This window comes from Sus scrofa, chromosome 1 (genome assembly GCF_054392235.1).
Source record: "Sus scrofa isolate SSC_HxYL_T2T_F1_AM1 chromosome 1, Sscrofa_HxYL_maternal_Yorkshire_Landrace_v2.0, whole genome shotgun sequence".
Taxonomy (NCBI): Eukaryota; Metazoa; Chordata; class Mammalia; order Artiodactyla; family Suidae; genus Sus; species Sus scrofa.
Window position 1 is genome coordinate 240,231,346 of NC_139383.1, and position 144,179 is coordinate 240,375,524.

The window sequence follows — 144,179 nt, forward strand, 5'->3', positions numbered from 1 at the left end:
TAGACTGGACAGAATCATCTACTAGGCAAAATCATTTTCTTCAAAGCACTTCACATCCGCTAAGTTAGTTATATATTTTCATCGCTTTCTGCTTCACTGATGGCAAATTTGATACTCAATGGAAAAATGTGACTCGTACAAAGAAGGGCACAGGTGAATCATTAAAGGGATTGTAGAAGGTGTTGCTGCGCTCAAGGCCTGAGACCTGGTAAATGCATATTATTCTTTCAGGTTTCCTGGGACCAAAGAGTATGGAGAATTTTAATGGTGGATACAGGCAAAATGATTGGAATTATCAAATATTAATTTCTGAATTCAGGTCTGAGAAACTTGAACTCTGAAGAAGTGATTATGATTTTTTAAAAACTAATAATATGGTTTCGGTTTTAATAATAAAGTCTGACTAAGAGCTGTGAGAAATGCTCACAGGTAGTCAGAATCAACAGCAAAATAATTTGACCTTGTTCCACAGCAATTTATCTGTGTGATTCCAGAGATACTTCTGTTCACCAGCTATGGCTCAAAACAAATGTCAAAAAAAAAACCTGACCAAAGGCCCTGGTCTGACCAAGCCACAGAACCTATATCCTGGGTGGTAACAGAATATTTAAATTACAGTGGGGAAAAAAAAAAAGAATGAGAGGAAAGGAGTTGATAGGAATGGAGTTTTTATTCTAAAAATTAGTGTTTTAAATTTTGTTTCTTTCTTCATTCCTCCCTTCCTTTCTTTTTCTTTCCTTCCTTCCTTCTTTCCTCCCTCCCTCTCTCTCTCTCTTTCTTTCTTGCTTTCTTTCTTGTAATGCCTGCAGCATACAGAAGCTCCCAGGTCAGGGATCAGGCCCACTCCACTACAGTGACCTAAGCCACAGTAGTGATAATGTCAGATCCTTAACCCCTTGTGCCACAAAAGAACCCCCAAATTTATTTATTTATTTTTTTATTTATTCTATTTTATTGTCTTTTTGCCTTTTCTAGGGCCGCTCCCATGGCATATGGAGGTTTCCAGGCTAGGGGTCTAATCGGAGCTACAGCTGCTGGCCTACGCCAGAGCCACAGCAACACAGGATTTAAGCTGCGTCTGCAACCTACACCACAGCTCACGGCAACGCCGGATCCTCAACCCACTGAGCAAGGCCAGGGATGGAACCTGCAACCTCAGGGTTCCTAGTCGGATTCGTTAACCACTGTGCCAAGATGGGAACTCCAAGAACTCCAAAATTTAGTTTCATATTTTTAATTAAACTTTTCTCTGAGTGCTGAAGTTATAAATTACTATCCCTATCATTACCAGTAGTTGAATCAGTCAAAAGAAGGGTATAAATTAATTTCAGCAGAACTGAATTTTGGCTGCTTCTGTTAATTTCCTACTTTTCTATTTTTCTTTGCAGAATTAAACAATTTCTGCACTAGGATGAGTACGACAGATGTTGCTGGAAAGGAGAAGCTGTATGACTTGGTATCAGAGTGGAAAACTCTGTCAAAGCCACTGAAGACTTGTCTGATCTGGAGCTTGCACAGAAGAGCCTATGATTATATGAATGGAAGGTCACAATGCCCCTAAAGATTTTGTCACAGAAGAGTTCCCCCATCAGCCTGTGGATGAGACCTGAAATGTTTCCACCATTGATTCCAATTTCAGAATAAAATGCCATCCTTCTCATGGCAAATCTTCAAAGTTCCCCATTGAACATACACTTCCTCTTTTCTGAGATAACCTGGGGTTTCCAGATAAAACTTAGGATGCCCAGTTAAATCTGAAATTCAAATAAGTAGCATAAATATGTCCCAAATATTACATACTCATGCTGAAAAGATTTCTACACTGTCAGAAAATCAGATTTAACTGTATATGTATTTACTAAGCCTGACACCCCTCTGCTAACCAAGTAGAAATTCTGTTTGTGGCAGCAATATGCCCATCAACAGATATTAGACCATGACTGCTCTAAATCAATCATAATACAGTCCCTCATTTCCCCAGAATTTCTTGCAGCTGTGAGGGTCCTGGCCATTGAGACATTAAGGGAAGTCTATGCATATGTGTGGGGTGTGGCTTGAAAAGGTGTTTTTTTTTTTCCCCTGGAAAAATGATATGACTAGTAGTGCCTTCTTTGCTCTGCCCCTCCTTCTTCCCTAGAGTGTGGATATGGTGCTGGGTGCAGCAGCCCCCTCCTGATTATGAGGACAAGAAAAGACACCTGCAGAGACGGTGCTAATGTTGTTAAGTCCCCAAGCCAATGCCACCGCTGCTACCTCCAGAGGTCTTGTTTGTTGGGAAGATAAACCATTAATTGCATAAACCGCATGGGTTTTCTGTGACTTACAGCTAAAAAATTCCTCTTAAAATATGCAAAAATATGAAACTAAATTTGGGAATTCTCTCGTGGTGCAGCAGTTAAAGATCTGGCATTGTTACTACAATGGCTAAGGTCACTGCTATGGTACGGATTCAGTCTCTGTCCTGGGAACTTTCACATGTCATGGGTATAGCCAAAAAGAAGAAGGGCAAAAGCCCTGGAGAGGAAACTTTATTATTCATATATTGATGTCATTTATTGGTATCATGTCCATTGAAAAAGAGACAAAAAGAGGTTTGGACCTTGGGTTCAAATTGCAGGCACTTGCCCAGAGAAGGTGTGGAGGAGAACCTCCTTCACAGAGCCGCAGCCTCTCAGAAACATCCATCTGTGGAATTCTTGGATGATCTGACTGGAGCTGAAACTCCTGAGGAAGTCCCACAGACCCCTGCCTATGGTGAGTGGAATAATGCCCTGGCCCCAAAGATGCTCACATCCTAACCCCTGGAACCTCTTCATATATCATATTACATGGCCAAGGGGACTAAAGGTAGCAACTAGAATTAAGACTGCTAATCAGAAGTTCCCATCATGGCTCAGCGGTAACAAACCTGACTAGTACGCATGAGAACGAGGGTTTGATCTCCGGCCACACTCAGTGGATTAAGATCCGGCGTTGCTGTGGCTGTGCTGTAGGCCAGCAGCTGCAACTCCAATTTGACCCCTAGCCTGGGAACATCCATATGCAACAGGTGCGGCCCTAAAAAGATTAAAAAAAAAAAAAAAAGATTACTAATCAGCTAACTTTAGGATTACCCTGGATCAGTCATTTGGGCCCAATGATATCACAGAGTCCTTAAAAGTAGAGGATGGAAGCAGAAGACGGAGACAGAGAGTTACAAAGCGACACAAAGATAGAAGCAGAGGGAAAGAGTGGTTTGATGTGGGAAGGACTCAAGGGACCACTTCTGGCTTTGAAGACGGATGAAGAGGTCACAAGTCAAGGAATGTGGGTGCCTCTAGAAGCTGGAAAAATTAAGGAAACAATTCTTTCCTCAAGCCTTCAGAAAGGAATAAGTCCTGCCAACAGCCTGATTTTTAGAACAGTCGTACCCATTTTAGACTTCTGACCCAGAGAACTATAAATATAACAAATTTGTGCCATTATACTCATGGTAAATATAAAGTAACTTTTAATTAATTTTTTCCTTTTTTGGCTGTGCCCATGACATGCAGAAACTCCTGGGCTGGGGATCAAACCCGCGTCACGGCAGTGACAATGCTGGATCCTCAACCTGTTGAGGCACCAGGGAGCTCTTCCTCCAGAAGCCTCTGTTCTAGAGATCCCAGCTAGAAGCTGGCAAAGGGAAAGGTACAGAGTAATTGCAGCTTCTTCCTGACTGCTTCCGAAAAGCAGGATGACTAAACTATAAGGTGAAGGACTTCACACCCATTCATTCAAGTGTTGTCTGGGGTTACTGCTACCCTCTGGGGCAGAGATAAGAAGTTGTGACAGAGGAGTTCCCACCGTGGCTCAGCAGTAATGAACCCAACTAGTATCCATGAGGACTCAGGTTCCATCCCTGACCTCACTCAGTGGGTTAAGAATCCAGTGTTGCCATGAGCTGTGATATAGATCTTAGATGTGGCTCAGATCCGTCATTGCTGTAGCTGTGGTGTAGGCCAGCTGCTAAAGTTCCAATTCGACCCCTAACCTGGGAACCTCCCTGTGCTGCATGGGTATGGCCCTAAAAAGCCAAAGAAAAGAGAGAGAAGAAGTGATAGAAATCATACAGCCCACAGTACTTAAATATATACTCTCTGGTCCTTTCCAGAAAAGTCTGCCAAGATTTGCTGCACAATAGGGAGAGAGAGAGAATGAATTAGGCACTGGGTAAAAGATGACCCAATCCACAGCAGGCACAACTCTGGATCCCTAACCCACTGTACCACCAGGGAATTCGAAGAAACAGTTTTCAAAGAAGAATGAAATGACATTTGTGTATGTTGAAAAGGTTCAGTAGAAAGAATAAAAATTGATGTTGCAGAAGAGAAAATTGCTGGGTGGTGTTCTAAATATGACAGAAGGTGGGGATTAAGTGCATAAGTAAAAGAGTTGGCCTTGCTAGGATTACATACATAGAGGTTTTTCATTATTATTCTATGAAAAGACGTGCAACCTCACACATGAGAGAAATGCAAAAATTAAATCTTTTTTTTTTTTTAACCTGTCAGAATTGGCAAAGGCAAAAGCATTGACACTTCGTTCTGTTGATGAATATGTGGGGAAATAGGCAGTCAGTCACGTGTTGTTTGTGAGCGTTTGGATTTTTTATTTTATTTACCTTTTTTTTTTTTTTTTTTTTTTTTTGCTTCTTAGGGCCGAAGCCGTGGCATATGGAAGTTCCCAGGCCAGGGGTCAAGTTGGAGCTACGGCTGCTGGTCTACACCAGAGCCACAGCCACACGGATCCAAGCCGAGTCTGCAACCCACACCACAGCTCACAGCAATGCCAGATTCTTAACCCACTGAGTGAGGCCAGGGATCAAACCTGTATCCTCATGGATGCTAGTCGAATTTGTTTCCACTGTGCAACAACAGGAACTCCCGGGTGAGTTTAAATTGGCACATTTTCTCTATGGGAAGCATAACATCACAGAGCCTAAAGCCTGGACCTTAAGGGAATCATCCACTTAGGAAACTTATCCTGTGACACTGACCTTAGGCTCACCCTTTAGGAAGGAGCTGGGGTCATTAGCAGTTCCCATCACTGGTCAAACATGAAGCTGGGATCTCTAGATCCCAGGGGGTCTGAGAAGACCAGAACCCTCTTCTGAGTGCAGCAAAGACAAGTTTTGAAGACCTGATGGGATCCTCTTCCCAGCGACGGTGTCCAGGGAAGCTTGCCCTTCTGGCAGAGATGGCTGCTGTATCTTCAGCTCTGTGCAGTCTTCTTAGAGTTTAAATTCTTAGATTTTTTACCTGGGTTTCAGGAACTCATTTCCTTTGCTCTTCTCTGATGTTATCTTCTGCCAGTTACCTTCACCCTTGAAAGAAAGTACACAGAGGGCAATATCCATCAATTTCTCCTACATACAGTTTAACCAAGAAATACCACTTCCAGCAATCTTACTCCACACACATATTTCATATATGTATAAGAATATTCACTGCAGCATTTGTTTTAATAGCAAAAAAATTGGAAAAAAATGCTCATTAGGAATCTATTAAACATCCTAGTGCAGCCCCTGTGCTGTGTAGACATTGAAAAAAACAATGCTTTATATAAACAGATGTGGAGTGATTTCTAAAATATGTTAAGTGGAAAAAAAGCAAGGTAAAGAGCAGGTATACTAGACAGGTATTGCTAAATTGCCCTCTGTGTTGTTCAAGGGCGAAGGTGATTGGTGAAACAACCTATCATCAGAGGCAGGCAGATGATACACATTTAATAAAAGGTCCAGAGCATCTCTGGAAATATACCAGAAAAAAAAAATCCCTCACAACAGTGAGTTACCTCTAAAGGAAAAGTGGAGGAGTAAAGGCAATACCCCTTTACATATTATATATTGTGTATCTACATATGAATGACATTCAGAAGAAGACAGTGAAAACAATAAAACATTTTTGAAAGGAAAAACAATTAGGGGAGCACATATAAGTTCTTAAGTAAGAGAGAGACATAACAGGATTAAAACTGTATTTTAAGATTAATCAGAAAAGAATTGTTATACACTGAGTGAATTGAAAGATAGAAGAGGGAGTTCCATTGTGGCTCAGCGGTAAAGAACCCGACTAGTATCCATGAGGACTGCAGGTCAGATCCCTGGCTTTGCTCAGTGGGTTAAGGATCTGGCATTGCTGTGGCTGTGGTGTAGGCCGATGGCTACAGCTCTGATTTTGACCCCTAGCCTGGGAAGTCCATATGTCGCACCTGCGGTCCTTAAAAAAAAAAAGATAGAAGTATTACAGTGGACATCATCAAACTAATGAAGTATTCCATGCTAGAGGTATTAATAGACTAAAGTGGAAACAAAGGGTGGATAAGATGCCAGATCATTTGGCAGAAGTTTCAGAGAGAACTGTTTCAGCTTAATATGAAGAAAAAAGTCTAAATATCAGAGCTGCTGATGGTGGAATAGAGAGAAGTGTCCATGATGGATGGTCTTCATATAAATGCTAGCTAACTATATGATAAAAATGTTGTAAGCATAAATCAGGTATTCAACAATGAGTAGGTCAGACTAGATTGTATCTCAGATCTCTGCCAACCTGGAAATCTTGTGACTTTATGAAGAATCCAAGGGATATGAAAAACTCAGGGACAGAGGAGTGGAAAAATCAGATGACTGACAGCAAAGTTTTGAGGAAGACAGGAAATTTATCAACTTCACAGAATGAGGGTAGCAAACAAGGATTCGCATTCAAGGATTAGGTAGTGTGTATGTCACTGAGAAATTGTAAAAGCTATTGGATTTGAAAGATGAAATTATATGAAGACTTCATTGAGTTCAGTTATTGCAGATTTTCAAGAGTAGTTTTAATAGTCTGCAGGTGGACGTTTCAAGAATGAGGTTTTTTGTTTTGTTTTGTTTTGTTTTTAAGGTTTAAGTGGACACAGTAGGAAAAAAAGAGTTTGGAAATGGAATGCTTAAAAAGGAGAATGGCAAAGATGTCAATTATGCCTACCGTATGCTATTTCTCAATGGCCCCACAGCTAACTGATGTTTTGTTTTGTTTTTTTGTGTTTTGTGGTTTTTTTTTTCTTTTTTGGCTGTGCCCCTGGCATGCAGAAGTTCCCAGGCCAAGGACTAAACACTCACCTGACTCAAGGCACTGTGGTGACAATGCCAGATCCTTAACCTGCTGCACCATAGAACTCTTGCTTTGCTAATATTTTTCAGTCAATTTTCTGTATGTGATTTAAGTTTATGTTACTATTACAATTTCTGTTTCAGTTTCAAGAATATTTCTTCCCTCTCTAATCTGCAGTTAATTCCAGCTAGTATATTTTTTTAAATCTCAGAGATTATGTATTTGATCCCTACGAGCCTTATTTTAAGTCATTTATGTTTCTGTTTAACATGCTCACTCATTCTTCTACCTTCTTGAACATGCGGAACACAGTTATTACTGTTTTTAACGTTCTTCTATCATCATTTAATAAGAGCTTTTGAGGAGTTCTCGCTGTGGCGCAGTGGGAAACAGGGCTTGGGTCACTGCAGAGGTGAGGGTTGGGTCCCTGGCACTGCCCAGTGGGTTAAAGGACTTGGTGTTTCAGCAGATGTGGCTCAGATTCAGTTCTTGGCCTGGGAACTTCCATGTCCTGTAGGCCAAAAACAAACAAACAAACAAACAAACAAAAAACTATTGATTGATTTTCCTCCATCTTTATTATGGGTTATATTTAAGATTTTGCATTCAGATTAGGTGTTGCTGTGGCTATAGTGTAGGCTGGCAGCTACAGCTCCAATTCGACCCTTTGCCTGGGGACTTCTATATGCTACGGGTGCAGCCCTAACAAAAATCCAAAAAACAAAAGACTTGGCATACCTAGTAAATCTTGGTTAGATGTCAGACATTGTGACTGTTGCCTTTTTGGAGGCTGGTTATATTTTTATCCCTATACGTATTTTCGACATTTTCCTGGGAGACAGATAATCTCCTTGGAAATTGTTTGATACCTTTGAAGTTTTATTTTAACCTATTCTATTCAGGATGAGAACAACTTTTACTCTATGGATAACTTTGCCCCATTATTGTGCTTTACCTGATGTCTCCTGAATTATGAAGATTTCCACTCTGGCTGGTAAGAATAGGCATTGCTCTTTGTGATCTCTGGGGAATGCTCCATCTCTTTCCAGGAAATTCTTTGCTGGCCTCAGGCAGTTTCCTCATAAACATGCATTTGCAGCTGAACACTGAACAGGACCCTCTGCAGACCATGTTATTTTTTCCTTTGTAGTATTTTTCACTGTAGAGTCTAGCTACCATGGCCTCCTTGGCCTCCTGGCTCTGTTTCTTTTCTTTTCTTTCTTTTTAGGGCCATCCCCATGGCATATGGAGGTTCCCAGGCTAGGGACAGAATCAGAGCTGCAGCTGCCAGCCTATGCCACAGCCACAGCAACGCCAGATCCGAGCCGTGTCTGCTACCTACACCACAGCTCATGGCAACACTGGATCTTTAATCCACTGAGCAAAGCCAGGGATCAAACTCTCATCCTCATGGATACTAGCTGGATTCGTTTCTGCTGTGCTACGACGGGAACTCATGTGGCTCTGTTTCTATACTTGGAAGATTGCAGAGCTCTGCCTGAGTCACTAGTCCCCGAGCTGTGGCCTAGAAACATTCTCCAGGGCAATCACAGGGCTCACCTGATTTGTTTCCTGTTTGGTGGTGGTGGTGGTGGTTGGGGGTGGGGTGGGGGTGGGAGTCAGGAGGAGTATCACTAGCCTGTGTTGCATGATGTACAATTTCTGAAAACCATTATTTCAAAATAATTTTCATCTATTTTGTATGATTTCTTATTTGTTTCAAATGGGAAGTATTAAAATATAAAATTCAACTGAATAAATTTTAATTTTAAATATATAAAATTTTATTTATATATATATATATATATATATATATATATATATTTATATATATATAAAATTGCGTTTTAGGGCTGCATCCAAGGCATAGGGAAGTTCCCAGGCCGGGGTCAAATTGGAGCTGTAGCCACACAGGATCCAAGCTGCAACTGCAACCTACACTACAGCTCAAGGCAACGCTGGATACTTAACCCACTGAACAAGGCCAAGGAGAGAACCCACATCCTTATAGATACCAGTCAGGTTTGTTATTGCTGAGCTACAATGGGAACTCCCAAATTTTAAAATATTTTATTGGCTTTATTCAATGATCCATAAATCATTGCAGATAAGAAGGAGCTCTAAGGAGCTGCACAAAATGAAAGATTTTTATAGGTGGAAGGGAGCAGGAACAAGGAAATCATACTAGGTAAAAAAGTAGATCGGTTATTACAAGTTTACCTTTAGGGGATGGCAGGGGTCAATCAGGTAGATTACCTAACTAATGCTAACCAGTTGATTCTTGTTTGACTCTTTCTGGGAGAACTGAAATCGTAATTAAGTCCTGGACTGCTAATGGGAGTTTAAGTGAATTCTTTTGGACCTGTTGTCTTGTTTTTAACAGAAGATAAATCCAACCCGTTTCTACTGCTTGACTAGAAATGGAAGTCTATCAAGACCTTTATTTTATTTTATTTTATTTTATTTTATTTTATTTTATTTTATTTTGTCTGTACCCATAGCATGCAGAAATTCCCAGGCCAGGGATCAAACCCATCAAACCTGAGCCACAGCAGTGACAACACTGGATCTTTAACCCACTGAGCCACCCCCTTTATTTTACTTTTTAAATGTTTTTAGTTGTTTTGGTTTGTTTTGTTTTGTTTGTTTTTGTTTTTGTTTTTTTCTTTTTGCCTTTTCTAGGGCCACACCTGCAGCACATGGAGGTTCCCAAGCTAGGGGTCTAATCGGAGCTGTAGCCACCGGCCTCCGCCAGAGCCACAGCAACGTGGGATCCAAGCCGCGTCTTCAACCTACACCACAGCTCATGGCAACGCCAGATCCGCAACCCACTGAGCAAGGCCAGGGATCAAACCTGCAACCTCATGGTTCCTAGTCAGATTCGTTAACCACTGCGCCACGATGGGAACTCCTAAATGTTTTTAATTTTGAAAAAATTTTTGGCTGCATCCACTACATATGGAAATTCCTAGGCCCAGGGATTGAATCTGAGCTGCAGCTGCTACCCGTACCGCAGGTGTGGCAACCCTGAATCCTGCACAGGGCCAGGCCAGGAATTGAACTTGCACTGCCACAGACAATGCCAGATCCTTGACCTGCTGTGCCACAGCATGAACTCTGCCGTCCCTTTATTTTGGATAAAGCTAGCTAAGAGTAGTAGAGTTTCCAAGCTAATTATATTTACTCCTAACATACAGTGTACATAAAACTAGAGCTGATTTTCCTCATATTCCTCAACGATTTTGTTTATACATTTGCTTTTGGATACTACCAGCAGAGGGCACCTCAGCCACATTTCAACCACTTGCAAGTTAATTAAATAATTTTGTATCTGAAATGTTCTTGTTCATTTAGGAAGAGAATTCTAGTGCTCAGCTTAAAATGACTTCGGTCTCCTTTAACGTCAGCCCACTCTCCCTGGGACCCAGGACACAGTATTAATTTGTTTTTCCTCTACTGCCTCCAACTCTTTCCCCTTCATTGACTATGCTAGTGCCTCACGATTGTAAAAATTCCTCACACCTTCTCCTAGGTACCCTCGTTCTCAAAAGAGTGCATTTAGTGTTGTCCCTGCCTAGGTGGCTCCTAGATAGGAAACCCTGAAGTTCAGGCATTTTTCCAGGAGCCCGGAGATCCTGTGGTCCTTGACAATTCCTCATCATTGCACACTCAATATATCTAGATCCTGCCCAACAAATGCTCTCTCCTTTCAGCTTATACTTTCTGATCTTCTTAGACATTTTAAAAAGATCAGTTTTATTGAGGTATAGTGTATATATGAAGAGGAACAGAATATACCACCCTAAAATATGCATCTTTGGCATAAAGATTATCTTGAGCTGGTTCTTTTGGAGAAAAAAATAACAGACACAGATGAAGCTCTGAAAACCGAGTAGAAGTGACCCTTTTGTATGGGATTTATACTAATAAGGGAAATCTCCATTTGTAAGGGTGTCTTTTTCAGTGCCAGGAAGAGGAGGATGACTAAAACTTTAGAAAATCTAGAAACTACTGTTTCTTAAAAATAACCAGCTTAACCCATGGATCAGTGGGTTAAGAATCTAACTACATTAGCCCAGGTCACTGCAGAGGTGCAGGTTTGATCCCTAGCCCAGTGCATCGGGTTAAAGGATCCAGGGTTGCAACAGCTGTGGCTTGGATTCAGTCCCTGGCCTGGGAACTTCCATAAGCTGTGAGTGCAGCCATAAAATTAAAAACAAAACAAAACCAGCTTTAAATAATCAATATGCCTAAGAGGCCTATTTGGGGGTGGTATATTTTGTTTTCCTTCAGTCTTGTCTTTGAAACTTTAAAGAAGTTTCACAATTCAGAGGATAAATTAATAGATTGCTCCACATTTTATTGGACCAGTCTGTCTTGAGAATAAGTCAACTGAGTTAAACAGCTATGTCTCATTTTAGGAGATGGGTGATACAGGTTGGGTTTCAAAGTTAGGCTTATATTGCATAAATTAGGGATTCAATAAGAGAGATTTCTGGAGTTCTTATCGTGGCGCAGGAGAAACAAATCTGACTAGGAACCATGAGGTTGCAGGTTTTATACCTGGCCTCGCTCAGTGGCTTAAGGATCTGGAGTTGCCATGAGCTGCGGTATAGGTCACAGATGTGGCTTGGATCTGGCATTGCTGTGGCGTAGAGTGGAGGCTGCAGCTCCGATTCGACCCCTAGCCTGGGAACTTCCATATGCTACCGGTACAGCTCTAAAAAAAAAAAAGACAAAAAAAAAAAAAAAAGAGAGAGAGAGAGAGAGAGAGATTTCTATGGAAACAAAAGCAAAACAAAAGTTAGTGGCTAGAGCAAATTATAAACCCAGCGTCTTGAGTCCTGAAAGTAGCCAGTTGAGATTGTTATAGATTTTTAGATGTCAAGGTCAAAGCATATTTTGCAATTTGAATGTCTCTGATGATGTCATTGGGTGTTTAGGTAAACTTTCTGAGTAGCTCAGTCAGCCAATAGGCACAAAGATTGCCTAAACATGAGACATTGTAGCTATCTCTCTTAAGTTTATATCAAGTTGTTCACATTCACTTTCCAGGGTTTCCGGGAAAAGGGCAGTTTCAGTCTTATTGACTCCAAATCAAAAGTGTGGAAGGAAATTGGAAACATTAGTTTGGAGATCTGTAACCATGTATTTGAGAAACTTAGAAGTTTTCAAGATCCAGTAGCAAAAACTTAAAATATAATTAACAGAAATGAAATCTAGTATCCAATTGGCACAACTATAAATCAATTGCAATTTAAAAAAAAAAAATTTGTTTTTGCTTTTTAGGGCCACACCCAAGGAAAATGGAGGTTCCCAGGATAGGGGTTGAATTGGAGCTATAGCTGCCAGCTTACACCACAGCCACAGCAACGCAGGATTCGAGGAGCATCTGCAACCTACACCACAGCTCATGGCAACACCAAATCCTTAAGGCACTGATCGAGGCCAGGGATCAAACCTGCAACCTCATGGTTCCTAGTTGGATTTGTTTCTGCTGTGCCACAATGGGAACTCCTAAAAAAAATTTTAAAGACTCTAATCTCCAAAAAGATGTGCTACTAAAATGATTTTCCTTCTAAAATCTCCCCTATTAGATAGTCAAATTAAGACAGCAAAATTAAGACTAATTTGTTGGGAGTTCCTGTTGTGGTGAAGTGGACACGAATCCAACTAGTATCCAGGAGGATGCAGGTTTCATCCCCAGCCTCTCTCAGTGGGTTAAGGATCCATTGTTGCCATGAGCTGTGGTGTAGGTTGCAGGCGCAGCTTGGATCTGCATTGGCTGTGGCTGTGGTGTAGGCTGGCAGCTGTAGCTCCGATTTGACCCCAAGCTTGGGAACTTCCAATTGCCATGGGTGTGGCCTTAAAAAAGGAAAAGACTAATTTGTTCACCAAATAAAACTAGTTTCAACAAACTTGGCCTCCTTGTTTACATAAATGTAGCAAGAATAGCAGTTGACCGTATAGGCTATTTTAAATCTCTTTTGCTGGAACTTTTCATAAGGAATCTCAGACTGGGCTTTTAAAAGACTCTTAAGGCTAGAAAGTCATGCTAAGGACTTAACATCTGACTTTGCAGGCAATAACTATAGATTTGGGCGAATTCCCCTCTTCTAGAAGTTTCCAAAATATACTGAGGTTTCTGTAACTGACAGGAAGTGACCTTGCTTACTCACCTGTTTAGGCTGTCAGAAACCCTGTAAGCAAGGCACCAGGCTCTTCTTCCACGGAACTTTATTATTTCCACAATGTCAACTCTACTTCTTTAAAGCTGTTTGGTATATCTGATTCTATGCATACTCAAAAATGACATTCCAGACAAAGCTTTGATAATATAATGAATGTTTCCAGTTGTGTCTGTCACAAGGAGAAGAGATTCTTTGTGAACTTATGCAAATAACTTATACTGCCATAGAAAGTAAAAATACTCATGGAGAGTTTTCCTGAATTCTGGAGGAATCAGGTAGGGAAAGAAAGATAAATGTTTCGTCTTTGTTCACAAAAGCGTATTTTGCCAAACTGCTGGTAGCTTAAGAGAAAAGAAAAAAATATTTTCTTAAATCTGGAAAAACAGGAGTTCTTGCTGTGGCGCAACAGGATTGGCTGCATCTCTGCAGTGCTGGGCTCTAACCCTGGTCTGGTTCAGTGGGTTAAGGATCTGGTATTGCCACAACTGCAACATAGGCTGAAAATAAGTCACAACTCTGGCTCAGATCTGATCCCTGGCCCAGGAACTCCATATGCTATGGAGCAGCCAAAAAAGGAAGAAAAAAAAAATCTAGAAAAAGAAAATATTTTCAAAAATCAGTGATGATTCAAACCAAAATTCATAAAAATTATAATCATCCTTATCAGTTCATTCAGCCCTCATGTTATTAATTCTTCTGCTGCTTGAATACAGTTTTTCCATTAGTTTTGGAAATTGTTACCCAGTTCTATTTTATAATCTCAAAGTTGTCAAAAACTTTGCCAAGGTCCTTTCCATGAGTGTCCTTGAAGACAAAGCATTTCTGCAAAAGGCATCAAAACAAAATAATAACTATCAATGATGAAAGACTTAAAAACAGCCATGGTTAGGAGTTCCTCTCATGGCTCAGCAGTAATGAACCTGGGGATTAAGATGGTGGAAAAAAGGACTGGAACTCAACTTCATTCCTAAAAACAACAAAATTACAACCAAATGCTGAGCAATCTTCCACCAAATGGGCTGGAAATTTTCAAAAAGATATCCTACTCTGGAAGACAAACAGGAGGCCACATCAAGAGTTAGGAGAGGTGATTACATGATATAAGCAACTCCGTACCTCCCAGGTGGGAAGCCCCACAAACTGGAAAGTAACTGTATCACAGAGACTCACCTACAAGAGAGAGAGTTCTGAGCCCCAGGTCAAGTCCCCATGCGTGGGGATCTGGCATTGGGAGAAAGAGCCCCAGAGCATCTGGTATTGAAGGCCAGTGGGGCTCGTGTGCAGGAGCTCCGTGGGAATGGGGGAAAAGGAGACCTGATTCTTAAAGGCGCACACAGACTTTCACATGACTGGGGCCCAGGGCAAAGCAAAGTCTCCATAGGAATCTGGGTCAGACCTGACTGCAGTTCTTAGAGGACATCCTGGGAAAAGAGGGGGTGAATGTGGCTTGTTCTGGAGGGAGGGCACTGGAAGAAAAGCTCTTGGGAATATTCAGCAGCATGCATTTCTCCGGAGATGGCCTTGTTGAGAAAATCTAGCCCCACCCATTAGCTCTGAGAAGCCCCAGGCCAAACAACAATCCAGGTGGGATCACAGCCCTGCCCCTCAGTAAACAGGCTGCATAAAGACCCCCCACCACACAGCCACCTCTGATCTCACCCAGAGACAAAGCCCCACCCATCAGAGGGATAGGAATCAGCTCCACCTACCAGGGGGCAGGCATCAGTCCCCCCCATCAGGAAGCCTACAGCAAGCCCCCATACCAACTTCAGCCACAAGGGGGGCAGAAACCAGAAGTAAGAGAGGCTACAACTCTATTATATGTAAAAAGGTCACCACACCAAAAACCTATAAAAATGAAAAGACAGAGAACTATATTTCAGATGAGGAATAAAGAAAAAACCCCAGAAAAACAGCTAAGTGATCAGGAGATTCTCAGCCTCCAGAAAAAGACTTTAGACTCTTGATGCTGAAGAGGATGTAAGACATTGGAAATAAACTGGAGGCAAAGATGGATAATTTATCGGAAATACTGAGCAAAGAAACACAAAATATAAAACATAACCAAGAAGATACAAAATACAATAACTGAAATTAAAAAAAAGTTAGAAGCAGCCAATAGCAGAATACAGGAGGCAGAAGAACGAGTAAGTGAGGTGGAGGACAGACTAGTGGAAATCACTGATGTGGAACAGAAGAGAAAAAAGATAGAAAACAAATGAAGTGAGTCTCAGAGAACTCTGGGACAATGGCGAATGAATCAGCATCTGTATTATAGGGGTGCCAGAAGGAGGAGAGAGAGAAAAGGATGGAAAAATTATTCGAAGAGATAATAGCTGAAAACGTCCCTAACTTGGGAAAGGAACCGCTCACTCAAATCCAGGTAGTACAAACAGTACCACATGAAATAAACCCAAGGAGAAATACACCAAGACACATATTAATCAAACTGACCAAAATTAAAGACAAAGAGAAAATCTTGAAAGCAGATAGGGAAAAGAAACAAATAACATACCAGGGAACCCTGATAAGGTTTTTGGCAGTTTTTTCACCAGAAACTCTGCAGGCCAGAAGGGAGTGGCATGATATACTTAACGTGATGGAAGGAAAAAAACCTCCAACCAAGATTACTTTACCCAGCAAGGCTCTCATTCAGATTTGAAGGAGAAATCAAAAGCTTCACCGATAAGCAAAAGCTGAGTGAATTCAGCAACACTAAACCAGCCTGACAACAAATACTAAAGGAACTTCTCTAGGCAGAAAAGAAAAGGCTGCAACCAGACATAAAAATACCACAATGACAAGGCTCACCAGTAAAGGTATATATACAGTAAAGATATGAAATTATCCATGCACAATTATGCCACCAAAATCAGAAATTGTGAAAAGAGGTGGGTACAAATGCAGGACACTGGAGATGAACTTGCAATTAAGAGACCAACAACTGAAAACAATCTCACATACATATAGACACATATCAAAACTTCAGAATAGGAGTTCCCGTCGTGGCGCAGTGGTTAACGAATCCGACTAGGAACCATGAGCTTGCGGGTTCAATCCCTGCCCTTGCTCAGTGGGTTAACGATGCGGCATTGCCGTGAGCTGTAGTGTAGGTTGCAGACGCAGCTCAGATCCCGCGTTGCTGTGGCTCTGGTGTAGGCCGGTGGCTACAGCTCCGATTGGACCCCCTAGCCTGGGAATCTCCATATGCCGCGGGAGCGGCCCAAGACCAAGAAATAGCAAAAAGACCAAAAAAAAAAAAAAAACTTCAGAATAACTGAAAACCAAAAATCTACAATTGATACACAAACAAAGAAAAATCAATTCAAATACAACACTAAAGATAGTCCTCAAACCATGAGGAGAGAACAAGAGAAGAGGGAAGGAAAAAGAGCAACAAAAACAAATCAAAAGCAATTAATAAAATGGCAATAAGAACGTACATATCAATAATTACCTTAAATGTGAATGGAGTAAACGCCCCAACCAAAAGACACAGACTGGCTGAATGGATACAAAAACAAGACCCATATATATGCTGTCTCCAAGGGACGCACTTGACTTCTAGAGACACATACAAATTCAAAGTGAGAGGATGGAGGAAAATATTCCATGCAAACAGGAATCAAAAGAAAGCTGGAGTAGCAATACTCATAACAGACAAAATAGATTTTTTTTTTTAATATTTTCTGGGGCCGCTCCTGTGGCATATGGAGGTTCCCAGGCTAGAGGTCAAATCAGAGCTGTAGCTGCTGGCCTATGCCAGAGCCACAGTAACACAGGATCCAAGCAGCGTTTGCAACCTACACCACAGCTCACGGCAATGCTGGAGCTTTAACCCACTAAGCAAGGCCAGGAATCGAACCCACAACCTCATGGTTCCCAGTCGGATTTGTTAACCACTGAGCCACAATGGGAACTCAAAAATAGACTTTAAAATGAAGATTATTTTAAGAGACAAGGAAGGTCACTACATAATGATCAAAGGATCAATGCAAGAAGAAAATATAACAATTTTAAATATCTATGCACCCAACATAGGATCACCACAATATATAAGGCAACTGCTAAGAACCTTAAAGGACAAATTGACAATAATGCAATCATAGTCAGGGACGTTAACAGCCCACTTACAGCAATGGACAGATCATCCAGATAGAAAATCAATGAGGAAACACAGGGCCTGAATGAAGCATGAGACCAGATGGACTTAATAGATATTTATAGGACATTCCATCCAAAAGCAACAGAATAGGAGTTCCCGTCATGGCTCAGTGGTTAACGAATATGACTAGGAACCAAGAGGTTGCAGGTTCAATCCCTGGCCTTGCTCAATGGGTTAAGGGTCTGGCATTGCCATGAGCTGTGGTGCAGATTGCAGATGCGGCTCGGATACCATGTTGCTATGGCTGTGGCGTATGCTGGTGGCTACAGCTCCGATTCGACCCCTAGCCTGGGAACCTCCATATGCCATGAGAGCAGTCCAAGAAATGGCCAGAAAATAAAAAATAAAAAATAAAAATAAAAAAATCAACAGAATACACATTCTTCTCAAGTGTACATGGAACATTCTCTAAGATTGATCACATTCTTGGCTACAAATCAAGCCTTGGTAACTTTGATATAATTTTCTTAATCAATCACCTTTTCTGACCACAATGCTATATGATGGGAAATCAACAACAAGAAAAAAACTGCAAAAAACACAAACATGTGGAGACTCAACAACATGCTACTAAACATCCAATGGATCACTGAAGAAATCAAAGAGGAAATCAAACAATACCTAGAAGCAAATGACAACAAAGATACAACACTCCAAAAACTATGTGATACCACAAAAGCCGTTCTAAGAGGAAAGTTTATAGCAATACAAGCCCACCTCAGGAAACAAAAAAAAACTCAAATAAACAAGCTAACTTTACATCTAAAGCAGCTTGAGAGAGAAGAACAGACAAGACCTAAAGTTAGAAGAAGGAAAGAAATCATAAACATCAGAGCAGAAATCAATGAAATAGAAATGAAGGAAACCATAAAAAAGATCAATGAAACGAAAAGCTGGTTCTTTGAAAAGATCAACAAAATTGATAAACCCTTAGCCAGACTTATCAAGCAAAAAAGAGAGAGGACTCAAATCAATAAAATTAGAAATGAAAAAGGAGAAGTAACAACGGACATCACAGAAATACAAAGGATCATAAGAGACTACTATATGCAACTATATGCCAATAAAATGGAAACCCTAGAAGAAATGGACAAATTCTTAGAAAGGTACAATCTTCCAAGACTAAACCAAGATGAAACACAAAAGATGAATGCACCAATCACAAGAACTGAAATTGAAGCTGCGATTTAAAAACTTCCAAAGTCCAGGACCAGACGGCTTCACAGGCGAATTCTATCAAACATTTAGAGAAGAGCTAACACCTATCTTTCAGAAACTATTCCAAAAAATGGCAGAGGAAGGGACATTCCCGAACTCATTCTATGAGGCCACCATCACCCTGATACCAAAACCAAAGATACCACAAAAAAAGAAAACTACAGGCCAATTTCACAGATGAACATTGACGCAATAATCCTCAACAAAATACTAGCAAACCGCATCCAACAATACATTAAAAGGATTGTACATCATGATCAAGTGGGGTTTATCCCAGGGATGCAAGGGCTCTTCAATATCCGCAAATCCATCAGTGTGATACACCACATTAACAAACTGAAGAATAAAAACCATATGATCGTCTCAATAGATGCGGAAAAAGCCTTTGACAAAATCCAACACCCATTTCTGATAAAAACCCTTCACAAAGTGGGCATAGCGGGAACCTACCTCAACATAATAAAGGCCATATGTGACAAACCCACAGCGAACATCATTCTCAATGGTGAAAACTGAAAGAATTCCCGCTGAGACTGGGAACAAGACAAGGATGTCTGCTCTTGCCACTACTCTTCAACATAGTTTTGGAAGTCGTAGCCATGGCAATCAGAGAAGAGAAATAAAAGGAATCCAAATTGGAAAGGAAGAAGTAAAACTATCACTATTTGCAGATGACATGATACTATACCTAGAGAATCCTAAAGACTCTACCAGAAAACTGTTATAGAGCTCATCCATGAATTTGGCAGTCATAGAATACAAAATGAATGCACAGAAATCAACGGCCTTTCTATATACTAACAATGAAAGAACAGAAAGAGAAATTAGGGAAGCAGTCCCCTTTGCCATCGCATCCAAAAGAATAAAATACCTAGGAGTAAACCTACTTAAAGAGACAAAAGACCTGTACTCTGAAAACTATAAGACACTGATGAAAGAAATCAAAGATGACACAAAAAAATGGAAAAATATACCATGCTTGTGAATTGGAAGAGTTAATATTATCAAAATGACTATACTACCTAAGGCAATATACCGATTCAATGCAATCTCTATCAAATTACCAAGGACATTTTTCACAGAACTCAAACAAAACACTTTAAAGTGTGTATGGAAGCACAAAAGACCCAGAATAGCCAAAGACATCCTGAAATGGAAAAACAGAGCTGGAAGAATAAGGCTCCCAGATTTCAGACTATACCTCAAAGCAACAGTCATCAAAACTGTATGATACCGGCACAAAGACAAAAATATAGATCAGTGGAACAGCATCAAATGTCCAGAATTAAACCCACGCACCTACAGTCAACCAATCTATGACAACGGAGGCAAGAATATATAATGGAGAAAAGACAGCCTGTTCAATAAGTGGTGCTGGGAAAACTGGACAGGCCACATGTAAAAGAATGAAATTAGAACACTCCTTAGAGTTCCCATTGTGGCTCAGTGGTTAATGAATCTGACCAGGAACCATCAGGTTGCAGGTTCGATCCCTGGCCTTGCTTAGTGGGTTAAACATCCAGCATTGCTGTGAGCTGTGGTGTAGGTCGTAGGCGTGGCTCAGATCTGGCATTGCTGTGGATGTGGTTTAGGCCTGTGGCTATATGTCTGATTAGACCCCTAGCCTTGGAACCTCCATATGCTTTGGGAGTGGCCCTAGAAAAGGCAAAAAGACAAAAAAAAAAAAAAAAAAAAAAAACACTCCTTAACACCATACACAAAAATAATAAACTCAAAATGGATTAAAGACCCAGATATAAGACCAGATACTATAAGACTCCTAGAGGAAAACTTAGGCCAAACACTCTCCGACATAAACCACAGCAACATCTTCTCAGATCCACCTCTTAGAGTAATGACAATAAAAGCAAAAATAAACAAATGGGACTTAATTAAATGAAAAGACAACCCACAGAATGGGAGAAAATCTTTGCAAATGAATCGACTGACAAGAGATTAATCTCCAAAATATATAAACACCTCCTGCCACTCAATAACAAAAAAACAAACAACCCCATCAAAAAATGGGCAGAAGATCTAAATAGACAATTCTACAAAGAAGACATACAGCTGGCCAAAAAATACATGAAAAGATGTTCAATGTCATTCATTGTTAGAGAAATGCAAATCAAAACTACTACGAGGTACCACCTTACACCAGCCAGAATGGCCATCATCAAAAAGTCTACAAACAATAAGTGCCGTGGAGAAAAAGGAACCCTGTTACATTGTTGGTGGGATTGTAAATTGGTCCAACCACTGTGGAAAATAGTATGGAGATTCCTCAGAAAACTAAACATAGAACTACCATGTGATCCAGCAAATCCACTCCTGGGCATCTATCCAGAGAAAACCATGACTTGAAAAGACACATGTACTCCGATGTTCATTGCAGCACTATTTGCAATAGCCAAGACATGGAAACAACCTAAATGCCCATCAACAGAGGAGTGAATAAAGAAGTGGTACATATACACAATGGAATATTACTCAGCCATTAAAAGGAATGAAATAACGGCATTTTTAGCAACATGGAAGGACCTAGAAACTATCATGCTAAGTGAAGTCAGTCAGACAATGAGACACCAACATCAAACGCTTTCACTGATATGTGGAATCTGAAAAAAGGACAGACTGAACTTCTTTGCAGAATAGATGCTGACTCATAAACTTTGAAAAACTTATGGTTTCCAAAGGAAACAGGTTGGGGGATGGGGGGATACGCTGCAAGTTTGGGATGGAAATGCTATAAAATTGGACTGTGATGATCATTGTACAGCTATAAATATAATAAATTCATTGAGTAATATTAAAAAAGAGAGAAAAAAAAAAAAAGGCAGTTGCAAACCCAACAAGTATCCTATTCATGAGGATGCGCATTCAATCTCTGGCCTTACTCAGTGTTAAGGATATGGCATTGCCTTGGGCTATGGTGTAGGCTGCAAATGTGGCTTGGATCCCATGTTGCTGTGGCTGTAGTGTAGGCTGGCAGCTACAGCTCCAATTTGACCCCTAGCTTGGGAACTTCCATATACAGTGGGTGTGGCCCTAAAAAGACAAAAAAAAAAAAAAAAAAAAGGCCATGATTAAAGATCTGACAAGAGTTCATTATAATGCAATGAGGAAATTTTCTTATTACTTCAAGATAAAGACTTCAAGATAAATAGAATTATAAGTGACAACATACATGGACATATCAGATTACATACAATTTCAAAAATATTTATATTAACAACATATACCTACACAAATTAATCTAAGAAGGTTTGTCATTATTAATCTGACAATGCTTTTCACATAATTTAACATAGCAAGGAGTCAGCACTGAGGGACAGTGTTTTGGGTTGCTGAAGAGGTGTGGGTTTGATTCCTGGCCCAGCACAGTGGGTTAAGGGATCCTGCATTACCACAGCTGTGGTGTAGGTTGCAGCTGGGGCTCAGATTCAATCTCTAGAACTTGCATATGCTGTGGATACATCAAAAAAAAAAAAAAAAACCACCCAAAACATCAAATAAGTCTAATCTCTCTTGTATAAGGAGAGAAAACAAATCTTTTGTGATTTTCCAGAGGCCCTCTGAAAAATCCCAAAGTTAGCTCAAGATCACAGGATTTCATTTAGCATTTAATTTGGGGGAGTTTGTGAAATATATCAAAAGGTTTGGAAATTTACTAAAGAGAATAGGAGATCATTCTGAAATAATATATAAATATTGATTTGACCAAAATGACCATAAAATTTCAAAGGCAAATATAGAAGCTTACATGGAGCAAAACTTAGTTTTTAATATTGAGAAGACTCAGTTTTCTTAAATAATCAAAGACCTGATTAAGACAACATAAAGCACAGGAAAATGACTTTTTTTTTTTTTTTTTGTCTTTTTGCCTTTTCTTGGGCCACTCCCACAGCATGTGGGGGTTCCCAGGATAGAGGTCGAATCGGAGCTGTAGTCGCCAGCCTACGCCAGCACCACAGCAACACGGGATCCAAGCCACGTCTGAAACCTACACCATAGCTCACAGCAACGCTGGATCCTTAACCCACTGACCAAGGCCAGGGATCAAACCCGCAACCTCGTGGTTCTTAGTCAGATTCGTTAACCACTGAGCCATGACGGGAACTCCACAGGGAATCACTTTGATAAAACATAGAATGTGTGCTTTCCAGGCAGGTTGCTTAAAAGGTAAAGAAAAATCTTTCACAATCTCTTGTCAGGAGCAGACCAACAGTCCAAAACACTTCGTCCTTTTAGCACATGAAGGAAAATCAAATTTTAGGAGTTCGTGTTGTGGCTCAGTAGGTTAAGAATCCGACTAGTATCCATGAGGATACAGATTCAATCCCTGGCCTCGCTCAGTAGGTAAAAAGATCTGGCATTGCCACAAGCTGCAGTAGTATAGTGGCTCAGATTCCAAGTTGCTGTGGCTATGGTGTAAGCTGGCAGCTACAGCTCCAACTTAACCCTACTCTAGGAACTTCCATATGCCAGGTGCAGTCATAAAAAGAAAAAAATAATAAAATAAATCTTTAAATCAAAATTTAGTTTTATACAATTGTACTATATGATTTTAAAGCTTAATTTAATAACCCTTATAATAAAATTCATTAATTTTAAGCCAACTTGATCACACAAGGTAAGATTTATTCTCTCTTTCTGTCTTCATTGTTTATTCTCTATTTTCTTCTCTCTCTGACTTTTTTTTTTTTGGTATGGCCACACCTGCAGCATACGGCAGTTTCCAGGTCAGGGACTGAATATCAGCCACAGCTGTGACCTAGGCCACAGCTGTGCCAATGCCAGATCCCTTTAACCCACTGTGCCGGGCTGGGGATTGAACCATATCTCCACAGCAACCCAACCCAATTTATCACAGCAGGAACTCCTTATTTTCCTCTTTTTAATTTTGCTGTAATCAGTTTTACTTTAGGACAAGTATTTTATTTTTCCTTGACAAAAATACATTTTCATATCTAACCTTTTTTATTCAAAAACACATCTTTCTTTGTATATAGAACTGTTTCTCTTAATATTAGCAGTAGTTTTAACTACATGTGTTAATTAGAATTGTTAACCTTTAGCAAACTTAATTTCTAGTGGAAAGTAAGAAGTAAGCAATTGTGAACTATATGTTACTCCAGCATTTTTTTTTTTTTGTCTTTTTGCCATTTCTTGGGCCGCTTCCCATGGCATATGGAAGTTCCCAGGCTAGGGGTATAATCGGAGCTGTAGCCACTGGCCTATGCCAGAGCCACAGCAATGCGGGATCCAAGCTGCGTCTGCAACCTACACCACAGCTCATGGCAACGTCGGATCCTTAACCCACTGAGCAAGGCCAGGGATCTAACCGGCAACCTTGTGGTTCCCAGTTGGATTCGTTAACCACTGAGCCATGATGGGAACTCCTCCAGCATTCTTTAGACTGGCAAAAAATACATTTTGTAATGTCTAGAAATGTATCCTTTTATCAGTATACAATCTTTCAATGTGGCACAAAACATGTATACTAAGAAACCCACATATATCGTTAGTTTTTCTGTAGTAGGAAACCAAAAGTAGAAAAGCCTATATTCAGTAATTAATGTTCCACTGTTTTATCTTTCTTGGAAATTAACTATATATTCAATAAATTTTTATCTTTTAACTTCTCTTAGCAAGCTAAAGTTTCAAGTTACTAAAAACATATCTGGAAGCTATTTAATAATAAAACAATTATTGCATCTAAAAACTCCTATCCCACTTACATCTAACTAAATCATTTGGTCCTGATAATTGTGTTTAAATAACTCACAAAAAGTTCATGAGATATTAAACAAAATCAGCTAATTTTCTTTCTGACTCATTTTTCAGAGATAACATGATCTTATTTGGCTAATAATCCCAGATAGAATAAAAGTTACTTTCATATTAAATACTGATAACTCTAAAGACATGCCTATTTTAATTAAATGAACAAATTTAAACTAGCTTTAATCCTGAATAATTTCCCAGATCATAAGACCCTGGAAAGCATGTGAGTTCAGGTCTATCATATATTTTTGAGAATTTTTTTTTTTTTTGGCTGCGCCCGCAGCATGCAGAATTTCCCGAGCCAGAGGCTCAACCCAAGCCACAACAATGACAAAGCTGAATCCTTAACCACTAGACCTCCAGGTAACTCCAATTTTTGAGAATGTTTAAAATACCCAGTATTCACAAGTTCTTGCCTTCAACCTAACTGAAGAGAGTTTCTCTTTCTTTCTCTCTCTCTCTCTCTCTTCTTTCTTTCTTTCTTTTTTGGCAGCCCCAAGGCATATGGAGTTGCCAGGCCAGGGATTAGATCCAAACCTTAGTTGCAACCTATGCTTCTGCTGTGGTGACACAGGATCCTTTAACCCACTGTTCCAGGCTGAGGCGCGAAGCCATGCCCTGGTGCTACAAAGATGCCACTGATCCTGTTGCACCACAGCAGGAATTCCTAAAGAAATCTCTTTTAAAAGTTAATTTTGGTGGAGTTCCTGCTGTATGTAGCACAGTGGGTTAAAAATCCGATGGCAGCAGAGACGGTTGCTGCTGCAGCTATGGCTGGGATTCAATCTCTGACCCTGGAACCACCAGGTACGGCCATTAAAAAAAAAAAAAAAAAGTATAAATAAAAATTAATTTTGGTAATACCCTCTAGAGGTAGAAAAATATCACATATCTACAACACACACATATAGACACACATAAACATACAAACAGATGCAAACAGAGACCCCATAACCATTGCCTTAAAATTTTAGCTGTGAGTCTGGCACATCAATACATAACTCACTAGTTTATAAAAGAACAGTTGGATCCAAATTTTGTTTCGGCAGTTGGAAAAAGCTAAGTCCACCTGCTCAGATGGCCAAAGCCTTTTACCAATATTTGTGGAGAGGACATCCAAGACTTTTCATTAGTTTAATTGCCAAATACCTGTTTTTCACTTCTGTTAAGAAACATCTCCCCAAAGTTGCATTTTGAAGAATGGCTTCTAAGGTCCCAGAGAAGATGTGGGCAGAAAATCTCCATCACAAGGGCACAGAGAAAGCATCCAAGTTTTCTCCAAGTTGGAGTTTAGGAAACACATTTGTCTTTTATCAGAGATGTAGAGAAATTTAAATTTTAAAAATTTCTTCTTTTTTTTTTTTACATGAAAAACGATTCTGTTTCTAAAAGTCCAGATCTTTTATAATATCTACGAGCAGTTAGAAATGAATAGAGGAGGTTTGGGGATTGGTAGAGATAAATAAGATTTGAATAGCGTTTAGAGCCACATTTCTGGTTTGGTAAAGAGTTGCAAGACAAAGACAGCTGTTTCCAATGCCCTCAAAGAACCAACTACAGTCTAAACATCCAGAAACTGACCTACCCATCCACCTAGAAGTGCCTCTTTATGTGAGGGAGATTCCAACTAAGATGGAAATCAAAAGATTTCTATCTTCTAGAACTTCAGGGTTTAATGCAGTAGGACTTTAAAAAAAATCTGTATAAAGTGTTCAATAAAGGCCTTCAAATATTCTTTTTTTTTTTAACCCCTGAGTTTATAATTCAACTTTAGACTAACAGATTTTAATGAGCAATGGTTCTACTATCGCTCCTATCAACACCTGATTATGATCCTTCAGCTGACTCATTTCTTGGTCATTTGTAGGAGGGTCAAGAAGAAATTCTGGCTGGGAGTTCCCGTCGTAGCATAGCGGAAATGAATGAGGGAACCATGAGTTTGCGGGTTTGATCCCTGGCCTCACTCAGTGGGTTAAAGATCCGGCATTGCCGTGAGCTGTGGTGTAGGTTGCAGATGCGGCTTGGATCTGGTGTTGCTGTGGCTCTGGCGTAGGCCAGCAGCTATAGCTCCAATTAGACCTCTAGCCTGGGAACCTCCATATGCCGCAGTTGCGGCCCTAAAAAGGACAAAAAGACAAAAAAAAGAAGAAGAAATTCTGGCCACCTGTTTCCTCTAAGAGCCACCCCTACCCCCAATGCACCCACCCACACACCCACCCACCCACCCACACACAGCCACCACCACCACCTCCCAGGGCTGCCTATACTGTAATCAAGGCTGAGAAGAATACTACTTTACAGCCAACTTAGGTCCCTGTGAGTGAGGTGGTAAGTGGTCATTAACCTTTCAATTCCTCTCTAAATTTAGTAAGATCTTCTAAAAGTGGAGATAAAAGGGGTTCATAAATTAGAAGTTCTGCTGCTATTCTGTGAACATGAATTCTTTGCAGTGGAGGTCCATAATACATCAGCAAAGAATATTGCATAGGAAGGCCTGAAGTTGGCAGAGTCTCATAGAGCCCCAGAGAGTAGGGAGAATTTTAAGAGACAGCAAAGTACCCCACTGCCTGTCCCAGGTGCTTCGGCTAAATTCACTTTCTCAATTTCAGCAGTTACATGAGTAACCTATATAATTTGGGCCTAGAGATTAGGCTAGAGTGTTCTCTATAAATCTTGTGGGAAAAGAAAAGCTAAAACAGGCAGGTGGGCTGCATTTTGAGAAGGGGAACTTATATTGGATGTGGACATTGATTTTGTTCTAAGTTTAATTATTTCTGTTCTTTTAAGGAAGCCTTGTGGCTAGCCTTCATACTTCTCTGTGTCTTCTTTTCAATTTGATCTTTCCATAGGTATCAATAAGATAATTGCTTAGAAGAGGAGCACTCTAAAAACTTTTTTCTCTTTCAAATACAGCCAATTGAGGGGATCCATCATGCGGCCATTGACAAGAAGACTCTAATAGTAGTCTCAAAAGCATATCAAAACAATAAGCCTTTTTATGACTTAACCAAGGCTGCAAGAGATGCACCATAAGAGAATACAAAATATGCAATCCTCAAAAGATCCAGAAAGTCCACTCACGAAGTTAGCCTAAGAAAGATCTAGGTATAGATGGGTTCCAACCCACATTTCTGTCTGGTTAAACTAGTAAAAAATAGCATTTCTAGATTTGTTAAGATTTCTTTAAGTTCCTGAGAGGCTCAGTGGGAACAAATCTGATTAGTATCCAAGAGGATGCAGGTTCCATCCCTGGCCTTGCTCAGTGGGTTAAGAATCCAGTGTTGATGTGAGCTGTGGTGTAGGCTGCAGATACAGCTTGGATCCTGAGTTGCTGTAGCTGTGGTATAGGCCAGCAGCTATAGTTCCAGATCGACCCCTGGCCTGGGAACCTCCATATTCAGTGGGTGTGGTCCTAAAAAGACCAAAAAAAAAAAAAAAAAAAAAAAAGATTTCTTACCTTCTGCAGGCTTTTCTCAGCAGTCCCAGGACTTCTCAGCTGAAGGAGCCCTGGAGTCAGCACTGTCCAGCCAGTGAAGGTCCCATCTGCGTTACCAACTGTATAGGTAGAAAAACTGTTCCTTCTTCTCGTCTGATGGGTGCATCCTGTAGTCCTACAAGGCCCTGTGCTTGCCCAGCTACAAAACTAAAGAGCGAGGCTGGAGTCAGCAACAGAGCCATCAATGGCTCAAATGGATGGGGGAGCTTACATGCATAAAGCAAGGTCCTGGAACAACTTCCCACTGTGTTTGGCAGGTGGCAGTCTTCCCTAAGGGTTGGAAGTAGGTGGTGGAAGGGAGTGGTGGAGGGAGATTGTCAGGGGGAGAATCACAACAGATTGGATAATTAGTTATCAGGGAAACCAGCAGAGGGGCACACCCCTCACTGCCCCTTTTGATCAGTTATCATTAGCTGGGGCCTGGGCTAAGTACATAGGAAGGTGTATAGGGCATATACCCTATGCACCCTATGAGTATATAGGGCATAGTTGAAGCTGGCACTGGTCAGGCAGGGGATGTACAGAGAGCAAGAGAACAGGCATCGTGGGTGGTCTGACCACACACCTTGTAGTTTCTTTGGCTAGTCTGATAATTAAATTAATATAAGACAGGGAGTTCTCTGATGGCCTAGTGGGTTGAGGCTCCTGCATTCTCTCACTGCTGTGACTCTGGTTGCTGCTATGTGGCATAGGTTTGATCCCTGGCCCAGGAATTCCCATATACTGCCTGTGTGGCAAAAAAGAAAAAAAAAAAAAAAAAAAAAAACTATGACAAAAACATGAGAGAACCAGAAATAAATGTTGCAACTCTCATTAAAAAAATTAATAAAAATAAATGAATATAAGACATAGATAGGATAAGTCAAAAGTTTAATAACATGTATACCTCCGGTATTCATGGGGGAGACCCAGGAAAAACTAGTAACTCTGTGAAGTGGCTAAGGCTACTGTCCTAAATACCTCATTCGGCTAAAAGATGTCGTGGGGAGTCAGTTAAGGGAGGTTACCAGGAAAAGCACAGTAAACAAGTAGAAGGTTGTTATGCAGATTAAAGTCCAAGTCTTCTGATGAATATTTAGATGACTCTTCCCGGTACAGAAAGGGAGACACCCTTACAAATGGAGATTTCCCCTGTAAATGTAAATATTTCTAACAAAAGGACAACTTCTACTCAGTTTTCAGGGCTTCACCTGTACCTGCTGTTTCTATCTTTTTTTCTTTCTTTCTCTTTTAAAGGGCCGTAAGTGCAGCATATGAACATTTCCAGGCTAGGGGGTGAATCAGAGCTACAGCTGTTGGCCACAGCCACAGCCACAGTAACTGCCACTCTGAACCTACCACTGCAGCTCAAGGCAACGCCGGATCACTTAGCCCATGATATAATGAGGCCAGAGATTGTGAACCTGCATCCTCATGGATACTAGTCAGGTTCATTTTCGTTGAGCCACAATGGCAACTCCTGTATCTGCTGTTTCTTAAAGATAATTAGCTTAAAATAATTAATCTGCCAAAGAGGCATGTGTTTGGTAATATATTTTGCTCCCCTTTAGATTTTAACATGAGTGAATATTATTCATTGATGAGCAACTCAGAGGCAGTCACAAACCTCCTGAGTGGGGCAAGTCAGGAACTGAGAGTCTCTTGAGGATTTTTGTTGGCTTTGTTCCTGCCAAATCACCTGAACCATCTGAGGAGAGGTGGTAGCATAGGTCAGGCTCTTAAAAGAGATATGCCTACAATGAAAAAAATTAATATTAAAGGTCTAAGATATCTTTGGATTACACAAGGACAGCTTGCTGAGTTTCTAAAAACAAAAATATCAGTGCCGGTGGCACTGATTGTTTCTCATATAACGGCGGTGGCACTTGATTTTTTCTCATAAAAGGGCATGTATGACCTCAACTTTTTGCCAGACTTCCTGGTGGCTCAGCCACTGGCTCGTGTGGGAAGAATCCAGTGCATGTATACACAGTCTGTGGTAATGATGAGTCTTTCAGAGATGTATCAAGTTGTTGGGCTTTAGTTCTCAGTGTTTTCTCAGATCCTAGAGGAAAAGTCTTGCTACAAGAGTCCTGGTTACAATCTAAGCAGTCAGGTTTTAGTTTTTGGTCAAGAGAAAGGGAGGCAAAAAAGGAAGCACTGGTTTAGACGTTGTATCCAGATGTTGCAGTAAACTGGAAGAAATGAAAACTTGCAAAGGTTGACAGTTTGTGCAAAGTGACAGGATCTAGTCTAAATTATAGGCAGGTAATGCAACTGGCTTTTCTACATGATGAACTCAAAGCTCCACCTAACGATAGAGTTTGTACATCCATCAATGACCTGCAATTTACAAAGATGTACAAAATAGCTCAAAAAGAATGAATAGAACCAGAATATGCTCACCCCAGAGGATGTGCTATCATTTTCTATAAAATAAAATTTTTCTTTACATCTGCACCCCTCTTGATGAAAGACAACCTTAAAGAAAGACTATTCTTGATCACAAAATGAGGCTAGCCTCCTTAAGGTTGACCTGATAATTTGCACACGTGTAGCAAGAATGCCAATTTAGGCCATTTAAAGTTTGCTTTACTGGAATTTTTTCATAAAGAATCTCAAGTTGGACTTGTACAAAATTCTTCAGGCCAGGAAGCCAAACCATAAACTTGCCATCACATTTCACCTGTAGTACCTATGGATTTGGTTAAATCCCTTTCTTCTCTATGTCCTCAAATTATTCCCAGGTCCCTAGGTCTGTCAGGAAGTGACATTTTTTAAAATGATTTTTATTTTTTCCATTATAGTTGGTTACAGTGTTCTGTCAGTTTTGTACTGTACAGCAAAGTGACCCAGAGGAAGTGACCTTTCTTACTCACCTCTAAGCCTGGAACACTGTAAGCCAGGTAACAGTGAATTTTCCTAAGAGGGCTTTGTAAACATTGGCTCTATAATAGAGTCAACATTAGCTTCCTAAAAGTGTCTAGTAAATGAACATCCTTCTCAAATGACATTCCAGCCAAAACTCTGGTTTTATTACATGCTATTAACAAGGATGAAACAGTGTTACTGAACTTAATGCAATAATCATGTTGCCATGAAAATAAGAATGTTCAATGAGAGATTCTTAATTCTAAAGGGCAAAGCGGGGAGATGAATTTCATTTCTATTTAGGAAAGCACAGTCTACTAAATTATTATGAGTTACAGATAGCTTAAAGGCAAAGAGAAAGAGGTTCTGTACATCCAGAAAAAAATGGAACATTAAGGACTCAGTAATTTTCCAAACACAACTCAAAATCGTCTTTTATCAGCTCTTCATTCAGTTCTAAGCAATTAATGTACTGATGGATCTCAGTTTGCAATCTCATAAATACATCTACTTCTCCGCTAGAAATCTGGAAACCTCCATTGGTATGTGTTCAAGATTATTTAGGTGATACATTTAGAAGTCTGCGTTGGCAGAGTTCTTTTCCATGGGTCTCTGAGTTAGTCCTACTTGGTTGAAGACAAAACACTCCGACCTATAGATGACTTGCAAGTATTTTCAGAGAAGCATCAGAGTAAAACAAACAAAAAAAACTATCTGTAGATGATGAAACACTTCACATGACCATGGTTAACTTATTACCAGTAATTTTCAGAAGTGAAAGATATGATGAGAATTCACAACAAAAATAATGCAAGTGGCAAGAAAATTTGTTTTTGTAGCATGCAGAAATTCAAAATTGAAGTGGTATTACTCCAAAATGGAGTTTGCCTCTTGGTGGGTGTTGAGCCAAAAGACACAACCCAGGCAGAGAGTGGGAGAAGGTAGGATTTAATACTTGAAACAAGTAAGGAGAAAATGGGATGCTTCCAGAAGAAATGCCTTCCAGAGCAGTAAAATTGGAGAAGTTTAAAGCTAAGGGTGTGTGCATATTCATGAATGGGCTTAAACAGAAGAGAATCAGCATAGAATTGGGGCAAAAGTTGACTAGAGTCCAGGTTCTAGTTTATTGGAGTCAATGAGCTTCAGCAAAGGTCAGCTTCCTCATTTCTTATGTTCCAATTAGTCTTGGCGGTTGAGGGCTGCAGGGGGTTTGGATCTTGCAAAAGAGCTCAAGATTGATAATCTTTATCTCAAAACAGAACTGCAAGTCTTTACAACTGATATAATTTTCTTCCATTTGGTCATCTCCCTGGCTTGGTAATAGCTGTTTCTTCTTGCATGTTTAGTTCGTTAACTACAAGACCTGTTCTTCTGCAAGGGCAAGCACTGTGGTCAGGCTTAGGTCACAAAATGGCTTAGGCCTAAAAAATGGCTTCTTTTATGTGAAGAAAGCCATGTTTGGCTCTCTTCTTCCTGGGAACTTCTACCCTATCTGCTTTTAATGGCAATAGAAGATTTTAAAAGTAAACATAGGAGGTAACATTATTGTAAAGAACTATAGCTCCTTCAAAAATGAGACAACTTTGTTTTTCTTTTCAATAATCAAGAGCACAATAAAGTCAACATAAGGTAGAGGAAGTTATACGATACAAAACCTGTGCCTTCTAGGCATACTACTCAGAATTAAAACCTCTTTGTAACCTCTAATTAAAAACAGACCATAAGAAAACGTTGTCATTTTAACACAGAGAACACCAAATTCTGGTTTTGTGTCGGTATAAAATTTGATACTAGAGCTTTAAAAAAATGTTTTGTAAATGAAGCCATCCTGCCTCAGCCAGCTTTCCCAATGACAAACAAAATTCCCTCTCTGAAAACCTTCTACAATTGCACAACCCTACATTTTTCTCTTTCTCATCCTAAAACAACCAGTCATTCACTTTTAGGACAAAATTATTTTCCCTTAAAAAATATCCTGCATACCTTGTATACAAAGTTGTTCCTTTCTGGCGTTATTTCTCCAAGCAGAGTCTCATCCACTGTTATGGGTTAAAATCCAAATGTTGAAGTCCTAACCCCTTCTGCCTCAGAATGTGACTGTATTTGGAGAGAGGGTCTTTTAATAGTAATTAGATTAAATGAGGTCATTAGGGTGGGTTCTAATCCAATATGACTAGTGTCCTTGTAAGAAGAGATTAGGACACAGATACACAAAAGCAAAAAAACCCTGGGAAGACAGAAGACAAGCCAAGGAGAGAGGTCTCTGAAGAAACCAATCCTGCTGACACCTTGACTTGTGGCAAGCCTAAGGACCTCTATCTCCCAGAATTGTTAGAAAATAAAATTCTATTGTTTAAGCCACCTCATCTCTGATACTTTGTGAAAGTAGCCTTAGCAAACTAACTCGCAGAGATAACTACAGTATAGATAATTGTGAACTGTTACACACTGGCATATTACTGCAGACCAGCCAAACTAAAGAATATACAGTTAGGAGGAGTTCCTGTGGGACTCGGTGGAGGAGTTAGGAGGAGCTCAGTGGAAATGAATCTGACTAGTATCCATGAGAATGCAGGTTTGATCCCTGACCTTGCTCAATGGGTTAAGAATCACCTGTTGCCATGAGCTAGAGTGTAGGTCACAGATACAGCTTGGATCTGGCGTTGCTGTGGCTGTGGTGTAGGCCGGCAGCTACAGCTTGGATTTGAACCCCTGGCTTGGGAACCTCCATATGCCTCGGGTATGGCCCTATTAAAAAAAAAAAAAAAGAATATAGAGTTAAAAAACTTTTTACAAACATTTTATAGCTGAACCCATGGCATATGGAAATTTCTGGGCCAGGGACTGAATCTGAGCTGCAGCTGCAACCCAAGCTGCTGCAGTCAGATTCTTAAACCACTGCACCACAGTGGGAACTCCTCATAACTTTTTTTATAATCATACGTTTCCTTATACAAATACTGTGGCAAAAGTAGTATGCTTAGTAACAAATCAAAATGTTTAGCTTTTCCTGGAGTTCTTTTGTGGCTCAGTGGGTTAAGGATCTGGTATTGTCAATGCTGTGGATTAGGTTGCTGCTGTGGAATGAGTTCAGTTCCCCAGCCTGGAACTTCTGCATGTCTTGAGTGTAGCCAAAAAAGAAACAAAACAGAAACAAAATACCAAAATATATTTATCTTTTCTGTACCATAAAAATAAGAGGCAAAAAGCTAAGTTTACAGAAACTTAAAATTATGTTTCAGTATTCTGTCTTACTTATAAATGATCTAAATATTTAATGAATATCAGTTAATTTAAATTAGCTAAGTTTAAGGTTTTTAAGATTACCTAAAAGAGCTTGGAAACTATCTTCAAGGTGACATTTTACAAGACATAATTATTGCTGAAATTATTGTTAGAATAATGTTTGAATTTGTTTAAATAAAAATTTATCTTTTTTGTAACTTTAAACATATAATAGATTTAACAGTAGCTTATTAATTAACAAATTTGTATAAGTTTAGAAAGAACATATCCAAATAGAATAAAAATATATGCTTGCTTTATATTTACTGCTGATAGAAGATATAGCTGGGGTTTATTTCCCCTTTTTGGCCGCATACATGGCATATGGAAGTTCCAGGCCAGATATCGAATCCAAGCCACAGGTATGGCAAATCTGGATCCTTAACCCACTGTGCCACAGCAGGAACTCCCAAGGCATAGCTGTTTTTATTAAACCAACAATACCAAGTTAGTGGCATTTGCCTAAATTATATGAACTTGAATTTTTTTGAATATTTGGTATAGTTTCTACAAGAGTACTTTTTTTTAAAATGATTTTTATTTTTCCCATAATAGCTGGTTTACGTCCTTCTGTTAGTTTTCTACTGTACAGCAAGGTGACCCAGTCACACATACATATATATATATATATTCTTTTTCTCACATCATCATGCTCCATCATAAGTGACTAGACATAGTTCTCAAGGCTACACAGCAGGATCTCGTTGCTTATCCATTCCAAAGGCAATAGTTTGCATCCATTAATCCCAAATTCCCAGTCCATCCCACTTCCTCCCCCTCCCCCTTGGCAACCACATGTCTATTCTCCAAGTCCATGAATTTCTTTTCTGTGGAAAGTTTCATCTGTGCCATGTATTAGATTGCGGATATGTGACATCATATGGTATTTGTTTTTCTCTTTCTGACTTACTTCACTCAGGATGAGAATCTCTAGTTCCATCCGTGTTGCTGCAAATGGCATTATTTCATTCTTTTTTATGGCTGAGTAGTATTCCATTTCTACAAGAGTACTTTTGAAAATACTCTTATTGAGTATTAGAAGTTCATACTAGAAGTATTAAGACTTAAAATACCAGAAGTTCAATTTACTCAATTTCTGGGAATTTTAGGATTATTTAATTTACATAAGCACTTATTTCTAAGTCAATCAGAATTGAGGACCTTGAAGGAATTTTATCATCTAATTTGGTAATACCATCTGCACTTAGGAAAATAGTACATGTATAATACCTAGATACTTACAGATATGTAAACATATATACCTAGAGACAGGTACACATAGAGAGTTTATAGCTTCAATGTTAAAACTTCAAGTCACTGATTCATGTAAAAGTGTGGCTCTCATCCTTTCCCACCTTTATATTTTTAACAGGATTATTTCTAGCAGATGGTTACTTGCTCCACACAAGGCTTAAGCATCTCTACACATATTGGTAGAGCAGATCCTTAAGATTGCTTCTGCCCGGATATGTAAACTTATAGAGTCTGTGGACTATGTTTTGGGCAAGGGACTCAGGAAAGACCAATTGGCCATGATCTGTTTCTGCTTGTTGTTTGCTGGTTTGTTTGTTGTTTTTAGATAGGATCATCTGTTCCATATTTTAGATTCCACAAATAAGTGATATCATATGGTATTGGTCTTTTTCTTTCTGGGTTATTTCACTTTAGTATGAGAGTCTCTAGATTCATCCATGTTGCTGCAAAAGGCATTAGTTGCAGAGCAGACTCAGGGTTGGGGGGTGGCGGTAAGGGGAGGGAGTGGGATGGATGGGCATTTTGTGGGTTTGGGGGATGCAAACTGTTATATTTGGAATAGATGGGCAATGGGATCCTACTGTGCAGCACAGGGAAATGTGTGTAATTGGGTCACTTTGCTATAAAACAGAACTTGACAAAACATTGTAAATCAACTATACTTAATAATAACAACAACAACAACAACAACAATAATAATAGCAATGAACATTAGGAAACAAAAACCAAACCAAATCAAAACAAAACAAAAACCAAGTGGCCATCTCTGTGCCTCTAAAGCCTATATAAGTGGATAAAGTGCATAGTCTGTTTCTAGTGACTTCTGTTATTGGTTGTTGTTGGGGTCCCTGAGCCTCCCCAGAGCTCCTGATGGGAGGAGAGTGTATCGTACAGCCTGATGTGTCACGTGCTGCCTTGATACTTTTGATTCTTGTCCCCTACTTTTGTCGCCACTGCTCAGTCAGCTCCTCTATGAGCCAGACCAGATGCACTCCTCCTGATTCTCAAGGAGTCTTACCTCCCTGCCAGCCCACAAACATTTAAATAAGCTGATCACATACTCCCAAGGAAACCAAGGGCCACACATCCCTCATGCCCCACCACAAAGCCTCTTCCCACAGCCCCTGCTGATTCACTCTGATGTTATGTGTAACCCCCATGTGGCCGAAAATGACATGCAGTGTCCTCCTCCCCTAGGCTGGGTCTCTGTGACTAATAAACTGGTATCAGTTTCATCTGTCTAGTATGACTGTTGTGTATTTGACCCTCTGTTTGCTTTAGGGCAGGGGAGACTTCCTTCATCAAGGGAGTGAAGAGGCAGGTCATGAGCAGAACAGAAGGGGACCTAAATCTCAAAGGACCTGGAGCTGAGGGTGAGGTGGTAGGGAGGGGACTGCCAAGGTGGATGAGTGGAGGAGAGAAGGAAGTTGAACAGGGACAGTCAGGATTCAAGGCAGCCGAGGGAAGGTTGAGATGGTAGAGAGGAGCAGGGGATGATGAGAAGGGAGGGGGCCTAGATGAGCTGGTGTGGGGACATCCCAAGTTTCCCAGAGAAGCCTCTGATGTTCTAAATTGCTTTTGATAAATTTTATCATTTTCAGGAAGATGTTAAATGAATTCGGGACACAATGGCATGCAGTCAGCAGGAGAAGAGTGAGGGTGCCTGATAGAGTAAGAGTTACCTGTGGGATTGACAGTTAAACCAAAGAAAGAAACTTTTTAGGAATCCCTGCTGTGGCCTGGTGGGGTTGGTGCATCTCTGGAGCACAAGGACGCTGGTTCAATCCCTGTTCCGGCACAGTGGGTGGCAGATGTGTCATAGGTTGCAGTTTCAGCTGCCTTGCTGCCTCCAGGTGGCCAAAGAGTCCCAATGACTAATACCTTTGCAAAACCCCTGGGTATGGGAACCAAGGGAACAGAAAAGGGAACTCAGAGGAGGGCCAAAGAAAATTTTAATTGAAAAGATTCTCTCTTTGCTGGAAAGAATAAAACCCTTGCTGTGATTTGACCAAAAAGACATCCAGAGCATTGGTTCAAGAACTGGACTCAGCAATTTCTTCAAATCCCTGAAGTATTACTTATGTAGGAATTGTAGGGATGGAAGAGGTCTGTACATGATGTCTGGTCTTGAGCCAAGTCACAGCACCAGAAAACTCTCAAACAAAAAACCAAATCCCGATAAAGAGAGGCTTTATTCCAAAGGATTATTGCAATTCGGGGAAGGGGCTTATTGCACTAGGGGGAGAGCAGATGGTAATAGGGAGAGTGCACCAATTCTAAGATCTGCTAGCTTATGAAGAAAGATCAGGCAGAAAAGGGCCTTTCTTTCATGTGGAAGAGTCAGAAAGGATAGAAAGTGTGCCTATCAGGAAGTTAGATAAGCAGCCAGCTGGACCAGACTTTTTTTTTTTTTTTTGCCACAACTGTAGCTTGTGGAAGTTGGAGGACCAAGGATGAAACCCACACCACAGCAGTGACCCAAACCTTTACAATGATAATGCTTGATCCTTAACCCCCTGTGCCACAAGGGAACTCCTGGACCAGCAATTGATTAAGAAAAGTTTTCTTTGAGGTTAGTTGGGAAGGGGCTTCTCAGGAGGAGCCATTAGGGGTTTATTCTGCATCCCAATGATGGTTTAGGCTGAGGGTAGATGAAAGGTTCAAATGCCTGGGGAAAGAAGAATTCTTAAATAAAGTCACATGAGCAGGCATTTTGTATAGATTGGTCAGGAGGGAGAAAGAGTTCAGGTAATCATTGATAGAACAAGGAAGGGAATTTGGATGGTCTGTGTCTAGCGTTGTCATAGGTAATCAAGGGAGTTCTTTGTGAGTTTTATTTAAGTCATTTGGGGAATGGTAGTGGTTCTTTATAGTAAGCTGTTTTCTGGAACAAAAAAGGGTGTGGGGATGTTTTTTTTTTAAAACCACCACTGTTTTTCAAGAGCATAGGGTTTGGGTCAAGTTCAACCCTGTCTTATTTGAATTGTACTTTTAACCACAGTTTTAACATGACATTTTAAAACAGGTATTGCAAGTGTCATGACTGAAAACGAGCAGGGCCCTGTGCGGCTCCTGGGCATAAGCCTTTCTGTGTCCTCATTTTCTTGTCTGTAGGAAATAGGCCCTCATTCAGTCTATATGACCTTCCCTGAGTTCCAAAGGACAGGTTCAAACAGTTGCTGATCAGGGAAGGGGAAGGGATGCAGTGACAAAGGAGGAACAGTCGAGAAAAAATAGTGCAGCCTCAGAGCAGAGTTCTGGCTCCTCCTCAAGGAATATACAGAACAATATCTTTGAGCTCTTCTATAGAACTGTAACTCTCACCAAATGGAAGCATTACTTGAGAAGCATTCTTTATTCCAGAAAGAAGAGGGACCACCAAAACCAGTCCTAGGACCACTAAACACCAGCTTTGAAGAAGACAGGTTTGCATCTACCCAGATCCTTATCTGCAGCCCTGTTTTTCCACCCCCAAACTATAAAACCACTTCTTATTCTCTCCCAGAGGAGAGCACAGTCTTGAGGGCATTAGCCTGCTGTGGCTTCCTTGGCCTGGCAAAGCAATCGCGCTATTTTTTTTTATTCCTTTGCCTAAAATTCTGTCTCTGAGTTTCTACTGGGCACCATTAGACAGAGGCTGAGTTTCTGCAACAACAATAGCAGTTGTATTTTGGTTTTGTTTTTGCCACACCAGCTATGCCTGTGGCAATTCCCAGCCTGTGGCAATTCCCAGCCCAGGGATCAAATCTGTAACACAGCAGTGGTCTGAACTATTGTGATGGCAGAGCTGGATCCTCAACCCACTGAGCCGCAAGGGAACTCCTATAACAGCTGTGTTTATCAGTACTTCCTTGCATCTATAATATTAGAAAAGTTGATATTTGTGATTATGAGCTTATACCTTGTGCTGGTTATTAAGGCATATCCTTCAGCTTAAGCCCATTTTTCTGTACTCTGTTCTGTGGTACGGTAGCTATAACAACAAACCACGTTTTCTGTGAAGGTTTGCCAACAGAGGTGCTTGAGGAGAGAGGGGGAGCAAGTGAAGGGGGAAGGGACTCGCTTCTTGATATTTGGTCAGTGGGGATAAACAGTTCAGATAATCCTCCTGCCAGCATCACCAAGCAATGGCTCTCTCCCCTGGCTGTAGAAGTTGGTTCCAATTTCCTGTCTTTAATCTACCTTCTCAGATCCAGCCTAAATACTTGTTCCTGAACACAAGTTCCTGTGCCCATAGTGCAATGAGGCCAAACAACCTGAAATACTGGAGTTCGGAGTCAAGTTTATTTTAGGGACAAGTAAAGAGAATGGATGGCTTGTGCTCAAAAGCCCTGAACACCCTCCTATGGTTTTCAGGGAGAAGTTTTTAACAGGTGAAATTGGGGTGAGGGCGGCAGGGTGTATGAGTTTCTTCTGATTGGTTGGTGGTGAGGGAACAGGGTGGTGCCATCCTCCACTGAGTGGGGCCTTAGTTCCAGCAGAACTCAAAGGTATTAACGTATATCTCTTGAGCTGGACAGAGGATCCTGCTTTAATGGCTGCACTAGAATGTGATTACCCCTCCTTTGTTTCTGCATTCTCTTACTTCCCTGATTAGTAACTAAATCTGCTCTTTGGTTAGGAAGGTCTAGGAGGCTGAAGCCATTATCCTGCAAATAATAAATGGGACAGAGAGGCTTTGTACCCAAGAGGGCCCCACAGGGTCCTGCTTAATTTCACATTCACCTTCAGAAATAACACCACCTGGTGGAGTTCCCTGGTGGTCTAATGGTTAGGATTTGGAGCTTTTGCCACTGTGGCCTGGGTTCTGCCCTGGTTTGGGAACTGAGGTCCCATGTAAAGCCACTACACGCTGTGGCCAAAAACAAAAATAAAAACAAAACAAAAAACCCCCACCTGCTGGGTGCACCCACCCTGTCCTTTACAACTTAGAGGTCTGAGTCCCAGTTCCCCAGGGGCCTTCTTCCAGCTCTTAGTTTCTGATAATCCCACACTTCTCTGTCCAGCTCTACTAGTGACAGCTGCTCCCTGCAGTGGGGAGGTCCTAGCCACTGCAATGCTTCTCTTTGTGCCTTTTCAACTCTCCATTACATGTTTAACCAATTCCTTACATTCACTATAAAAATAACGGCTTTATTTTTGCTTTCAGACTGGACTCTGACTGACATACCCCTAAGAAATCCAGAAAAAGCTTCTGATGTATTGATGAGTATATGTTATTGTGTTAGTTAAAAATAAGTGGACTAGGAATTCCCTGCTGGCTTAGCAGTTAAGGATTCAACTGGCATTGTCATCTCTATAGCTCTAGTCACTGCTTTTGTGCAGGTGTGATCCCTGGCCCTTGAACTTCTGCTTGTTAAAAAAATAAAAACCCTTTCCTGAAAGCCATCTGGGCTTTTGAGCACCAGTTGCCTGCTCTCCTTGCTTGATGCCTGCAATATATGCTGTTTTTGTTTTTTTTTGTTTTTTTTAATCACAGCGCAATGTCATTTTCTTTCCTTCCTTTCTTCCTGGCCATGCCCTTTCCATGTGGAAGTTCTCAGGTCAGGGACTGAACTAGAGCCAAAGCAATGACCCAAGCCTCTGCAGTAACAACGCTAGATCCTTAATCCAGGATGCCACAAGAGAACTCCACACTTTCACTTTTTTAAATTAAAAAATTGTAATAAACTTTAAAACAATATATCTAAAATAGTATCAATTTGATATATAATCAATATTTTAAAATAAATTTAAGTAAGATATTAAACACTTCTTTCACGCAATGTCTTCAAAATTGACTGTGGATTTTTACATCTACCACATATCTCAATGCAATGTAGACACATGGCTCAGTAGCCACATGTGGCTAGTAGATATCACATTAGAAAAAAACAATTGTTGAGTTTATGTCAAAGAGAATTGCTGGGCAAGAAGATCTGCACATTTTCTTTCTCTTTTTTTAAAAGATATAAATGTTCAATGACATGAGTAGATAACTCAAGGGCAAGTAAACTTGATCACCTCTGTAGAAATTAAAGAGCATATTCTTATAAGCATAGGGGAGGAAAATTTTCTTTCTCCTCCTCTAGATTCTTTGGCGGGCTTAATAATTTAATTGACATAAAACAGATTAACAGGAGGAAAACAAACAAAATTTAATAATAGGTAAATATAGGAAAGGCCAGTAAAACAAAGTAATTTCTCCAATTGGTGCAAGACATTACACACTGTCTTCAGCTAAAGATAAGATGCGGGGGCAGGGTGGGGAGACAGTCACTTTGGGCAGTCATTAAAAAAAAAAAAAAAGGCACTGTAAACAAGAAGGTTGTTTTGCACTGATTAGAGATCCCAGAGAGTTGGTCATCCTGAAACCAAAACATTTCCAAACAAAACCCAGATGGGGAATTAAACCCATGGTTTTTTAAATTAGAATCACTCACCTGGTGTCTGGACCTACCAAGGAGGATCAGGTTTTTTATGTCTCAGCACAGCAGGAATTCAGTGAGAGACAAAGAGATAGGTGAGAAATATATTTATTAAGATAAGATACTTGTGAGGGATACAAGTGGGTAGGTAAGAAAGCTCTGCCCCGAGGATTAGATGAGCTACGTTTTTACAATCCAAGGGAAGTGGGGAGTGGGAAAAGACCAATTTCTTCCTCATTCTTCAAGTAGACATCAGGCATAGATCACTAGCTCCTCCTTATATTGGGTATGAGAGTATTTAACCCTATGAGGTCAAACTAGGTCTGTCTTAGTGCTTATTCAAATCAGCAGAAGAGTGGTAACATATGCTAAAATATGTCGAATCATTTCAGGTTTCCCTACAGTGAGGGTCTCCTACTTTGGAATGTCACCTTTCCCTTAAATTCCTGTCTTAGGTCCTAAGGCTCATTATCTTGCTGAACTTGAATGCAGACCTCATTTTATCTTTCACTTAATGAACTGAGGCAGGCATATCTTGTGCTTTTATTTATGGTTTTACAGTTAAGCAAAACTGCTTTGTTCCAAGATGTTCTGATGGCTTTCTTGAGCGATCATTAACTTACAGTGGTCTCCCAAAGTTCCCTAGGTTTCCTTCTCGATCTATTGTCCCCTACTGGGACTTCTACAACTACCTGTGTAACTATCCTACTTTATCCCCATCAATCCTTCCCCTCTTCCTAGAACAGGGAAGGAGATGCCCTTACAAAGGGTGATTTCATATATATGTATACATATATGTATATGTATATATGTGTGTGTGTGTATATATCTTTACAAAAGGGTGACTTTTACTTAATTTCCAGAGCTTCTCTTATGTTTGCAGTTTCTTAAAAATAACCAGTTTTGGAGTTCCCTGGTGGCCTAGCAGTTATGGGTTTAGCATTGTCACTGCTGTGGAGTGGCTTCTATCCCTGGCCCAGGAACTTCTGCTTGTCAAAGTCATGGCCAAATAAATACATAAACAATCAGTTTAAAATGATCCTTATGCCAGAGAGGCCTATTTAGGGATGGCAAATTCTGTTCCCCTAAATATGAATACTAAGTATCGACAATTGAAAACAAACTTAATTGCAGACTAGGCTCGGATCTGGCGTTGGCTGTGGCTGTGGCCGACGGCTGAAGATTTGTTTCAACCCCTAGACTATGAACTTCCATATGCTGCACCTGCAGCCCTAAAAAGCAAACAAAACAAAACAAAACCCCCAAAAAACCCAAACCAAAAACGCTTGATGTAAGCACAATAAGAAAAAAAACAGTCAAGTGAGGATGAAGGAAACATGTTTAGTCTAGTGGAAAGAAGTAACAGAATTAGTTTCAAACACTGAATTAATAAAATTTATGAATTTAATTTCATAATGCTGCATTAGGAGTTGCCATAATTGTCTCCACAATGGCTTTACTTAGGGAATTTAAAAATATCTTGTCCCTTAGTAAAAACAGTCATCTGGATTAACAATAGATAGAAAAAACATATCACAATCACTTTTTTTTCTAGTTCTGACTGAAATGTAAATTCTGTGTATATTTGCAAAAGATATTTTGGGTTCATACTATTGTTTCTATGATAAAAATATACACTACGGTTTATTTATTTTCTTTTTTTGGCCTCATCTGCAACATGTGGAAGTTCTCAGGTTAGGGGCGGAATCAGAGCTGTAGCTGCAGGATCTGAGCTGCATCAGTGACCCACACCATAGCTCACAGCAACACTGGATCCTTAACCCACTGAACAAAGCCAGGGATCTAACCTGAATCCTCATGGATACTATGTCCAGTTTTGTTTGTTTGTTTGCCTTTTCAAGGGCCACTTCCCGTGGCATTTGGAGGTTCCCAGGCTAGGGGTCCAATCGGAGCTGTAGCTGCCAGCCTACGCCAGAGCCACAGCAACTCGGGATCCGAGCCGCGTCTGCAACCTACACCACAACTCATGGCAACGCTGGGTCTTTAACCCACTGAGCAAGGCCAGGGATGGAACCCCCACCCTATGGTTCCTAGTCGGATTCGTTAACCACTGCGCCAAGACAGGAACTCCTATGTCCAGTTCTTAACCTGCTGAGCCACAACAGTAACTCTAAATTACAATTTAAAAGGAGTTCATGAACAAGGAGCTCCCCCTGTTCTAGGTATTGCATATATTGCATTATAAAAAGATTCCTAAATAAAATTAAAGCAAGATGTTCCAAGACTGTCATTAGAGGAGGAATCTCTTCAGGAAAGAGGCAAGATTTACCTTCCGCCAGGAATATTTGATTAGTGACTATGGTGACTTCGTCATTGTCCTTACAGCTGGCCTGCATGCTGTGCTTCAACCAGCAATAGTCAGGTGTGGGGAGGAGGAGAGTCCAGAGCAGCCCTCCCAGAAGGTTCCAAACTCTAAAAGAGAAAAGGCCGGATCTTCATAAAAGAGACGGGTGGGTTAACATGAAACCTGTGTGCTCTGCAGTATGGCTAATTCATGCTCCACTTACTAGATACTGTCATCCTTGCTCTGTGAGGATGTGTCTAAGCAGCTGCCAGTCTATGCCACAGCAACGTGGCATTCAAGACGCATCTGCGACCTACACTACAGCTCAAGGTAGTGATGCATATTTAACCCACTGAGCGAGGCCAGGAATCAAACCCTCATCCTCATGGATACTAGTCGGGTTTTTAACCCTGATGACCCCAACTGGAACTCCCACAATGACCTCTTTTTGTTAGAATGAGGGCCCACTAGGGAACCTCCTCTTACCCGGAAACTTACCCACTCTCAGAGTCTTAGCTTTACCCTACACCTCCAACACCACCCCATGGGCAGGGAAGTGACTACGTAAGCAGTTCATTTAATTCAATATATGCGTGTTGAATGAATAAGTGATAGGAAGAAAAGAACTACTCCTACTCTGGCAGTTAAATATCCAAAGAAAACATACACAATATTCCTCTTGCTACAAAGGACACTGCATCAACTTTCACCATTGACTCAATGCTATGTGCTGTGAGGGCGGGAGAAGGGTGTTTTCTACTTTGTAAAGCACTGTGGCTTGTTCCGTAATTTAATTCGATTTTAGTTTTTATGTGACTATACACACGAATGTAATGAGTTTTTAAATACTAATTGTATTAAGCAAGGCTCATCAGGAAATAAACATCTACAAGTTCAAGTGCAAACTTTAACAAGAAATGAAAGCCTTGGCATCCTTTTTCCCCCCCGTTTTTGTTAGTAAACCTATTTTTATTTTTTAAATCAGAAAAGACGGCACTTCCCGCGTTTCCTTCCTTCAAGGAAGGCGGATATCATTCTGAAGAAGACCCCACTCATAAGCCCAGTCCTTACGCGGTTCTCTCAACTAAGAACCCGGGCGAACCTGAGGAAACAGGGATTGGAAGCCCACGGCCGGCCAGCCCTCAACCCAGTCCATGGAAATGCCCAGAGGGCGCGCTGACCTCGGGCAGGAGGCCCGCAGCCGCCCGCAGGGGTAGAGATCTGCAAGGAGAGCGAGGAGGGCGAGGAGGGCGAGGCGGGGATGGGCTGGGCGGGGCCTAGAGGGGCGGGCCCAGGGGCGTGGCGCACGGGCGAGGGGGTGGGCGGCCAGGGGTGGGCAGCGAGGTCCTTCAGGGCCTAGAGCGCAGCCCAGCGCAACCCGGCTCAGGGCGAGGAGCAGCCCCGTACCCTCCAGCGTCCTTGGGGCCAGACACTCGCTGCAGGTAACCACCTCTTCGCCGGGTCCCCAGCTTGGCTGCCGGGCAGCAAGGGAGGAACCGAGAGGATGGAACGGAGGGAGGGGACGTACTCTCAGCGAGGGCCCCGTTGTCCCGAGCGGGGTCGGCTCCGCGAGGGGAAGAGGAAACCGAGCCGGGGCAGGAGGAAGAGAACGCGAGGTGGGAATCCGCTTCGAGCTTGTTCTCCCGGGGGTCAAGGATGGTGCACGGCGCCCTGCCTCGACTCTACTCTTCCATCCGGTCAGGGGAACCCCGGGCCGAGACTCTGGTGCCCATTGTCACCTGGAAGCGACTTTTGCTGGTTTTCCCCTGGTCCACGGAACGAGTAGGAACGAGTAGGAGTTTAGGAGTCGAAGTGGGAGGCTGCGGGCTTGGATAGGCTGGGAGCAACAGTTACTCTCTACTGTCCCTTTGGGTCTAGAGGTTTTAACTTCATTTAAATCTTAACTGTAGCCCTGGGGAGAGGCATTTATTACCCCCATTTCACTGCTCTGCCAGGGTGATAAATGACACACCCTGAGGCAAACCACTGGAAAAAAGACGCTGGTCCTGGGGCTCCGAAGCCCTCAAGCGTCTACTTTCTTTCCCTCTCTACCTGTCACGCCAAGTCTAGGAAACAAAGCGCTGCTGGGTTTGTGATGAAACAGGTGATTCTTTTTAAACGCATTCTACTCCCTTTCTAGGTTTCTTTTTGGCTTTGTGTTGTTAGCACCTAATATCTGATTTAAGTTTTTACAATTTTTATTAGCTTTTTTAGGTGAAAGAAGCTCTCGCTCACAGCCCGTTCCTCCCTTGCCGCCTGTTTTCTGGATGCACCCCTGCCTGACACACACTTCTCATCTTTCTCGGTGGATGAGGTCGTCTGTAGCTTCTGGCTGGGCCTTAAAGGCTGCCCGGTTGGAGGTGAGTCTTGTAAGTCACCTGGCGTCCTGCACACACGCCCTTGGCCTTGGTATTTTTTTCTAGAGAGAGAAGAGTCTTCATTTTACAAATAGCAGTACAAGAGACAAATTGGGAGGATATGCAGTGTTCAGAAACAGAATGGTGCCTTGAGATGAGAACAAGGCCATAGCTTTTTGTAGTCTGAATTTGGTGAGTGGTAGGTGAGGCATCCAGTCAGGGACTCCTGTGCTGCTTCTCTGGGCATCCTGCCCCCCCTTTTAGAGCTGTTCTGAAAGGCAGGTTTGTTTTATAAAGGGGAGGAGGAGGGCTGAATGGTTTTTAAAGATCAGTGTAAATTACCTGCTAGGATCCCAGGCAGTTCCAGACAAGCCCCCCTTGCCAGAGGATTTGGTAACAGATTTCAGCTGTGGCAAGAAGGAAACTGCAAGCTGTGTGTGGCTATCTGCTCTTGCTTATTTTTTTATTATTATTATTATTTTTTTTGCAGGCCTTCAAGATGGTAGTTCTGGGAAACTTTTGAGTTATTAGAAATCGCTAACTTTTTATGTTTAAAAACAGTGTAACATACAGTGAATTTACTTTTACTGAGTTTTATTGGTAGATGAAAGAAGTTGGTGATTTTTTTTTTTTTTTTTTTTTTTTTTCATTTTCATTTCATGGTGAGGGTTTGAAGGTGCCTGTCAGCTCCTCTGTCCTTCCTTCAGCCTGATCCTGGAGAACCTTCTCAGCCTTTGTCCTAAACATGTGCTGGATTGCATCCTTCATTAGTTTATTCCTGATTAATTAGAGGACTGCTTCGAGTCACTAGTTGCTTCTTTTGCACTTGCAATTTAGCTGCTTAACACACACACATGTTTTTCTTAAGAACTATCAACTATCTACAAAATCAAATCTGCAATTTTGCAGAGACTGAACATGTAGTGTGTGAGAGAGCTTAATGGACCTTTGTTGGTCCCAGGGGACCTGCTAGTATCTTGTTGGGTATTGGCCATTCCTTCCCCCTAAATATGCAGCAGATTTGGTCCAGTGTGGCCAGAGCTCCCCTACCCAATAACTGAAAAATCTTTATTAAAAAAATGTAGAAACTAAGTTTAAATACTGGTTCTTTTTTTTTTTAATGCAAGAAATCAAATCAAAGTAGGTTCATTCAGATTTATTAGAAACTGCTGCACCTGGTGATTACATTTTCAAGTGAATGAAAAACTCTGACCTATGAGGTAGATACTGTACATTTTTCATGAAATGAGGTGGTAGGAAACAAATTACTACTATTAAAAATCATCTCTTCTGAGTCACAATTTCTGTTTTCTTTTGTTCAGCTGCATTGAGTAAAATCGTCTTTATGGGCCAGCCAAGGTTTTGTGTCACTGTTTATTCATGGTTCTTGCTCAGGATAGCTCAGGATGCCAGATGCCTAACTCTCAGCTTTAAAAAAGCAGTTCCCAAATGACTATTCTTACAATTCTGGTGTTTTTCCTGGGGCATCTCTCTATTCTTAACCAAGTGACTTTGACATAGGAGGCACGATTAAGGGTAGTCATATATCCTTGCTGTCTGTCGGTGGCACATGCATGTATGTTTAGATCAGAGTTTCTCAGCTTTGGCACTTTTGACATTTTTGGCCAGATACTTTTCTGTGGTGGGGATTGTCCTGTGCATTTGTAAGGTGTATAGCAGTGTCCTTGATTTGACCCACCTGATGCTATCTGTCCCTTCCCTCTAATTATAATAACCAAAAATGTCTCCAGACATTGCCAAATGTCCCCTGGGGGACAGAGTCACCCATTTGAGAAAAAAATGAGCCAACATTTAAAATGCTGTAAACATTTATTAACTAAACTCTATACTGAACACAGTTAACTCTAAACTTTTAATGGCTCAAGAAGCTATTTGTAAAGCTTAAACATCTGACGTTTAAAATATTTTTATAACAAAGACGACGAAACCAGGCTTCTTCGTGAACAACCATGTGTATCCTGCCAGGTTTTATACCAAAGAAATTTCAAGTGTTTGATGCAGTTGTTAAATTTCTAGAGTTTAAAATGTGAAAGTTAGGGAGTTCCCTCTTGGCTCAGGTTAAGGATCTGGTGGTGTTGCCACTGCCCTGGCTCTGGCTGCAGCTGTAGCTCAGGTTCGATCCCTGGTCTGAGAACTTTTACATGCCTTGGGCATGCCTCTCCCTCACAAATGATAGCCAAAAAAGAATTCTACAGTGTTGTTTTGTTTTGTTCCTCACCGTCCCCCTCCCCCATGTTGAAGTTCCTAGGCCAGGGATTGAATCTTATCTGCAGCAGCAGTGTCCCAAGCCACTGATGTGACAATGCTGGATCCTTAACCTGCTGTGCCACAGGGAACTCATACTGTAGTTTTCATTTTTCTTTTTTTAGTATGCTCGATATCTTTCAGTTTTTTAAGGTGATGGAATATCAATGGACCATGGTTGTTGATGTAGAAAAATTGACTCAAGCCCTAATATTAGAATGCCAAACAAAAAATTCTAAGCAAAATTTTAATAATAACACTCAGTGTAAATCATATTCAGAGTAGAATTTAGTTTTAAAAGAAATTGAAAATGTTTTACCTAACAGCAATAACTAAGACAACTGGGTATTTCTGTAGCCTGAGAAGGCCTAATTTTATGAAAGAAAACTCTAAGTAATATGTAATAGAGCCTATCAGAAGAAAAAATGTCCTATAAGTATAATCCTCTTTTTTAAATCTTGGCTGGGGAGGCTGAAAACATAGCCCTGGTTGTGAAAAATGCCTCCTTAACTAGGGGTTGACTATTCATTGGGCCCCCTCCAAAAATCAGACTAATTTGTAATACTCAGAAATGGCTACATAATTTGTGGATCCCCTTGTCTAAATACTGTGAAGAATTTCGAGATGGCAACGGACAACTGAGCAGTAAGCAAAGCATAGGGTGCTGTGTGACTGCACATGGGAAGCTTGCCCTGGTAAAACTCTGTTCATAGCTCAGAAGAGCATTGTAATCACAAATGCAAATCCAGGAGTTCCCGTTGGGACTCAGTGGTGAGCGAACCCAATTAGTATCCATAAGGACATGGGTTTGATCCCTGGCCTTGCTCAGTGGGTTGGGGATCTGATTGCCATGAACTTTGGTATAGGTCGCAGCATGGCTCTAATCTTGCGTTGCTATGGCTGTGGAGCTACAGCTGCCTGGCAACTGTAGCTCTGATTTGATCCCTAGCCTGGGAACCTCCACATGCTGTGGTATGGCCCTAAAAAGAAACAAACAAACAACAAATGCATATCCAAAGAAGGAATTGTTGCTGCTGCCATGAAGCACCCAGAGGTTCTAATTTATTGATTGTTTTAATATTTCCAACGAGGAATCTCCATGTATTTGATAATCAATACACCAAATTTACTAAGAGCTTCCTCTCATGATTAATTTTTCTTTTGCTAAAGAGGGAGCCAAACTGTTTGCAAGATTTCTGGGTACTTGAGTGACCTGTTCATTCATTGAACAACTGTTTACAGAGCACCTGTTAAATGCCAGCCATTGTCAGCTGTGGGGCTGCAGCTGTGAACGGGATGGGGATGGAGGATCCCTGCCTTTGTGAACTGTTTAGTGGCTCAAGGAAAGGGCTCAGACAAGCACACAGTCACACAGGCAATCATAGTTAGGAAAGCACAAATGTCTGGAGACCATTTAACCTGGGGACCTAACCTGGTTTAGGGAAGGGGATTTACTCCAGGTAGGTACCTTTAAAGAGAGTTATTTAGTTATTTAGTTATTTTAGAGCTGCACTCTCGGCATATGGAAGTTCCCAGGCTAGGGGATGAATTGGAGCTGTAGCCGCTGGCCTACACCAAAGCCATAGCAATGAAGAATCCAAACTGCATCTGCAACCCATACCGCAGCTCACGGCAACGCCAGATGCTTAACCCACTGAGTGCGGCCAGAGATTGAACCCACATCCTCATGGTTCCTAGTTGGGTTCGTTAACTGCTGAGCCATGAAGGGAACTCCAAAAAAATATATACATGTATATATTTTAAATGAGGCCATAAGGAGTTTCTGCTGTGGTGCAGTGGGTTAATGATCTGGCTTGTCTCTATGGAGATGCTGCTTCGATCCTAGCCTGGTGCAGTTAAGGATCGGGCACTGCTGTAGCTGTGGTGTAGGTTGCAGCTCTGGCTCACAGTTACTGGCCTGGGAACTTCTGTATGCTGTATGTGCGGTTGAAAAAGAAAGAATTAAAAAAATAGGGAGTTCCTATCATGACTCAGCAGTAACGAACCCGACTAGGATCCATGAGACGCTGGTATGATCCCTGGCCTCCTCCAGTGGGTTAAGGATCCAGCGTTGCTGTGAGCTGTGGTGTAGGTTGCCGATGAGGCTTGGATCCGCTGTGACTGTGGCTGTGGTATGGGCCGGCAGCTGTAGCTCCAATTCAACCCCTAGCCTGGGAACTTCCATATGCCGCAGGTACGGCCCTAAAATACAAAATAAATAAAATGAGGCCTTAACAATGAGCAGGAAGTAATCTGGTGAATTAGGATTTGCAATTCCAGGCTGAAATAATTGAGATGAAGGAAGGAATGTAGCTTTGGGTTGAGTCCTCTTGGATCATTTTTTAGACTTTGAACTTTAATGTAAGGGTAGTAGGAACTCTTTGAAAGCTTGTAAATGGGAGACAAGATGATTAGATTTGGGTTTTAAAAATGATCATTGTCACTGCTGTGCTTAGAGGGGTGGGCCCTGCTGGCATATATAGTGCCTTGCTGCAAACCAGCAAAAGGCTTGTCTTCTGAGTGGACCAATTAGAAGAGATATATTGCTTGTCCCACAGGTTGGACCAAAGGTAGCTCCTCGAGCCAGTCAGTTTGTGTGGGCACAGCCTGTGCACTTGTATGTGGCCACCTTGGGAGTGGGAGAGAATGGGGTGTGGCCCAATAGTGCAGTCACCCAAGGATGGAAAGGGAGGGGTTAGGGTAGCCCTCTCCCCAAGAAGGAGAGAGAGAGAGATTGTGTATAGTTGAAATCAGTAAGAAGGTGGTGTCTATTTGGTTATAGTTGATGGAGAGGGAGGTATCCCAGGATGATATTTGGCATAAATAACTGAGTAGGATAGGGTCGTGAAACCACTTATGGTTAAAGGGCAACACCAGAGGAGGAATGGGTTGGCACGAATTAGGGGAGTGAAGATAATTCCATTCAGATCTGTTTGTGAGACATCCAGGTGGAGTCAGGAAGTAGGCAACGGGGAACTCCTGAAAGAGATCTGGGGTGGAAATAGATGTTTGGGAGCTGTTGCAAATAAATACAATCACTGCATATGAAAAAGATGATCCAGTACTCACCTAGTTCAGTCTGTTGGAGCATGAAAAACTTAAAAAAGATCATCCCAAGAGGGATGTAGAATGAGAAGAGGATGGGGCTGGCCCTGGAGAGTTTGATCATTGAGCTTGAAGGAGAGGAGAAGCTGGTTCAGACCACTAAGCCAGGAACACCTGCAGGGTAGGGAGGAAATGTGGGGTCTGTGGCCCTTTCTTCTTTCCTTGTTTGCTTTTCAAATTGAGAATGGAGAGACTTCTATAATGCTGTTGGAAAGTTTCTGGTAGAGAGGGAGAGGCTAAAGATGTGGGAGTGAGAAATAAATGCTAGGGCCAGACTTCAGAGAAGGTGACAGAGGACGGATTCCAGAACACAGGTGTGGGATTGAACTTTGGTAGAAAGTGGGAGGGAGAAGATGGATAAAGAGGCCTTAGATTTGGTGAGAACTGTGAGGCTTTTTCTTTGAAGGAGGAGGCAAAACCATCTGCCTGAATTTGGTGTGTTTGTGTGTAAAGTCAGACATTACTGTCAGCCAGTATTTATTGAGCATTTTCTTAGGGCCAGACATTGTGGTGGGCTCTCTGGAAAGTATTAGGAATGTTGGTTGCGATTGGTTGTGGCCTTATGATAAAATAAGAAATACATATTTGGTCTCTGTCTCCAGTTTCTCTTAAAACCCTTGGCATTTCCTGAGAGGCAGGGGTAGTAAAAAACATCTTTTGTTATTCATATAGGAGCCTCTTTCCACACTTGAGTTTACATATGTATGTGAGGTGGGGGAGAGGCTAGGTAGCCCCAGGATAGGACTAGTCTTTTTTTTTTTGTTTTTGTTTTTTTTTTGGTCTTTTGTCTTTTTAGGGCTGCACCCAAGGCATTTGGAGGTTCCCAGGCTCGGGGTCTAATTGGAGCTGCAGCTGCTGACTTACATACGCCACAGCAACGCCAGATCTGAGCTGCGTCTGCAACCCATACCACAGCTCACAGCAACATCCGGACCCCCCAACCCACTGAGCGAGGCCAGGGATCAAATCTGCAACCTCATGGTTCCTAGTCAGATTCATCTCTGCTGTGCCACGGGAACTCCCAGGAGGGGACTAGTCTCTAGAAAAGTCGAGGAATTAGGGGGTTGGAACTTTTCAGCCCCATCTGCTGACCTCAGGGAAGAGGAGGAGGTACCCAGGGATGGGCTATAAAATCACTTCTACAATGCAATGCTGTTTGGAGAACTTCTGGGTTGATGAGCGCATCAAGGTGCTAAGCAGGGGTGGCCAGGGGCCGGGAGAAGAAGCCAGGAAGAGCAGCACCCACCCCTCTCCCCATACCTTGCCAGGATCTCTTCCATTTGGCTCTTCCCGAGTTATATGCTTTCTAATAAACTGATAGTAATAAGTAAAGTATCCTCTGCAATCCTAGCTGTGCCAGCAAGTTTTTGAACTTGGGGTGTAGGGGAATCATGGGACCCCCTGTATTTGTCATTGGCCTGGGCACCCCATTTGCAGCTGGCCTGTGAAATAGGTGCAGTCTTGTGGAACTGAGCCCTTAAGCTGTGGGGTCTGGGCTAACTTTGGCTAGTCAGTGATTGAGTCGAAGGGTTGAGTACCCAGTTGGTGTCAGAACTGGGTGGTGTCTGAAAGAAAAAACTTCCCACTTTTGCTATCAGAAGTGTAGTAATTGTCTCCATGTTACAATCTTTTAGGTGAAGAATATCAAGAGTTTTGACTTCATGGTCAGATTTATAAAAATATTACACCTGCTGACTCATTTGCAAGGTCAGTTGATTGAAAATTACCAGACGAAGCTTTGTATAATTGGTGGGTAGTTGGAAAACTGTCAAGGTTTAGGAAGCAGAGCTAAGAGTGTTCTGTTTTCCCACATATCCCTGTGACCCCAGACAGACAGCCATTCAAGCAAAATGTTACAGTACATGGAGGCTGGAAGCAGTCATTCAAGTGCTCGATTACACAGTAATTAACTGGAGTTTTCAGAAATAATGAAGCGTATTTAATCTCTTGTTTTCATCACAAATATGAATTGCAGTGAGCAAGAAGTTTTGTGCCGTAAGTAATTAAACTAATAGGTTTTATTTCTTCTTTGCCCTTTTTGTTTTGAAGTGCTTACCATTTAAGACTACATGCACAGCGGTACATGTAAATTTTTTTTTCTTTTTACGACTGTACCTGTGGCATATGGAAGTTCCCAGGCTAGGGGTCAAATCAAGCTGCAGTTGCCGGCCTACACCACAGCCATGGCAACACTGGATTCAAACTGCATCTGTGACCTACACTGCAGTTTGAGGCAACGCTGGATCCTTAACCCAATGAGCAGGGCCAGGGATTGAACCCGCATCCTCATGGATACTAGTTGGATAGTTAACCCACTGAATCACAACAGGAACTCCAGTACATGTCATTTATAAAGAAAGTTGCATATATTGAAAGTACTTACTCAAAGCTTTTATTCTTAGTAATTGTACTATAAATTTTGCAAGCTCATCATTAAAAACTTGGAGTCAAACTGCTCTCCACACAAACACACATACAGAGAAACATGACAGTCTGAAACTTGCATTCCTTGTAAACTTTAATCTAAAACTGCCTTTTCCCCATGATATGTACCTGTAGTTCATTTAGTGGAAAATAGGATTGCTATTAGAGTTAAAATAAGTACTCAAACTCTGGAAAGTAATGAATCCTGTGTTTCCTTTGAAATGCTTACATTAAACTTCCTTTAAACAAGCCACCTTGGGTACTTTAAAAAACAAACCAAAAAGACCATGGAACTTCCAGAAATGTTGTCATCAGTCCTTTGTTCTGGGACAGGTAAATGCTTTAAGTCCTGTGGTTTCTCATTCTTCAATTCACTGGTCCTGTCAGTGCTGCTGTCCTTGAACCCACAGAAGCCAGTTGGGGTGTTTTTGGTAAGCAGAGGTTGATTGAGGGCTGAAGTTCTCTGGGCAGGTGAAGGTTAAAAATTGAGTCTCAGGTTAGCTGCTTTGAGGCTCTGATTGCCTCTCCCTAAAAGTTCACTTGAGGCATATATGTATGTCAATATTCTGGCAAGATTCAACTGACCATCAGATTCAGCTGACTATCATGTTGGCGTCAGGTAACCACGAATTTTCTGGCATCAGCAGCTGGACCCAGGAATGTGCCCAGGGCACCATCCCAGGCTATCCGACTTGCCAGGCTTGTGTATCCTTTTGATATAAGTGTAGGGTGTGCCTCTAGAATATCCCACATAGATGATACACATGACACCGTCTTTGTTCACTCTTTTCTTACATGCCGTGTCACTCAAAGTCATTAAATTCACCCCAGAAGATGCAACACTCCTTCTGCTAATGAACAAAACCTCTGATTGACAGAGAAAATATCTGAAGCACATGTAGAAGCTACAGCGAGAATACGGCTGACCCAGGAATGTGTTCTTGTTTAGGGTTCTTGACCTTCACAGCCTCCAGGGTATAGTTGAAAACGAACACGTTTACATCTTACTGGCTATGCTGAATTATTTTAAGAGTACGACCTAACAAAATAGTCAATCCAACAATGTTGTAGGTTGGTTGCCTTTTATTGGAGAACTTGTAAGTTCCCTAAAAATAGAAGGCATGGCTATACAAATACAAGATTTTCAAACATGTGTCCAAGTCAGAATGAGTGCCTTTAAACACCTTATTGGTATCCATGAAACCAAGCAGGACCCTGAAGGGCCCTCCCAATATAAAGCCTCTTCATGCTCCCCTGTTTCTTGCTTATAGAAAAGAGATTTTAGTCTCTTAGACCTTCCTGAATTCCAAAGGTCAAATTCAAACAGTTACTAATTAGAGGAGTGAGAGAATACAGAGAGGAAAGGCAGTCAAGATACAATGGTGCAGCTATAGGGCAGGGTCCTGGTTCCTCCTGAAAGGATATCTGAGCTCTTCCACAGGAGCTAAGGCCCCCACCCAGGTGGAAGGTGGTAACTTCAGGCTGAGCATCAGCCTGTGGATCCCAGACTGGATCCCAGACAGGTTGGAACACCTGTCTGTTGCCTCATCACCAACCAATCAGAGAAACGTCAGACACCCTATATACCATTACCCACCCCCCAATCCCAACTTTAGCTATAAAAACTGTTTCCTAAAACCATTGAGGAATTTGGGAGCTTTTTGAGCATGGCTACCCTGGACTCCTTGTCTGGTGCCTTACAATAAAAGCTTCACTTTCCTTTGCCACAACCTAGTGATAGTAGATTGGCTTTACTGTGCACAAGGTCATGGACCCAAGCTTGGTTCAATAACATCCACTGATGTTTCTGGCCATTTTGAGGATGGTCCTTTGTGCCAAGTTGGACCCATTAGGAAAGGGACCAGTGTTTGATGGTAGATGTGCTGTTGGAACATAGTAAAAGTCAGCTTCACAAGGTAGATTGACCATGCTGGCTAATACCAATTTTTTTTTTTTTTTTTTTTGGTTGGGGGGGGGGTTAGGGTTGTGGTGGAGAGGTTAAAAATGTACATATAAGAAAAAAAATACACTAGTTTTCTTGTTTGACTCATACAGTAATTTCATTGTTTTTTGGCTTTGAAATTAGATATGTATTCACAGGGGGTGGAAAAAAAAAAAAGAAAAGCAATGTTTGATGGCAATAGACCACATAGGAGTCAGCTTCCCTATCCTCTGCCTTCTACCTCCCTGACCAAATTGAGCAAAGTGGTAGAGTGCAAAAAGGAACATCCAACCGGGTGAAGTTCAGGGTCAAGCCTCAACCTTCTACTCATTATTGACCCTTAGGAAAGTCACTTATCCTCCTGGGTCCCGGCTTCTTCATGTGTTCAAGAGGTGAGTGGGACTTGGGACTAGGTGGATTTTTTTCCTCATGCCTGGTTGCTTCTCTAAAATTTGCTGAATACCATGTCCCTGGTATCTGTCTCTAAATGGTCACGGTGACTATTACTATCTTAAAGGGCTATGAGAAGGAAGAAGCCCAGGAGTACAGCACTTTGTCTAACTTCATTTTGACCTCAATTCTCTTAAGTTACTGGACCTCAGAATCCACCCCATCCCCACAATCTAGTAACTGCCCCCAGAGCTGAGTTTCTAGCAGAACTAGATGTGTTCTGGGTTCTCAAGTTTCTTTCAGCTCTACAATGGATGCATTGTTTCCAAAATAGTTTACTATATTGACCAAGCCTATAATTTATCCCAGAAGGCTCAGCATATAACCTTTGTCTAAATTGTTTGACGTCAGGGAGATGCATTATTTGTGATTGTATTTTCCCCCCAGGACCTAAATAATAGGTTTGTATAATAGCTTTTGTAATAACAAAATAGTTTTTCATAATAGCTGCTCATGTGGAATTAAGTGTATTCAGGTATTTGTTAATAAACTTGAAATACAGTTTCTTATGTGTGTGTTGGGGGAGGGGGGTGTCAGAAAAAAGTTAGCCTTAGACATGAATTAAAGATTTGAACAATGTCCAGATAAGGAAATATAAACAATAATAGTCCATAAATTGCTAATGTTAGGAGTTCTCCTGTGGCGTAGCCTGTTAAAGATCCACCTTGGTTGCTGCAGTAGCTTTGGTCACTGATGTGGCATAGGTTCAATCCCTGGCATGGGAATTTCTATGTGTCAAGGGCACAGCAAAAACAAAAAAACAAAAAAAAAACTAATGCTCATTACAGGCTCATTATGTATGAAGTATAGGGTAAGCACATTATACTTATTCTTTTGTTGTTGTTGTTGTTGGTCTTTTTACCATTTCTTGGGCCGCTTCTGCAGCATATGGAGGTTCCCAGGCTAGGGATCCAATCAGAGCTGTTGTCACCAGCCTATGCCAGAGCCACAGCAATGAGGGATCCGAGCCGCGTCTGCAACCTACACCACAGCTCACGGCAACGCCGGATCCTTAACCCACTGAGCAAGGCCAGGGATCGGACCCGCAACCTCATGGTTCCTAGTCGGATTCATTAACCACTGAGCCACGATGGGAACTCCTATACTTATTCTTTATAAAAACTCACGTATGTATAATTGTTAACCAAATTAAATTGCTTGAAATTATTTTTGTTTTTAACCAGTGAAGAAGCTAAAACTTGGAGAGGTTAAGGGCTTATGGAAGTCTAAGTTGGTGGATGATGGTGCCTAGTACTTGGGTTGTCTGGATCTAGAGTTGAAATCATTGCTACCAAACTCTCCTTTCTTTCACGTGTCACCATACTCAGGAGAAATTAAAGAAGTACAAAATGAAACCTCCCTGATGCATCATTTTACAGTTGCAATACTGGCAAAAATAATTACACTGTGTATGCATACATAGTACACAATGAAGATAATTGTAGAGTACATATAGAGAAACTGGCACTCAGGTATTACTGGTGGCAGACTAAGTAAATACCATAGTCCATTTGAGTGGCAATCAAGGGCCATAGAAAGTAATAAATTTTAATCCGAGTCCTCCCGGAATTTCAAGGAAAAGCTAAAAGAAAAGGCAGATAAGAGTAAATTCAAATGTGTTCATAGCTCAAGTTTATATCAGTACAATTTGTAGGTCACACGTTAATTGTGACAAAAACAATGAAGACATTTTGATGGCCATTAATTGATAAAAGCATAATAGAAAACTGAATCCCAACTGCTATCCTGTCAGAGCACAAGTGTAAAACAGTGGTGCCCCAGACTCCATCAGAAGGAAGCATGTAAATGATGTGTAACTGGACTGAGACTGTGAACAGCTTTTTGATTGGAAATTATCTTGATCATCATGCTTTGCAAACATATTTAACTGGAGCATATGTTGAAGCATTGGGGCCGTTTTCTCCCAATTTACAATTTAGAAAAATTCCCAAAGTGAAAATTAAAAATTTAAACATGACAGTGTATTCGAGTAAATATCTCTCTCTACATTCCCAACCAAAAAAGATGATCACTGAATAGTTTTGGGTGTGCGCTTCTCAGATTTTTCCATTGTGCATTTACGATCTATTTGGAGCCTTGTTTATTTAATGGGCTTTAGTCTGTACAGAAGTACAGCTCATCTCTGAATGCCAGTTCATTTGAAGAAAACTTTTTCTTTGTCTACATGGAGAATTCCTTCATTCTTGGCGTTGGCAATACTTTCAATTCAATATACCTAAATGTAATTTAAATAAAATGATAGATGGGAGTTGCCCCACAAGTTTATGAGATTTTTTTTTTTTTTTTTTTTTTTTTTGGCTGCATCTGTGGCATGTGGAAATTCTGGGGCAGTGGATCAAACCCTGGCCACAGAAGTGACCCGAGCCCAAGCTGCTGCAGTGTCAATGGTGGACGCTTAACCTGCTGTTCCACAGCGAAAACTCCTATGAAGCTTCTTAAAGGGAACTTTCAGAGTTCAGATCACAAGTGGGTCTGGGAGGGTTGAAGAGGTTGTTCTGATGTGTCTTTGGTCTAACCCTTTGGGAGGAAAGTTTGTCATGTTTACACTCATGGGAAGAGTTGGAAGGTTCTGGGGCTCCTTGAAAGGTTAGGAGGTGGGGCGAGGTATAATTTGAAGCTGTTAATAACTGGATCCAGTGTTATTCTTGGCTAGAAAGTGAGACTGTTCTGCTCCCTCTGCTCTCTTAGGAGTTAGCCGTGGGTTGAGCCTCACCTCTTTCCTGCTGGTAAAGTGGACCAGATGACCACCAGATGGTCATCAGAGCAGCTAAAGCCTCAATTCCTTAACTGTTAAGTGAGAATAAAAGTGGCTGCACATTGGTTGAGAATGAAAGAGAAAATGTATGTAAAAAGAGCTTGCTAACTCTTAACATTAACAGTTTCCTTAAGTCTGCAATAGCTTTTACTATAAAAGCACCATCAATATGTTTGTGTGTGTATGTGTGTGTGTGTGTGTGAGGGAAAATAATGAGATTCCCTGCCACTTCCTTGTATTTTATTTTTATTTATTAATTTTTAGTTGAAATTTAGTTGATTTACAACGTGTTTCTGGTGTATAGCAAAGTGATTCAGTTATACATACATACATATATATATATATGTACACTTTTTTTTTTTTTTTTTTTTTGTCTTTTTGCTATTTCTTGGGCTGCTCCTGTGGCATATGGAGGTTCCCAGGAGTCGAATCAGAGCTGTAGCCACCGGCCTACACCAGAGCCACAGCAACGCAGGATCCGAGCCACATCTGCGACCTACACCACAGCTCATGGCAACATCGGATCGTTAACCCACTGAGCAAGGGCAGGGATCGAACCCGCAACCTCATGGTTCCTAGTAGGATTCGTTAACCACTGAGCCACAACGGGAATATATATATATATATTCTTAAAAAAAAGAATATACATGCTCTCTTTCAGATTCTTTTCCCTTATGGGTTATTACAAAATATTGAGTATAGTTTCCTCTGCTATACAGTAGGTGCTTGTTAGTTGTATATTTTATATATAGTAGTGTGTTTATAAAAAACACTATCAAAAAAAGTTCTCAGTCTTGTGCACATACAGTCTGGTTAGGATTTGTCTTGCAGTGGGACTCCCCATCATCCTCTGCTCTCTTGACCCTCAGCCCAGTCAGTGCTCAGCCTTCCCATCCCTGTCCATCATTCATTTGCTTTGGAACAGCAAAGTGCCTTATCATTCAATAGTAGGGGTCCTGGAGTTCTTGTCATGGCACAGCGGAAATGAATCCGACTAGGAACCATGAGGTTGCAGGTTCGATCCCTGGCCTCGCTCAGTGGGTTAAAGATCCTGCATTGCTGTGGCTGTGGTGTAGGCCAGCAGCTGTAGCTCCGATTAGACTCCTAGCCTGGGAACCTCCATATGCTGTGGGTGCGGCCCTTAAAAAAGCAAAAAAGAGTAGGGGTCCCCTAACCTAACTCAACTGCTCTTCTGCACAGATGAGACTGAAGTGCAGAATGGTTGAGAAAGTTATATCAATCCTGAAGATGGAATGAGAGCCACCCAGCATGAGGCCAGTTGTTTGAGGTTTCTTTATAGATATTCATTCTGTAAGACCCAACACTGAGTACTTTGAATTCATGTTCCACTCAATGACAGACTATAATTTGGAGCATTTAAGTATTATACTTTAGTTTCTTTATCTGGGAGAGACTATGAGTTAGAAGACACATGTAACAAAACAATCCAGGATACTGCCCTACCTTTTTTGGGGGTGGAAGGGAGTGGATTTTGCAATGTTTAGACTTTATTTATTTATTTACTTTTAGTCCTTACCAGTTGAATAAGCCTGTGCAAAGCCCAGGGAACAGTGTGAGTATCAGGGGAGGGAAAAAAGGCTGAGACCAGACTCTGATTACCAGGAGCTGACCAAGCATGTGCCTGGATCAGTTTAGAGATGAGGCTATGTGAAAATAGGGAGGCATAATGGTAATAACCCTTGTTTATTGAGCAACTGCTGCATACTAGTCACTGTGTTAATTGCTATAATACATGTTTTAAAAAATTGTCACTCACCAAATAGTCTTATTAGCTTCGTTTTTTAGATAAGGAAAGGCTCAGAGAGATTAGGTCATTTGCTGAAACCACCCATTAGAATACAGTATAGATAGGATTTATACTTGCTTGTGTTTCACTGCACACCCTTCTTTTGCTCCGTGGCTCCCATGAATGATGCTGAATTTCAAAGAAGGGGTAGTCATTATAGTTCAGAAAAGGGACCACTTGCAAGAGCTTGAGCTGAATTTTAACATGTTGAAGAGAATTGGGCTAAGAGCACTTCTCATTCTTGTTAATAGTTAGGAATGTATTTTTCCATATAGATTGAGAATATCTGCTTTGTCAGTTACATTTAGCGAGCTGAAAATCCAGACAATGGTATGACCTGGAATTTTGGGAATTCCTCTGAAAACAACAGGGCATCTAGTATTTTAGAACTAGAGTCTCTGGGAGCTAGGAAGTGTTTAAACCTCAGAATATTAAAAATTAGGATTGTTCAGAAAACCCAGGACCTGTGGGCTGCATGTTGAGCGGGTGGGACAGAAACCAGGGCCACTGTTAAGATGTCTCTGTTTAAGAAATGTTTTTGAGGAGTTCTCATTATGGATCAGTGGGTTGAGAACCTGACTAATATCCATGAGGAAGCGGATTTGTTCCCTGGCCTCATTCAGTGGGTTAGGGATCTGGTGTTGATACAAGCTGTGGCGAAGGTCACAGATGAGGCTCATGTTCAGTGTTGTGGCTATGATGTAGGCACACAGCTGCAGCTCAATTCAACCTTAGCCTGGGAACTTAAATATGCCACAGGTGTGGCCCTAAAGTGAAAAAAAAAAAAAAAAAGAACTGTTCTTCACAGGCGGCCTTGCTAACCAAGTATGCTCTACACCGTAGTTTTCTCATCTTAAAAATGAAGTATGGGGAGTTCCCGTTGTGGCGCAGCAGAAACGAATCTGACTAGGAGCCAGGAGGTTGCAGGTTCAATGCCTGGCCTCACTTAGTAGGCTAAGGATGCAGCGTTGCCATGAGCTGTGGTGTAGGTAGAAGACACAGCTCGGAACTAGTGCTGCTGTGGCTCTGGTGTAGGTCAGCAGTTACAACTCCAATTGGACCCCAAGCCTGGGAACCTCCATATGCTGTGGGTGTAGCCCTAAAAAGACAAATGGACAAAAAAAAAAGAAGTATGGGTAGAATTCTTTTGTGGTGCAGCAGGTTAAGAATCTGGGGTGTTGCTGCAGCAGTTTGGGTAGCTGCTGAGGCATGGGTTCAGTCCCTAGCCCAGGAATTTCCACATGGTGTGGGCCACAAAAAAAAAAAAAAAAAAAAAATAAAAATAAGAAAAAATTAAGATTGAGAAAATGAACCTTAACGTACCTTTCAAATCTAAATTCTGTTTCCATAAAACTATGGCACTCTATTCAGTACTATAAGCTACCTAGGATTCAGTTGTTTTTTAAAAAAAAGAAAATGAAAGAAACAACTTTTTTTACTCTTCAGTCTGGAATTTTGAAGGGAACAATGAGATCTTTTATACTCATTTTGGCCTGTAGTGGTAATGAAGTTGAAAATTCCTTTAAAAAATAAACGTGTGTGTGTACATGTGTGTAAACAGACGTACTTCTGTTCATGCCTATCAAGGTCAGCCTCTGCGAATGAACTCTCCTACCTCGGAGGACAGATTTTTCCCGTTTCAAAGTTAGGTTAGCCATTACTCATACTTGAAGGAAATTTGGATGACACTAAAACCATGTAGGCAGTAAGAAACACACAGGTCTTTGAGAGGGAGCCAGGCAGATGATCTCTGTTCTTTATCTTCAAATTTTTATAACACCAGACTTGGAAGGCTTTGTGTGTTCAACCAACCTGGGGTCATTCTTGCCTATACTCCTAATATACTTCCTTTAATGTGTGTCTTTCCCTAATTTAAAAAGCCTTTTCTATGTTTGCCTAACTCTCCTCACCTCCTCAGAAGGTGTCTGTTCAAGTTATAAGCCAGTGGCATTTTTAAAAATCATAACAAAGAGGTTTTTTTTTTTTTTTTTTTTTAAATAACCCTCAAGGTTAAAACTGGGTCATTAATGGAGTCAAGGAAAATTTAGCAGTGTTAAGTATATTTATAGTGTTATACATCTCCACTATCCATTTCCAGAACTTTCCATCATCCTAAGCGGAAGTTCTGTACCCATTAAACAATAACTTCTCCTTTCTCCCTCCTCCTGCCCTGGTAACCTCTATTATATTTTCTATCTCTATGAGGTTAATTACTCTTATTAGGTACCTCTAGTAAGCAGAATCATACAATCATATAGAATTTTCTTTTGTGACTGGATTGTTCACTTAACATAATTTCATTCCTTTTTAAGGCCAAAGAATATTCGTGTGTGTGTGTCTCTGTGTCTGTGTGTTAGGGGCAGATAAGGAAACAAAGACGTTCAGAAAACAAACAGCAGATCAAGTCTACTCTCTAGTCTCTGAGTACTTATTGTTTGCCTTATATTTGCAAAGGAAATTTTCAGAATAGTGTCTGGGTGTTCCTCATTTCCTTCCTTTCTGGAATGATTGGAACATTTTCATGATTAATGAGCAAAGCTCATTTGATGGATGAGAAGCCATCCCAGGGGAGGACAGCTAGCCCTGGAGCCAGGCCACCACGATTGCTGCTTCTATGCAGGACTTCTGTGTAGCCTTCTGGGCTCCTTCTCAGAAGGGCTTCTTCCTTCTTTCCTTCCTTTCTTCCTTTTTTAAGGGCCCCACCTGTGGCTTATGGAGGGTCCCCGGCTAGGAGTCAAATTGGAGCTTCAGCTGCGCATCTATGCCACAGCCACAGCAACATGGGATCTGAGCCACATCTGCGACCTACAACACAGCTCATGGCAATGCTGGATCCTTAACCCACTGAGCGAGGCCAATGCTGGATGGATACAAGTTGGGTTTGTTACTGCTGAGCCACAATGGGAACTCTGAGAAAGGCTTTTTCTTTTCTTTTTTTTTTTTTAATTATTATTTTTTGTAATAGTTACTTCCCCATACAATTTTTTTTTTCTACTGTACAGCATGGTGACCCAGTTACACATACATGTATACATTCTTTTTTCTCACATTATCATGCTCCATCATAAGTGACTAGACATAGTCCCCAGTGCTACGCAGCAGGATCTCATTGCTAATCCATTCCGAAGGCAATAATTTGCATCTATTAACCCCAAGCTGCCCAACCACCCCACTCCCTCCCCCTCCCCCTTGGCAACCACAAGTCTATTCTGCAAGTCCATGATTTTCTTTTCTGTGGAAAGGTTCATTTGTGCCGTATATTAGATTCCAGATATAAGTGATATCATATGGTATTTGAATTTCTCTTTCTGACTTACTTCACTCAGCAGTAGAGTCTCTAGTTCCATCCATGTTTTTGCAAATAGCATTTTGTACTTTTTTATGGTTGAGTAGTATTCCATTGTGTATATGTACCATATCTTCCTAATCCAGTCGTCTGTCGATGGACAATTGGGTTGTTTCCATGTCTTGGCTATTGTGAATAGAGCTGCAATGAATGTGCGGGTGCATGTGTCTCTTTCAAAGAAAGTTTTGTCCGGATATATGCCCAAGAGTGGGATTGCTGGGTCGTATGGTAGTTCTATGTATAGTCTTCTAAAGTACCTCCATACTGATCTTCATAGTGGTTGTACCAGCTTACATTCCCACCAGCAGTGCAGGAGGGTTCCCATTTCTCCACATGCCCTCCAGCATTTGTTATTTGTGGATTTATTGATGATGGCCATGCTGACTGGTATGAGGTGGTACCTCATGGTAGCTTTGATTTGCATTTCTCTAATAACCATTGATGTTGAGCATTGTTTCATGTGCTTGTTGGCCATCTGTACATCTTCCTTAGAAAAATGTCTATTCAGGTCTTTTGCCCATTTTTCCATTGGGTTGTTGGCTTTTTTGCTATTGAATTGTATGAGTTGCTTGTATATTCTAGAGATTAAGCCCTTGTCAATTGTATCCTTTGAAACTATTTTCTCCCATTCTGTAAGTTGTCTTTTTGTTTTCTTTATGGTTTCCTTTGCTGTGCAAAAGCTCGTCAGTTTGATTAGGTCCCATTGGTTTATTTTTGCTTTTATTTCTGTTGCTTTGGGAGACTGACCTGAGAAAATATTGGTAATGTTGATGTCAGAGAATGGTTTGCCTATGTTCTCTTCCAGGAGTTTGATGGTGTCTTGCCTTATATTTGAGTCTTTAAGCCATTTTGAGTTTATTTTTGAGCATGGTGTGAGGGTGTGTTCTGGTTTCATTGCTTTGTATGCAGCTGTCCAGGTTTCCCAGCAATGCTTGCTGAAAAGACTGTCTTTTCCCTGTTTTATGTTCTTGCCTCCTTTGTTAAAGATTGACTATAGGTGTCTGGCTTTTTCTTATGAGAGATTACTTGCATCGTTTGGGGCATGTATGTGTCCCCTGTTTATCATCACTCTTCTGATTTCTTTACTGAAATCTTGCCTTCATTTCCACAGATGTGCTTAAAAATCGATTCATTGCTGTGGTTCATAACTGAGAAATAGACTTTGTGTCATAACATGAAAGGAGGTCTCTAGGGTTATGGAACATGAGTGGTAAACAGATACTACCTCTTACTCACCTTCCTCTTTTCTAAAAAACTGCTTTTGTTACACATCATAATCTTCCTTTTGCACTTCCTTTGCTTCAGGCTTTTACTCTGTCAGCATGCATAGAAACAAGGGGTGCTTTTCTCTTTTCTAGTATCTACATCCTACCCATTTTTCAAGATTCAGGTAGGCTGTAATTGAGGAAGCCTTCTTAGGCCCTTTCTTTTCCTTTAGATGGATTTAGAGCTTTCTTCTCTGTAGTGCAGACTGGAGTGTATTTCATGGGTCCTACCAAGACTGTGGGCAGAAATGGGAGGTTTTAGTTCCTCTTTCAGGCCGTCAGCTGCCTGTGTCCCTGGCTGTTCCTCAGAGGAGCACTTGCAAAGAATGAATACTATTTCTAAACATGAATGAGATGCACAAGTTATTTAAATGACATTTTGTTCCTTAGTACTGTAAAAAGTGAAGAAAAAAAAATTTTGTAGAACTTTTTATGCCATTAATTCAAGCATAGAGAACCTTTTATTTGTTTTTCTTTTGTAGGTGATCACACAGATGAAGCCTAGTTTTAGTAGCATCTAATTTAAAGATAGGGACAGAAGTTCCTGTCGTGGCTCAGTGGAAAGGAATCTGACTAGCATCCATGAGGACACAGGTTTGATCCCTGGCCTTGCTCAGTGGGTTGGAGATCCGGTGTTGCCCTGAGGTGTGGTGTAGGTCGCAGACACAGCTTAGATCCAGTGTTGCTGTGGTGTAAGCCAGTGGCTACAGCTCTAATATGACCCCTAGCTTGGGACCCTCCATGTGCCATGGGTGTGGCCCTAAAAAGACAAAAAAAATAAAATATAAAATAAAATAAAAAATAAAATTAAAATAGGGACAGGTCATTGAGACTTTCACTAATCATGTTTACTACGTATTTTAAGTTTTCATATAACTGTTTTTTGTTTGCTTTTGTTTTTTTGTCTTTTTAGGTCCACACACACGGCACATGGAGGTTCCCAGGCTAGGGATCTAATCAGAGCTGCGGCTGCCGGCCTACGCCAGAGCCACAGCAATGCCAGATCCAAGCTGTGTCTGTGACTCACACCACAGCTCACGGCAATGTCGGATCCTTAACCCACTGAGCAAGGCCAGGGATCGAATCTGCAACCTCATGGTTCCTAGTCAGATTCGTTTCTCTGTGCCACAACAGGAACTCCAAGTTTTTATATAACTGTTTAATAGGCTTTGACATGGAATTTAAACAGTTCATAGAAATGTGAAAAGAAGGTAAAAATGGAAGGAAAGAAAATAATAACTGTTCTGCTTACCAAGGCTTGAGAATATTGATTTATATTAGTTATGTTTAAAACTGATTAGCTATCATGATAGGTCTTAATTTTATCACTACCTTTAAGACTAGGGAAATGTAGCCATTTGTTTAAGCAGAGTTACAAATTACACATTGTTTGAAAAAGCACATGTTTCCACAGAAGTGCCAAGAACTATCATAGGTCTTAGATTTCACGCTTCTTGAAAGCTAACAAGTCTATCACAGTTTTCACGGATGCTGGCAGAAGGCATAAAACTCCTGTACAAAGACAAAGGACACTTTACTACCTACAGCAATAATAGTAGCAGAGTATTGGCATTTTTGTCGTAGGTCCCTAAGCCCTAGTTCCCCCAGGGCAATATGAGCAGAGACAGATAATACCTGCTCAAGCAGTGGGTTGCATTACAGGAAAGGAACCACAAGCTTAGGGAACCTGAACATTTATGGTGGGCAGTAAATGTGCCTTTCTTTAGCTCCCAGATATGTTATCTTTATTATCTCTATAGTAAGCACACTTGCCCTTTGCTGGGAAGGAAAACACTGAATCTTTCAAGACTGTTTGATTTGCCAATAGCATTTAAAAAACAAAAACAAAAACAAAACAAACAAACAAAAAACAACAAAAGGGCAGTTAGTGCCTCACTTGCAAGATGTGCGGAAGTGTGAGGGATCTATGGAGAATTGTCTCCCAACAGAGAGTTGTAGTTTTAAAAAAATAGTCCTCTCTCAATGCTCCCAAAACTTCCTGTTCCTTAGAATCCCATTATCCAGTAGAAATACGATGTGAGCTATATGTAATGTTTTAGTAGCTGCGTTAAAAAACAAAGCAAAAGAGACATAAAAAATTAATTTTGGCATTATATATACCTTAGTGTATCCTAAATGTTATCATTTTAATAGGTATGCAGCATAAAAATGTTTGAGGTTATTAAAATGACGCCTGTGCTATATAATACAATGGAAATATCTTAGACAATATAGCCATCAAAGTTCAATGGAGTCTTACCACAAGAATAGTTATATTTAATGTAAAGATACTTTACACTCTTTCAAGTTTTAAAATTTAATTTTAATTAATTAAATTTATTTCCTCAGCTAAGCTAGCTACATTTAAATCAGTCAATAGGAGCATGTGACTAGTGGCTACCATATTGACAATATAGCCCTAGAGGTAACCATTTTCAACTCTTTGCAGATCTCTTTTAGCCTGTATTTCTATGACTTTTAATAGCCTGCTGATGCTGTTCCTAGATTTTTCAGTTTGAGTCGTCTTGTTGACTTTCTAATATTAAAGATTTAATTCTCTTTTATCCCAAATCCTCCCCCTGTGTGTTCACGTCACAGACCTGTTTCCCATCCTCCTAACCAATGGCTCTGAAAACTTGTTTTATACTCTTAAAAATTATTGAAGATCACAAAGAGCTTTTTATGTGTGATACATTTATTGGCATTTACCTATTAGAAATTAAAATTGAGAAAAAGTTAAATGTTATTTATGTAAAAATAACAGTGAAAAGCCCTTTGCATGTTATAATATTTTTAATGAAAGACCCTTTCATAAAAGTTAATGAGAAGAGTAATACATTTTATATTTTTGCAAATCTCTTTTAATGCTTGGCTTAATAGAAAACAGCTTAATAGAAACTCAAAAATAATTGCTTTCATACTTGTTCTGATGACAAATCACATATTAGGTAGCCTCTAGAAAACTGCTCTGTATATGAATAGTAAGAAAATGGGAGTAATAAAGGTGGATGATAACCTATTATTATTATTATCTTTTTTTTTTGTCTTTTTGCCATTTCTTGGGCCGCTTCTGCGGCATATGGAGGTTCCCAGGCTAGGGGTTGAATCGGAGCTGTAGCCACCAGCCTACACCAGAGCCACAGCAACGCGGGATCCGAGCTGCGTCTGCAACCTACACCACAGCTCACGGCAACGCTGGATCGTTAACCCACTGAGCAAGGGCAGGGACCGAACCCGCAAGCTCATGGTTCCTAGTCGGATTCGTTAACCACTGCGCCACGACGGGAACTCCTTTTTTGAGGTAATTTTTTTTTTTTTTGTAGTATTATTATGAAAATAGTTTTGGGAGTTTCTTTTGTAACTCAGGGGTTTAAGAACCCAACTAGTTAGTATCCATGATGATGTTGGTTCGATCCCTGACCTGGCTCAGGATACAGTGTTGCTGTGAGCTGTGGTGTAGGTCGAAGACATGGCTCAGATCTGGCATCTGGCATTGCTGTGGCTGTGGTATAGGCTGGCAGCTGCCATTCCAATTTGACCCCTGTCTTGGGAACTTCCATATGTTATGGTGCAGCCCTAAAAAGAAGAAAAATAATTGCAGATCAGGAAATAAGTGGCCATTGTCTGCTGCTCTCACTTAAAGATTGCTCTGTCTGGAATTTTTCTTGAATGGAACTAAACACATCTTATGTAGTTTGTTTGGAGCGAGAAAATTGTCAAGTTGCTGGCAAATAAGTGTATCCACTTAGACTCCTCACATGTCAACAGCCAAGCCCATGAGGAAGAGCCTTATCATATTTTTTGTTAGACCAAGACTCTGTTTATATTATGACCTTGTATAGGCTGAGCTCTAATAGCATAAACTGAGCTAAGTAGCATAGTTTTTGTTTGTTTGTTTTAGGGCCTCACTGGGGGCATATGGATGTTCCCAGGCTAGGGGTCGAATTGGAGCTGTAGCCGCTGGCCTATGCCACAGCCATAACAGTGTGGGATTCAAGCTGCATCTGCAACCCACACCACAGCTCATGGCAACGCTGGATCCCTAACCAACATGAGTGAGGCCAAGTATCAAACCCGAGTCCTCATGGATGCTAGTCGGTTTTGTTAACCACTGAGCCACAAAGGGAACTCCCTAAGTAGCATAATTTTTAATTGCACATTTCTGTTTTCCCTAGAAGTAATGTCTTAAGTTTATGTACATATTTCTGACTATGTACATTTTACTTTTTCAATTCTGAACTCTGTAAGTTGTCAAATCCCTTTAGAATTCATTCACTTACAGATTTACAGCAGAGAATCTCTCTTTTATCTTAAATGTCCTCTGTAGCCATTTGACTTGGTTCACTTAAGACTGGTTTTTTCCTAGGACTCCTATATATTTTAGGATCTCTTTTTCCTGTAACCCTAGAATTTCTTTTGCGTCATTGCAGTAATGCCTGATTCTTAATCCACTGAAGAGGCCAGGGATCAAACCTGCATCCTTACGGACACTATGTTGGGTTCTTAACAACAGGAACTCTCACAGTGTTGTGTTATTTCTGCTGTACAGCAAAGTGGTTCAGCTATACATATATACACTCTTTTTTTTTCAGATTTTAATTTTGAAATGCATTGTACGTGCTTTTATTTATTTATTTATTTTTTACACCGCGAAGTCTTACAGTGTTTCTTTCTTATTCCAAGCTGAAATCAAGATTTGGTATTTGGTGGGTTTTGGACCTCTTATGTACCTCTCCTCATCGATTTATCGTTGTGAGAATAAACCTGCCCTAAATTGTACCCTTTATCTGTACATTACTTTTTTCAATCAGATCCTCCCCATTTTGAGCTGTTGAAGGCAAAGAGCAATTGGTGGCATTATAAAATTATAAGGAGTCATTTCGCTTGGAGCAACATTGTAATTCCAAACACTTCCCATGGCCAATTATGTGATGCTGGGCCAAATATACAACCCCAGTCTTTCAACACCCATCTCTCCCATTGCTCTGTGCTCCTAATACAGTCTTATTGAATCTCGAGTGAGAAAACAGTGCTTGTTATTAAGACTGATGCTCTCCTGACATAAGCCATAGACTACACAATGATTGCTTTTGTCATCATTTCATGACTCTGATGTTTCTGGAGTCAATAATTATCACTCCAATCCCCTTCATTTGCTTTATTTTCAATGTAGTTATTATAGATTCTCCTTCACCTCCCAAACTCCGCCAGTTGTTTAAATCAGCTTTCAGTATGCTTATTCCCATCAGTTAGCCCATCTATCTCATTATCTTGATCTTCATCTCTCCCAGGGCCTTCGACCATCTACTATGTTTGTCTGTTGGCCTACACACACAGCCTAGGATGTTCCTTTGCTATCATCTTGGTTTTTCCTTTGCTTCCATCTGGTGTTGTGATACCCTTTATGCTTCTAATGTTTTCCTCTTTCTTGGTTTATACTGTATCTTTGATGGAGCTCAGCCTCTAGTAGCTTCCCGAAGAAAGATGTATAAAGGTAGCTGTTTAGAAATCATGCCTTTCTTAAAATCAAACATATGTTTATTTTACCCCTAATTTATTTGGTAGTTCTTCTGGTCCTAAGAATTCTCATCTGGGAGTTTCCGTCGTGGTGCTGTGGTTAATAAATGCGACTAGGAACCATGAGGTTGCGGGTTCGATCCCTGCCCATGCTCAGTGGGTTAAGGATCTGGCATTGCCACGAGCTGTGGTGTGGGTCACAGATGCGGCTTGGATCCCGTGTTGCTGTGGCTCTGGTGTAGGCCCGTGGCTACAGCTCCGATTAGACGCATAGCCTGGGAACCTCCATATGCCGTAGGAGAGGCCCTAGAAAAGGCAAAAAGATTTAAAAAAAAAAAAATTCTCATCTGGAATTAAATTTTCTTTAGCACTTTGGAGGCATTGATCCATTATCATCGGGCTTCTTTGGTTGGTTTTTAGGAGTATTATGACATTCTGCTTCTGAATCTTTTTCATGTGGTTTATTGTCTTCCCTCTCTAGAGATCTATGTGATACTCTTTTTCCCATGTTCTGACATTTCATAATTAATAAGAATGTCTTGGTGTGGCTCTGTTTTCACCCATTGTGCTGGTATTCCAAGGGTCTTTCAATCTGGAAATCACTCCTTTATTTTGAGGTATAGTCTTGAATTATTTAATTGATGACTTCTATTTTTTTGTTTTCTTTTTCTGGAGGTCCAGTTCAGATGGTGAATCTCCTGGTCTGGTTCTCTGAATTACTATATTTTTTTCTTTCAATTTCCATCAGTTGGTTTGCCTATTTGCTCAACTCCCTGAGAGTTTTTCTCAACTTTATTTTCCAATGCTTCTATTGAGTGTTTCAGTTTTTGCTGTTGTGTCATTAATTCTTAAAAGAGCTTTTTAATTTGCCTAGTGTTCTATTTATGTGATTTCTTGTTTGTTCCAGTCATAACTGAGGCAAGCCACCCATGGTAACATAAAACATTGCCATCTTATTTTTTGCTCATACCTTCTGTGAGTCAGGAATTCCGTTAATACTTGAGTGACCAAGGGCTGGAGTCATCCAGTGGCTTCCTCACCTACATGGCTGGCTTGTGGACTGGGATGAATTGAAAACTGGGTTTGGCTGGAACTGTTGACGTGGGTACCTATGTGTGGCCTCTCTGTGTGACTTCTTACAGCATGAGAAGGGACCTTTCTCTGAAAAGGAGCTTCTGGAGAGCAAATTTTCCAATACAACCAGAGAGAAACTACATTGTTTTATATGACTGGCCTTAGTGGTCACATAGTGTTACTTCTGCCAAACTCCACTGGTCAGTGTAAATGTAAGATTGTCCAAATTCAAGGGGAAGGACACTGACTACTTCTTGATTGGGGAGTGATAAGATCAGCTTTCAGAAGAACCTGTGGAATGGTAGTATTATTTTGCCAGTTTTCAAACAATGTAATTGCCTCACGTAATGATTAATTGAGTGCAATATCTTTTCTTATTTCTCTAAGAATATTATTATCAGTGTTCTTTTTCCTGTGCATAGTCTGTCTCCTTTGAATGTTTGGGAGAATGCCTGATATAAATAAGCAGCATGATTCTTTTTATCATGTCCTGGTTGGATTCCCTAGTAAATAAACTCCTCATTGGCTTTGTTCTTTTTCAAGATTGTTTTGGCTCTTATGGATCCGCTATATTTCCACATGAATTTGAGGATTGAATTGTCAATTTTTGCTAAAAAAGACAATTAAAATTTGATAGGAAATTTATTGCTTAATTATTAGATGTATTGTCATCTGTACGATGTTAATTCAATTTATGAACATAGAATGTCTTTCCATTTATTATCTTAAATTTTTTTTTCAATGAATTGTAGTTTTCAACAGTCAGGGTTTTTTTTTTTTTTTTGGTCTTTTTAGGGCCACACTTGCGCACATGGAGGATCCCAGGCTAGGGGTCAAATCAGAGTTGTAACCACCAGCCTACGCCACAGCACAGCAACGCCAGATCCAAACATCATCTGCAACCTACACTGCAGCTCATGGCAACACCAGAACCTTAATCCACTGAGCAAGGTCAGGGATTGAACCCACAACCTCATGGTTGCTAGTTGGATTTGGTTCCACTGCGCCACGACAGGAACTCCAACAGTCAGGTTTTGTACTTTTTTTGGTTGAGTTGTTTGAGTTATTTTATTCTTTTTGATGCTATTATAAATTGAATTATTTCCTTCATTTTAGTTTTGGATTGTTTATTGTTATATGGAAATACAGGTGCTTTTTGTATAGTGATCTTACATCTTGCACTTGTTAAATTCATTTATTCTAAATTGTGTATGTGTGTGAATCCCATACGATTTTCTATAAAAGACTTTATCACCTATAAGCAGAGATAGTTTTACTTCTTTCATTTCAAACTTTATAGCTTTTCTTTTTTTCACCTAATTGCCTTGCCTAGATCCTCCAGTACAGTGTAATAGAAGTAATAAGAGTGGATATCTTATTCCTGATCATAGGGAGAAGAATCTAGTCTTTTACCGTTAAGGTGTGATGTTAGCTGTGCATTTTTCATAGATGGCTTTATCAGGTTGAGGAAATTCCCTATTACTCCTAGTTTATTTTATCATGAAATGGTGTTAGATTTTGTAAAGTGCTTTTTTCTGTATCTATTGTGATGATCGTGGAGTATTTGACGTTTATTCTATTATTATTTTTTTTTTTTCTTCTGCACCTGCAGCTTGTGGAAGCCCCCCAGCTCAGGGGTTGAACCTGTGCCACACTAGTGACCTGGGCCGCTGCAGTAACATGCCAGATCCTTAATTCATAGGATGTATTACATTGACTTTTATATGCTAAACCAATTTTGCATTCCTAATCTAAAACCCATGTGGTCCTGGCATGAAATCCTTTTTTGTATGTTGCTGGATTTCATTTGCTGGTATTTCTTCTTCTTCGTCGTCGTCTGCTGCTGCTGCTGCTGCTGCTGCTGCTGCTGCTGTTTGCTTTGGGTTTAGTTTGTACTCTTTGTTCCTTGTTAAGGTAGGATATTAGATTATTGAAATCTTTTTTTTTTTTTGGGGGGGGGGGCTTTTTTAGGGCTGCACCCTAAAAAAGCATATGGAGGTTCCTAGGCTAGGGGTCCAATCGAAGCTACAGCTGCCGGCCTATGCCACAGCCACAGCAGTGCAGGATCTGAGCCATGTCTGTGACCCACACTGCAGCTCATGGCAACACCAGAACCTTAACTACTGAGGGAGGCCAGGGTTCGAACCTTGCAACCTCATGGTTCCTAGTTGGGTTCCGTTTAGCTGCACCATGATGGAAACTCCTGATTTGAAATCTTTTGAAAATGTAGGTGTTAGAGTTCCCGTCGTGGCGCAGTGGTTAACGAATCCGACTAGGAACCATGAGGCTGCGGGTTCGATCCCTGCCCTTGCTCAGTGGGTTAACGATCCAGCGTTGCCGTGAGCTGTGGTGTAGGTTGCAGATGCGGCTCAGATCCCGCGTTGCTGTGGCTCTGGCGTAGGCTGGTGGCTACAGCTCCAATTCAACCCCTAGCCTGGAAACCTCCATATGCCGCGGGAGCGGCCCAAGAAATAGCAAAAAAAAAAAGTAGGTGTTTACAGATACATATTTCTCTCAAACACAGCTTTTGCTACATCCTATAAGTTTATTTTTATTTTCATGTAATTTCTATCAAAGTATTTTCTGATTTGCCTAGTGATTTCTTCTTTGACCCTTTGGTTATTTAGGAGTGTATAGTTTAATTTCCACATATTTGTCAATTTCTCAAAATTTCTTTTATTGTTGGTTTCTAATTTCATTCCTAAAATTTAGTTCATAGAAAATAATATTTCTTGGGTAAATATTTTATAGCTGTATTTTACGTCTTCACGAGAATTTGAGTTGCTAACTAGCATCTTGTCATTTTATCCTGAAAGATTCAATTTAGTATTTCTTTGGGGCAGGCTTGCCAGTGATGAATTCTCAGTTCTCATTTATCTAGAAATGTCTTAATTTCTCATTTAAAAATTTTTTAAAGTATATTCGATTTACATTGTTGTCAATTTCTGCCATACACTATCTCATTGTTTTTTAATGATGATTTTGCTGATTATAGGATTCTTGGTTGAGTCTTTTTCATTTCTGTACATTGAATATGTTCTTCATGACCTTCTGTTATCCACTGTTTCTGATTTGAGGCTGTAACTAATTTTTTGGACCCCTTATATATCACTTTTCTCTTGCCATTTTCTTTCTTTTTCCCTTTTTTTTTTTTTTTTTTTTTTTTTTTTGCTCTTTTAGGGTCACACTTGGAGCATATAGAAGTTCACAGGCTAGGGAATCAATTGAAGCTGTAGGTTCCAGCCTACGCCACAGCCACAGCAATGAGGGATCCAGGCTGCATCCATGACCTACACTACAGCTCACGGCAATGCCGGATCCTTAACCCACTGAGTGAGGCTAGGTGTTGAAGCTGCATCCTCATGGATACTGGTTGGGTTTGTTACCACTGGGTCACCACTGGAACTCCTCTTGCCATTTTCAAATTGTCTTTCAACAGTTTAACTGAGAAATATATAGATATGAATTTCTTTCAGTTTATTATCCTTGGAATTCACTGAACTTCTTGAATGAGTAGATTGATTTTTTTTAATTTTAATAGACTATTTTTAGAGCAATTTTAAGTTTACAGAAAAATTACAGAGAGAAGAGTTCCCATAAACCTGCTTACACTGTTTTTCGTATTATTAGTGTCTTGCACAAGTGTGGTACATGTTATAGTTGATTAAAAACACTATTGATACATTATTAATTACTTGTAATTAAGAGGGGCCAGTCTTTGTGTTGTACAGTTCTCTGCATTTTGACAAATGCATAATATCCTTTAACCACCATTATAGTATCCTACAGAATAGTTTCAACAGTCTAAAAAATGCCTTGTTCTGTACTTTATCATCTGTTCCTTCCTCCAGACCCCTAGCAAACCCTGCTCTTTTATTGTTTCTATAGTTTTTACTTTTCCAGGATATTTAATATAGTGGAACTCATATAGTATATAGCCTTTTCAGATAGACTTCTTTTACTTAGCAGTATGCATTTAAATGTCTATGTCTTTTCATGACTTGGTAGCTCATTTTTTTTTAATCACTGAATAATAGTCTATTTTATGGATGTACTACGATTTGCTTATCCATTCACTTGTTGATTATATTGTTTGATTCTTGTTTTTGACAGTTATGAATAAAACCACTATAAACATTCACATGCCTGTTTTTATGTTCATGTACATGTTCAGTTTGGGTAAATGGCTAGGAGTGTGATTGCTAGGGTGATTGGTTAGCCTATGTTTAGCTTTTAAGAAACTGCCAAATTGTCTGCCAAATTGATGGTCCTATTTTGTATACTTGAAGCTCACTGAGCCTCTTGAATGTGCAGATTCATTTTTTTAAAGTCAAATTTGGGAAGTTTCAATCATTTTTCAATTTTTTAATGGAGATATGCTCCCTGAACTCAGAATATATTGTAAAGCTATGGTAATCAAAGAAGCATGGTATAGGCACAAAAACAGACACATAGATCAATGGAACAGAATAGAAAGCCCAGAAATTTAAGCCCACACACTTGTGGTCATTTCACCTATAACAGAGGAGGGAAGAATATACAATGGAAAAAAAGACAATCTCTTCAATAAGTGGTGTTGGGAAAACTGGACAGCTACTAGAATATTTCTTTATACCATATACAAAAATAAACTCAAAGTAGTTTAAAGGCCTAAATGGAAGGCCTGAAACCATAAAACTCCTGGAAGAGAAGATAGGCAGAACCCTCTTTGACATAAATCATAGTAGTATTTTTTTTTTGGCACTGTCTCTTAAGGCAAAAGAAATAAAAGCAAAAATAAATAATCGGACCTAATTAAATTAAAAGCTCTTTCCACAGCAAAGGAAAGCATTGGACAAAACAAAAAGACAACCTACTGAATGGAGAAAATATTCGCAAATGATATAACCAATAAAAGGTTATTATCTAAAATATGTGAACACTTATTTTACTCAATATAAAAAAACAATCAAAAAATGGGCAGAAGACACGAGTAGACACTTTCCCAAAGATATATAAATGGCCAGGTGCCATATGAAAAAATGCTTAACATCTCTAACCATCAGAGAATCACAGATCAAAACCACATTGCCATATCACCTCAAATATGTCAAAATGGCTGTCATCAAAAAGTCAGCAAATAACAACTGTTGATGAGGATGTGGAGAAAAGGATCTCTCATACACTGCTGGTGCAGCCACTGTGGAGAACATTCATGGAGTTTCTTCAAAAACTAAAAATAGAACTACTGTATGATCTAGCTGTTCCACTGCTGGGCGTATCTCAGAAGAAAACAAAAATGCTAATTCGAAATGATACGTGCACCCCAATGTTCATAGAAGCATTATTTACAATAACCAAGATATGGAAGCAACTTAAATTATCCATCAACAGATGAATGGATAAAGAAGATATTACACATAATCACACACAACACACACAGAGAAATATTACTTAGCCATAAAAAAATAATGAAAGTCTGCCATTTGCAACAATGTGGATGGACCCAGAGAGTATTCTGCTTAATGAAGTAAGTCAGAGAAAGACAAATACTCTGTTATCAGTTATATGCTGATCTAGAAAATCAAATGAATCTATGTAACAAAACAGAACATACTGGTGGTTACTAGTGGGGAGAGAGCAGGGAAGGAGAGACAAAATAGGGGTAAGGGAGCAAGAGTTGTTAACTACTAAATATAAAATAAATAAGCAACATGGATATATTGTATAGCACAGGGAAATATAGCCATAATTACTTTGAGTATAATTTATAAAAACATGGAATCACTATGTTGTACACCCAAAAGTAATATTGTAAATCAAGTATACTTCCATAAAACAAAGTAAAATTTGGGAAGCTTTCTGCCATTGTTAAGATTTTTTCTCCAATCCTCCCATGCTCACAAATGCACAACTCCCTTATTCCCCTCTCATACTCCCCCCAGCCTTCATTGTAGACACCCTCGTCATGCATTTGTTGTTATGCTTAATAGTTTCCCACAGGTCTCTGAAGCTCTGTTCATCTTTCTTAAATCTTTTTCCCTGTTGTACCTCAGTCTGGATCCTCTCATTTGACCTGTCCTCAGTTCCACTCATTTTTTTTTTTTTTTCAGTTCATACCTGCTTTTGAGCACCTCTAGTCAGTTTTTCAATTCGATTTCAATACAATCAGTTTGATTTATTTTTTGAAAATAATTGGTTTCTTTATTGAAATTATCAATTTGGTTAAATATCATTCTCATAGTTTCATTTAGTCCTTAGGTTCTTCTTTTTTTTTTTTTTTTGTATTTTCTCTTTTTTATGGCTGCACCTACTGCATATGGAAGTTCCTGGGTTAGGGGTTGAATTGGAGCTGCCTTGAGGCCTATACCACAATCACAGCAACACCAGATCTGGATCTGAGATGCATCTGTGGCCTGTGCCACAGCTTGCAGCAATACTGGATCCTTAACTCTCTGAGTGAGGCCAGGGATAGAACCCACAACCTCACAGAGATGTCAGGTCCTTAACTCGCTGAGCCACAGTAGGAACTCCTAGTTCTTTAGTTCTTTGAACATATCTATAATAGCTGACTGAAAGTCTATGTGTTGTTAAGTCCAACACTTGGGCTTCTTCAGAGACAGTTTTTATTGACGGCCCTTTTCCTGTGTATGGGCCAGACTTTCATGTTTCTTTACATGCCTTGTAATTTTTTTCTTGAAAGTGAACAATTAATAATGTATCAACTCTAGAAATCATAACTCTGCCTCTGCTGTGCCCAGAGTTTGTTGTTGTTGTTACTTGTTTAGTGACCTGCCTGGGTTAATTTTCTAACTCTGTATTCTTTGTTGCATGAGGCAACTGTTAAGTCTCTGTTCAGTTAGCCTAGAAGTTGATTAGCAGTTTAGACAGAGATTTGTTTAAATGCCTTAAGCAGAAATTTCTTAAGGGCATAATGTTTCATAATGATCTGATAAGTTTTTTTGTTTATTTTGGTTTTGGTTTTGTTTTTTAGGGCTGCACTGGTAGGTACAGAAGTTCCCAGACTAGGGGTCGCATAGGAGCTAGAGCTTCCAGACTGTGCCACAGCCACAGCAACTTGGGATCTGAGCTGCATCTGTGACCTACACCATAGCTCACGGCATCTCTAGATCCCGACCCACTGAGTGAGGCCAGGGATCAAACCTGCATCCTCATGGATTCTAGTCAGATTAGTTTCTGCTGCGGCACAATGGTAACTCCAGGGATCTGATGTTTTAATGGTTAAAATGCTTGAGTATTTTAGCAGAATCTTCCAATGGTTGCTTCCCAGTAGAGGTTTGGAGTGAGGTGGTAGACAAGATAGCTGGAAGAAGATGAAATAGCAGCTAATTCAATTGCACGATTGTCTTTAATTGGCTACTGAGCATTAGGAATCTTCACAGCAGTATAGGGCCTGTTGGATTTTCCACTTATTGTAGGATCATTAAACTGTTCCTTGGTATACACTTTGGAAAACACTTTTGGATTTTCTTTTCTTTTCTTTTTTGCCACACCCGCAGCATGAGGAATTTTCACAAGCCAGGGATCAAATCCACACCACAGCAGTAACCAGAGCCACAGCAGTTACAACTCTGGATTCTTAACCTCTGAGCCACCAGGAAGAGTTTTCTTTGAAAGAGTTTTCAAAGTTTTCTTTGAAAAAGTTCAACCTAAGTTGAACTAAGAGTTTGTCTTTAGAAAAAGTTCAACCTAAGTTGCAGGATGTCTTCAAACTTTTAGCAGTACACAAATATAGAATAACAAACAAACAAAAGACTGGAGAGAAGAGAGAAATAAACCAGCCATCATTTTGAGGAAAAAAAAAATATGACCAGCCATCATTTTTAAAGAAAAAAGTGAACATGTGAATTTAGTTTGCAAATATGTTTCTGAGTGTGTGTGTATACTTAGGTGAGCATATAGATCCCGTCACACAATTTTCTTTTTGTTGCACTTTTTTTAAAAAAAAAGACTCCTGGGACATAACAGCATTGCTGGATGTCGGGTACATTTACAAAACCTGACTACATGAGAAGCACTCTACAAAGGCACAGAATGTTACCTAGAACCAGATAATTAAACGACCCAGACTTTTCTTGATTTTTAAATGGTAAAAAATCTTATTTTCTGTAACATTAATCTATAGTACTGATGGTCATTTATTTATTTTTATTTGTGTTATTAGTATTCACAATGTACGTGCTAATTAAATATTTAAAATCTCTAGTGTTAATTCTGGTGTTAAAAGCTTTTCAAATCTCTATAAATCTGATTTTGAAACAATTGATGGTAAATGACTTTCTTTGTTAGAACCAATTGCCAAGTAATAAAATTGACTTTTGAAAACAAAACATTATTTGCATATTTGGAAACATTTTACATAATAAGTGTGTCTTAGGTTCCTGAAATTTGAATATAAACAAAGGGTCTTTCATAAATTACCATTTGTATACCAGTGCTGTCTTGCAGCAAAGCCTAATTATTATAACCTGTTATATACCAATGCAGGAAATGTAAAGCTGTCTCTGTATTTTGGATTGTGTATATCTTCTCTTCCTGTGGTGCCCAGTATGGAACTGAACAAAGTGAGGTCAACCCAAAACAGTCCCAAATCTGACCTGTTATCACCTGAGCCTTCATGGTTCAGTTTGAAAATCCAGTTGACCTGCTCTTCCTTCAGAGATTCTTAGAAGCCACAGCTATTTATGAATGTCTCCTTAAGTGCACCCCCAATCCTAAATTGGCGAAGAGCAGAATGGATCTGATCTCTTCAAATATTTGGGGCTGCTGACATGAACTGGTGGATATTAATGGATGTGTTAGAAGGAACCCAGCTTAGTTATGATTTCAAGGCAAGGAGCGTTAATTAGCACTGGCATACAATCAAAGTCTCACTAGCTATGGAAAATTCAATAATGATAGCCTAGGTCTTCAGCTGTGTTTGGCACCTCACTATACCTGACAGGTAAAATGTTGACTGTAGGATATTCTAGCACATCCTTACATTAAACAATCTGACATTAATACTAGAAACTATGGCTTTCCTCTAACACTGCTTCCTTTCCTTTGATTGACACACCTTTTTTTTTTTTTTTTTTTTTTTGCCTTGAAGTCTTCCGTTATAGCAAAGAGGACAGTTTTTGAACCTGAGAAGATGACGTGAAAGACTGTATTTATATATATGTATCCTTTCTATTTTTCTTTTAGTGCTATTCTCCATCTCAAGATGTCTTTACACTTCCAATAAATGCAAACTGACAAATCTCCAGGCCACGACAGAAGGGAAATCATTACTTCTTGAAGCCTGGAAGCCAGCCCTTGATAAAGCCAAATCCCTGATTGATGTTGCAATGCTGAGGAAGTTCTGGAAGAGGAGACTTTTTTCTTATCCCACTAAATACTACTTCTTATTTTTTATTTTTTCCCTAGTCACCTTCTCTGTTTTGAAAATTCATCAAAAGCCTGAATTTGTAAATATTGGACATTTGGAGCTGGTTGAAGAGAATCCTAGTAGTAGTATTAATTGCACCAAAGTTCTACAGGGTGATGTAGATGAAATCCAAAAGGTAAAGCTTGAGATACTAACAGTGAAATTTAGAGAGCGCCCTCGATGGACAGCCTATGACTACATAAACATGACTGCTGATTGCCCTTCTTTCATCAAGAAGCGCAAATATATTACAGAACCGCTTAGTAAAGAAGAGGCAGAATTTCCAATAGCATATTCTATAGTGGTTCATCACAAAATTGAAATGCTTGACAGACTCCTGAGGGCCATCTATATGCCTCAGAATTTCTATTGCATTCACGTGGACAAAAAATCAGAGGAATCCTTTCTGGCCGCAGTGATTGGTATTGCATCCTGCTTCAGTAATGTCTTTGTGGCCAGTCAACTGGAGAGTGTGGTGTATGCATCATGGAGCCGGGTTCAGGCTGACCTCAACTGCATGCAGGACCTCTACCAGATGAATGCAGACTGGAAGTACTTGATAAATCTCTGCGGTATGGATTTCCCTATTAAAACCAACCTGGAAATTGTCAGGATGCTCAAGCTGCTAAAGGGTGGGAGCAACCTTGAAACTGAAAGAATGCCATCCAACAAAAAAGAACGGTGGAAAAAACATTACACAGTTGTGAATGGAAAGCTGACAAACATGGGGACCGACAAAACACATCCTCCTCTTGAGACCCCTTTGTTTTCAGGCAGTGCCTATTTCGTGGTCAGTAGGAGTTATGTGGAGTATGTGCTGGAGAATGAAAAAATCCAGAAGTTTATGGAGTGGGCAAAAGACACATACAGCCCAGATGAGTATCTCTGGGCCACTATTCAAAGGATCCCAGAAGTCCCAGGCTCACTGTCCTTAAGCCACAAGTACGACATGTCTGACATGCATTCGATTGCAAGGTTTGTCAAGTGGCAGTACTTTGAAGGCGACGTTTCCAAGGGCGCCCCCTACCCACCGTGCAGCGGCATCCACGTGCGCTCTGTGTGCGTTTTCGGAGCCGGTGACTTGAACTGGCTGCTGCGCACACATCACTTGTTTGCCAACAAGTTCGACACAGACATCGACCTCTTCGCCATCCAGTGTTTGGACGAGCATCTGAGACATAAAGCACTGGAGGCGTTAAAACACTGACCGTTGTTGTATGTGATTTTAGAAATAACCAGGCTGCATGAGATGTACCACATTTGATTCCTTTGCCTACAGAATCAAGCTCTCCATGCTAGGGAAGCTATAGAGTTTCTGCAGAGCACGGTGTGTTAGAAAGGTAGTAGCCCTAAGCCTTGACTTAGAACTAATGAATGCCCAGGGCAGGTTGCAAGGCATTGTGGGGAGAGGTGCCCCAAGTGGCTGGAGAAAAGGCTAAATGCCCTCTAGCTTGTTAAAAGCGCTCAGGGACTTAACAAAACCCTAAGATTTGACCTGTGCCAAAATTACTTGGAGAGCTTTCAATATTATGGTTTTCCAGATTTTAATAAATTTTTACCAACAACCAATAGTAAGGATGTAATTTATCTTGTAGGTTGTGTCTGTTGAAAGAGAAGTTTGACTTTAAATGATCTTTGTAAGTGATGTACTTTCTGCTGTAACATTGCTCTGTGTCCTGTATCTGTATATGCTATCTCAGGGAACTTGAAAAAATGGGCTTGATTGAATGTATTTCTCATTTTTGCTTTTAACAATGTACGTGTATTTTTAAAAGCAAAAAAGAGAGACAGTTCCTAGTTTAGTTGATTCTACGAGTCATCTAAATCATCTTAGGTTATTTAAAAAGTTAAGGTGGAGTTCCCGTTGTGGTTCAGTGGTTAACGAATCCTACTAGGAACCATGAGGTTGCGGGTTCGATCCCTGCCCTTGCTCAGTGGGTTAACGATCCGGCGTTGCCGTGAGCTGTGGCATAGGTCGCAGACGTGGCTCGGATCCTGCGTTGCTGTGGCTCTAGCATAGGCTGGCGGCTACAGCTCCGATTCAACCCCTAGCCTGGGAACCTCCATATGCCATGGGAAGCGGCCCAAGAAATGGCAAAAAGACAAAAAAAAAAAAAAAAAGTTAAGGTATCTTTGTTTATTAGAGTATCTGCAGAGTAACCTTCAAGTTTTTCAAATATTTGTCTCCCTCCTCCTCCAGTCTCCCCAGACCCTGCTCCAAGCTGTATATAAACTTGTTTTCATGTTGCCCCATGTTCATAGTATTACAGCCTCGATTCTTTTAATGTGATCCGATTGGCAGTAATTAGTCTGGCGAACTAAGATGTGGTGAAGTGTAGGTATGGCAGAGGGGAGGAGGAGTCATAGGTGGGCAATTTCTGAAGCCTCTGATGAGTGTTGAAAACCACAGAACTTACTAGGAGGGGAAAATTGTGCCTGGGAATCCTAAAGGGAACATTAGGTTTGGAGTAGATTGGTTCAATATTGATACCATTCTCAGTATGTGGTTTTTACTCTACTTTTCAGCAAAAGACAGATGATTTGAGGTTGCAGTTGTGCTGTTTCATATCTCAAAGTAAATGAAGATTAAAAAAAAAAAAAGCCTCAACTTTCTTTTTTGCTAAACTGATACCATTCAGCCAAAGATCTAATAGGAAAGGGGAAGCTTTATCATTTAGCTGAGACTTTGAATAGGAATCAAATCCATGTATTTTATTCTTAAAACTTAGTCAACTTAAATGTTATACAGTAAATTCATAAGATTAGCCAGTTTTCAGGTGTTCAACTGAGAAAACATTTTTTATTCATCAGAGTTTGGAGATGTTTTTATTTTATGGAGATGTTTGGTATACTGGCACTCCTGATTGACAATTTCACGTTTTTGGAAACTTTGTAATTTGTAAACGTGCAATCAGTGGCTTGCTATGGTTTGCATGATTTAACATGGCAGCCAATGTTGGACCAAGAAAAACATACTTGCTTTGAAAATTCAAGAGAGAATGTCAGCGAGAGTATTATATGCATAATGTTTAGTTTCTGTTGGCTTCTAAGCCAATTTGTTCTTTTAATACTTGTCACATATTTTCCTCTGCTCTATTTTTTAAATTTAAATTTTTTATTATTTCAGCTGCATCTGTGGCATGTAGAAGTTCCCAGGCCCAGGACTAAACCTGTGCCACAGTAGCAACCCCAGCTGCTCCAGTGGTAATGCCAGCTCTTTAACCCACTGAGCCACAAGGGAACTCCTTCCCCTGCTCTATTTTAGAAGAGAGATTTTACCTGTAAGTTAGGCTTTTTTTTTTTTTTTTCCCTTAAACTCTAAATCCAGTAATTTTCAATGACATACTCTGGGTCTGTGTCGTATGTGCGTGTGTGTGTGCGTGTTTTCCACTTCATTCATGGTGTCTTAAATATTATAAACATTGTTTCATTTTTTATGTTGAATATTTGCACATTTACAGGAAAGTTAATAGTACAGTGAACACCATATAACTTTTTCTTTCTTTTTTGGCTGTACCTGTGGCACATGGAAGTTTCCAGGCCTGTGTCACAACTGCCTGTACAGAGACAAGCTGGATCATTAACCCACTGTGCCAAAGTGGGGGGAACTCCTAAAAATAAGATTTTAGAATCCATTTCCTCAAACCCCATGCTACAACTGGACTCAGCATCTTTTATGTAGCTGTGGCACCTCATCTTTCTAGAATGGCACTTGTTGAAATGTCTTGAAATGTTACCCTATTGCTAATAGCTGTTACAGGCATTATGTAGCCATTAGGACTCTTAATTTTATTTTTTCAACATAACTTAAAATAAATGAAATCACACTTGTTGGACAAGCAATTTGAAGAAACAAGAAGTTAGTTTCTAAAGGAAAACCATATAACATTCAGGAAAAGCAAAAATATAAGTTCTGCAATATCTATTTTGGCTCAGTGGGTTAAGAACCTGACATAGTGTCTGTGAGGATGTAGGTTCGAACCATGGCCTCCCTCAGTAGGTTAAGGATCTGGCATTGCTCTGAGCTGTGGCATAGGTTGCAGATGTGGTTCAGAGCCAGCATTGCTGTGGTGTAGGCTGGCAGCTGCAGCTCACTTTCCACCCCTAGCTGGGAAGTTTCCATATGCCACAGGTGTGGCCTCAAAAAGAAAAAAAAATGTCGGAAGTTCTTCGGAAAAGATAAATTATTTAAATTGCTTCCTGTATGTCAGTTATTAAACACTAATTTTGTTTTACTGTCATTTAAGGTTTTTTATTGGGAATCATTAGAAATCATTTTCTCCGATAAATTCTTAAACATGCAGAAACTGCGATTTTGTGATGGAATGAGTCTAGTTAGTGAAGTACTGATTAGGATTCACATATTATTTATTAAGGACAAGAGTTAAGAAAGATGATTCTTTTTTTATAGGCAGTTACTTAGGCCCCTCCCAGATCATGGTAAACAGCCACTCAGCCTTGAAAATGTGGGACACTATTGTTTCTAAACATGTATTTTTGTCATTCAACAAGTATGACTCCCTTAACATAAGTGGATTTTCTTTTCTAGTCATTTGGAGGTGGTGAGTGAGCCATGTTTTACTTCATTTCATCTATAGAGTCAATTGAACTGGACTTTTTTTGGCCTAAAAAAATAAAAATCGTTCCTCATCATGGTTAACAGAAATGAGTAAATGCAAGCGTGCTTACTGTAGTTGTGCTCTCTTGAATACGAGCATGACTGAATGCATGTGGAATGAGTCATAAAACCATTAAAGTCAGCTCTTCAGAAACCAATGCTTTGTCTCCAAAAGCCATTCTTATTTGTTAGCTACCAGCACCCCAGTGTTAAATTTAGTAGTTGGATGTGATTGTTGTAACCAACAGGTGTCTTGTTTGAGTGGTGGTTCAAACATAAGATTAATTCTTGAGGCAGAAATGTCAGAAAAAAGAATATGGCAATGGCAAAGCATGTAACATGGTTATGCAGAAAAGACTTGGACAGGGGACGGCGGAAGAATGCAATTTAATAGCCAGTATTGCTTTCTGGGCATTACTAGCTTCAGCTCATGTCTCCTGAAGGACAGTGGCCACAAGTATTAACAGGATTTGTAACTTGCTGCTGTTTGAATGTAGAAGGCACACCTGAGGGAAAAGGGAAGTCCCCCTTCCACCCAAGTGTTGAGTGCCTGCTCACCTAATCTGGTAAACTCTTCTGGGTGCTCTTCTTTTTCTTCTTTTTTTTTCTTCTGGGTACTCTTTAACCCCATTTTAAATGAAATGGATTCTACAAAGAGGCACAATTGATTAAACTCAGACCTTTCTAGAAAGCTCAAGAACTTTACATATCCTTTATAAACATGCTCATTGAAGATTTGGTATGTACTTAAAGTTTTTGGACCTTGTTATCAGAATATTGATTCAGTATTTTTGTATGTAACAAGATGCAACCTGGAAATGAGACACAACTATTGGGACAGAAAAGCTATTTTCATTTGTGCTGAGGATAGGATTGTCCAAGTTGAAAGTCAAGGAATCTTATCCTCAAGTTACTTATAAATTTGCACATTGCCAGATATGCAAAAATTGGTTTTTCCCAAGTTCATACTGCAGGCAGGAATGTTAAAACCTAACATGAAGAGTCTGAAAACATTCAAATTCTTTCATCAGTAATTCACTTCTTGGAAAATACCCTAGGGTATTAACCAGGGATCTGGATCCACATTTAAATCCAGTGTTTGTCATATCCTTATTTATGGTGAAATGTAAAAATACATAAGTCCCCAGTGAGAAAGGAATAATTATGGACTTAAAAAAATATGTGATGGGGTATCATGGAATATTTTTATAGTACACCTAATGCCATGGAAAAATCACTGTAGGTTCAATAGAGTAAACAACTGGAACACTACATATAATGTGATCTCAATTATGTTAAAAACAAGATTCTGAACAGAAAGGAGCATTCAGAATTTCCCTGAAATATCACATCTTGGTATTTGAGAACACTTCTTCCAGCTCTATAAAATTGTTGCTCGCCAAACATTTATTTGGCGCCTTTCCCACATATGGTTTGCCCTAGGGAGTCTCATTAAGATTCCTTACCCCCAGCCTCTACTTGGTGGGTTGTGGGGGGAGGGAGCCTTGCTTTTCTGGAGCATCCGTCTTTTACCCACAGCATTTAAGGTTTTGCTTGGGGGCTTTTCAGTGTGTCCCCGGACTTATACTCTGGGTAACCCTCTAAAGTAATCCAGTTGCATACCCTGGGTGGAGAGAACTTTTTGCAGCACTGGCCGCAAGAATCACTGAACCAGTCCCAAAGAGTGCAGTCAACCCAGCTTCAAGATCCCTCACTGCTCAGATTGGCAGCAGCTCCTTTTGCCTCTAGATCTTAACAATATATGACACTTTGTTTTCTTCAATAAGATAAATATTAAGTGCTTTGTAGGTGAGGATGGTCTGATTCTTTCAGCTGCATGCCAACACAAAACATGTTCCCCGGCAGGAGAAGGACAGGAAGATACTCAAATGGGTAACACAGGAGTCACTTGGATGAGCAATTTGGGTGCAGGAGGAGATGGTTTAACTACAGATTTTTGTGCATTTCATGGGAAGACTCCACTACCTTTAAGAGTAGCTAAGAAACTAATGCTTACTTTGAAAAAACAAACAAAAAACTTTTTTTAATTTTAATTTTAATTTTTTTATTACTTAATGAATTTATCACATCTGTAGTTGTTTAATGATCATCACAATCCAATTTCATAGGATTTCCATCCCATAACCTAAGCACATCCCCCCACCCCCCCAAACTGTCTCCTCCAGAGACCATAAGTTTTTCAATGTCTGTGAGTCAGCATCTGTTCTGCAAAGAAGTTCAGTCTGTCCTTTTCTCAGATTCCACATGACAATGAAAGCATTTGATGTTGGTGTCTCATTGTATGGCTGACTTCACTTAGCATGATAATTTCTAGGTCCATCCATGTTGCTAAAAATGCTGGTATTTCATTCTTTTTAATGGCTGAGTAACATTCCATGGCGTATATGTACCACTTCTTTATCCACTCCTCTGTCGATGGACATTTAGGTTGTTTCCCTGTCTTGGCTATTGCAAATAGTGCTGCAATGAACATCAGAGTATATGTGTCTTTGCGAGTCGTGGTTTTCTCTGGATAGATGCCCAGGAGTGGGATTGCTGGGTCAAATGTTTAGTTTTCTGAGGAATCTCCATACTATTTTCCACAGTGGTTGGACCAATTTACAATCCCACCAACAGTGTAACAGGGTTCCTTTTTCTCCACACCCTCTCCAGCACTTATTATTTGTAGACTTTGTGATGATGGCCATTCTGGCTGGTGTAAGGTGGTACCTCATGGTGGTTTTGATTTGCATTTCTCTAATCATGAGTGATGTTGAACATCTTTTCATGTATTTTTTGGCCATCTGCATGTCTTCTTCGGAGAATCATCTGTTTAGATCTCCTGCCCATTTTTTGGTGGGGTTGTTTGTTTTTTTGGTATGGAGCTGCAGAAGGTGTTTATATATTTTGGAGATTAATGCCTTGTCAGTTGATTCACTTGCAAAGATTTTCTCCCATTCTGTGGGTTGTCTTTTCATTTTGTTTAGGGTTTCCTTTGTTGTACATAAACTTTGAAGTTTGATTAGGTCCCATTTGTTTATTTTTGTTTTTACTGTCAATCCTCTAAGAGGTGGATCTGAGAAGATGTTGCTGTGGTTTCTGTCCGAGAGTGTTTGGCCTATGTTTTCCTCTAAGAGTTTTATGGGATCTGGTCTTACATTTAGGTTTTTAATCCATTTTGAGTTTATTTTGTGTATGGTGTTAGGGAGTGTTCTAATTTCATTCTTTTCCATGTGGCTGTCCAGTTTTCCCAGCACCACTTATTGAACAAGCTGTCCTTTCTCCATTGTATATTCTTGCCTCCTTTGTCATAGATGAGTTGGCTGTAGGTGCATGGGTTTAATTCTGGGCTCTCTATCCTCTTCCACTGATCTATATTTCTGTCTTTGTACCAGTACCATATGGTTTTGATGATTGTTGCTTTTTTTCTTTTTTTTCTTTTTTTTTTTTTTGCTTTTTAGGGCCATACCTGTAGTACATGGAGGTTCCCAGGCTAGGGGTCAAACTGGAGCTACAGCTGCTAGCCTGCAGCACACCCACAGCAATGCCAGATCCTTAACTTGCTGAGCGAGGCCAGGGATTGAACTCGCAACCTCATGGTTCCAACTCATATTTGTTTCTGCTGCGCCACGGCAGGAACTCTGATTATTGCTTTTGTAGTATAGTCTGAAGTCCAGGAGCCTGATTCTTCCAGCTCCATTTTTCCTTCTCAGGATGTCTTTGGCTATTCTGGGTCTTTTGTGCTTCCATATACACTTTAAAGTATTTTGTTCGAGTTCTGTGAAGAATGTCCTTGGTAATTTGATAGGGATTGCATTGAATCGGTATATTGCCTTAGGTAGTATAGTCATTTTGATAATATTAACTCTTCCAATTCACAAGCATGGTTTATCTTTCCATCTTTTTGTGTCATCTTTGATTTCTTTCATCAGTGTCTTATAGTTTTCAGAGTACAGGTCTTTTGTCTCTTTAAGTAGGTTTACTCCTAGGTATTTTATTCTTTTGGATGCGATGGCAAAGGGGATTGCTTCCCTAATTTCTCTTTCTGTTCTTTCATTGTTAGTATACAGAAAGGCCGTCGATTTCTGTGCATTCATTTTGTATTCTATGACTGCCAAATTCATGGATGAGCTCTATAACAGTTTTCTGGTAGAGTCTTTAGGATTCTCTAGGTATAGTATCATGTCACCTGCAAAAAGTGATAGTTTTACTTCTTCCTTTCCAATTTGGATTCCTTTTATTTCTCTTCTCTGATTGCCGTGGCTACGACTTCCAAAACTATGTTGAAGAGTAGTGGCAAGAGCAGACATCCTTGTCTTGTTCCCAGTCTCAGCGGAATTCTTTCAGTTTTCACCATTGAGAATGATGTTCGCTGTGGGTTTGTCATATATGGCCTTTATTATGTTGAGGTAGGTTCCCGCTATGCCCACTTTCTGAAGGGTTTTTATCAGAAATGGGTGTTGGATTTTGTCAAAGGCTTTTTCCGCATCTATTGAGAGGATCATATGGTTTTTATTCTTCAGTTTGTTAATGTGGTGTATCACACTGATGGATTTGCGGATATTGAAGAGCCCTTGCATCCCTGGGATAAACCCCACTTGATCATGATGTACAATCCTTTTAATGTATTGTTGGATGCGGTTTGCTAGTATTTTGTTGAGGATTATTGCATCAATGTTCATCTGTGAAATTGGCCTGTAGTTTTCTTTTTTTGTGGTATCTTTGGTTTTGGTATCAGGGTGATGGTGGCCTCATAGAATGAGTTCGGGAATGTCCCTTCCTCTGCCATTTTTTGGAATAGTTTCTGAAAGATAGGTGTTAGCTCTTCTCTAAATGTTTGATAGAATTCGCCTGTGAAGCCATCTGGTCCTGGACTTTGGAAGTTTTTAAATCACAGTTTCAATTTCAGTTCTTGTGATTGGTGCATTCATCTTTTCTGTTTCATCTTGGTTTAGTCTTGGAAGATTGTACCTTTCTAAGAATTTGTCCATTTCTTCTAGGGTTTCCATTTTATTGGCATATAGTTGCATATAGTAGTCTCTTATGATCCTTTGCATTTCTGTGATGTCCGTTGTTAGTTCTCCTTTTTCATTTCTAATTTTATTGATTTGAGTCCTCTCTCTTTTTTGCTTGATAAGTCTGGCTAAGGGTTTATCAATTTTGTTGATCTTTTCAAAGAACCAGTTTTTCGTTTCATTGATCTTTTCTATGGTTTTCCTTCATTTCTATTTCATTGATTTCTGCTCTGATGTTTATGATTTCTTTCCTTCTTCTAACTTTAGGTCTTGTCTGTTCTTCTCTCTCAAGCTGCTTTAGATGTAAAGTTAGCTTGTTTATTTGAGTTTTGTTTGTTTGTTTGTTTCCTGAGGTAGGCTTGTATTGCTATAAACTTTCCTCTTAGAACGGCTTTTGTGGTATCACATAGTTTTTGGAGTATTGTATCTTTGTTGTCATTTGCTTCTAGGTATTGTTTGATTTCCTCTTTGATTTCTTCAGTGATCCATTGGTTGTTTAGTAGCATGTTGTTGAGTCTCCACATGTTTGTGTTTTTTGCAGTTTTTTTCTTGTTGTTGATTTCTAGTCATATAGCGTTGTGGTCAGAAATGATGCTTGATTTGATTTCAATTTCCTTAAAGTTACCAAGGTTGGATTTGTAGCCCAGGATGTGATGCATCTTAGAGAATGTTCCATATGCAGTTGAGAAAAATGTGTTTTCTGTTGCTTTTGGATGGAATGTCTTCTAAATATGTATTAAGTCCATCTGGTGTAATGCTTCATTCAGGGCCTGTGTTTCCTTATTGATTTTCTATCTGGATGATCTGTCCATTGCTGTAAGTGGCACGTTAAAGTCCCCCACTATGATTGTGTTATTGTTGATTTGTCCTCTTAAGGTTGTTAGCAGTTGCCGTATATATTGTGCTGAACCTATGTTGGGAGCAATGATATTTAAAATTGTTTTATTTTCTTCTTGGATTGATCCTTTGATCATTATGTAGTGACCTTCTTTGTCCCTTAAAATATTCTTCATTTTAAAGTCTATTTTGTTTGATATGAGTATTGCTACGCCAGCTTTCTTTTGATCCCCGTTTGCATGAACTATTGTCTTCCATCCTCTCACTTTCAATTTGTATGTGTCCTTAGAAGTGAAGTGGGTCTCTTGAAGACAGCATATATATGGGTCTTGTTTTTGTATCCATTCAGCCAGTCTATGTCTTTTGGTTGGGGTGTTTACTCCATTCACATTTAAGGTAATTATTGATATGTATGTTCTTATTGCTGTTTTATTAATTGCTTTGGATTTGTTTTTATTGCTGTTTTTCCTTCCCTCTTCTCTTGTTCTCTCCTCTCGTGGTTTGAGGACTATCTTTAGTGTTGTATTTGAATTGATTTTTCTTTGTTTGTGTATCAATTGTAGATTTTTGGTTTGCAGTTATTCTGAAGTTTTGATGTAAGAGTCTATATGTATATGAGATTGTTTTAAATTGTTGGTCTCTTAATTGCAAGTTCATCTCCAGTGTCCTGCATTTGTACCCACCTCTTTTCATGATTCCTGATTTTGGTGGTATAATTGTGCATGGATAATTTCATATCTTTACTGTATATATACCTTTACTGGTGAGCCTTGTCATTTGTGGTATTTTTGTTTCCTGTTGCTGTCTTTTCTTTTCTGCCTAGAGAAGTTCCTTTAGTATTTGTTGTCAGGCTGGTTTAGTGTTGCTGAATTCGCTCAGCTTTTGCTTATCTGTGAAGCTTTTGATTTCTCCTTCAAATCTGAATGAGAGCCTTGCTGGGTAAAGTAATCTTGGTTGGGGGTTTTTTCCTTTCATCACGTTAAGTGTTTCATGCCACTCCCTTCTGGCCTGCAGAGTTTCTGCTGAAAAATCTGCCAATAACCTTATTGGGGTTCCCTGGTATGTTATTTGTTTCTTTTCCCTATCTGCTTTCAAGATTTTCTCTTCGTCTTTAATTTTGGTCATTTTGATTAATATGTGTCTTGGTGTATTCCTCCTTGAGTTTGTTTTATATGGTACTCGTTGTGCTTCCTGGATTTTGAGTGAGTGGTCCCTTTCCCATGTTAGGGAAGTTTTCGGCTATTATCTCTTGGAATATTTTTTCTGTCCCCTTCTCTCTCTCTCTTCTCCTTCTGGCACCCCTATAACACAGATGTTGGAGCGTTTAACGTTGTCCCAGAGTTCTCTGAGACTCTCTTCATTTGTTTTCCATCTTTTTTCTCTTTTCTGTTCCACATCCATAATTTCCACTAATCTGTCCTCCACCTCGCTTATTTGTTCTTCTGCCTCCTGTATTCTGCTATTAGCTGCTTCTACTGAGTTTTTTATTTCAGTGATTATATTTTGCATCTCTTTTTTAAGTTGTATATCTTGTATCACATTGTTCAGTGTTTCCTGTAAGTTATCCATCTTTGCCTCCAGTTTATTTCTAATGTCTTTCATCCACTTCAGCATCAAGAGTCTCTAAAGTCTTTTTCCTGGATGCTGAGAATCTCCTGATCACTTAGCTGTTTTTCTGGGTTTTTTTCCTTTCTTCCTTATCTGAGATGTAGTTCTCTGTCTTTTCATTTTTATAGGTTTTTGGCGTGGTGACCTTTTTACATATAATAGAGTTGTAGCCTCTCTTACTTCTGGTGTCTGCCCCCCTTGTGGCTGAAGTCAGTATGGGGGCTTGCTGTAGGCTTCCTGATGGGAGGGGCTGATGCCTGCCCACTGGTAGGTGGAGCTGATTCCTATCCCTCTGGTGGGTGGGGCTTTGTCTCTGGGTGAGATTAGAGAGGCTGTGTGGTGGGGGGTCTTTATGCAGCCTGCTTACTGAGGGGCGGGGCTGTGATCCCACCTGGATTGTTGTTTGGCCTGGGGCTCCTCAGAGCTGATGGGTAGGGCTAGATTTTCTCAACAAGGCCATCTCTGGAGAAATGCATGCTGCTGAATATTCCCAAGAGCCTTGCTTCCAGTGCCCTTCCCCCACAACAAGCCACATTTACCCCCTGTTTTCCCAGGAGGTCCTCCAAGAACTGCAGTCAGGTCTGACCCAGATTCCTATAGAGACTTTGCTTTGCCCTGGGCCCCAGTGCATGTTGAAGTCTGTGTGCGCCTTTAAGAATGGGGTCTCCTTTTCCCCCATTCCTGTGGAGCCAGATGCTCCAGGGGCTCTTTCTCCCAGTTCCAGATCCCCACACATGAGTGTTTGATGTGGGCCTCAGAACTCTCTCTCCTGTAGGTGAGTCTCTGTGAACCAGTTAGTTTCCAGTCTGTAAAAAACTTTTTTTTTTTTCATGGATTTCCTTCTGCAGAGCTGATCATTAGCTTATTTACCAAGTATTTATAATTTACATTCTTTGTTGTCAAACTTATCAGTCAACCGTTCCTGGACCAGTCAGAGTTTCTTCTTGTAGCTTGATTCAAAGGAGACGTGTTTTCTCTCAGGAAAGCTTTCTCTACTTCTCTTTCCAAAGAAAAATGCCCCTTCAAGTATGTTCCTTCAAGCCCACTGAGGTAATAATAATAATAACAGCTAGAATTTGTTGAGTGTTTTCCGACTGCATGTTCTAAGCACATTGCACTTAGCATCTCCTTTCTCTTCCCAACAACTTTAGCAGCAGGTGCTTCTATTGGCCCAATTTACAAAGGGAGCAAAGATGTACAGGAATTGGTAACAAATGGCATATCTTAAAAATGTTTTTCTGGGAGTTGTCATTGTGGCGCAGCAAAAATGAATCTGACTAGGAACCATGAGGATGCAGGTTTGATCTCTGGCCTTACTCAGTGGGTTAAAGATTCAGCATTACTCTGGCTGTGGCAGGGGTAGCTTTGGGTGGGTAGAAATGATAACAAGCCTGGGAACCTCCATATGCCGTGGGTATGGCCCTAAAAAGACAAAAAAATAAATGTTTTTCTCTGATCCGTTCACCTCCTTTCTACCATCTCAACTATCCCATCTCCTTCCCCAGACCCTTCCCTGAGTGCAGGACTTTTTACTTTATTTTATTTTGCCTTTTCAGGACTTCTTTGAAACAAACAAATGCATTGAGAAGTAAAAAGTGTGGAATCAAAATTAATCCCAAATCTTGCAGAAATCATCCCCCAAAGGGTGTGTGCAGGGAGAGGAGACAAAAGAGCAGAACCTGATAGCATGAAATTGTGGTGAACCTCAATATGATCAGGGCAACTGAAAAGGAGAGGGGTCAGAAAGACTGAGCCATAATATCTTTTTCTTTTTTCTTTTTTTTTTTTTTTTTTGATTTTTAGGACCACAGGTGTGGCATGTGGAAATTCCCAGGCTAGGGATCAAATCAGAGCTGCAGCTATGGAACTACATCATAGTCCCAGCAATGCCAGATCTGAGGTGCATCTGCAACCTACTCCACAGTTTGTGGCAATGCTGGATCCTTAACCCACTGAGCAAGGCCAAGGATGGAACCCACCTCCTCATGGATACTAGTCAGGTTCATTACCGCTGAGCTACAATGGGAACTCCCCATAATAGTCTTAAAGGTAGAGGGAATGCAGGAGAGAGGAGTCTTGAAGTCACAAAAGGGAATGTTTTCACCAAATGCCAGTAGTCTTAACAAGAGGAGTCTCAAAGCCACAAAGGGGAATGTTTTCAACAAGCGCCAGTAGTCTTAACACTTTGAATGCACATGAGGTTTGACAGGAAATGAGCATAAAATAGATGACAAGTGCCAACCTCCAGTTTTCAGGGACAGTCTCGGTTGAAGTGTACTTTCCTGTAGTCAAGCATTGTTTCTGTAAATAATCTAATAAATATACCTTCATGTGTCCGAAGAAGGCTGGTTCTGGAAATGTGAGGAACTGCTTTTGTCTGGCTGAACCCTGTTTGCTTTTGTATTACTAAAGAAACTGTGCAAAAATGGTTGGATTTTGCTAAGGAATGTGAAGGGAGGAGGTACTGGCTGGAAAGGTCAGAAAGTACTGTTTGGGGCAGTGCGGTGGGTGGGCCTGCGGCCTATGGAGAAGAATTGGGAGGTAAGAGGAGATTGTGAAATGAGTCTTATTAACCTTCTCCCAGATTTATGGGACCCACCATCCTGATCTGTCCAGCACTGAGGAGGTGGTTCCTTGGATGCTGGACTTTCGAGTGCTAACACCAGGCTGAATTGGTCATCTTTCCTTTGTCTGTCCCACCAAATCTTCAGGAAAATTGACATCAGTGCTTTGAGCCTGGATTTTTTTGCTTTTGGGGGCATTAGTAATTCAGAAATTAGCCTGTATCCAGGCATAGGAAAGAATAGTGGGGGTGGGAGGGTGGGCAGGGTTCCATGGTGGTTCAGTGGGTTAAGGATCTGGCAGTTGTCATTGCTGTGGTTCTGGTTACTGCTGTGGCTCGGATTAGATCCCCATCCTGGGAACTTCCACCTGCTGTGGGTGTGGCAGAAAAAGAAAGATCAGGGGTCCCCCAAGTACGCCCAGTCATGTGCAGGCATGTTTCTCCTTGAGGAATTATAACCATGCAATGTGTGGAGAAGGCATCAACTTATGGAACCTGAGAGGCCTCACCCAAACTGTTTGTACCCCAGGCACTCCCATCTCTGAGGGGGCAGAGCTTGCTGGTGGGTAGAAATGATAACAAGCCTGATAAAGCTGGTTCTAGTTATGACATGTCAATACCTGTACTGAGTCACACTCTCCAAACCTTGTAGGTTCTACTTTGGAAAACCCTTTTTATGACCTTCCCAGGTACTCAAGTGCTCATCATGGAGTGTCCTCTCTCCCCATAGCCAACTGCTAAGGTTTCTCTTCACAGTGCTTCTGCTCGAACACTCCTCTTTCATCATTAAGCCCTGCTCAGTCCTTCCTCATCTGTCACCTGGAGCATTTCCTCATGCCAAGCTGTTGTTCTTTTTTTTTTTTTCCTTTTTTTTCAGTTTGGGTTTCTTTGGTTTTTTTTAGTTGTTTGTTTTTTCTATTATAGTTGATTTACATTGTTTTATCAGTTTCTGCTGTACAGCAAAGTGACCCAGTCATTCTTTTTCTCTCTTTATCCTTCATCCTGTTCTATCACAAGTGACTAGATGTAGTTACCTGTGATACCTAGCAGAATCTCATTGCTTATCCACTCCAAATGCAATTGTTTGCATCTACTAACTCCAAACTCCCAGTGCATCCTACTCCCTCCCTCTCCCCCTTGGCAACCACAGGTCTTTTCTCTAAGTCCATGAATTTGTTTCTTTTGTGTAGATAGGTTCATTTGTGCCATAGATTCCAGATATAATGATATCATATGGTATTTGTCTTTCTCTTTCTGGCTTATTTCACTTAGAATGTGAGTCTCTAGTTCCATCCATGTTGCTGCAAGTGATATTATTTTGTTCTTTTTCCTGACTGAGTAATATTCCATTGTGTAATGTACCACATCTTCTTCATCCATTCATCTGTAGATGGACATTTAGGTTGTTTCCAAGCTGCCTGTTCTTGAATGCTGGCTTCCTGAAAATGTCCCCCAAACAATCTGCTGTCATAGGACAGCAGAGCCCATGGCTGACAGCAGTAATGGAGAGGGCCACCTCCAGGCTCCTGGTAACATCTCAGAGGGAAGAGGGACAAGTCAGGTTATTTCTGAGCATTTGAATTCTGCTTTATCTTGGATAAAATAGTGTAAGGGTGGAGGCAACAGCAAAGATGAGGATTCTCAGGCAAAGGGTTTAAACAGTCTTATGGTATAAAATGTCATTTGATGCTTTTTTTTCATTGCAAAATTCATGTGCCTCAGAGGTTATTCCTGGAGTAAAAAATGAAGTTATTTGCAACTTTCATCTTCCAGGGTTAGAGCTTTTTGAAATAGTAAAGTTATGTTGATGGAGATTGGGTGGGTACAGATGAATTTGCTTTTCACTTCCTTATGTCAAACCTCTCACTCTTCAGACATCAGAAATAACAATAATAACAATAACGGTAGTAGCAAACACTTAACTCTATGTGCCAGGCACTGCCCTAAGCATTTGACAAATATTACCCCATTTAATCCTCACCAGTCTCCTGGCGTGCACAACTGTTGTCTATATTTTACAAATTTAGGACAAAATCTGCTCAGAGAGGTCAAGTTATTTCGCCAAGTTACAAAGAACCTCCACTGTCAGTAATCTATCAAAATGAAAATTTGGAAATGTCACACTCTTGTCCAAACCCTTTCAGTGACTCTCTGTTGCCTAAAGGATGAAATCCTAATTTCTTCAATTCACATGTAAGGCCCTTGCTGATCTGGCTTCTGCCCACCTCTCTAGTCTTTTTTTTTTTTTTTTTTCACATGATGCTCTGTCCATTTGGACCACATATGGTTTTTCTGAACACATGATGCTATTTCGTATCTCCGTGAATAGGACTTATCTTGGGGTTTTGTCCCCTGGTGTCATCTCAGCATGAATCTGATTAACAGTAGACTGGAGAAACCATCTCTTCCCTCCCTTTCAGCCTATGTGTTCTGTCCCCACTTAATACAGGCTGAGAGCAAGAGGGTGCTGGGGTTTCTGCATCCTTCTCGCAGAAAATAGAAGGGTTCACCACTGTTGAGGAAGCAAATGGAAAAAGGGAGAGATGCAGATGTTGTGGGGCTACACTTTGAGCCCTGGAGCAGACCGAGCCTGGAACTGTTCACTCAAAGGATCCAGTGTATTCTGACTTTCATTGCTTAAGAGAGATTGAGCTTTGTTTTTTTAAGCACTTGCCTCAGGAAAGTCCTCATTCACACAGTACATTCTGCTGGAACACACTTCTCTAGGCTTTCAGACCAGAATGCGCTCACTTGTTAACATTCAGGTGTCCATTCCTCCACGAAGGTCCTTTCTGACCATCACTGTTTCCCTTCTGGCTTATATAAATGACCACTCAGATATCTGACTTCCACAGTGCCTTGTGCAGAGTTTTCCTTCCACTATCTAAAATAAACTATTGAACTTACTCATATAGCTGTGTGTGTAGTTGTATACTTTTTAAAAAATATATACTTTATTTTCATTATTTTTTCTTTTTTTGGCTGTGCCCATGGCATGTGGAAGTTCCCAGGCCAGAGCTAGAACCCGAGCCACAGCAGCCACCCATCCTGCTGCAGTGACAATGCTGGATCCTTAACCCACTGTGCCACAAGAGAACTCTCTAAACGTTATTTGTTAGAGCAGTTTTAGGCTCACAGTAAAATTGAATGAAAAGGATAGAGTTTTGCTATATCCCCTGCCCCTTCGCCCACAACACAGCCTTCCCTACTATCCAGAGTGTTTCATTAGTTACACTAAATGAACCAGTCTTGACACATCATTATTGCCCAAAATCCATAGTTTGCATTAGGGTTCTGTCTTTGTGGTGTACATTCTGTGAGTTCAGGTAAGTGTATAATGACATGTGTCCATCATGTGATGATCATACAGAATAGTTTCACTGCTCTAAAAATCATCTGTGCTCTGCCTGTTCATCCCTACCTCCCCCGCATCCCACCCCCCAACTCTTGGCAGCCACTGATCTTTTTACTGCCTCCATAGTTTTGCCTTTTCCAGTATGTCTTACAGTTGGAATCACAGAGTATGTAGCCTTTTCAGATTGGTTTCTTTCACTTAGTAATACTCATTTAAGTTTCCTCCATGTCTCTTTATAGCTTGACCATCTTTTTTTGGCTTGATAATTCTTTTTAGCATTGAATAATATTCCATTGTCTGGGTGTACCACAGTTGACTTATCCATTCACCTACTGAAGGACATTTTGGTTGTTTTGGTAATTCTGAATGAAACTGTTATAAACATCTTTGTTAAGGGTTTTGTGTGAGTATAAGTTTTTAGCTCTTTTGGATAAATACCAAGGAGCATGATCGCTGGATTTCCTGATAAGGGTATATGTAATTTTGCAAGAAACCTCCAAACTGTTTTCTGAAGTGGCTATACCCTTTTGCATTCCCACCAGCAATGACTTGAGAGTTCCTGCCACTCCACATCCTCACCTGCATTTGGTGTTATCAGTGCCCTGGATTTTGGCTCTTCTTCCAGGTATGTAGTAGTTTTTCATTGTATAAAATTTGTAATTCCACATATGATGTGGAGTAGATTTTCATATGCTCATTTGACCTCTGTATATTTTCTTTGGTGAGATGTCTCTTCAGGTATTTTGCTTGTTTTAAAAACCAGGTTGTTGGATTTTCTTATTGTCGACTTTTAAAGGTTCTTGCTTGATATATTTGTGATGACAGTCATTTATCAGATAAGTCTTTAGCAAATATTTTCTCTCAGTCTGTGAGAAATGAAAATGCAGGTTAAAATGTTAAAGTAATAGCTGGTATTGCTCCTTGAGGGCAGGGGCGGGGTGCACCTTCAGTATTATATTTGCAGGCCTAGTACAGAGCATGATACACAGTAAGTTCTCACTAAATATGTAGTTAATGAATGAAGACATTTAATTTGCTGAATCTTGATTAACCTCACTTAAGGGAAAAAAATCTCCTTTCAGATATAATTTCTCCTCTCAAATAGAAACCACAACAGTAGAAGGGGGGAGAAAAATATATGTATTTACTCACATCAAACCTTCACTTAATTCAGCTTGTCTTTATTTTCACTGTGAAACAAAAACTTACTGAAAACAAAGTGCTGCACTTGAATTCAAGTATTCTGTCATGTTTTTCCCTGTCCACGCACATTTGTTCAGGAAATCTGATCTTTGGGAATCTAGGGTTCTTGCATCACTGCCTGAATATGTGACTCACGTTAACTGGAGAGCAGGTTGAATCACAGAGTTGGGGTCCCCAGCAGGTCAAGGTTCCCTTGATTCCCTAGAGGAAGAGAAGAAAGCTGGAGGCCCACAGTTCATGCTCTCAGGCCCCTGGATAATTTTTTCCCCCAAGCCCTTTATAGAAACTCCGCAAAGGGGGTCATGGTGCACCTGTTTCCTACAAAGCTGGAGTACACTTTGCAGGAGATACAAAGAAGAAAACAGAGAGGGTAATGAAAACAGAGAGGGTAAAATGTGTGTCCGAACAGTTAGGGAGAAAAAAGTGTATGTATTCTTGGCCTAGGATGAGTAACAACAAACCAGTGGGGCAAGAGAGAGAACAGCCCTCCCCGGGCATCTTTCCACACTGCTACTGCGTGGTAGGCGGGCTGTGGGGAGGGACAGGATTCATAATTCAGTACTGCTGGGTCATTTCAACAGTAGAATCTGGCAGGAGTGCAGGGTCCGAGGATGAGAAATTGATTGTGATTGTGACATCTGTGTAAGCAGCTTCACCCAACCTAGGCAGCGTTGACATTTTGGGTCCGATAATTCTTTTTTATGGAGGCAGAGTCTTCTTTGTGCCCTGTAGGATGTGTAGTAGCATTCCTGGCCCTGACACACTAGATTCCAGGAGCAGCTCTTCTCCCCAAGTGTGGCAACCCAAGATACCTCTAGATACAGCCAAGTGTTCCCCTGGGTGGCATAATCTCTGTTGCTCGAGAACTGCTGATTTATAGGAGGAATTCAATTCCTGTCACAGTAGTTGAGTGTCTTACTATGTGAAAAATCATTGACTAGGTCACTCATGCTACCTCCTTTCTAGCCATTCATGGGAGGTAAAAGCAGTCTGGGGTCTCCATTGTGGCACAGTTGAAACAAACCTGACTAGTATCCATGAGGACTAGGGTTCGATCCCCAGCCTTGGTCCATCGGTTAAGGATCCAGCGTTGCTGTGAGCTGCAGTGTAGGTCACAGAAAGACTTGGATTCCAAATTCCTATGGCTGTGGTGTAGGCTGGAAGCTGTAGCTCCAATTTGACCCCTAGCCTGGGAACTTCCATATGCTGTGGGCGCAGCCCTAAAAAGCAAAATCAATCAATCAATAAACAAACAAATAAAAGCAATCCTTGTGTTAAGGCAGATCAAGTAGTCGACAATCAGAGTCTAATAACTCAGAGAACAAAATATATCTATGAAAAATATGAGAGACTTTCAGAAGTGTGAGGAAACTAGTTATACCAATAACTCTCAAACACTAGACTGCTTCACAGGCGAATAAAGGGGTTGGTAAAAATGCACATGACTGAACCTTACATTATGTTTCAAAATTTTTGAGGGTAGACCAGGTATAGTTGGTTCTTGTTTTTCACGGTAGTTATGGTCTATAAAGTCATTGCAAACTCTAAATTAGTGGATACTGAACTATTTTTCCTGGGGGGAGATACAGGGTTAGGCTCCCAGAAAGCTCTGCTCACGCTTTTGTTAACCGAGATCCCATTGTGTTATGTAGGTTTGTCTGCCAACTTCCTTGTAAAACAAGCCAGTCTTATCAGCATTTAATATCTATTCTTCCACATAACCCTTTTCCTGTAAAACACTAAGCAGGTATTCATTTATTTATTTAGTTAGTTTTTTAGGGCCATACCTTCGACATATGGAGGTTCCCAGGCTAGGAGTCAAATTGGAGCTGTAGCTGCCCATCTACACCACAGCCACAGAAACGCCAGATCCTTAACCCTCTGAATGAGGCTAGGGATTGAACCGCAATCTCATCGTTCGTTGTCGGATTTGTTTCCACTGAGCCATGATGGGAACTCCACTTAGCAGATATTTAAAAAATTATTTCGAGGAGTTCCCCTCGTGGCTCAGCAGAAATGAATCTGACCAGCATCCTTGATGATGCAGGTTTGATCCCTGGCCTTGCTTACTGGGTTAAGGTTCCAGCAGTGCCGTGAGCTGTGGTGTAGGTCTCAGATGTGGCTCAGATCCCATGTTGCTGTGGATGTGGTGTAGGCCAACGGCTATAGGTCCAATTTGACCCCTAGCCTGGGAACCTCCATATGCCGAGGGTGCAGCCCTGAAAAGACCAAAAAATAAAAAAAATTGTTTCTAAATCTCCTGATCTGCAGAACTAAATTCTCCCACTAGTTTTGTATATCTCATGCCTTATGTTCTTTGCACTGTGTGAGGCTGCCAACACTAGCAGAAAAAGGTTTAGCATTTTTTTAAAATGAGACCATATAATTAGTGAATTTTTAGTTATCTATTTTTTTAAATTGAGGTATAGCTGATGTACACTATTATATAAGTTGCCGGTGTGCAACATAGTGATTCACAATTTTTAAAGGTTATGCTGCATTTATAGTTATTGTATTGACTCTATTTTCTGTGCTGTACAATATATCTTTGTAGCTTATTTATTTCATATAGATTTTAGCATTTCTTTTTTTTTTTTAATACAATTGGTTCATTTTTTTTTTCTTTTTCTGCTGCATCTATGGCATATGGAAGTTCCCAGTCCAAGGATTGAATTTGATCTGCAGCTGCAACCTATGCTACAGCTGCAGCAATGCTGGATCCTTAACTCACTGCACCACAGTGGGAACTCCTAGGTGTTAGCATTTTTTGACTCTGGATAATGTGACCACAAATTTCTTTGGCTTTTATCCTCGCAATAATAATGCTACACATTTCACTTTTTTTTTTTTTTTTTAAATCTGTCTTTGTCTCATGAATCCACCCATTTAGCCACATTTCTATCTTTCCCATAGCTTCACTGTGCACTACAGGTGTTATTTTAACACTTTCCCTAGTGGCCTCACACAGAGATCAGCACATTTTCTCCTCCTTTCCAGAATGTTGATTCATTAGCATTGAGCTCACAGCCAACAGCACTGTAACTTCTCTGGCACATATGGTCTCTGTAAGGCACATCCCAGCCTTCTAGCAGTTAGGAACACTAGACAGCCCTTCAGCACTGCTGGGGGGATGGGGTGGGGGAGTAGGGAGGGAGGTCATGGTGAACAAAAAGCAAAAAAATGCAGAAACCATGACACTAAATAGTCTACAAAAATGTCACTTATTCACAGTGTGAAAGCTGAAATAAGAAGGCAGGGCCTTGCCTTTTTCCACCTCAGCTAGGAATGTGCATGTTGAATGACTGAGATTTTTTTGCCTCTCTGTACATGTCAGTGAGTGAGTGTCAAAATGCTACAAGTTGTGATTTTGGGATCAGGAATACATTTTAATGAGTATTTGAATATGCAAAAACAGAATCTGGGAACAATAAGGATTGATGGTATCTATATATATATTATATATTATTTTGGTCTTTTTAGGACAGCACCCTCGGCATATGGAAGTTTCCAGACTAGGGGTCAAACCAGAGCTGCAGCTGCCAGCCTACACCACAGCTCACAGCAACGCCGGATCCTTAACCCACTGAGCGAAGCCAGGGATCGAACCCATGTCCTCGTGGATCCTAGATGGGTTCATTACCACTGAGCCACAATGGGACTCTAGCCCCCGAAACATCTAATGGCTTCACATCCACCTGAGGAAGCACATTTATTTCTCTTGTAAATGTCTCTTACAAAAAAGTAACATCACAGGGAAGATTTAGAATTCTTGAGGACGTTGAAATGGGCAGAATCTCTGGATTTGATGTTTCCTGGGTATGATGCCTGGAATGACGACAGTCACCTTGTGACCGAAAATGGCAAAGTGGAAAGGCTGGAGAACCAGGTTCTAAATTAACTAGCCTCAAAGTTACCACACCTCTAGACTTGTCAGATCAGAAAATAAACTTCTGAACTGCTTTAGGCACTTTGAGTCAAGGAGGTACTGCCAGATGAAGATCTCCAGACCGACAAAATCAGGTAGTTGGCTGGTGGCAAGCCCAGATTCTGTCCCACATCTGGCTCTGAAGTCTGTGTGCTTCCCATTCCACCATCTTTCAGAAAGTGAATTGTTCAAAACAAGGGCCAGAAACTTCTGAGTTCTGAGGGGAACTGAGTAATGAGCATTGTTCTAAACCACTCAGCTGTCCACTGTAGCATATGCATCATACATTTGACAGTAGAATTATTCACTGTGCAGGTATATGAGAAGTAAGTACAACATAATGTGTAAGCATTATGCATTAAGCTTAACTTGTCTTTTCTTCTGTAATTGTCCCTGTCTTTCCACATGAATCCTAAGTTCTCTGAGGGCAGTGCCCATGTCTTATTTTGCCGTAAATCACTATTTGTCAGTTTCCTTTTCATTCCAAGTGATAGAAATGCAAAGTGAATTAACTCCAGCAATGAAGGATGAAGTTCTAGCTCCCATCACCAAACATCATGAAGGGTGGAGCTGACCTCATGCATACATGAAGCCAGGAGTGGCTTGTGACATGTACACAGTCAGGGCTCTGCAGCTCTCAAGGCTTTCTCTGGAACTTTATGTCTTTGGGTTCCCTTACTTGAACCACCACCTTACCAGAACATGGCTGCTGGTAATTTCCATGTCATAATCACATAGCTCTTGACACATGAGAAAGGAGAGACTTTCTTCAGCTTCTACAGAAACATCCTAGAGAAGGTTCCTGATTGGTTGGGCTTGTGTCTCATGCCCCTTCCTGGATCAGTCATGCCACAGTGGCTAGGGTACTAGGATTGGCCCACCCTGGGCTCCGTGTCTACACCTATGTTCAGAGGGGTGGATATCTTAAAGCAAGTGATGGATATCTTAAGGGAAAGAATTCTGGATGGAAAGGACAAGAGTTATGCCATCCTCCCAGGGTTCATTTTCAGGCTCCTAGGTTAGTGTTGGGTAAATGGTGGTCTCTGTAAATACCCAGAGAACTTGTGAACACAAACTTGTCTCTCGCTGGTCGCAAATGAACAGTCAAATACCATGCAGCCTTACAAGCTCTTTTCCAATTTCAGAACTCCATGCAGCACTATGGGAAGAACTTCTGCATCCCTGTTTTAAAGTTGGGATCTTTTTACTCCCAGCCCTTATGATGATCTTAATGATTGGCTGAGAGCACGGACCTTTTATCCCATCCTAAAAGGAATGTAGCAGAGAGAAAATTCCACAGGACCAAGCCACACATGTCAACCTTCCCAATAGCACACAGCCTTGGCTCCAATAACATGCCTTTGCCTGCCTGCTTTGGGATGGAGGATTCTCTTTTTTGAGCCACTTAGCTCCCAACCTTCTCTCATAGTGCACTCAAGCCTGTTCCATCTCCAGCATGGAGAGGAGGTGGCGGGCAGTGATCACTGAAGAACATGGATGCTCTGGGGACACAGGCTGAATGTAACAAAATCCAGGGACCGTGGGTCTCCCAGCTACCCTGTCCTCATGCCAAATGCAAGAGAGGCAAGGGAGGGAGGAAGCCACCCTACCTTCTTTTCCTTGATTGCAAACTAGTAGATACTGTACTATGAATAGTGACATGCTGGAAACTAAATAAAATTGCTTAGTCCAGTTTCCGCCCGAGTCTATCAGCCAAGATAATGACATGAGAATTCTTAGCCAAACATTGCTCAGAGCAGCCCTGGGACAATTTCAATGCTGAGTTGTCAAAGGAGGATTTTGGTTTCTTTATCTACTTTATGCAAGGATCGTGTATCAATTTCATAATTGGAAAAATGGTTAGTATTAATTTAAAATAATGTATGTTATTTTAAATAAAGTATGTCTGAAATGCCTGCACCATTTAAGCAGAAAGGAATAATACCTCTGTTGATATGGAAATCACCTTTGACATAAAAAGTGACTCTAACAAAAGGCTTTTCTGCATCTTGATAAAGAGCAAACTAAAGATTTCAAAAGAGGAAGAATATTTGAGTCTCACCTATTTCCCTCTCTGTATTGGTTTCCCTTTTGTATTGTAATTGTATTATGTTTGTAACACGTTACCACAAATTTAGCAACTTAAAATAACACAAGTATACTCCCTATGGGAAGTCAGAAGTCTGAAATCTGTTCCACTGAGTTAAAGTCAAGGTGTCTGCAGGGCTGTTTCCTCTGGAGTCTCTAGGGAAGAATTTGTTTCCTTCTGTTTTCTGCCTGGGCTCTATTGCCTTTATTCTTTGGCTCCTGGCCATTTTCAAAGCCAGCAGAGTAACATCCTCAGATCTGCTTCTCTCTGACTGCTCCTCACTCCCCCTCTTAAGGAATCTGTGAGCACATCCAGCCCACCCAGGACAGTCTGAGATAATCCCCCACACGAAGGCCTTTATTAACCACATCTGCAGAGACATTTACCTGGAAGATGATACATTCACGGGTTCTGGGGATTAGGATCAGGACATCTTTGGGGGCCATTATTCATGATTCATCCTGGTACACCCTTTTACTAAATTAATAATGCAAATCAAGGGAGAGATGATAAATCAAGGGATATTTATCTTAGATGAATGAAAAATTACGGAAAACATTTAATACATCAGGTGCTCCTTGTTTAGTGCCAAAATTTGTCTGTTAAAATTTTGTTGCATGGAGTCATCATCATGGCTCAGCGGGTTAAGAACCCAACTAGTATCCATGAGGATTCAGGTTTGATCCCAGGCCTCGCTCAGTGGGTTAAAGATCTGGCAGTGCTGTGAACTATGGTGCAGGTCACAGATGCAGCTCGGATCCTGTATTGCTGGGGCTGTAGTGTAGGCCAGCAGCTGTAGCAACAATTTGACCCCTAGCTGGGAAACTTCCATATACGGCACCTACGGCCCTAAAAAAAAACAAAATTAAAAAACAATTCTAAAAAAGGTTTGGGAGTACCCATCGTGGCACAGAAGAAATGATTCCAACTAGAAACCATGAGGTTGCGGGTTCGATCCCTGCCCTCGCTCATTGGTTTAAGGATTGGGCATTACTGTGAGCTATGGTGTAGGTTGAAGACGAGACTTGGATCTGGCATTGCTGTGACTGTGGTGTAGGCCTGCAGCTACAGCTCCAATTTGACCCCTAGCCTAGGAACCTCCATATGCCTCAGATGTGGCCCTAAAAAGACAAAAAGACAAAAAAAAATAAATAAAGATTTGGATCAAGGATTTCTCCTGTAGTGCACAGGTTAAGGATCCAGCATTGTCACTGCAGCGGCTCAGGGGTCACCACTGTGGTAAGGGTTCAATTGCTGGGAACTTCCACATGGCTCAGCGTGACCAAAAAAAAAAAAAAAAAGATTTGGATCAAATATGCCCTTCTGAACCAATAAGTCTCCCCCAGTGAGTGTCTGTGATTCAGGCCTCTGCTCTCCCATATTTGGCCATATTTGGTACTTCTTCATCTCTTCACCTGGAAAAGAAAATGACAACAAACAATTTTGGAGGTTCCATTTGAGAAAATTTTTTTACATATGCTTCCATGTAAACATATATTGCTTCTACTTGCTTCCACAAAAGGAATTATACTCTACAAAGTGCTCTACACGTTGTTCCTTTTACTTATTGGTAAACATGTATACATTTGGATATCAGTAAAAAGCATCATTGTTTTTGAGTGCTATATAATGTGGAGGAATTATAATTTATTTAAAGAGACTCTCTAGTTAAAGGACATTTAGGTTGTTTCCAGTCTTTTCCTATAATAGGTAATGCTTCAATGGATATCTTTATATATTTTGGAAAACAGTTTCAAACAGGTCCATACAATTCCTAGCAATAATATTATAGGTTTAATACTATATACTATAAAATTTAAAACAAAAAAATTTTTTTGGCTGTGCTCATGACATATGGAAGTTCCTGGGCCAGGAATTGAATCCAAGCCACAGCTGTGACCTATGCCACAGCTGTGGCAACACTGGGTTCTTTAACCTACTGCACCTCCTCAGTGACTCAAGCTGCTGCAGTCAGATTCTTAACCCACTGCACCACAGTGGGAACTCCAATACCACCTACTTTTTAAATGTTGATGACATTGACAAATTGTTTCCTAAAACTTTGTACTGTTTTAACCTCTTAACAAAAGTATATGAAAGTTGCTCTTTCCTATATTCTAGCCAACCCTGAATATCATCAAACTGTAATATAGTTCCTAATCTGCTAGGGGAAAAAAAAACAATGATGACTTGATTTGAATTTCTTCTCTCTCTCTCTTTTTTTGTAGACCGATATGAAAAGAGGTCCACAAGATAATGAGTTAAATAAAAGTAGATTACAAAAAGAGTGTATACACTATGGTCCTAGTTTCAAACTATACATCCATGTATGTGAAATGTATAGAAATAGATCTGTACATTAAAATGTTGACAGTGGTTTTTACTGAGTGAAGGGGTTACATATTTTTAAAAATATGTTGTTCGTACTTTCAAATACTTCTGCAGTGAATACAAACTACTTTTGTAATTTTAAGGTAGAGCAAAAGAAATCTCCATTGGGAAAGATTTGGCAGATAGAAGGGACCCATCTGTGCCTCTGAGTTTCACTTTCCACTTGGGGAATCTCTGCATTCCTGCTGCCAGCCACAAACTGGTACATTTCCTTCTAAATCTCTTAAGCAGACAGAAACAATTGCTTTGACTTCCCTTAGTATGGCTGGAATTTTTAAAAACATCTTGCCAAACATACTAAAAGATAACCGATGATGAATAAGCCAGAAAAATATGAGAAACATAAATTTCAGATCCTAGCACAGCTACCAGCTCCATTTTCCATTTCATATTGGCAAGAGCTGTTTCTATATTCTGGCTATCAGAGTGGGTTATCTCTGTAAACACCTCCTCATACAACATTCTTCTGAAGCTACAGTCCCAGCTTCACATCTGAAGGCTGCATTTACTCCCATGCGGCTGGCAGGACTCATGTCAGGTGTGATATATGAGCCAGTTCCTCATGCATGACTCTGACTTTTAGGGAGCTTGAGCTAGTGTGGGTTCTACATGTATAAATATGCAGTTGCTTTGTAACAGGTATAACTTCATAGTCACATCAGTCCACAAAAGTCAAGGGTACAAAACTATAACTTTAAGTTGAAGTAAGTCACCTTTATGTAGATCATAGCTTCCATTACTTTTTCTGTATTTTAAAAAAAATTCCTATCACTGTGATCATTCATCTGATTTTTTAAAATTTAATTTTTAATCAGATATTGGAGTATAGTTAATTTACAATTCTGTATTACTTTCAAATGTACAACAAAGTGATTCTATTATACATGCACATATAGCCATTCTTTCTCAGATTCCTTTCCCATATTGGTTATTAGAGAATATTGAGTAGAGTTCCCTGTTCTATATAGTAGGTCCTTGTTGATTATTTTATATATAGTAGTGTGTATCTGTTAACCCCAAACTTCTAATTTATCTTTTCTACCCCTACCCCCCTGTCTTTCCCCTTTGGTAATCATATGTTTGTTTTCTAAGGCTCTGAGTCTCTTTATGATTTGGGAATAGGTTCATTTGTATAATTTTTTAAATATTCCACATATAAGTGATACCATATGATACTTGTCTTTCTTTATCTGACCTAATTCACTGAGTATGATGGTCTCCAGGTCCACACATGTTGGTCAAAATGGTAGTATTTCATTCTTTTTTATGGCCGAGTAATATTCCATTATATATATAATTACTCCATCATCTGTATCCATTTATCTGTTCATGAACATTTAGGTTGCTTTTCCATGTCTTGGCTATTGTAAGTAGTGCTGCAGTAAACATTGGAGTTCATGTATTTTTTTGAATTATGCTTTTCTCTGGGTATATACCAAGGAGCAGGATTGCTGGATCCTATGGTAGTTCTATTTTTAGTTTTTTAAGGAACTGTCATACTGTTCTCCAAAATGGTTTTACTAGTTTACATTCTTATCAACAATGTAGGAAGGTTCCGTTTTCTTCCCACTGTCTCTAGTATTTGTTGTTTGTAGACTTTTTACTGATAGCCATTCTGACTGGTGTGAGGTGATATGTCATTGTAGTTCTGATTTATATTTCTCTAATAATTAGTGATTTTGAATATCTTTTCATGTGCTTTTTGGCCATCTGAAGGTTTTCTTTGGGGAAATGTCTATTTACATTTTCTGCCCATTTTTCCCCCTTTTTTGGCTTCACCTGTGGCATATGGAAGTTCTTTGGCCTGGGACTGAATCCGAGCTGCTGATGTTCACCACAGCTGTGGCAACGCCATTTCCTTTAACCTATTGCGCTGGGCTGGGGATTGAACCCGTGCCTCTGCAGCAACCCAAATCACTGCAGTTATATTCTGAACCCACTGCAACACCATGGGAACTCCCTGGCTTGATTTTTGAATAGTCCTTTGCCGAGCTATTGGTATAGGGGGTTTCTGTTCGATGCCAATTAGAAGGCATAGACTCCTTCTTCATAAGTCTCTACCACTTGTGAACATTTCTGCAGTGTGTGTTGGATCACCTGAAGGGTACAGAATCTCATCAAGCTAATAGGAGAGTATCAACTCTTTGCTGACCACTAATTAATATGTGTGTAACAACATCTGTATGGGTGGCAGAATTTGGCCTGCAATTGCTTTCCCTATAACCTGATAGATTGTGAGGGTGCAGGTAAATGTTACTTCCTTAAACTTCTTTAGAGGTTACCATTTCCCAGTAAAAACAACCCAAAGGATTTATGGACCCAGGAGTCTCCCCATCCTAGATAGATACAGCACAACTTTACCCTGGATTAAGATGGAAGGGGCTATGATGTTGTTGGGCACTGGGAAGGGTGAGGTTTTGGGAACAGGAACTAAACAGAAAAGCTGAAATAGGTGCCAGTCAAAGTTACATTGGTGGGGCAGCTCCTGGATGGCTTCTTGGTGGTGGAAATTAATAAAGGAGCAGCACAAAAGGGGTCTAGCCCTATTCCTGAGCAAGTAGAAGGCCTCTCCAGGGAAGGCTGGGAAACTTCAATCCGTGTGCTAGGATTCCGTGGCTCTGTGGATGTGGCCCACCCAGCCAGTGAAATGTAAGCGTGATCAGTGTTAATGTAACAGAAGACATTAGGGTTATGTTTTCTTGGGACTTTGAGCCAACGTATTAGTAACTGCCAGCTCCATATTAAGACTCTGATGGCCCCTCAGCACTTTTGCCTTCATGGGTTCTGTCCTCCATAAAAAAAACTTACCAATTATATTTTACAACTGCATTAGTCTATATAAAGATGAATATAATCTAGGCTGGGTTCATTATAATTACTTATTGTTTTCTTTTTATTTTGAACAAAATAAAAATGAAATCATTTTTGAGAGCTTCTAAAAGCGTCATGTATGCCAGGCACTTTGCCTACTGTGACTAATGGATGTGTTGTCCCTGGTAACCACTTTCCTCTATTTTTTTTTTTTTTTTTTTTCAGCAGCTCTCTCCTCTTCCCAAACTTATGGCCCCTTCTGATGACTTCACTGATCTCCATCCAGCTCGGTCTTTTCACTGACACTGGAAAGTTGCCTGTTAGCTGGCTGTGTTTAATCATTTGCCAGCTATTTCAATTAAAACACATACACACACACACACACACACACACTCATTAAATTATCAAAGTATTGTTTTCTAAACTGGATTTACTATTTTGGAAAAAGCATACCAACTGTACCCTTAAAATGATTTTTATTAAATGCAGAGAGCTGTAGTTTTCTATGGGTACGTGTGTATCAATCCTAAAAACTTTTATTATTATTTTTTTCTAAACCCCAAAGCCAGGTTTTTTGCGTAGGTTTTGGAAGCAGGGAGTACGGTTCTGTGGACTCTAGTATCCAGAAAACACTGCAGTCAACTGGGTCAGCGTACTTAACCTTCCTGCCAGCCCACCCTTGAGCAATCCTTTGTTGCAGTTCCTCCTTGATGGGAAGGTGCTGCCAAAAAGTTGGCTCTCAGATGAAAACCGAAACAAAACCCTACTGTGTACTCAGAAAAGAACTGTTTCCTTAGATTTATGTGTTTTCCTCTCTGTTCTCCGTCTTGCTCACCTTCTACTGGAGAGAGTTTAGTGGGTACCGTTGATTTCTTTCAGAGAGGGGGAACATCACCTCCAGGTTGGATGTAGAAAACCAAGAGTAGAGCCAGAAGGAAACTCATTATTGACATAAGATATAGGGTGACATATAGAAGATTTGATCTGAATGTATACAAGCCTCCCAAAAACTTTTTTTTTCATTTTTTATTTTTTATTTTCATTTTTTGTCTTTTAAGGGCCACGCCTGCAGCATATGGAGGTTCCCAGGCTAGGGGTTGAATCGGTGCTCTAGCCGCTGACCTCCACCACAGCCACAGCATTGCCAGATCTGAGCCTCATCTGTGACCTCTACCCTAGTTCAGGGCAACCCTGGATCCCTAACCCACTGAGCGAGGACAGGGATCGAACCCGCAGCCTCATGGATCCTGGTCGGGTTCATTAACTGCTGAGCCATGAAGGGAACCCCTGCTTTTTTTTTTCATTTTTTAAAGTTTTATTGACATATAGTTAATTTACAAGATTGTGATAATTTCGGCTGTACAGCACAGTGATTCAGTTATACATATACACACATCCATTCTTTTTCAGATTCTTTTCCCACAGAGATTATCATGGAATATTGGGTAGAGTTCCCTGTGCTATATGGCAGGTCCTCGTTGGCCATCCATTCCATATACCACAGTGTGCCTATGCCAATCCTAAACCCCCAGTCCCTCCCTCCCACCCCCGCCAACAAACCTCCCAAGAACTTTTAAACTCATCATCCTCCCTTTTCTAGTGTTAAAGTGATAATTAAGAATAGAATGGCTGTCACTTGGCTATAACTTGCCTTTCCAGTCACAGTTCTTATATGTTATTCCCTATACCCTATGCTCCAGCTGTCTCAGAATTTTCATTATTCCTTGACCATAAGAATATGCTCTCTCTCAGCTCAGCAGCACAAGTGTCCCTGCTTCTGCCTGGGGAGTGCCCTATCCCCTGACACTTACTCCCTCATCTGAGTACTTCTTCCTCATCCTTTTAGACATCCAGGACACCTCTCTAGCCTCTGATCTCTTGGGAATTAGTTCACTCTTCTCTTGTGGCACCAGCCAAGGAAGATAGCAGTTGATCTGTTTATATATCTGTCTTCTTTTCTTTACCCCACCAGGCTAAAGTTACCTTGAAGGTAGTGATCCTGTTTTATATGTTTTTTTTTTTTTTTTGTATTTCTGACACCTGGCATAATAGTCAACATGTACTAGGTGTTCAGTAAATGTGCCAAATGAATGATTTAATTAATAAGAACTGGATGAAGTCACTTCAGCCTTTCTGTACTGGGCAAAGCTTCAAGGGACACAAATCAAATACAATGAAATGGTGCACATGAGAGCAGTGGGCTGTCAGAGTTAAATCTCAGACTCTGGGGTCAGAGAAAGAAGATTTGAAGGCCAGCTGTGTCACTTATTAGCTCTACATCTTTGAGTACATAACTGCCTCTTTGAGTAGGCAACTGTTTCTTTATGTTTAAAATGGGGGTCATAATGGAACTTATGGAGTTTTTATGAAGATGAAATAAACTAAAGCATATAGACCATATACAGTGACCAGCATTGTGCCTGGCCCGTAGGAAGTGCTTGGTAAATTTTCACAGTGGGAGTGATGGAGAAGAAAATAACAATGGTTACTAACATCTTGGCTGTCTTGAGACCCATAATGGGACTCAGGAATTTATGAAGAAGAGAGCACAGATAAAGAGAGGAAACATACACATAAGTGAAGTTCTTGGAGCTGAGAAAAGGACAAAATGGAAAAATATATATATACAAAGATGTAAAACAAGAAGGAATACTTGCTTAAAAGGAAAAAGCTTAGTCTTTCTAATGAGAAAGTACATCCTGTCTTTAGAAAAAAAAAAGAAGTTACTGAAGGTCAAGATTAAAGAAAGAGGAGAGGATTAAGATGGCTGAATAGAAGGACTGGAGCTCAACTTCTCTCCTAAAAACAACAAAATTCACAACTAAAGGCTGAACAATCTCCACCCAAATGGACTGGAAACCTTAAAAAAGATACCCTACTCCAAAAGAAAAAGAGGAGGCCACATCAAGAGGTAGGAGGGGCGATTTCATGATATAAACAACCCCATACCTCTGGGGTGGGAAGCTCCACAGACTGAAAACTAATTGGTTCACAGAGACTCACCTACAGGAGTGAGAGTTCTGAGCCCCACATCAAACCCTCACGTGTGGGGATCTGGCACTGGGAGAAAGAGCCCCTGGAGCATCTGGCATTGAAGGCCAGTGGGGCTTGTGCACAGGAGCTCCATAGGACTGGGGGAAATGGAGACCCTATTCTTAAAAGGTGCACATGGACTTTCACGTGCACTGGGTCCCAGGGCAGAGGGAGGTCTCCATAGGAATCTGGGTCAGACCTGACTGCAGTTCTTGGAGGACCTCCTGGGAAAACAGGGGTGAATGTGGCTTGTTGTGGGGGAAGGGTACTGGAAGCAAAGCTCTCGGGAATATTCAGCAGCATGCGTTTCTCTGGAGGTGGCCATTTTGGGAAAATCTGGCCCCACCCATCAGTCAGCCTGAGAAGCCCCAGGGCAAACAACAATCCAGGTGGGATCACAGCCCCGCCCCTCAGTAAGCAGGCTGCATAAAGACCCCTCAGGCACACAGCTGCCTCTAATCCCATCCAGAGACTAAGCCCCACCCACCAGAGGGATTAGAATCAGCTCCACCTATCAGTGGGCAGGCATCAGCCCCTCCCATAAGGAAGCCTACAGCAAGCCCCCATACTGACTTCAGCCACAAGGGGGGCAGACACCAGAAGTAAGAGAGGCTACAACTCTATTATATGTAAAAAAGGTCACCACGCCAAAAACCTATAAAAATAAAAAGACAGAGAACTACATCTCAGATGAGGAAGAAAGAAAAAACCCCAGAAAATAAGCTAAGTGATGAGGAGATTCTCAGCATCCAGGAAAAAGACTTTAGACTGTTGATGCTGAAGAGGATGTAAGACATTAGAAATAAACTGGAGGCAAAGATGGATAACTTACAGGAAACACTGAACAATGTGATACAAGATATACAACTTAAACACAAAGAGATGCAAAATACAATCACTGAAATAAAAAACTCAGTAGAAGCAGCTAATAGCAGAATACAGGAGGCAGAAGAACAAATAAGTGAGGTGGAGGACAGATTAGTGGAAATTAAGGATGTGGAACAGAAAAGAGAAAAAAGATGGAAAACAAATGAAGAGAGTCTCAAAGAACTCTGGGACAATGACAAATGCATCAACATCCATATTATAGGGGTGCCAGAAGGAGAAAAGAGAGAGAAGGGGACAGAAATAATGTTCCAAGAGATAATAACCGAAAACTTCCCTAACATGGGAAAGGAACCACTCACTCAAATCCAGGAAGCACAACAAGTATCATATAAAACAAACTCAAGGAGGAATACACCAAGACACATATTAATCAAACTGACCAAAATTAAAGACAAAGAGAAAATCTTGAAAGCAGATAGGGAAAAGAAACAAATAACATACCAGGGAACCCCAATAAGGTTATTGGCAGATTTTTCAGCAGAAACTCTGCAGGCAGGAAGGCGGTGGCATGAAACACTTAACGTAATGAAAGGAAAAAACCCTCAACCAAGATTACTTTACCCAGCAAGGCTCTCATTCCATTTGAAGGAGAAATCAAAAGCTTCACAGATAAGCAAAAGCTGAGTGAATTCAGCAACACTAAACCAGCCTGACAAAAAATACTAAAGGAACTTCTCTAGGCAGAAAAGAAAAGACAGCAACAGGAAACAAAAATACCGCAAATGACAAGGCTCACCAGTAAAGGTATATATACAGTAAAGATACGAAATCATCCATGCACAATTATACCACCAAAATCAGGAATCACGAGAACAGGTGGGTACAAATGCAGGACACTGGAGATGAACTTGCAATTAAGAGACCAACAACTTAAAACAATCTCAATACATATAGACTCTTATATCCAAAACTTCAGAATAACTGCAAACCAAAAATCTACAATTGATGCACAAACAAGGAATCTCTGAAGAAGAAATATATCTCATAGTAAATAAGTGCATAATCCACCATGAAGGGGGTCATTTGACATCATTCTTGGAATGCTGAAGTCTTCTTAGATCTGATTCTGATTTCTTCTCCATCAAAGAATTTATGATAATTATAATTAAATAATGCCACTGTACAATTAAATAATACAGGTCTACAATTGTATTATTAATAACCATTTCTCTCCATGGTACAATGTAAGGTTTATAATGTCTTGTTTATCACATCACCTAGAATGGTGTAATGCATATGTTGAAGAATCAATAAGATGTAACAAATTGTGAGGACATATTTATATAGTTACACTGTTTTTTAACCAATTTGTGCATTTTATATTTTACTTATTTTCAGAGGGTGTATTATTTTTGTTATTCTTACCAGTTAAGTTATTCTTTTTATTATGCTATATAAAATATTTAATGGTATATAAGGCTTTCTTTATAAATTTTAGTTGCATAATATACACAATGTTAATATAATGCTAATTTTTTAAGAAAAATTGAAATGTAATAGATAATACTAAATAGTAAAGATGAAAGCCATACAAAATGGGATAATGTATAGAATAAATTTCCTATTTGTCTCAGTATATTTTCCATTCCACTTCTCTAGAGGGAGTCACTTAATCTCTTTCTTAAGATCCATGATATAATAATCTGTGTGACTGTAATTGTATTTAAATATATGTATTTTATTCTATAAAAAAAAAGAAAAAAAAAAAAGAAAGTGACTCACAGGTATAAAGAACAAGTGGTTACCAGAAGGGAGAGGGGCAAGATAGGTAAGTGACAGGAAGTACAATGTATAAAATAAATAAGATACAAGGATATAATGTACAACATGGAGAATATAGCCAATATTTTATAACAAGTGAAGTATAATCTATAAAAATTGTGAATCATTATCTTGAATGACTGAAACTAATACTGTAAATAATAGTAATATTTAAATATTTAAATATTAAATATTAAATAAATATACAATAAGATTAAAGAAAGAATCTAATGGGCTTCAGAGTAGACCAAACAAATATGTAGAAGACACAGCCTGCCTGCTGCCTACATCTGCCCTGCAAAGCTAAGTGCCAGAAACTAGCAGATGCCACGTTTACCATGTTCTCAGAAAGTGTGAACTCCACCTGCTCTCTGTGTACAACTCACCCTGTTTACCTAGAACAAAGGGATTATCTGGGACACAGGACTTTCAGGAGAAGACCTGATAGTCCCAGATAAACGAGGATGGTTAATTACTGTGTACACATCACCCATGAACTTCTCATGAAAATAAAAAGTGATTTGAGGATTAAGAAAAAAAGATTTCTTGACACAAACTAGCTAATGAGAAGAATCAAAATTAAGAGGTCAGGGGGTTGCTGTTGTGGCTCAGCCAGTTAAGGACTTGACATTGTCTCTGAGAATGTGGGTTTGATCCCTGGGCTCACTTAGTGGGTTAAGGATCCAGTGTTGCTATGTAGGCCACAGCTGCATCTCTGATTCAACCCCTAGCCTGGGAACATCCATATGCCACAGGTGCAGCTATAAAAATAGAGAAAAAATTAAGGGGTCAGAAATACAGACAGCTTTGTAAAAGAAACGGTAATCAGCATTTTTTTTTTTGCTGTATTTATGCATAAAATTAAAATGAAACAACTGTGGAAGTTACAAGCCAGCACATCTTAGAAGTTTTATAAACTTTAACAATTTAAAGCTAAAAGTAGCGAGAGGGAGTTAGGAGGTCCTGGGCTGTACTAATTTATCTTTCATAACAGGAAGTTGATTCTGAAACTGAAACAGGTAGGAAAAAGAAAGGAAAAAATCCACAGTGACCTCCAACTTCTTAATGGCTTTTCATCAGGTTTTTTACTGAGTCTTAGAAGGATCTTTTGGGAAGGACCATATTTTATTGTAAGGAAATATTTATCTAAACTTACACTTTAATGCTTTTTTCTCATTTTAAAGAAATATTAAATTTTAAACTTTTATCTTGAAAATAGCATTTATAGTACAGGCATACCTCATTTTATTGTGGTTCACTTTATCGTGCCTCACAGATAATGCATTTTTAAATTAAATTGAATGTTTCTGGCAACTTTACATCAAACAAGCCTATCGATGCCATTTTTTCCAACAGCATTTGCTCACTTTGTGTCTCTGTGTTACATTTTGTAATTCTCACAACATTTCAAACTTCTCCCTTATTATTCTATTTGTTATGATGATCTGTGATCTCTATTGCAATTATTTGGGGGCATCATGAACCATGGCCATATAAGATAGCAAACTTGATTGATAAATGTTGCATATGTTCTGACTGTTCCACCACCTCATTCCCTGTCTTGACCTTCCCTATCCCCTGAGACACAGCAATATTGAAATTAGTCCAATTACTAACCCTACAGTGGCCTCTAAGAGTTCAAGTGAAAAGATGAATCACACGTCTCTCACTTTAAATCAAACACTAGAAATGACTAAGCTTGGTGAGGAAGGCAGGTCAAAAGCTGAGAAAGGCTGAAAGCTACAGTTAGCCAAGTTGTGAATGCAAAGGAGACTTTCTGGAAGGAAATTAAAAATGCTGCTCTAGTAAACACATGAATAATAAGGAAGTGAAACAGGCTTATTGCAGATATGGAGAAAGTTTCCGTGGTCTGGATAGAAGATCAAATCAGCCACAACACCCCCTTAAGCCAAAGCCAAATCCAGAGCAAGGCCCTGACTCTATTCTATTGTGTGAGGTCTGAGAGAGGTGAGGAAGCTGCAGAAAAGTTTGAAGCTAGTAGAAGTTGATTCGTGAGGTTTAAGGAAGGAAGACATCTCCATAACATAAAAAGGCGTGGTGAAACAGAAAATGCTGGTGTAGAAGCTGCAATAAGTAATCTAGAAGATCTAGCCAAGATAATCAATGGAAGTGGCTACACTAAATAACAGATGTTCAATATAGGCTCATATTGGAAGAAGATACCATCTAGGACTTTCATAGCTAGAGAGAAAAACTCAATGCCTGGTTTCAAAGTTCCAGAGAACAGGCTCGCTCTCTTATTGGGGGCTAATGTAACTGGTGACTTGAAGTTGAAATGCTCATTTACCATTCCGAAAATCCTAGGGCCCTTAAGAATTACGCTAAATCAACTCTTCCTGTACTCTAGAAATGGAACAACAAAGCCTGGATAAGAGCACATGATTTATAACATGGTTGACTGTTTTATTTTTTATTTTATTTATTTTTTATATATATAGTGATTTTTATTTTTTTCCATCATAGCTGGTTTACAGTGTTCTGTCAATTTTCCATAGTACAACATGGTGACCCGACTGAATGTTTTAAACTCATTGTTGAGAACTACTGCTCAGAAAGAAAGATTCCTTTCAAAATATTACTGTTTGTTGACAATGGACCTGGTGACCTGAGAGTTCTGATGGAGATGTACAATGAGGTTAATGTTGTTTTCATGCCTGCTAACACAATATCCATTGTGCATCCCATGGATCAAGGAATCATTTTAGCTTTAAAGTTTATTATTGAAGAAATGCATTCTCAAAGCTGTAGTTTCCATAGCCAGTGATTCTTGTAATGGAGCTGGACAAAGTCCATAAAAAACTTTCAGGAAGGAGTCACCATTCTAGATGCTATTAAGAACATTGGCGATTCATGGCAAGAGGTCAAAATATCAACAGGAGTTTGGGAGTTCCTGTTGTGGCTCAGTGGACTAGGAACCATGAGGTTGCAGGTTCAATCCCTGGTCTTGCTCAGTGGGTTAAGGACCTGGCATTGCCATGAGCTGTGGTGTAGGTTGCAGATGAGGCTCAGATCCCATGTTGCTGTGGCTCTGGCACAGGCTGGTAGCTGTAGCTCCAATTAGACCCCTAGCCTGGAAATCTCCATATGTCGTGGGTGCAGCCATAGAAAAGACAGAAACAACAACAAGAAAAAAAAAACCCAGGAGTTTGGATGAAGTTGATTCCAACTCTCATGGATGACTTCGAAGGGTTCAAGACCAGTGGGGGAAGGAGCTGCAAATGTGGTAAAAATAGCAAGAGCGTTAGAATTAGAAGCGGAGCCTGAAATGTAATTGAGTTGCCACAATTTCATGATAATACTTGAACAGACAAGGAGTTGCTTCTCATGGATGGGCCAAGAAAGTAGTTCCTTGGGATGGAATCTACTTCTGGTGATGCTGTGATGGTTGTTGAAGTGACAACAAAGACTTTAGAATAGTACGTGAACAGATACAAGGAGCAGTAGGGTTTGAGAGGATTGACTCCAATTTTGAAAAAATTTCTACTCTGGGCAAAATGCCATCAAACAGCATTTTCAGGAGTTCCCACTGTGGCTCAGTGGGTAAAGAATCCGACATAGCAGTTGTGCGAATTTGGGTTCCATCCCTGGCCTCTCTTAGTAGGTTAAGAATCCAGCATTGCTGCAAGCTGCAGTGTAGGTTGCAGATGTAATTTGGATCCTGCATTGCTGTGCCTGAGGTGTAGGTCAGCAGCTGCACCTCTGATTCGACCTCTAGCCTGGGAACTTCCATATGCCACAGGTGCAGCCCTAAAAAGCAAAAAAAAAAAAAAAAAAAAGAAAGAAAGAAAGAAAAAGGAAGAGAGAAAGGGAAAAGGAAGGGGGAGGAAGGAAAGGAAAGGACAGCTTACAATGAATAACATAGGAGTAGAAACAAATTGCTCTTCTTTTCCTGAAATTGCTCAGTTTTTAGTGTGACATACTAAAAAGAAAAAGCATGTTAGTTGGACATGTCTAATCCCCTCTCCTCTCAACAAATGAAAGACAAAAAGAATGTTTGATGACAGTGTTTTTGGTCACATTCCTGCTTCCAAGTTAGCCATGTGCTCAGGCTAACGGAAGACCCTACCAGGACCTCAGAGTCCACCTTCACAAAAAGCATCACTGAGCTTGAATTTCAGCAGGCTGCTTCTAGGAGCTGCCAAGCCTGCAGCATGACATTATCCAGAGCTGTGCCCACATTGTTATTTCCCTCATTTTTCCATTAAATATTGAGACAAAATCATCCCAGACTCCTGGGTTTCCTGAGTTAGAACTGGCCCAGCAAACTTGTCCTGGCTGATTGCCCACCTGTGTGGGGGGCAGGAAGTGGGTGCAGGGTTCACACATAAGGCCAGTGAGAGGATACAAGGCTGAAGAAGCTTGTCCTGCAGCCAGGCCAGCATCATCTAGAACAGCTGCATCCCAACTCCCATAGTCAGCTGCTTGAAACTTCTTTTTTTTTTTTTTTTAATTAAAAAAATTTTTTTTAGGGCTACACCTGCTGCATATGCAAGTTCTCAGACTAGGGGTCCAATTGGAGCTACAGCTGCTGGCCCACACCACAGCCATAGCAACATGGGGTCTGAGCCACAGCTCACAGCAATGCCAGATCCTTAACCCACTAAGCAAGGCCAGGGATCAAACCCACATCCTTATGGATACTAGTTGGGTTCCTTGACTGCTGAGCCACAAAGGGAAGAACTCCAGCTGCCTGAAATGTCTAATGGCTTCACATCCATCTGAGGAGGCCCATTTCTCTTCTAAATGTCTCTTACAAAAAGGTAAAATCTATTTGGTTTTCATAGCCTCTCCCACATCTGCTGTTCTTTTTAAAAAATGACAAGCTCAAGATAATCCTTAGGCCAAAGAGGCATATTTTGGGGTGGCAAGTTCTTTGCCTCTTCACTACACTTATTATTATTTTATGATAAATGATGCAACCCTGAAACAACTAATGAAGAGACATATGGGTGACTTCAAAGAGTGCAGACTTTCTATGCCCTGTTCCTGTGGAATCATAACACATCACCTTCCTGGGACATTGATGTGTTCACCAGCCAGGAAGGTCCACTGAGCTTTAGTGTCCAGAATGATTGGTTGAAGCATTGGCCACGTAATTGAACTCAGTCTCCAGCCCCCTCCCCTTCCCCAGAAGATGGGCTGGCTCAAAGACCTGACCCTCTCATCATGTGATTGGTCTTTCTGGTAGCCAGCCCCCATCCTGAAGCTAACTAGGGGCCCACCATGAGTTACCCTCTTAATGTAAACTCAGGTGTGACCCAAGCAGCTTGTAACTAACAAAGGTGCTTCTATCACTTATGAAGTTTCAAGAGTATTAGAAATTCTATGCCAGGCACTAGGGACAAAGACCAGACACCTTCTTTATTATATAACAGCTATGTGGGTCATTTTGCATCCTTCTTAGTTTATTATACCAGGAGACACGTAGTATCAGTTTGTCTCATCATTGCTGCTATCAGATACAGTAGTGCATTTGGAGGTTTTTTTTTTTTAGGCCACACCCATGGCATATGGAAGTTTCTGGGCCAGGAATTGAATCTGAGCCACAAATGTGACCTAGATCACAGCTGCTGCAATGCCAGATCCTTAACCCCCTGTGCCAAACCAGGGATCGAAGCTGAGCTGGGGATCGAACCCAAGTCTATGCAGAGACCCAAGGTGCTGCAGTTGGAACATACCCATTGCACCACAGCAGGAACTCACAGACATGGTAGTGTTTAACATTTTTTCATTATGAAGATATTTTAGCCTTTGTAATTAACAAATAATATTTTGTGATGTTTTCAATATCCAATTTCCCCAAATCTTTTCACTCAAAATTTTAACATTTAGTTATAATTATTCTACCAACTATTGCAAAATGGTTATTTTCTAATTCAGTAATATCATCTACATTTATTAGTTGACATTTTTCTGTAAAGAAGAACTTTCATTTTGCCCTCTACCATTCCATTTAAATTAGAAAATAAAGTAGCATTATGAACTCATGTGTTATATTACTTTTATTTTTATTTTTATGCTCTAATTATCACAGATTTGGCCAATGAGAGCCCCTTCACGCTCACTCCTATGTCTTCTTTTGAGCACTTACTTCCTGGCCCAAAATGATGTTGATGAAGTTGTGATTTTTGTTGCAAATTAATGAAGCCTAATAAATAACTAAAATGACTATTAGGAGTTCCCATTGTCGCTCAGTAGAAACAAATCTGACTAGTATCCTTTTTTTATTATTATTACTCAAATGACTTTATCACATCTGTAGTTGTATAATGATCATCACAATCTGATTTCACAGAGTTTCCATCCCACAGCCCAAGCACATCCCCCCACCCCCCCAAACTGTCTCCTCCAGAGACCATAAGTTTTTCAATGTCTGTGAGTCAGCATCTGTTCTGCAAAGAAGTTCAGTCTGTCCTTTTCTCAGATTCCACATGACAATGAAAGCATTTGATGTTGGTGTCTCATTGTATGGCTGACTTCACTTAGCATGATAATTTCTAGGTCCATCCATGTTGCTAAAAATGCTAGTATTTCATTCTTTTTAATGGCTGAGTAATATTCCATGGTGTATATGTACCACTTCTTCTTTATCCACTCCTCTGTCGATGGACATTTAGGTTGTTTCCCTGTCTTGGCTATTGCAAATAGTGCTTCAATGAACATCAGAGTATATGTGTCTTTGCGAGTCGTGGTTTTCTCTGGATAGATGCCCAGGAGTGGGATTGCTGGGTCAAATGGTAGTTCTATGTTTAGTTTTCTGAGGAATCTCCATACTATTTTCCACAGTGGTTGGACCAATTTACAATCCCACCAACAGTGTAACAGGGTTCTTTTTTCTCCACACCCTCTCCAGCACTTATTATTTGTAGACTTTGTGATGATGGCCATTCTGGCTGGTGTAAGGTGGTACCTCATGGTGGTTTTGATTTGCATTTTTCTAATCATGAGTGATGTTGAACATCTTTTCATGTATTTTTTGGCCATCTGCATGTCTTCTTTGGAGAATCATCTGTTTAGATCTCCTGCCCATTTTTTGGTGGGGTTGTTTGTTTTTTTTGGTATGGAGCTGCAGAAGGTGTTTATATATTTTGGAGATTAATGCCTTGTCAGTTGATTCACTGGCAAAGATTTTCTCCCATTCTGTGGGTTGTCTTTTCGTTTTGTTTAGGGTTTCCTTTGTTGGACATAAACTTTGAAGTTTGATTAGGTCCCATTTGTTTATTTTTGTTTTTACTGTCAATCCTCTAAGAGGTGGATCTGAGAAGATGTTGCTGTGGTTTCTGTCCGAGAGTGTTTGGCCTATGTTTTCCTCTAAGAGTTTTATGGGATCTGGTCTTACATTTAGGTTTTTAATCCATTTTGGGTTTATTTTGTGTATGGTGTTAGGGAGTGTTCTAATTTCATTCTTTTCCATGTGGCTGTCCAGTTTTCCCAGCACCACTTATTGAACAAGCTGTCCTTTCTCCATTGTATATCCTTGCCTCCTTTGTCATAGATGAGTTGGCTGTAGGTGCATGGGTTTAATTCTGGGCTCTCTATCCTCTTCCACTGATCTATATTTCTGTCTTTGTGCCAGTACCATGCGGTTTTGATGATTGTTGCTTTGTAGTATAGTCTGAAGCCTGGGAGCCTGATTTCTCCAGCTCCACTGACTAGTATCCTTGAGAATGAGGGTTTGATTCCAATTCTCACCCAGTGGGCTAAAAGACCCAGCATTGTCATAAGCTGTGGGGTAGGTTGCAGATATGGCTCAGATCTGGTGCTGCTGTGGTTGTGGTGTAGCCCCGCAGCTATGGCTCCAGTTCTATCCCTAGCCCGGGTAATTCCATATGCAATGGCTGTGGCCCTAGAAAGAAAAAAAAAAGACAGAAGGTGGGGTGGGAGGTGGGCGGGAAAGAAAGGAGAGAAAGAGAAAGAAAGAAAGAAAGAAAGAAAGAAAGAAAGAAAGAAAGAAAGAAAGAAAGAAAGAAAGAAAGAAAGAAAGAAAGAAAGAAAGAAGAGAAGAAGAGAAGAGAGAGAAGAGAAGAGAAGAGAAGAGAAGAGAAGAGAAGAGAAGAGAAGAGAAGAGAAGAGAAGAGAAAGAAGAAGCAGAAAGCAAATTATCATTATTTTATGTAATAAGATCCAAGGTGGATTGGTTTCAGGTTTGGGTAAAGAGTTGGTTTAATAATATCTTTTAATACCCAAGTTATTTCATCATTCCCTCCTTCCACCACCACATACTAGTTTTGTCTTCAATCTAGTTTAACCATGGTGACAAAATGCCTGTCCTACTTCTATAAGTCACATCCAGCCCATCACTGAGCGAACAAAACAAAACAAAACAACTCTTCTTTTGTGTTCCTTTCAAAAAATTTAAATTTATATTAAATTCACTTTTTATTGTGCAGTTCTTTAAGTTTTGACAAATATGTAGTCATGTAACCACTCCCATAATCCAGATACAGAACAGTTTCATTGACCTCCAATGAAGTTTTATCATTCTATCCTTTCCTCTGACCCTAAATCTGGCAACCACTGATTTCTTCTTTGTCCTGGCCATTCTCATACGTGTGTGGGAATGTATCACTGTGGTTTTAATTTGCATTTACCTAAGGTATAATGATTTTAGACTCTTTTCATGTGCTTATTTGCTATTTGTGTATCTTCTGCAGTGAAGATTCTGTTCAAACCTTTTCTCCATGTTTTTATTCTTACTATTGAGTTTTGAATGTTCTTTATATATTCTGGATACAACTTCTTTGTAGTATTTGTGCTTTGCCAATATATCCTTCAAAGCCTGTGGATTGTCTTTTCATACTCCTATTGCTCTCTTTGGTGAAGGAAAAGATTTTAGTTGTGATAGAGTCCAACTTATCATTTTTCTCTTTCAGTAATTGTACTTTTGGTGCCATATCTAAAAAGTCTTCACATAACCCAGTTTCACAGTGATTTTCTCTTGTATTTTCTTCTAAAAGTTCTATAGTTTCCCATTTCGATTTGGGATCCATTTTAAGTTCATTTTTATACAAAATATGAGGCACAGATCGAGGTTCTTTTTTTTTTTTTTTAGCATATCGATATCTTACTTTTCAGCACTGTTTGTTGAAAAAACAAACAATCCTTTCTTCTTTGAATTAACTTTGTTCCTTGGTCATAACCAGTAGACTTCATTTGTGTGGATTAATTTCTGGATTCACCACTCTGTTCCCCTGATCTATTGTCTATTCTCTCACCATTACCAAATTGTCTTGATTACTATAGATTCATCATAATATATCTTGAAGTCATTGAAGTCAGGCAGTATGATTCTGTCATCTTTTAGAATCAGCTTCTTGTCCTTTACCAAAAAAATCTTTCTGGGATCTTGATTAAGACTGTTTTGAATCTATAGGTCGATTTGGAAAGAATCGACATTTTAACAATTATTGAGTTTCTCCAATGCATGAACTCAATATAATAATGCACCCTTTCAATTGTAAGAGTGAGGAAGATTTTCAAGAAAAGTTCTGGGAAAACTTCCTTCATATATCATGAACTCGAATGTGTCACTAAGCCCAAAGCCAGTCATTGCCAAGAGGAGTAAGATTCACATGACAGGCTTAGATGAGTATTTTTTGAAATTTGCCACAACTTATCAGTGGGTTGGGAAATCAAAGTTAGTGGGTCAGAGTTATCAATTAAAAAAGAAATATAATAGGAGTTCCGTGGTGATGTAGTGGGTTAAAGATCAGATGTTGTTGCTGCTGTGGCTCAGCTTCAATCCCTGGCCCAGGAACGTATGCATGCTAAAAAAAAACCAAAAAAAAAAAACAAAAACAAAAAAACAAAAAAACAGCTAAAAGAAAGCTAATGGAAGAAACATATAAAAGCATAATGTACATTATAAAAGTAGATATTGTTTTATTAAGCTTTCTTTTCAATTTTCTGTAAAAAAATTACATAGAATGCATATGTGTACTGGGTTGCCCTGTGAAATTTGTTTCTTACTCTGAGTTACAGTCTAAAATGTTTGTAGTGTCAGATTTAATTTTGAGCTGGGCATAGAGCCACCCTCTCTGATAGATAGACGTGACCAAAATATAGGTGTCTTAGTAAGGAAGAGAGGAAGACTAAATATTAAATAACAAGCAACAGAGATTGCTTAAGTCTCCTAATGGTTTTTTCCCTTCATGATGAATTCTATCTGACTTTTGATTTATGGCTCACTTAACCAATTTGCTGGAACCTAGTACAGAATGTTTAAAATTTCAAATCATTTCAGTATGGTGATACTGCATTGGTAAATATAAGCATTCTCTTTGTTTTGTTAGATTAATTACTTGTTAAGGTCCATCTGAAATATAGAGCTGATTTCTTTTTCCTAAGTGTAGCAGTTATTGTCAGGGATCTCTGTTACTATTTCCAACTGCCTGTCTCCAAAAAAGAACCGATAGTTTTCTTTTCAGTTCCTCCTAATTGGACAGCAATAGAAGATTTATGTTTGCATGAAAATCTGGTTTCCTTCTATTTGGGTAAAATGTCATGTTTTCACTAACTGGAGTCTGAAAGTGTGGAACAAGATCTAGTTGGGTGGATTCTCAGAATCAAAGCCTTTGAAGATAAGAAAGGAATTTTATTGCCAAATACTGTTTCTAGGCACCTGCCCTTTTTTTTTTTTTCTTTTTGCCTTTTCTAGGGCCGCTCCCACAGCATATGGAGGTTCCCAGGCTAGGGGTCTAATCGGAGCTGTAGCTGTCAGCCTACACCACAGCCACAGCAATGCAGGATCTGAGCCATGTCTGCAACCTACACCACAGCTCAACGCTGAATCCTTAACCCACTGAGCAAGGCCAGGGATCGAACCCGCAACCTCATGGTTCCTAGTCGGATTCGTTAACCACTGCGCCACGACGGGAACTCTTAGGCACCTGCCCTTTTATACTGGATTCTGAAACCTCCAACACAATTTATAGGTGCAGTTTCTGTCAGCTTATAATTTGTAATTTTGGTGCAGGAATCACTTCTCAGTGTTAGGAATTGAAGACTTTTCTCATACCTTAGAAACAGGAATTGCATTTTTTAAAGTTTACAATTAAACATAAAGGTAAATTTCAGTTCACAGAGCCTGGCCTGTGGGGTTGTGTGATTTCTTGATAGATGAAGAGGGTCTTGCCTTCTGCCCTTTGTTTGCTTTAATGCAAGAATGTCCTGAATGATAAATCTCAGTGCTCCTCATGGAATAAGAAGAGACTGGATTTGACTAGACACTTCCACAAATGAATGGGATATCAAATTGGTCTGTTTCTAACTTGATCAGAGGTTTTGACAACAAAAGCTTCCTTTTTTCTTAGTTGTTTTCTTTACTGGAAAATTCGTGGAACACACACAACCGCTCCATTGACTTATATATGTATAGAATAACCTTTCTGGTACATTCTTTACATCATACCTGGTTATTAGGAGCCAGTTACATTTTTTTGGCTGAAAATCAGATGACTCAACTGGTAGATATAAAGACATGTTTGTTTCACAGCTATAACCAAGCAGTAATGAGGGGGCAGTGGTAAAACCCAAAACAAAACAATCAACTCCGTGATCTATTTTTTAACTTGGAATAAAAATCCCCCTTTTCTCTTTCCAGATTAATTTCTATGCTAGCTCATTTTTGGAAATTATACATAAACATTTGTTTATGCTTAAGGTCATGCCACAACTTAGTAGAAACTGGGAAATTCCATCTTTGATGGGCATAGCTGCTAAACAGACATTTGCTGAATTTCATAGTAAATCTCAGTGGCTTAGCATTTCAAATGACTTAAAACACAGCATGAGACTCATATAAAAGTATATAGTGTCTTTCTTGTAGATTATGCTCTATAGTTTGAGACGTTTGAATAACTGTGCATTACCCTGGTTAAATTTCATGATATTGAGATGGAGTCCCATGGAAACTGAGTTCCCCTGCTGAGTTTTTTTGCTTTTTTTGGTGGCATATGGAAGTTCCCAGTCTAGGGGTCAAATCAGGGCTAAACCTGCCGGCCTAGGCCACAAACACAGCAGCACAAGATCTGAGCTGCGTCTGCTACCTACACCACAGCTCACAGCAACACCAGATCCTTACCCACTGAGCGAGGCCAGGGATCGAACCCACATCCTCATGGATCCTAGCTGGGATAGTTAATTGCTGAGCCACCAAAGGAACTCCCCCTGCTGCGTTTCAGACTAACCACTATATCCAAAACTTCATTCTCTTTCTTATCCTGCCCCTGTTGCCCTCAGGATTAAAGAGTAAGGCCCCTGCCTTTAAAATCACAAAGAGCTAAAGGCATTTGGAGGGGTATTTGGCTTAACTCAAGGAGAAACTTGGGAACTGGGGGAATGGATCTGGGGTACAGACATAGTAATAATGTCTACGGTTTAATCCCTGCTTCCTGTATGCCATTTATGTATGCTATTTCGTTTTTATCTTTACCTGTGAGCTAAGTATTATTTATCCTGTAAAGAGTTTGGGAGTTCCTGTCATGGCTCAGTGGTTAACAAATCTGACTAGGAACCACGAGGTTGTGGGTTCGATCCCTGGCCTCACTCAGTGGGTTAAGGATCTGACATTGCCGTGAGCTGTGGTGTAGGTTGCAGACATGGCTCGGATCCCACATTGTTTTGGCTCTGGCAAAGGACAGTGGCTACAGCTCTGATTAGACCCCTAACCTGGGAACCTCTGTATGCCATGGGTGTGGCCCTAGAAAAAACAAAGCAAACAAACAAACAAAAATAAAGCGTTTAAGGAGTTCACTTGTGGCTTAGTGGGTTAAGGATCTGGTGTTGTCACTGCAGTGGCTAGGGTCACTGTTGTGCTGTAGGTTTGATCTCTGGCCCAGGGATGTCCATATGCTGTGGGTGTGGCCAAAAAAAAAAGTTTCAGTAAATTGACCAACATCTCTCATCAAGTATATTCCTCATCTTAGCCTTCTTGAGAACAGAGAAATTTTATCTTCGATATTTAGAACAATGCTTGGCATATAGTAGGTCCTGGATAAAAATTTATTGAGTGAATGTGAATAAATGAAAGAATGTATTAAAGTGAAAAAGATAGGGTTAAAATGTCTTTTACATTTTGCCATCTCTTCTCTTACTCTGTTTCCACCACATTCCATAGCATCATCACAGGATAGAAATTCTGTCCTTTTAGCATATTGGTTTTTGTGCCAAAATCTCCATCATATGGGTTCCTCTTCCAAAGGGTGCGGCAGTTGAGGCCAATGGACATCAGCTTGCACCTGCTAGCTCTGGCTTTAATTTTGTCTTGGACATCTTCTGGGTATTCCTTGCTGGAAAGCCTTGGATTGCTACCTTTTTTTGTCTTCCATTGCAGAGAAAACAGTAAATTAATTGTGCATTGCAGCCCAGGGAAATAAACTAGTGGTGAGAGAGGCTAGAAGAAAATGAAGACTCAGTCTCAAAACTGGGGAGCCCACAGGATGACACAAACTTTTGAAACTGCATGAACATGCAGATTTCCTTTATCTTATGCAACTGCTGTTTGTTAGCCATCCTCTCAACTTGCTGAGAACTAGGGACTGGGAGGACCAGGGCAAATCACACAGTGCAAATGAAGACATTAACATTGAGATGGACTGAATTATTCTTTTGTCAAAGCTGAATATTGAGCCCCGAGTGAGCAGATGTCACAATAGTAACAGTAATCTTTGTGGTTGAAAGAGGCAGTGTTATTTGTGTTGTTGATGACAGGGTTGGGGAAAGCAAAGAACCAGTGTCTACTTGCTGTTCAAGACTTCTGAGCCCAGTCAGGTAACTTTATAGTTCTTGGTTTAGAATTCCATGGGATGGAATGAGGAAATTTCTGGGAATTGGCTGAGCTTTTTGTAAGGCAAAACATGAAGGTGAAGAGGAAGAGAAAATGTGGCCGAGAAGAACGTGCCAGAGTGCAAAAAGGCTGGGGATTCTGCCTTGGGCAATGCCGTCACTGCTATAAAGGGAGAATCAAAGATCTGGTTGTGGGTTGTATAAAAAAAGCAAGAAGCTGCCTGTTGGGATGGAAAGTAAATAAGCTTTGGTGCCACAGAGATCTACGTTTGAATTTCAACTTTATCAACACCGGTTTTGTGTTGTAGAATAAGTCCCTTGGCAGCCTTGAGCGGAACCCATAACTGCCAATTTGGTGCTCCAGAAAAATTGTATAAATGGTGCTCTCCAACTGCTGTTGTCATGTTTGTGTAGCTTCTAGATGGTGTTTACTAATAATGCACCTTCACTGTAACTTCCTATTTTTAAGAGTTATCATTACTAAATATACGTTCTGCTGTATTGTTTCCCTGCTACTGAAGCAATGTGTAGGATAACAAGAAGCGTATGACCAAGTTTTGTAGGGGCATAATTAAATTATTTAAAATAATTGTCCTTCTAATTTTGGTTGCTCAGAAGACACCCGTTGTTTTCATCACCCCTCTTGCATTACTTATTTTCCTCTGGTACTCAGCTTCTTCTGTATAATGGACGATGATCTTTACCTTGCTTGATATACATGAAGTTCTAAATAAACAGTTATAATAATGATGATAATTCTAACAGGTGTTCTGTGAGGCTGAAGTCTTTCAGAAGCAGAACTTACTAACCTACCGAATGGACAGGTGCTGCTGCTTTCTGTATAACAGAGAAAACTATCTCCTTGAACAGCAAAATCGAAAACAGGATTGCCTTCCATAACCACTGTCCCATCTGTGACTTTTTCAGCAGTGGTATTGAAAAGTTTTACTGCTTTCTGTGTAAGTCTCACTCTTTTTTTTTTTTTTTTTTTTTTTTTTTTTTTTTTTTTTTTTGATATGGCAAGTTTTTACCCCCAAACACAATACCTATAATTTTCTAAGAATTGCTATTTTCACATTATGATTTTGGGCAAAGACTCATGCACCAATTCATGTTACACAACAGTTTCTGTCAGAGGACATTATTGGGCACCATATTTTGATGAACCTAGATGTTCTGCTTTGAGTACGTGAGTCCAGGGAAGAAGGATGAATGGGTAGCTTCTTCTAGGACTTAAGTCCTGTTTTGTATGTATATTGTTACCATATGTTTCAAAGCAATCTTCTGTTTAACCTTTCTTCCTTCCCTTCCTTTCTTCCTCCTTCCCTCCCTTCCTTCCTTCCCCTGAAGGTGGCATGTAGAAATTCACCAGCCAGGGATTAAACCCATGCCACAAGTGCAGCAATACGGGATGCTTTACCCCTTGTGCTACAAGGAAACTTCCGTGTTTAGCTTTTCTTTAGTTCTAAATGTATTTTTCTGTGCTATAATCTTTTTTTTTTTTTTTCCGTCTTTTTGCCTTTTCTAGCGCCACTTTCTCGGCATATGGAGTTCGCAGGCTAGGTGTTGAATCGGAGCTACAGCTGCTGGCCTACGCCAGAACCACAGCAATGCAGGATCCGAGCCGCATCTGTAACCTACACCACAGCTCATGGCAACGCCGGATCCTTAACCCACTGAACAAGGCCAGGGATTGAACCTGGCCTAGTCGGATTCATTCACCACTGAGCCATGACGGGAACTCCAGTGTGGTATAATCTTAAGTGCATTTTGAGTATAAGATAACTCTGAGCTATAGAATTTGAAAAAAGTGTGGAAAAATGATTAAAAAGGGATACATACCCCAAAGGATAATTTCTCATTTACCTTCTACCACCCAGCACCTATTAGCAAGACTGTTTTTCCTCCATCAGTGACTAAACTTTCACTAATTCACATTTTTAATCTCTATTTACTTTCACTTTATTTTTTTCACTTTTTAAGTTTTATTGAGGTATAGTTGATTTACAATGTTGTGATAATTTCTGCTGTACAACAAAGTGGTTCGGTTATACATGTACACACATCCATTCTTTTTCAGATTCTTTTCCCATGTAGACCATCACAGAATATTAGGTAGAATTCACTGTGCTATACAGCAGGTCCTCATCTACTGTTTCTTCTCATGATTTATTTTTCTGTTTGTGGAAATCACTTGGGTATCTTGCTTGGGTTGAGCTAGAACATAAAATTTCCCATTAAAATTCATGGAAATATTTTTTTCATATAATTGCTTCTTAGAGCAGCTCAGGTTTGTAGGAGTTAAACTCATTGGGTGAAGAATAGATTGAAGAGTTAAACAAAAAGATTTATATTCGGTATTGATATGTTCTAGCAACTCCAAGTGCTGCAAGCTTTTGTAAAGGGAAAGAAGAAAAATATTATATAGTCATCTCTTGACTTTTGTTGTGAACCACATGAGAAGTCCAGTAATTTCTTGACTTTTGGGCAAGACATGGAACAGCATGATAACCATGACCAGAGACACCACATTCTTGGTCTTCCTTGCATCTCATTCATGTTCCAGTCCTTCTCTATCTTTTACACTGTCTCTTCCTGCCTTTCCCGGCCTCTAGAAGTCAGGCTCCCAGACAGTGCCGTGCTTCTAAGTTTAACATCCAACTCTATGGGAGAAAAAAGTCCTGATGTGTGGTGTTTGCCGGTTTTCATCATGCAAATATTTCCACCATGGCTGATTTCAAGCTATTAGCATCATGTTACTGTATGGGGAGCTGGGAAGAGATGTACTTAGCCAGCTCTCACCCTCAGGCTAGAGCCACTTCCAGCTCACCAATGGCTCTGGGATTTAGCAATCAGACTTTTTATTTTTTATTTTTTTTTGGTAATTATCTCCTAGGTAATCTCACTAAATCTGTGTCTTTAAATACCATCCACAGGCTGATGAATCCCAACTTAGATCTTATGCCCGGTCTGTCGCATTTGCACATATTCATATCCAGCAGTCAACTTGCCATCTTCATTTGGATGTATACTAGCCATGTGAAATCTAACAAGAATGAAACAGAATTTCTGATTCCTGCTTACCTGTAAGTCCTCCACCCTCTCAGTCCATGGCATCGTCATTCACCCAGTCACTCAATTCTAAACCCTTAGAACCATTGTTGCCTCTTTCTTTCTCTGATACTTCACGTTCAGCTCATCAGCAGGGCTTGTTAGCTATCCTTTAAAATTCCTCCCAGATCACACTGGTGTGCGTCCACCTCTGATCCCTGCCCTGTAACAAAAGTGTGATTTCTCTCCTCTGGTGGTGTCCCTGCCTCCACTTTTATCTGTTGGCAGTCAGTTCTCTACGTGGCAGCCAGAGTAAATCTTTGTTTGTTTTTCAGGGCTGCACATGAGGCATATGGAAGTTCCCAAGCTAGGAGGTCAAATCATTGGAGCTGCAGCTGCTGGCCACAGCCACAGCCACTGCAATGCCAGATCTGAGCCGCGTCTGTGACCCACACCACAGCTCATGGCAATGCCAGATGCTTAACCCACTGGGCAAGGCCAGGGATTGAACCCTCATCCTCATGGGTACTAATCGGGTTCGTAAACTGTGGCGCCACAATGGGAACTCCCAGAGTAAATATTTACAATAAAAATCATATCCTGTCCCTCCCTTGTTTTTTAAAAATCCCCAACTAGCTTTTTATCATCTTTGGAATAAAATTCAAACTGTACCACCTCTCCCATGAGGCTCTGCCTCACCATCTAGCCCTTGCCACCTCTCTAGTTTTAACTCTTCTCTCTCCTGCCTTTTGCTTACCTGCTTTAGCTACACTGGTCTGCTTGTTCTTAGGAACACATCAAGCTTGTTCCAGTTCAGATATTTGCATTTCCATGCCCTCTGCCTGGAAATCTCTCCCCAGAGCCTTACCCCATATCTTCACACAGTTAGTCCACCTCATTTAGAGTCTTACTCACATGTTATCTTTTAAGAGAAGCCTTCCTTGACTACCACATTGCAAAGAGTCCCTTTCACCCTTACAGACCATACACCTTCCATCTTTCCATGCTGAATTTTTCTTTAGAGCACTTATCACTACCTGATTTATCTTATTTATCGATCTGTTTCCAAGAAAGTGGGCATTTTGTCTTGCTGAGTGCTATATTTCTAGCACTCATGAAGGTGGCTTGCATAGAGTAGGTGCTTCATAAGTACTTGAATGAATAGGTATGATGAGAAATGAAGCCATCTACTTCCCACACAGGTTACCATCTGTTTCAGGGGTAATGAACTTTTTCTGTAAAGAACTTAGACTCTTTTAAACTTTGTGACCATAGAGTCTGCATCCCAGTATTTTAACTGCATTCGTAATATGAAAACAGCCACAGACAATACTTAAAGGAGTGAATGTGGCCATGTTCCAATAAAACATTGTTTGCAAAACCAGGCCACAGGCCAGATTTGGCCTTTGGGCTGTGGTTTGCAGAGTCTGGACTAGAGGAACCTGACTCTACTGTTCTGCTATCGTCATTAACATGACCTCGCTATTCCACTCTCTCTATCACCATGACGTTTCTATTCCAGGAAATTCTTGCTCAAGATAGTAAAAAGTTGGCAATCCCTTTGGAAAACCCCAATTCAGTGAACATCGGACTGTTCAACTTGTCATTGGATAGCATCAGATGACAGTTTTGTCTCTAAGACTCTTCAAAACTTACTGCAAAATGCTCACCTTGCTGTGTCTACCAATCCTAAACTATTATGCACAATCTGCATTGCAAGACCTGCCTGCAACCAGACCTTAAATGTCAGAAATACCTGAACTAGGCTCTCCCCTACCCAAGAGATGCTGCTGAGACTCAGTCAAGGTGACGATCTCCCTGGAGGTAATAACTTCAGAGATATTTGCTGGTGTTTCCAAGGAGTCAGTTATAATCAAAGATAGTCCCAGAGGAGGTTATCGTATTGTTTGCTATCATAATTTCTTGGCCCCCAAATTAAATGACATATTCACTCATTTCCTCATTCAACAAATATGTATTGAGATCTTTTTACACATCTGCCTTCCCACCAGCAAGTTCTGATATGAGCGTCTAAGTACAAATCAGACAACTGTACGCTGTGTAAAGACAATAGAAAAAGGCAATTCCCCCCCCCCCAGTGATTTAATCCCTTTCATGTTTACTTTTTTGAAATTTTAAAAATTTTGACAGGGAAAGAAAATTTTTCTCATTAAAGATGAGGACTTCTTGGTTTGCCCTAAACTTTTTCTATCTCCTTTTATCCAGTCTCCTAAGTTCACTGATCCAGGAGCCTGCATATGGCCAAGAGTTTTCTGGAGGAAAGCCAAGCACAGCTGAAACATCAGCTTTCTGACGACTTAGGGGAAAAGCAACCCTCTCTGCCATCATCGTTCATAAAAACTCTGGAATTTATTTGCACAAAGAGCTCATTGAGAGTTGACAGGCCTGCTACAGCCTTTCCTTTATTCCATGGAGGAAGCGTCAGAAAAACCAGCCGACTGGCTTGTGCCATTTCTGCAAACGTGCCGTGTTCAAGAGGGTGGGCCTGGCTCCCCTGTTGGGCAGAGGCGACAGAACAGCCTGGGGAAGGAGCCCAGGACTCAGAGCCAGGGCCTAATTGCCAACTGAGGCAAGTCCCTGAGCCACCCAGTGCCTCCATCTCCTCATCTGGGAAACGTAGATGGGGGAAAAAAAAGTAGCATTTCATCTCCAGGAAGCTTGTGTTCATCAGCTGAGAAAAGGGAGATGAGGTTGTCATGTCAATGTGGACTCTTCACAAAGTGCCAGCATTATGTCATGGTTGGAACTGCCATTTTAGCAGTTCTACAAAACCTGCCTCCCCTCCCCACCCCCACCTCACCCCTCACCCCCGCAAGTGTCTTCCTACAGTGCCAGTATTTCTACAAAGAGAAAAGCAGTCTTTGTTCTCTTCCTGTTTGGACTCTTTGAAAAATGCAGGAACCTCCTGGAAGGCATAATACCTTAAAGCAACCCAGACTAAAACACACGGGGCTTCTTGAATGTTTTCTTTCCCTCAGGAGGCATCAGGTGGCTATGGATGGGTGATGAAGAAAAGGAGTACTGAAAAGTTGGGAAAAGTCATTTTAGAAAGGAGGAATGCCCGCTGAATAAGAGAATTGTAATAACCTTGCAGATTATAGGGATTGGTGGTTTTTGAAGTGAAAGCTTAGGCAGGTACCTTTTTTATCAAACAGGAAAAACAAAGCTGGAGTGGGGGTTTCCCCACACCCACCCACCCCCATCACAGCCTGTCACTGATGCCTCTGCAGCCCACAAAGACCCCCTGTGCAATTTCAAGGCTCTGAGGAACAGAGCTGGAAAATTTCTGCTGCTTAGTCTCTGCCTTGTCTAGCAAAGGCCAGTGACCTCCTAGAAGAAAGATGGAAACACAGCCCCCTCCTAATCTAGGGCTAATGGCTGTCCATAGGAACAAAATAATAATGAGGAACACTTAAGCTCTTACTATATGCTAGGCTTTTGGCTAAATTATGTGCATTATTTCATTTCAATCTTTTATTTAATCTCCAAAACAGCCCAAAGAGGCAAATGCTCTTTTCCTTCCCATTTCACAGATGGGGAAATAGAAACTTAGGATAAAAGGCTTGATAAGGAATTCAAAGGAAGCCTGGGTGGCTCTAGGGCTGATATTCTTAACTCCGTCATATATTTCCTCACATCCTATTGTTTCCCTGAAGAATATTTTTGTCTCTTTCTGACCCTTACCACAAATGTCATTGAGAATTTCTGTAGATTCTAGATTTGGATTTCAATAGAAGTTTGTCTGCAACCACATTGTCTTCAGTCCAGATTGATGTTTTAGCAGAGGCAGAAAGAGTTTGAATTAAAATAGAAAGTTCGTTTATGGGTGTAACAAGTAAGTGAGTATACAGTCTTAGGCACAAGATGAGGTTCTATTTTCCTCCCATTTGGCCAACTCTGGGTTGTTATTTTTTTCTTTTCAAATTTAGCATAGGCTTACTGAAGAAAGGAAGAGGAGAAAAGTTGACATACTGCAACAAACCAAATACCCCACCTTAAAATCTGAAAATCAGATGGGAGAATCACACTACAAAGCAAAATAACATTAGGTCTGGTAAAAAATAACCCCCAAACTTAGCTCATCATGGAAACTTCTAAGTGATCTCTAGTAGAGAGAAAGAGAAAGAAAGAAACCAAATGAATAAGGACATTCTTCTCCCAGTGTAGACAGCGTCAGACAGAAGTGAAAAAATATTCGATTCTCTCACTGGCAAGAACAGATAACCACTTTCATATTAGTCACCAGCTATCGTCACTCACTTGGTTCTGCTGCAATATTTTAAAAATAATAGTGTTTTAGAGCTCTGAAAATTCTTCCCAATGCTGTGCCAACCTCCCTTAGAGCAAGGAAGATGGGAAAATGGAGCAACTGACAGGCAGGCAGTTGCATGCTGGTTTTAAGGGGTTGTTTGTCTCATTCCTGTCCATTTGCAAGAGGCCTTTGTATATTAGAGACACAAATACTTGGCTTTGGCATCACAGTTTTGGGAACCATATTTTTTTCTCACTTGATTTTTACCAGGCACATTTTCCAGATAGAAGTTTTTTATTTCTTTGTGTGTAAGTATGTCTGTCTCTTTAAAAAATAGCTCTTGGGATTCCAGTCCCAGTTAAGAAGATATCCCTCATCTCTCCATTGTACATCTTGCTCTACATTTTCTTACCTTATTTTTTCATTTTAGTTTACATTTAAGTCTTTCTTCTTGATGCAGTTCACACCATTTTGTATTTTCTGAGATCCAAATCTACTCTTTTTTTGAGGGGACTTAATAGTCGTGCTAGCATCACTTATTAAATAACTTATTCTTATCTCCTTGAGCTGTAATAGCACTTGTGTCAAGTGTTAAATTTACATATATATTTAGATACCTTTCTGGATTGCCTATTCTGTTCCACCAATCTTTTTATTTCTCTATAATACTATATTGATTTTATTAGAATACCTTTTTACTATTCTTCTTCATACATTCTTGGCTTTTCTTGAGCATTTATTCTTCCATAACAGTTTTAAGGATTCTGTTCATGTTTGTGATGGACTGAATAATGCCTTTTCTTCCTCCATGTATGTCCACCTCTTAATTCCTGGAACTGGTGAGTGTTACTTTACTTGGTAAAAGGGATTTTGTGGATGTGATTAAGTTCATGATATTGACTAACTGATTCAGGAGACAGCCCTGAATTAGCCCCTGGGCCTAATGTCATCACAGAAATTCTTATGAGGGACAAGCAGTAGGAGTCAGAGTCAGAAGAGAAGGCAGTATGATGACAGAAGCAGAGATGGGGATTATGTGTTTTGAAGATGGAGGAAAGTGCCGCAAGCTAAGGAATGTAGGTGGCCACGAGAAGCTGAAAAAAAACAAGCAAATGGATTCTTTTCTCAAAGCCTCCAGATAGAATGAGCCCCACCAACACCTTCATATTAGCCCAGTGAAACTGATTTTGCACTTTTGACCTTCAGAACTGTAACACAATAATTTCGTGTTGTTTTAAGCTGCTAAATTTGTGGTACTTTGTTAGAGCAGCAATAGGAAACTAATACAGTGTTGCAATAGAAATCACATTAAATTTATACATTTATTTTGTGAAAACTGACATTTCTCTGAGTTTTCCCATTCAAGAATGTAGTCTCTCTATTTGTTTAGGTCTTGTTTTATTTTCATCAATAAAATTACACATATATATTTTTTTGTGTGTGAAATTTATTTCTTTTTTGCCAAACATATTCTGGAATATTTTATATTTTGCTAATATTGTGAGTGAAATATTTTTTTCACATTTCCACTTCTATATAATTGTTGTTAGGATACAGAAAAAGCTTTTTCAAATATTTTTTTAAATAAATTTTTAAGTATTCTTGTTCAGTTGTGTTACCAAATTCTCTTATTAACCGTACTTGAGTTTCTTGGGTTTTGTTGTTTTCTTTATTCTTTTCTTAAGTAAAACAATCATATCATCAGCAAAAGCAAGGAATTTTATTCTTACTTTCCAATGTCAGGTCGGTTATTTAATTTTGTTGTGCTAATGAGTTGGGATATCTTCCAAGTCAATATTATTTATAATGATGATTGTGAGCATCACTATATATTTCTACTTACTTAAAATGGTTTTAGCATTTTGTACTTTGGAATATTATGTGCCATTAATTTGGTAAATAGCTTTTATTATATTAACTCATTTCTTAAATTCTTATTGTACTCATTAAGAATGCCTGCCATTTTACTAAATACATTTTAAACACCTAAAGAGATGATCATATGGTTTTTCTCCTTTAAAGGACTGCTGTAATAGATTGCATTTAGACTTCCTGGTACTGAACCAGCCTTGAATCGTCAAGGAAGGAAGTCATGATCTCTTTTTTTCTGCTGTTTTTGTTTTGATATATGACTGGATTCTGCTTGTTAATGTTTTATTTGGAGTTCTTGAGTCTTCACTTAAAGTTGCCCATAATTTTCAATTTTGTCTAATCTTTATCAGCTTTAAGTTTATTTTGACTTTATAAAATGAATTGGAGTCTTTTTATCCTTTTCTATGGCTTAGAGTAGTTTAAATAAAAGTAAATGTTAGATAAAACTGAGCTAGAAATTCATGCCTGGTGAGTTTTCAAACATTTGTATTTCCTTCCTCTTTCTCATCCAACTTTAAACACCTAGATCTTTCTCATCTAATTTTATATTATAACTCTGGATTGTCATTGAATTATTCTTATAAATCTTTCATTTCAAGGGCTCTCACTTAGACTTACCTACCTCCAGTCAGAATCTTTCTGTGTTCTGTATACATGTATAAAGATTCATTGCTTACCAGTCGCTCTTTTTTCATCTTTTCCCATGTTGAGATTAATATTCTGATTTTTTTTTAAAAGTTTGGTCTTTCTGAGTATTTTCCTCCAATAGAGTATATCACAGATATGTTGACATACTCTCTGAAAGCTTGCCTATCCTTCCTCATTTATATTTTCTCTCACTCTCACCAACTAATGAAATAATGCCTGGGTATAGAATTTCTCTCAGTCCTTTGTAATGCTATTTCACTGTTTTCTGGCTTCCAGTGTTGTGGTCTGATGTGATGCCCATCTGATTATTCTCCCATTGTACGTAACTTAATCATTCTGTCTGGAAATATGTAAGATCTTGCTGTTATTCTTAGAATTTAAGACTTGGAATATAGCTAAATATTTTACTTTTCTCACACTATTCCATTTCCCTAGTGACTCCTGATGTTGAGCATCTCTTCATCTGTGTATTGGCAATTTGTCTGTCTTTGGAAAAAAAGTTTATTCAAGTGGCACATCTATTTTTGTAATTGGGTTATTTGTCTTTCTATTGTAGCTATTTATTGTTATATGTTTGTGTTGGTTATTTGAATCTATGGCTTCCGCATTTTCTGGATTTCTTTTTTCATCAGTGATCACATCAGTACAGCAATGATCACATCACATCAGCAAACAGCTCCATGTGGGTCATGGTTCATGATGTTCACCAGAGGAATACATTCTTTATGGTGCAGCAGGAGCTGGAAAAAAAGTACTTTATGATCTTTTTTTTAAAATATATAATGATTTTAATTTTTTTCCATTATAGCTGGTTTACAGTGTTCTGTCACTTTTCTACTATACAGCATGGTGACCCAGTTATAGACATTCTTTTTTCTCACATTATCATGCTCCATCATAAGTGACCAGACATAGACTTTATGATATTAATGTAGAATGGCAATCAGATGTTTTGAGTGAGAGAAAGAAAAGTCCTGACATTCTGAATTACATTTTGAAAGGATTAATCTAGGTTTTTGTGGCATAGACTCTAAGGAAGTGAGGATAGAAGTGAGCAGTCTAGTTAAGGATCTGTTGCCATAACCCAGTGAGCTATGAAGGCATGGGGGCTAAGGTGATAATGAAGGATTGTAAGTGATCAGGTAGAATGAAGAGTATTTGCCCTTAGATTGAATATGGTAAAGAGAGAAAGAGGGGAATCAAGAAAAACTAAGGTTATTGTTCAGAGAAACTGGAAGAATGGAATAATTTACTGAGTTTAAAATGACTGCAGGGGAAATAGCTTGACGAGGAACATGAAGGGTTCTGTTTTTAATGTGGTAAATGTGAAATTTCTGTTAGATATTCTTTTTTTTTATAATTTTTTTATTTTCCCACTGTACAGCAAGGGGATCAGGTTATCCTTACATGTATACATTACAATTACATTTTTTCCCCCACCCTTTCTTCTGTTGCAACATGAGTATCTAGACAAAGTTCTCAATGCTATTCAGCAGGATCTCCTTGTAAATCTATTCTAAGTTGTGTCTGATAAGCCCAAGCTCCCGATCCTTCCCACTCCCTCCCCCTCCCATCAGGAAGCCACAAGTCTCTTCTCCCAGTCCATGATTTTCTTTTCTGAGGAGATGTTCATTTGTGCTGGATATTAGATTCCAGTTATAAGTGATATCATATGGTATTTGTCTTTGTCTTCCTGGCTCATTTCACTCAATATGAGATTCTCTAGTTCCATCCATGTTGCTGCAAATGGCATTATGTCATTCTTTTTTTATGGCTGAGTAGTATTCCATTGTGTATATATACCACCGCTTCCGAATCCAATCATCTGTCGATGGACATTTGCGTTGTTTCCATGTCCTGGCTATTGTGAACAGTGCTGCAATGAACATGCGGGTGCATGTGTCTCTTTTAAGTAGAGTTTTGTCCGGATAGATGCCCAAGAGTGGGATTGCGGGGTCATATGGAAGTTCTATGTACAGATTTCTAAGGTATCTCCAAACTGTTCTCCGTAGTGGCTGTACCAGTTTACATTCCCACCAGCAGTGCAGGAGGGTTCCCTTTTCTCCACAGCCCCTCCAGCACTTGTTATTTGTGGATTTATTAATGATGGCCATTCTGACTGGTGTGAGGTGGTATCTCATGGTAGTTTTGATTTGCATTTCTCTTATAATCAGCGATGTTGAGCATTTTTTCATGTGTTTGTTGGCCATCTGTATATCTTCTTTGGAGAAATGTCTATTCAGGTCTTTTGCCCATTTTTCCATTGATTGATTGGCTTTTTTGCTGTTGGGTTGTATAAGTTGTTTATATATTCTAGAGATTAAGCCCTTGTCCGTTGCATCATTTGCAACTCTTTTCTCCCATTCTGTAAGTTGTCTTTTTGTTTTCTTTTGGGTTTCCTTTGCTGTGCAAAAGCTTTTCAGTTTGATGAGGTCCCACGGGTTTATTTTTGCTCTCATTTCTATTGCTTTGGGAGACGGACCTGAGAAAATATTCATGATGTTGATGTCAGAGAGTGTTTTGCCTATGTTTTCTTCTAGGAGTTTGATGGTGTCCTGTCGTATATTTAAGTCTTTCAGCCATTTGGAGTTTATTTTTGTGCATGGTGTGAGGGTGTGTTCTAGT

General features: G+C 40.1%; 1 protein-coding gene and 3 long non-coding RNA genes across 23 annotated transcripts; 3 read left to right on the plus strand and 1 right to left on the minus strand.

Moving 5' to 3' along the window:
• Window positions 1–924: 924 nt before the first annotated feature.
• Window positions 925–45,845, minus strand: LOC110255722 (uncharacterized). 2 transcript variants are annotated; one of them, XR_014823039.1, is made up of 4 exons: window positions 45,599–45,845; window positions 44,056–44,198; window positions 27,931–28,116; window positions 925–5,344 (listed from the first exon to the last, which is right to left on the minus strand). It is a non-coding gene; the product is annotated as an uncharacterized LOC110255722 (long non-coding RNA). The 2 variants fall into 2 exon arrangements; XR_002336433.2 differs by lacking the exon at window positions 45,599–45,845 and adding an exon at window positions 45,173–45,297 and having other exon boundaries at window positions 5,029–5,344.
• Window positions 45,343–86,583, plus strand: GCNT1 (glucosaminyl (N-acetyl) transferase 1). Of its 19 annotated transcripts, NM_001444415.1 has the most exon segments (6): window positions 45,343–45,512; window positions 46,276–46,430; window positions 53,432–53,504; window positions 53,627–53,792; window positions 59,323–59,475; window positions 81,585–86,583. In NM_001444415.1, a coding segment is annotated over 1 exon segment (1,287 nt). In that variant the 5' UTR covers window positions 45,343–45,512; window positions 46,276–46,430; window positions 53,432–53,504; window positions 53,627–53,792; window positions 59,323–59,475; window positions 81,585–81,727; the 3' UTR covers window positions 83,015–86,583.
• On the plus strand, window positions 71,743–76,537 carry LOC146407067 (uncharacterized). Its single transcript, XR_014823040.1, has 2 exons — window positions 71,743–73,424; window positions 74,976–76,537. It is a non-coding gene; the product is annotated as an uncharacterized LOC146407067 (long non-coding RNA).
• A 49,700-nt stretch (window positions 86,584–136,283) lies between the features above and the next one.
• On the plus strand, window positions 136,284–140,463 carry LOC146407068 (uncharacterized). The gene is made up of 3 exons (XR_014823018.1): window positions 136,284–136,585; window positions 136,988–137,763; window positions 138,013–140,463. It is a non-coding gene; the product is annotated as an uncharacterized LOC146407068 (long non-coding RNA).
• The last annotated feature ends 3,716 nt before the right edge of the window (window positions 140,464–144,179 follow it).

Bases quoted from the DNA above. Each gene is read 5' to 3' on its own strand.
- GCNT1 (XM_085007299.1), top strand. From the start codon at position 45,575: ATGGAACGGAGGGAGGGGACGTACTCTCAGCGAGGGCCCCGTTGTCCC. The intron at 45,687-46,275 runs GTGGGAATCCGC...AATTTTTATTAG, and splicing joins CAGGAGGAAGAGAACGCGAG to CTTTTTTAGGTGAAAGAAGC. The intron at 53,505-81,584 runs GTCAGTTGATTG...TTTTTCTTTTAG, and splicing joins CCTGCTGACTCATTTGCAAG to TGCTATTCTCCATCTCAAGA.